General features: G+C 50.3%; 1 protein-coding gene across 2 annotated transcripts; it reads left to right on the top strand.

The window, feature by feature from the left end:
• Positions 1–4014: 4014 nt before the first annotated feature.
• Positions 4015–100028, top strand: INSYN1 (inhibitory synaptic factor 1). Of its 2 annotated transcripts, XM_077829160.1 has the most exons (3): positions 4015–4031; positions 4149–4245; positions 99330–100028. In XM_077829160.1, the coding sequence occupies exons 2-3, from the start codon at positions 4174–4176 to the stop codon at positions 100026–100028; spliced, it is 771 nt and encodes a 256-aa protein (XP_077685286.1). In that variant the 5' UTR covers positions 4015–4031; positions 4149–4173. The 2 variants fall into 2 exon arrangements, with proteins under 2 accessions (XP_077685286.1, XP_077685284.1); XM_077829158.1 differs by lacking the exon at positions 4015–4031 and having other exon boundaries at positions 4084–4245.
• Positions 100029–143381: the final 43353 nt, after the last annotated feature.

Here is a 143381-nt window from a genome sequence, read left to right on the forward strand (position 1 = left end):
TTCCTCATTCACTGATGGTGGCAGGGGTCCTGTGGAGGAAGTGGTATGGGATCGTATCATTAAAAACTATATCATCATGTGTATGTACACAGGTTCTGAATTAAGGTGACACCAGCAGCTTAATTCTGGCATTTCCTAACTTTTGATTGCTGAAATGTGAAACCTTAGTGTTCTTTTAACATAGCATTTTGGGGATGTAATTATATGGCTCACGGCATTCCAGGTGTGTATAGCACGCTACAGAGACAGTGAAGGCCTGGTCCATGCTTTAAGAAGCTGCAGTCGAAGGGAGGTGCAGCAAAAGGTGATGCAAGGAGGACAGTTGACATTGGGCCAGGGTCACTGTGAGAAAGAAGAAGAGTTTGGAGGTGGGATTCAGGTTGTGTGGTGGACAGGCCCAGGGATTAGCCATCAACTACCAATGATGAGCAGCATTATGAACCTCCAGAGAGGCCAGAGACAAGCTAGACGACCCCTCCTTGCCCCTGCAGGGAAGAGCTTCCTTTCACTGAGCTTGTCCATTGGTATGGCTTGCCCTTTCCTAACTTGGCCCTCATTTTACAGAGATCTTCCAGGGGCAGCTGGGGGCATCTGAAAGCAGGACAGTGAAACTGATGGAGAGGTTCCTCTGAGGGTACATCTACACTGCAGCTGCAACAATGCTTCTTAGCTTGAGCAGACAGACACACTCCCTCTGCTCAGGCTAGCTGTAACTGGGGGAAGCACAGGTGGGGCTTGGGCCAGCCTCCAATGCAGCTGGACCAGTGAATACTCAGGTAGTTAGCCTGAGCTACTGCCCATGTTACCCCCCCCCCCGATATGCAGCTAGAGCAGAGTTAGTGTGTGTCTGCCAACCTGAGCTGGCCGCATGCTCCCAGCTGCAGTGGTGGCTCCCTGGTGCACTCATGCGCCTACCTTGTTCTGAATCACACTGCTATCGTTACCCTTCCTGGGAGCTGCTTCTGGGTATCCCAGCTCTTTGCAGCTAGAGGGCTCGGTGCTGGCTGTTTTCACAGGTGAAGGGCTTGGGAGTGAAGGGCTGATTGCCTCCTTGAGCCCAGCAGCTCTGAAGTTCTGCTTTGTGCAGTGTGACACATGGCCTGAGTCTTCTCTTACTCCCAGCAGTGTAAATCAGACTAGCCTAGAACCAACGTGGTGGGAGAGGAGACTCTTACCCTTCCATGACTGTAGCAGGGCAGAGTCCACATGGGCATGGGAGAGAGGACCCATGGCAGGGCGGGACCATCCCTTCCCCTAAAGTAGTGGTTCTCAACCTATTTACCATTGTGGGCCGCATCCAATACTACCTGTATGGCCCTGAGAAGGTCACATGGGCCGCAGCTCTGTGCTGATTGGGCTGCAAGCAGCCCAAGGGCCACAGGTTGGGAACCACTGCCTGAAGGAAGGGCAGGGGCACCTGTGCAGCAGGGATGTAGCTGCTTTATAGTCTATAGCAGGTAGGTGTGTTCAGGGTTAAGTGTCAAATCTACTGGCCCCTCTCTGGAGCCCCCCAGAAGCTCGCCCTCCCCTGCACTTTAGTGGTGGCCACAGGAGGCTGCTGACTGCAGTTATGTGGCTTCTTTGCAGGGGAAGAGCAAGGCCCTGGGTGGCCAAGCAGGGTGGGGATTTACCCTGGGAACGTTCCTTAATTCATGAACCACCATGTAACTGGTGAGCTGGGTCTGGTGGTATACAGGGGAAAACTGAGGCAGAGAGTGGGACGTTCCCCAGGGCCATGCTCCCAGTTTGTAGCAAAGGTGGAGTTAGACTCCAGGCATTCCTGGCCAGCAGGCCTGTGTGCAGACTACCAGCCCAGATACCTTCCCCCTGATCGAGCAGATATACCATGGGGGAGCGCAGACAGGGGCTCTAGTCCCGGCTTTACCATTGGCCGCTGGGAGATGGGGCATGGTTCTGCCCCTCCGTGTGCCTCAGTTTCCTGCCTCTTAAATGCCACCGCCCTCCGTTGCAGGGGGGTCCAGCTGGAGCTGACCAGCCCTGCAGCCAGCCGGGGTCGGGAGGGGTTCTCGCCTGGCAAAGCCGGGCGCTGGTACCCCCTCTGCCGCAGGCGGCCAGGCGCGCTCTGCCCCTTTAAGCGCCGACTGCTTTGCCTGGCTCTGCCCCCTCGCTGACAGCACCAGCCACACGCCCGTGCGCGGAGCCCCGGCTGCAGGCGGCACCAGCCCGGCTCCAGGCAGGACGCGCGGCGCGGCTCGGCGCGCTCCCACTGCGGCTCCCTCCATGGCCGCTCCTGGCACCAGGGGCCGGGCACCAGCCTCCCAGGGCGGGCGAAAAGGAGGGATCTGAGCCGCTCGCCGCCGGGCCCCCCCGCCATGTGGGGAGCTCCGGCGCCTCCCAGCCAGCAGCCCAGCCTGGGGCCGAGCCCAGCGCTCAAGGAGCTGCAGCTGCAGCGGGAGCCGTCCCGGCTGCCGTGCCCATCCCACTAGCTCCGGCGCGGCCGCTGGCAGAGCCCTCCCGGCCAGCCGCAGGACCCCCAGGAGGGCTGTGTGTCGGCCGCAGACCCTGGCACCTGTGGAGCGGCCCGCGGGCTCTGTGCTCACGATGGGCCGCCGGAGCGAAGGCGGACGAGTGGCACTGCACTGTGGCGCTGGAGAGGGGGGGTGCGCGGCCGCCTCCCCCGCACACGGCGTGGCAGCACCCCTCCTCCTGTGAGCCGGTTCCGCTCCTCCACTCTCGGCGATCCAGCCAGAATAACAACAGGGCGCTCCCCCTCCCACGCCAGTCTCCCTTCTCCGCGCTTCCTGCCCGCCGGCAGGCTCTGCTCCAAGGGGCAAGGAGGGGACGGATCAGGATGGCATCTCCCGGGAGCAGCAGCCAAGAAGAGCCGCGGAGCTGGCTCTGGTGACCCCGGGGGCAACCGCAGCCGGAGCCCCTGCGCAGGAGACGGGAGAGCCGGGCTAGTAAGTTGCTGGTTTTCGTGGCCGCCTCGCTTGGCATATGGCTCTCGCGGGGTGGCTGGTAGATAAACTTTGCGATGGCAGAGCCGGCAGCGTTTGACAGGCCGGCGCGGCGCCCCAGCTGTGCTCAGAGCCGGCAGCCGGAAGCTGGGGTGCAGCATTCTCGTTTAACCTACCCCAGCGATGGGGGCTTGTGGCTGGCCACTGCGCCGGGAGGAGTTGGGCTTGAGGGGAGTCTGCGGGAGGGGCTGGTTCCTTTTGCTGACGCCAACAGTCCTCGCGGAGCCGGCTCCAAATCCGGGTCCCCTCCCGGAAAAGAAAGGGTCGTGGGTGGAGGGGGGACCCTTGCGATCCTGGCTCGGAGGCTGGCCTCAGGGCGCCCCGCTGGCCCTTGCAGGGATGGACGGGGCGAAGCTGTCCCGCCCCGCACAGCCAAGGGCCAGCTCGGCCCTTGGGGCCCCAACCCGGCTCGCCCAGTGACGCGTTACTGGTTTCTCCGCAGGAGGCCGGCGGCTCCCCGAGCCCCAGGACACCAGCCCCGGCCCTGGAAGTCGCCGTGGATCTTGCGAAGCGTTTTCCGAGTTCGTCCTGCTGCGAATATCCCAGGATCATCGTTCGCTGCCCTTGAGCCAAGTGGGCGAAGCTCGCCCGGACAGGTGGCCGCCGTGCCCGGAGCCGGCCCCTGGGGGCTCAGTGCGCGGTACAAACGAGGTGGAGAGACTGAGCAGGTGGAAGAGGCGGCGCTGCTCCCAGCCTCTATAAAACATCCGGAGCTATGCCTTGTCCGGAGAGCCGGCAAGACCCGGGCAGACGGGCACTGTCCGCCCTCTCTCGCTAGCCGGGAGCAGGGAAGGAATCACTCAGGGCTCGCCTGCCAGTGGATCTCCATCGGCGGAAGGCGGCTCCTTGCGACCGGGCAGCGCTCCAGTCCCATGGGCGTGCGGCTGGGTCCCCGGAGCTGAGTTTGGTTAGTCCTGCCCCGCGCCTCGCTGCTGTGAGCTGCTGGTACGGAGAGCGGCGAGAGGCAGAGCGCGGCTGCGGCTCTCTGGCGCGTGGGACGTTAAGATGGTGAGCTCTCCCCGGCCGAGAGGGGCTCCGCGGAGGCAAGGCCGGGCTGGGGGAGAGCAGAATGGACAGCGCCGGGCGCCCAGGCAGCTTGTGAAGGATGAGCTCCGGGGGCTCGCAGAACACGCAGCCCAGTGAAGACCCCGCCGGCGGCAGCAGCAGCAGCGAGAGGCAGCGGATCAGGTGCCGCATGAAAATGGTGATCGGGCAGCTGGAGGGGATCCTGCAGGAGCTCAAGGAGGTAGCCAAGGAGCTCCGGGAGGTGAGCACCGCTGCGGCGGGGGCACCATGGGGAGTCCCAAAGCGGGCCAAAGTTCCAGGCTCTGCCATGCCTAAAGAATTCCCTTCATGGAGCAGGCCTGGCTAGGAGAAGCAAACTGTTGCGGGTACAGCCTGTGTGTGTGTGTGAGTGTGTCCTCCATTGTGGGTACTGAGTGTGTGTGTGTATCTGTCTCCCTGGCCCCTGTTGTGGGTCCAGCCTCTGTGTGTCTGTGTGTGTCCGTCTGGTCCTCGATCTGTCCCGGTCCCCTATTGTGGGTACAGCTTCTTTGTGTGTGTAGGGGGCAAATTAGATTTCCCCTATTGCCCTAAACCCCAGACAGTCAAGTCACGAGTGCATATCCTGACTGCTGTCTGATTTGCACTCTTTTTGTGGAGAAGTCCATGACACACCCCCCCCCCCCACCACACACATACACCATGTCAGCGGAAAATCCGGCCCCCATTTTTTTGCCTTCCTCCATCTCCATGTTCAGGATAGCCCTTCACAGGAGAGAGGTGATGCTCCCCAAATCAGCGAATGCAACAGCTCAGTCCCAGCAGCGCCCTTAGCAGGGCCGCCTGTGCCTGTTTTATGTTTATGGTGGATGATTTCCAAGAAGCAAGAAGGGCTCCCAATTGCCCTTGACTCCATTGACTTCAATGCCATGGGCTGCCCAGCTCCACACAGGATCGAGCCCAGTGTAGAGCTTGGGGCATCTGACCCCTGGAGGATTGGGTCCAATAGGCCCCCATGTGGATCAGGTCCTAATATACCAAGCTTTGTCTGTGAATCACAGAAGTAACCTAGACATTCCACCTGTGTGAACAGTGTAATAGAGCTAGTGTTGTTTGGGTTCCCCATTGGATGTTATGACTTGCTGTGCTTTGGACTATTATGTGCTGCAGTCAGGTCGTTTTTTTGTGTTTAATTTCCTTGCCTTCTTTAAAGAAAAGGGGGTGGAGAGAGGAGACATCCCCTGTCCTTAAATGATACCAGATAAGCGATGCTTCCTTAAGGCTGATCTGGTGAATCCGATTGAATATTTAGCTACAGTTCACTGCATGCTGCCCTGGGTGACGAGAGTAGCAGCCTGTCAGTTTGGCATTGTGAAGATTGGATCTTTCAAGCAGAAAGAGAGAAACTTAATGATGGGGGGGAGGGGTTAATTGGGAGCTGGCATAAAATTGTAGACTGCAGCAAATCTCACAGAGAAACCCTGAAATCAAAGGATCCAGGAGGCCTCCACCTAACCCTCAGGCCAACAATTCTCCTGTCCCTCATATGGGTGAATTTTGCCATGGATGCAAGTTATTTCCAACCTCCCTTGGCCGGTTTGTCCAGGTGGCAGGCCTGCGTCTGTCAGGCTGGGCAGGAGGAAGTGCTGTGATGTCACAAACTGGGTGGTGCATCAACAGGGTCTGCTAAAATCTCAAGGCCATATTCTCCATTGATTTCCACAGCCCTTTGCTGGTTTACATCAGCTGAGGATCTGGCCCTTAAAAGGTGAATTAAATGGGTTTTTGTCCCACTCACCCAGCCAGGAAGCAGCAGTAGCTGAAGAAGCTGGCTCAGCTTTTCCAAAGGGCATGGCACCAGCTATGGGCAGAAATTTCAAACATTTCCCTGTGTGAAAATAGAAGCTCCTGCTGGGAATCATTTGGGCATGACTAGCTTTCACTATAACGTGTCCATGAGAAAACATACTAGGCCACATTCAACTCTGGCTGAGCTCCAAGGGTATCTTTCTTTGCTCTTGCCTCCCCTCCTGCGCTCCTCCCAAGTCTGGATTGTGCCTGGGCCTGCATGGTGGACAGCATCACAAGGAATTCCCCTCCTCAACCTTGCACCCCTGTGCAGGGGAAATGGATAGAATGGCTGGGGAGCAGAGCTGAGGCTCCAGGGACCTGATCCAAACCATTGGAATCAACGGGAGTCTTTCCATTGACTCTAGTAAGCTTTGGATCAGACCCCATCTTAGCACTGCTGGCAACACTAGTGACGTGGCAAAGGCAGGGCCATAGATGCAAAAGGGAGTGCACGTGGCACCCAGTCCAAGTGGGGAGGAGCTGACTGAGCCAGCCAGCTTGCCAGATCCCCACTTGGCACTGGAAGTCCTATACCTCTCCATGCCTCTTGGCCAGAGCTCACAGCCACAATCAAGCTCTGGAGCCTTGCCCAAAATAACCCATCTTGGAAAATAATAGCAGAGCTTTAAAAAACCAGCCAAGGATCAAAGACAGGGTGGGGAGATGCAAGCAGCAATTGCATAGGAATCTATGGGGTAAATCCTGCTGCACTTATTCCTTGGCTCACTGGAATTCCATTGGGGCGAAGAATCTGTGGGCATGAAGGCTTTGCAGAGGACAGAGGGGCAGGTTGCTTATTGTGGCTTGTTGTTTTACATCTCTCTCCTGACTCGGCCCAACCTGTGCTGTGGGAGGTGCAGGCAGCAGGAGAAACTCTGTGTGTCTGAGCAATGATCAAACCCCTCTTGAATGACTGGTTTCAGCACCAGGGAGTCTGTGAAATACACACATTCCCCTCTTTGCCCTATGGGACACTTTGGAGCCTAGAAGGCATCATGCACCATCAGGACCATCCTGATGGTATGTGCCTATGGGGTCACATTTGGTTTGTTGGGGGGCTTTAGGCAAACTTGTAGCCCTGTTGCGGAGATGCAGGTGGCCAGAATCATGGGCTGCTTAATGGAAGGAAAAGGCCAACCAGCTAGCCAAGTGTTATGTGACTAACAGCTAATCCTTCTCCTCTTTGGAGAGTGATCAATACCTGCCAGAGGGGAAGATTAGAAATGATAACACTAGACTAGGGAGCAGAGCTAGGGCTTGGCGGGAAGAAGAGAGAGAAAGCAAAAGTATTGGTAGCTGCTGTCCTCTGGCTGGAAACACAATAGTAGCTCTAGAAGAGACGTGTCTTTCAGCTCCCCAGAAAGGAGGCTGGGCCATGTGGTTAAGGCATAGGAAGGTATTCTTGACCTTCAGCAAGTCACTTGGCCTTTCTGTGCCCCAATTTCCTCCCCTGTAAAACAGGGAGAGTGATATCTATCTGCCTCACCAGGCTAAATCCTGTCATGTCCGTAATGTGCTTTGAGAGCCTCAGAAGAAAGGGCAAAGCATTGTTCTTGTAACAAATCCTGAGAATCGGCCTAGCAGAGCGATTCAGACAGAAAACTCTAGTAACAGAGGCTGAGCTGGGAAAGGGCCTAAAACAGGGCACCATTGCGCTGGAGGTGATGTCAAGTGAAGAGTGCCCAATGAGTTTCCATGTGGGCATGTGGCTCATGCCCACTGGAGATGACCAGACACTCTTGCTTAGTTGGAGTCCTTCATCTGGAGGCTGGATTCTTGGAGCCTGTGCATTTTTTGACTCTGCAGCTGAGACTCCCGTGGAATCCTGTCTGAGCTGATAGAGTGGGATGAGGTCAGGTCAGTACAGGGATGAGGCCAGGTCAGTGCTGGAATGAAGACCTCCAGGGAAAAGCCTAGAGGTGAGTTGGATGATTCAGTGCCTGAGTTGCCCTAGTTTTGCCAGGTCATGATTCTGAGGAATGCACATGTAAGCTGAGTGGCAGAAGCCGACCCGTAGTACATGGCTCTCTTCCTTCTAAGTCAGGACTGAACCAATGCGGGTGCAGTGTTTAATGAGTGAGATGTTACATGGAAATCCAGAGCACTTGTGCACTTTCAAGGCCTGTTGGAACTTTTCACAACAGCAAAGGGCCTTATCTCCAACCTCCTGGCCAAATGCCACTATGGCTAATTATACCGAACTGCTGCCATTTCAATCAGATGCATTTTTCTTCTTCGCTTCCTGGCCAAAACTATAACTCATTGTTGCTCCAAGCTGTCACAAGTAACGCAGCTGCCCAGCCTCAGCCCGGAAGAGAGAGAATGTCAGGGGCTGCTGAAGTCTTTGCTGTATGTATCAATCTGTAACATGTTTTGAGATCCTTCAGACTGGAAGGCAGTGAGATCTGTGGGGAAAAGTGCTCGATAAGAGCCAGTTGTCATTATTTATTAGCACGCGAAGTTTCAAAGAAGCTTCCTGTTCCAAGCTGAACTCTCCAAGAGCTGGGATAAGTCTTCCTCATCCACACCTAGCACCCCAGTTTTGCCAGCAGATTGGTCGTTGCCTTCCCCATGTGACTCTCCACCTGGGAAAGTGCTTTATGTTTAAAATAGGGGACATGGTCAGTATCCATTAAGCAAAGCTTAATGGCACTGGCTCCTACCTTGAGATCTACAGCTTGACCTACTTCTGAACGGCTATACTCTGACAGGGGCTATCCTTGGGACTGGAAGCAGTGTTTTGAAAGGGCAGTTTGAAAAAGAACATTTCTTCCTGACCATGGAAACCAAGTGTCGTGCCAAGACATACCTATGATTGCGGAATCTGAAATGAATAAAAGGGAGAATTTTTCTTCCATTTGTTTTTTTTATGTACTTGAACCCACTTGGTGTAGAATCCATTTCACTGATTCCATGGTATAGTCCATCAGTCGGCATCTCCCTTGCAGAAAAGACCCTTCTAAACATCTGCAAGGGAGCTGAAAAACTCTTATAAAAATCTTGTAAAGGATTTAAAAAAATAATCAGAACTTGAAGCTGGTTTTTCATCTACACTGAGATCTCTGTACACCACACCAGCAGTTTAAAGGAGGCTCACAATGAGAGTGGATGTAATTTATGCTCACTTTAAGACCCCTTTCACAGATTCACAGATATTTAAGGCCAAGTGGGACCATTCTGATCATCTAGTCTGACTTCCTGCATAATGTGGCCAGAGCAGTGTAAAGAGAACCAAATGTAAAGGACAATCTCAGCCATGCTGTTTAAAGGGTGAACTCGCAGAATCAAACTTGGAGTGGGGGGGTTCAACTGGAATCACCGATTTTAAAAAAAAAATCAGGTGGACGGTGTCCCGTTGGAGAAAAACACTTGGTCACCCGCTCACGGAGTCTGCTCACCAGTTCACCTCTGCCGTGTCATAGGCAACAGTATTTGAATTGGGCAAAATCTTTCTTGAGACTCTGCATTGAAATTTTTCACCTTTTCCCTGTCTTTGTGACCCTTTTGTGGTGTTAGAGTAGCAGCTGTGTTAGTCTGTATCCACAAAAAGAACAGGAGTACTTGTGGCACCTTAGAGACTGACACCTTTATTTGAGCATAAGCTTTCATGAGCTACGGCTCACTTCATCAGATGCTCATGAAAGCTTATGCTCAAATAAATGTGTTAGTCTGTAAGGTGCCACAAGTGCTCCTTTTCTTTTTGTGGTGTTGTTGCCCCAAAATTGCAGCCAGTTGCTGTATTATTATTTATATTACACTATCACCTACAGGCCTCAAGTAAGACTAGAAATTGTGTTAGGTGGCGTTGGGGAAGATATTGTACAGACACCTAGTGAAAGATAGCCCCCTGTCAAAGAGTTTACAATTTAAACAGAGACAAAAGGTAAGATGGGAAACTGAGGCACGAAGAGAGGAAGTGACTTGAGCAAACTCACACAGCAGGTCAGTGGCAGAGCTAGGAATAAACCTAATGTCTCTTGATTCCCAGTCCAGTGCCCTGACTACTAGACCACAGTGCCTCCTAGTGGTTGGGAGGTTTTGAGGGAACAGCTAATATTCAAGAAATAGTGCAAAATATTTCTGTAAAATGAATTTCACTTTTGTAATGAAACCACAAACGTGAGTTTAGAATAAAGTTTGTGAAATCAGAGCTCCCTAGTATACCATGTGACTTTGTGGCCAATCAAAACAGCTAGAATTTTGACTACACACTAGTCACAGCAAACTGCTCATGTGTGAGGTACAAACTAACTATTATTTGCAGAAAGCATTCTGAGTAAAGAGTAAATCTCAGAAAACTCCACTAAAGCCCCTTTACACCTCTCTGGTAATGGTTCCACAGGCCCGGGCAGGGATGGGTAAAGGAGCAAGGTTGGGGGTGGGAGGGAAGGAATGTGCCCGGGCAGGGATGGGAGCTGATGGGAGCACTCTGTTCTCCAGTTATTCACTGCTTTCCAGCACCTACAGGAGCCATGGTAAGCACAGCATAAGTAAGAGCAGCCCTGTGGCTGCTCTAACTGATGTCAGGCATTGTACTGGACCCCAAACAGCCTCAGTATATGGGGAATGCAAAGGTGGCTTGAAGCAATCTTTGCCCCCACTTCCTCTGCCCCTGTTCCAAGTGCAGGAATGGAGTGGATAAGAATCAGGGATAGAAATAGGTGTCCTGCTGGCAGAGTCAATCAACATTAACTCCCACTGTAGCATGTCATGGTGGACAGCTGGGGCCAGATTCATGCCTGGTGTGACTTAGCTGAGAATGAATTTGGCCCTTTGTTTAGTGCAATGGGCATTTAACTGACTATCCACACTGGTGCAACAGCTGGGCCTGATCCAAAACCTTCTGATGTCAGTAGGAGGCTTTCCAGTGACATTTGGATCAGAGCCACATGGAAGAAAGCTAGGATGTGTGCGGGGAAGGGTGTGTTGGGGGGCTTATACACTATCTATGGAACATCACCTTTCCTTTTCATGGCATAGACACAACCCCAAACATCCTTGTAACTAACTCAAAGTACAACCTTGAAGCCTTCAAATATCCTATCCTGCAGGATGGATGGATGTCTTGTGCAGGAATTCAGTGCTATTCAATGCAATTCATCCCACAGGATGAGAAATATAGAGCAGGAAAAGTCACAGTTTAAAGGGACACCATCCACTTGAAGTGCAGTCTATTTCTTAAAAAAAAAAAAAAAATCAAAAATCTGTTTAACTGCTTCCAAGCCCTAAATCTTCCTGGTAGTTCCCTGCCCGTTCTCCTGCTTTTATAGTCACAGTTTTCTAATGTAACAATATTTGTTTCTCCCTTGTTGCTGCCTGAAAGACCCATGCGGACAAGTGAGGAAACTGACTAATCGATTGCACAGAAGAAGCAGGGAAATTGACTGGACAAAAAGTACAGTCAAATATACAAAGCAAATAAACTGGGGTGGGGGTGGGAGGGAGGAGAGTGTTTTTTCCTCCATCTCTGTTACGGGAATTATAGGTGTTACAGCTGTAGCAAGTGCAATAATTTCAGACAAGGGTAATTTTTAAGGCCCTGATGTCCCTTTAAGATTCCAGGGCTGAAAATTATGTCAGTCTCTTCCCTCAGGGTGAAAGGCAAATGAGATCCTCAGCTGGTGTATTTTTGGGGTAAGTCCATTGACTTCAGTGAAGCTACATCGATTCACATATGCTGGGGATCTGGCCCACAGACTCTAGCTAAGTTGTGAACTGAGCTGTGTGAAACCTCTGCACCATCGTTTCCTTTGCCAGTATTCGCACTCAAGGCCGGATCTTCCCCTATCTGCCCTCTGGCCCCGCAAAAATTATCCAGAGAAAATGTGTTCTCTCTGCCAGCAATTACATCGTCATGTAGCACAAACAGTGCAGTTGCACACACTTTCCTACCTGGCACAGCAGATGCCATGAAAAATCACAGCTGGGCCTTGTAGTAGGAGAGAAATGTCCCCATGTCTCATTGCAAAGAAAGCTGTGAAATCACTGAGGGGAGGTTAGTGAGGAAAAAAAGCAATGGGTAAACTAACCGTTTTGGCGTTCCAGGCTGAGCAGTAGCCTGGCAGATGTTGTGGGTGAGCCGAGATGCCCGTATTATGATTGGGATTTAGGCTAGCATGACATTGGGCGAAAGCCAGAAGTGTCATTAGACTGTTTTTGGGCACTCACTTTCACATAGAAGTGACCATGCTGTGTTTTAATCCTTATTTAATGATTTGGCTAGATTTGTAAATAAAAGAAAATGTGAGTAAACTCCAGATTCCCCAGATGAGCAGTGGTACACTCTGTTCAACCATGTGTGACGGGCTGTCCACCTCACATGAGCCCTGAGTGGGTTAATGGGGGCTGGGGGGCCAATTAACCTTAGACACTGCACCTGGAGGGGAAGCAGAGCCTAAAGGCAGAGGAAGCCCAGCTGGGAGGAGCTGGGTTAGGCATGTAAAGCCAGGAAGGCAGAGCAGGAGGAGGCTGCAAAGAGGAGGCCTGTGGTCACTCCCTGGAGGGAAAGGTGCATTGGTCAGAGGCAAGGAGAGGATCCAGGGGGCGAGTGAGCCCTAAGGTCCTGCCTCGTCTAGGGAGCCTTACAAGAGGCCTACAGGGGTGAAGTGGGAGTGGGGGAAGCTCTGATGGCAAACTCAGAGATAGGGGAGGAGATAGAGGCTGAGTAGAAAGGAGCCCAGGGAATCAGCAACCGGGACTTGAGAGTGAACAGAGCTGGATTGCTAGTCAGAGGGTCCCTGGGCTGGAGTTCACAGTAGTGGGTGGGCCTGGGTTCCCCTGCCAGCCACGGGGACATGGCCCAGGATCTGGAGGTGGAACAGAAAGCTGCCTGAGGTGGCATGTGGACAGCTTGTCCAGTGGGACTCTGTCACCCCAGGATGGGGGACTGTGTAGTGACCTGGCCACAGAGTCGAGTTGTAAAGGAGGCGGGGCGGGGGAGGGGAGGTGGGCACATCACAGGGTGAATAACCAGTGGTGAGCAGTGCCAGATGGGGAGAGAGCTAATTTCCTGACCTAACCACAAGGATGCACACCTGTGGTGAGTGGGGCCCTTTACACCATGTTTACCTTGGTCCATGGCTATGTGTGAAATAACAGTGGATCCATCTGTGGAAACTGACTTTTGGAAAAGGAAAACAAAGGATTGAAAATAGAAGTGATTCTCTGTTCCACCCACCGCCCCACCCCATTAAATAGACATTGTTTCCTCACCCCTAGAAATGGGACCCCGGCATCAGGGGATCCGGGTTCCACTGTCAGCTTTGACTCAGGGTGCCCTTGGCCTGGAATAATTCGTAAGTACTGTGAGGCTCCATTTGTGAATGGTGAGCAAAGCAGGCAGAGATCTGACCCTGCAAGGTGCTGAAGAAGGGTGAAATGTCGTTCATCTTACCAGCGTTAAGATTTTGTTCGGTGGGGAAGGCAAAGTTCTCACACCATATGGTGTTGTTTCTGTCCCGGGGGGCATGTTACAAATGCCAGAAGAATGAGCAGCAACTGGTCAGCAGCATGTAATGTCAGCATGAGACAATAAATGCCCTAGCTAGAGATGAGCCCAACCTACAAAATTCAGGCTAAGAGGAGCTCTGATACAGCGGCTTTGTGAGACCCATTATAGTCGCAGGGACTTCTAACAGGCTAGCAGGTGCTAGGGCTCATATGGAGATGGAAAATCCCCGGAGTTATAGTCAGTGACGACACAAATGTTCCGGCAGGGATATTAGACCTCATGCTTCCAGGTTTAAGCCAACCCTTAGCTACTGGAAAGCGGGGTGAGACCTTCAGTGGAGCAGATTATCCACATCTGTCTAGTGTGGGTTTCTTGTGCCTTCCTCTGAAGCAGTTGATGCTGGCCCCTGTCAAAGACAGGCTGCTGACCTAGATGGACTTCGGGTCTGATCCAGTTTGTCCATTCCTATGTTCAGGTGCTTGTACCTTCTCAGAAGGTTCACTGTAATCGCTGCTGACCCCTGCTGGGAAATGGGTCCATGAATAATACTGAGGTCTTGTAAACCTTACTTCCTGCAGGTAAGGAAAATCTTCAGGGGCCAGGCTGGTGTAATGGGGCTCCCCAGGAAGTGGGTTGGCCCATGGTATATTTACCATGGACCTGTGGTGCCATTACTAGATATCACCTCCCTGGAAGTCCTTGCCAAATCAGCCCTTGGTTGCCCTAAAAGAACCACACAGGATTCACAAATGCACAAGCTGCTAATCTGCCAACACAGGGCTCTCGGCAGGACAGAGGCGCTAAAGTGGAACTGTTTTACAACATGCCCAACTGAATGGCAATGTATAGCATTGATACAACAATGCATAAAACCCTATCCAAATGCATGAGGTGGCAGCACAGCATCCAGGCACGAAGACTCACCAAGCAGCCAGCTGGAGCTAGAAACAGACCAGAGCCCTGCTGTGCCCTGAGGTGGAGAAACTGTGAAATGGCTTGTAGAAAACGTGCTGGCGCAGGAATCTAGGACATGACATCATGCAACTAAGCCACCACTGAGCGAGTCCACCAGAGGGCACTAGCAGAGGGGGTAAAATTCCATGGCTTCAGTTCTGTTTGTCCTGAAACTGAAATTCAAAGTGGAACTTGGGGACAGCAGCCCCACAGGGACAAAACACAAGTTAAAGAATCGCACGAGCCTCTGTGTAACAAAACTGAAGAGAGGGGCCTGAGTCTGCACCTTGTCGTCAATATCCAAACCATCCAGTAAGGAGGGGCTGGAACCTGGGATCAGATGCAAATATACGCAGCTGACTCTTTTTAAAAATGATCAGCTAATCCAAAACCCCAGAACCTGCTTGATCTGGGGGTGTTTGAAATCCAGGTCCAAAGTTTGTTTGTGTGTGTGTGAGAGAGAGAGAGAGAGAGAGAGAGAGAGAGAGAGAGAGAATGCTCCCATACAGAAAACTTTACATTAGCGGTGTGACTGTGACGTTACTGGGCTGTCACCTGACGTGCTAAAATTACCTCTGAGCCCGTTTTCCCTGCCCGCTTGGGACCCCAGAACCCTGTCTTGTTGAGCCAGACATGCTAGCCTGCTGCAACACAGACCCAGGGTCTGGGCCTTGCCCCCAAAGCTGTAGACTTTAACTAAAAACAGCTCAGCATGTTACCTGTCTCCAGCACCCAGACACCCAGCTCCCAATGGGATCCAAACCCCAAATAAATCCGTTTTCCTCTGTATAAAGCTTATACAGGGTAAATTTGTAAATTGTTCACCCTCTATATCACTGATAGAGAGATATGCACAGCTGTTTGCTCCCCCAGGTATTAGTCACTTACTCTGGTTTTATTAATAAACAAAAGTGATTTTATTAAGTATAAAAAATAGGATTTAAGTGGTTTCAAGTAATAACAGAACAAAGTAAGTCACAAAAGCAAAATAAAACAAACTCGCAGGTCTAAGCCTAATACATTAAGAAACTGATTACAGGTGATATCTCACCCTCAAAGATGTTCCAGTAAGCTTCTTTCACAGACTAGACTCCTTCCTAGTCTGGGCCCAATCCTTTCCCCTGGTACAGTCTTTGTTAATTCCAGCAGACATCTCCGGTGGTAAGCAGGGTTTTTTTCATGACTGGCTGCCTCTTTTGTCCTGCTCCACCCCCTTTTATAGCTTTGGCACAAGGCAGGAATCTTTTGTCTGTGCTTGTCCCTACCTCTGCCTCATCAGTGGAAAAGTACAAGGATTAAGATGGATTCCAGTATCCAACGGGGAGGGGTAGCTCAGTGATTTGACCATTGGCCTGTTAAACCCAGGGTTGTGAGTTCAATCCTTGAGGGGGGCCATTTAGAGATCTGGGGAAAAAATTGGGGATTGGTCCTGCTTTGAGCAGGGGCTTGGACTAGATAACCTCCTGAGGTCCCTTCCAACCCTGATATTCTATGATTCTATGGTCATGTCACATTTCACTTTAAGACCCCCTCGTCTCCATTCTTCCTGGGTCAGCCCACACATACACAGGAAGTAAATAAACCATTTACAACCAATTGTCCTAGTCAATGGGAGCCATCAAGATTCTAAACCACCATTAATGGCCCACACTTTGCACAATTACAATAGGACCTCAGAATTATACTTCATATTTCTAGCTTCAGATACAAGAATGATACATGCATACAAATAGGAGGAATATATTCAGTAGGTTATAACCTTTGTTATGATACCTTACAAGAGTCCTTTTGCACAGTTACTCATAGGCATATTTCCATAAAACATATGGAGTGCAACGTCACACCTTCCTCCTGAACTTACTGCCATACTCTTGGACACTGTCCATGGCAGAGGCACTACATGTAAAATCCCTGTATGTCTCTGGTCACATGCCCTCTCAGTACCTTTAAACCCTATGATGTCATTCATAGGTGTTCAAGCGAAGTTCTGGGTTCCTGGTCTCTGGGTGCCTGAAAACATGCCGGGGTGTAGTATTACTAACAGAATGCAGACAGCAATATCTGCTAAAATGTAGGTGTCTTGGCATTTAGCCACCAGTGCCATGAGGTGGAGTGCCTCAGTTTCCCCTTCCATACAGAAGTGTAGGTCTGTTATGCTCTTGCTGCTGTGCCGAGCTCTAAGCCTGTTTACAGGTATTAGCTGAGAAGCATCATGTTTGTGGTACTGTCTTGTTTCCATCCCTAGCCTGTACAAAAGTTTTTTTTCCAAAAATCAGGTATGTTACACATTTTCACAGGGTTTGTCCATAGCATCAGCTCCATTGTCTTGACCCCTAGATGAAGTAGCAAAAGACACAAGATTAACAGCCAATTTATGACAGACAGACTTTGTTCACATAGTTTGACTTGTTCAGTGTCTATTGCATTTCACAAACTCTTAGTGTACCATGGTAGGTGTTGAGATACAGATTCTCCTGTTTCTTTGGAGAAGGTTCTCAATTCAGGTATGTGTTTGGGGTTTTGGCAAGGAAAGGGTACACTGCAACCATGCCTCCCCTCTGCCCCTCCCTCTGGAATCTTTTTGTGTTGGGCCCCACTGTTAGAGGGCTTATTTCTTCACCCTCTCACTTCCCTGGTCCTTCTCGCATGAACAGAGAGCAACAATACCCGAAGTCCGAAGGGGCAAACAATTCAATGTTTATTGGGGTGAACTTCCGGCAAGCTTAAATCCAAGTTCCTTTTTCCTTATTTCCGAATCCCAATTTACTTCCTGTTTGCCCCTAATTTATATAGTAATATTCTCAGCTATACCTTAACCAATCATTTTACTGAAATTTATCTAACCAATCCTAACATATTGTAACATAATTCTTTAACCAATTATATCCCACTACCCTAATTAACTTACGTCTAGCAAAATTAATTATACAGCAGACAGAAACAATTAGAGAACCAGACAGATGAACAATAGAAAAGTGGGTGCCATAAAGATAAAACATACAGAAATGACGGTTTCACAACCACAGCTATTGAGAAGTGATTTTTTGCCAGACAGGAGGCTATCAAACTAAGTTTTCTTTAATCATCTTTATCTGGAGGTGATAGGCACTATCAGGACAGGATTGTATTCCTAACAGCCCAATAGCACCTTATTTCAATGTGAACTAGTTTGGAATGTGAGGAGGTGACCGGTCGCTTCCCAGCTTATGGCTGCCTCTGCTACTTAGCCAAAGGTCTTAGCTTAAGAACAGGGCCTCAGACTGTCACAGTGAGAGAAGGCCCTTACACAGGCAGACAGTGATTTTGATCTTTCTTTATGTCTCTATAACTAGCTAAATGATAAACATATACCTAAATTCTTAAAGTATAGGCCTTTACAGGCAGACCTGCATATCTATATCCTAACATTCCACCCCCTTTTTTTTCTTTTGGGATCCTCCTGCCCAGGTATCCCTGGAAAAGCATAGGACATATGGTGACACACTTCCTGATAAGGCCAGGCATCAAGGTGGAAGATGTCAATGCTCCATCTGTCCCACTGCCCCTTGTGTAGTACCGTGCCCTGCACCTTCTCTCCAGGGGTGAAAGTAAGTCTAGGGACTTACCAGTACGGTGGCTGGGCTGGGCTGGGGCCGGCTCTGGCACCCAGAAGGGGCGGGGCCTCAGGCGGAAGAGCCAGCCCCAGCCCAACCTGTACAAGCAAGTGCCTCCTTCCCCCTCCCCAGGGTAACAGCGGCAGCCAGGGGCTCTGGCAGTGGTTTAAAGGGCCTGGGGAGGTAGCGGCGGCCAAGCCCTGGGCCCTTTAAATCATCCCCAGAGCCTGCCGGAGCCCTGGGGAAGCGGTGGTGGGACTTCAGGGACGATTTAAAGGGCTCAGGGCTCAGCCACTGCTCCCGCCCTGGGCCCTTTAAATCGCCGTCCCAGCCCCGCCGCTACTACTCCAGGGATCCGGCAGCAGGGCTCTGGCAGCAATTTAAAGGGCCGGGGGCTCCAGCTGCTGCTGGGACCCTCAGGCCCTTTAAATTGCACCTGGGGAAGCCGATCCACCCTGGTATGGTGCACCAGTTCTTGCCGGTACGCCGTACTGGGGCGTACCGGCTTACTTTCACCTCTGCTTCCCTCATATGGGCATACCACACCTATTCCAGTTACTGTTCCAGACTTCCCATTACAGTGGGCCCGAGAAGGTTGGGTCTGGGCTGTCTAGTACACAGAGGGGGAGGGCTTACTACATTACTTATAGGTTATAATTAGTGGATGTTCTCTAGCGGGTTGTGACCCCCTTGATTGTTTCCATATGCAACGTAACACAAATACAGTTAACAATACACCAGCTGCTATGATAATCCACAGCAACACTGAGAGTCCTGACCACCGCAACATCCTGGCCACCATCAAAAACACTGCTTTTCCTCCTTTGATAGGGTTAAAATTTTGTCATAACCATCCTGTAGTGGATATTGTAAGTGTGTCCAACTGTTGGTGCTTGCAGCAAGTTGCTCTTGTAATCTTTGTGTACTCTTGTCCATATTGTGTGTCCATTGAATATCCACAGTGAAATCTGGTATTGTCCAAACCAATTCAACTACTTGGTACAGCATTGGGTAGTAGGTGCTGGTTCAATTGTTTACAACGATTAAGTCCACTGATCCATGGGTGCACTATTGTCCAGGTGGCAGTGTATAGAAGTTCATAATTTGGCATATACTGGAAGGATTTTGCCTCCTAATGTTATATTGCAGTATTGCATACATTCCCAACAGAATACACCGTTCCCCATATACGTTACCCCTAAATACCCCCCTTTGCAATAGGCCATTGATTCTGCTCCTCCATAGTCATAGGTGAAGGGCACATCCATATTCCCCCTCTGGATATACAACTGCTTAATGTGATGACAGTCCAATTTACGGGGCTTCCATCGCCCCCACCTATTTCCTAGTGGCTCCCAGTGTGTTCCCCCTTCCCTAGTTACTCCCATAGGGTTCAAGGGGACCACCTTATTTGCATTTCCTTCCCATGGTATCATAGTAACAATAACACAAGAACTGTCCCCACAGGTCAGGTATGTTATTTTCCAGGTAGATGGCTATGTTTTTGCAATTGTGGATAAATATGGGCTAAGGGCCCGATTTAATACTGAAGGCCATTGTTATGACCAAGCATCTCTCATAATATCCATTAACATTATTAACTGAGCATTTTGAATACCTTGACACACTTCTCCCCATGTTAATCTTCTGAAGCCATCCCCCACCCATGTCACCAGGTCCCCTGCCCAATGAGTTAACTGCAAGTTTACCTCTACTGCTGTCCTCCACCCTGTGGTAACTGCCAATAGTTGCTGTGCCATTAATTCATTAATTTGTTGTTGAAATTTCACATTTTGGCTTATTAATTGTTTGGTTAACCACTCGTCCCCCAGATTCCACGTACCCAGCATAGTGTTCCCCACTGCCCACAATCCCCTTTTCTGACAACGATTCCAGGTGTGTCCCCTCTCACCCACCAATTGAATTGTTGTTTCAATTCTTTTATGTTCATACTACAATTAGGATGAATTTGGTCCACCACCATTCCTTGGGGCGTACCACCCATGTAATAGAGTGAAAGGACATGTTAAAAAGTGCTGGCTGAACCTGCTCCCACAATGGCTCCAATACATTTGCTTGTAGGGAAATATTCTTAGCTGCAGGCTGTGACCACTTTAAATTTGTATTCTTCCAACTTGGCATCCAGATCACCTGTAGGGTTACAGCTTGTGAAGCTTCCCAAATGCAAAATTTTTCCTTCTCCTGCCTTGAAGAGACAATGTTAAATTCTATAACCATAGCAGGAACAACATCTTTCAATGAAGTGCTTTGGGCTGTAAGATCCCCTTGGTCACCCCACTCTCTGTTCCCAAAAGGTCAGCTGGGTGGACTCTCCCTGCCAGGAGATCTGACCGCCAGTCTTCCCTTAAAACCTGATCCACAGGTGAGGGGGTCTGGCATTTCAGATGCAGACCCTTCACCCTCCTCCTGGGGAAAAGCCTTCCTACAAAAGGGGGGTAGACCTTCCTGTCCCCCCTCACCTTCCATCTGGACTTCCCTCTCTGGGCTCCCGGCTAAGGCAGACACCCCTCTGTCCCCTAAAAAGGAATGTGACCCTGATCCAATTGTGGGCTCACAGCTACCAGCTGTGACAGACCCTTCACTGGCCAGCAAAATCCACCCCCCTTCACTCAAGTTGGGTTTGCTTCCAGCTACAGAGTCCCTGGGGTCTGTTCCCACCACAGCAGTCACCAGGACCCCAACTTCCATCTCCGGAATGCATGTCCCGGTGCACCCTAGGGCAGAGCCTGTCCCCTGCTGACCTGCAACTTCCTGGCAGTCAGCAGCTGGGAAGGCCTCCCTGTTACAAGGTGGAACATCGCCCTCCCCAAGGGAGATGATCACAGGACAGGAGCTGGCTCTGTCCACCTCCTCCCGCAGGGACCTGCCTTGAGCCCGGGGGCTACAGTAACTGGTCTCAACCATCCCTGCCCCCACAGCCCATTTTCCACTGCTACAGAGGAATTAAAGAGACACTCTGCTATTTCCCCAGCAGCACATGTGACTTCACCCTCCCCTCTGGGGCTTTCAGCACAAGATTCCTTCTTGCTGCTAACAAACCCTGGGACAGATTCTTCCACATCAAAAAAATCATTCCCCAGTAGAAACAGTGCAAAACTGTGTGCCACTGCTGCAACAGTTAGTTCAGCCTGAAAATCACCAGTTTCCATGCGTACCTTAGCTAAAGATTCAAGGACTTTGTAACCTCCCACCAATTCTAATTCCTGCATTTTTCCTGGTAACAAATCCTTCTCATGGATCAGGTCCCTCCCGACCACAGAAATCTCTGCACCAGTATTCCTCCAACCTTGGAGCACTTTGCCATTAAGTTTAACAGCATGCATATGCTCACTGCTTGATTGTGTAAAAGCAACCTTTACAAATCCTGTGTGGTAATAGGCAGTAGCCTGGGATACCCCTGTGCTGTGAGAATCAGCAGTTCCACGTGTTATCTGCTGCCCGTTCCCACTCATCCCAGGACATTTATTCCTCAGATGCTCAGTGGAATTACAATGATAGAACCTTCTGGGCTCCTCTGCTTGTACAGGAGATTTTGGATGAGTAACAGGGGAATGGGGAGGTGAACACCCAGCCTCCTTTTTCCCAGGGGTAAAACGGTGATCCCGCTTTCCACCAACCCTGCACTCCGCTGCCAGTGGTTTATGTTTAATTGCAGCTTGTGATTGCTCATAATAGTCTGCAAACCCAGCTAATTGTCCCATTGCATCTGCCTTTTTGTCCTACAAATACAGTTTTACATCGTCACTGCAGATATTCAGGAACTGCTCCTGAACAACCAAATCACACATTTCTTCAAAGTCTGTAATGCCTTTTTCCCTCATGCACTTGTCTAACAAATCCCTCATTTCATTTACATAAACCACATTACTTAATCCAGTTCCCCTCTTAAGGATCCTGAATTTAACCCTGTAGGTTTCAGGTATAATCTGAAATAATTTCAAAATCAGTTCCTTAAATATACCATAGTTTGAAGCATCGGCAATAGGCATCTTATTGAATATGTCCAGCGCTGTCCCCATCAATTTTGCAACCAAAGTAGTCATCTTTTGATCCTCAGGAATCTCATGGAGAGTGCACAGTCTTTCAAAGGTGAGGAAATATTCGGCAATATCACTGGATTCATCATATGGTGGGCATAACTGTTCCCATTTGTGGATTTTGGGGGAAGTGGAGCCAGCTGCTGAATGATTCTGTCTCTTCCACTCCATTACAGCCAGTTCATGCTTCTGGGTGTCAATTTGTCCTTGTCTCTGGGCTTCAAGTTCTTTGCCTTTTAACTCCATGGTTCTTTCGTGAGCAGCTTTCTCCCTGGCAATTTTCAATTTCCATTTCTCTTAATTCCATCTGCCTTTTGTGTTCAATTTGTGCTTGTCTCTGGGCCTCAATTTCTTTGTCTTTTAAGTCCAGGGTTTGCTGGTGAGCAGCCTTTTCTTTGTCAGCCTCCAGCTGCCTGAGTTCCAGGGCAGCTTTTTGTGTTTCAAATTGGGCCTGTTTCTGGGCCTCAAGTTCTTTGTCTTTTAACTCCATGGCTCTTTCATGAGCAGCTTTCTCTTTGGTAATTTGGGCATCAATTTCCATTTGTCTTAATTCCATCTGCCTTTTGTGTTCATTTTCCTTCTCAGTGATCCTCAACCTGTGCAGTTCTAGCTTCTTCTGAGCTTTACTCTCACTCATTTTGCTTACTTTTCTTTCCCTATTTCCCTTACCCGAAATAAGCAAACATAAAATAACAAACCAGTAACCACTTTGTCTGTTCTCCAGCCACCACACTCAAAACTCACTTAAAATCATTACCATTGTCTCAAAGCAATCAGCTGTGTACATACCCTGTTTGACTACACCACTGTGATGGGTTCGTTCACAGAGATGCCCTTGGGACTGTCACCTGATGTGCTGAAATTACCTCTGAGCCTGTTTTCCCTGCCAGCTTGGGACTCAGAACCCTGCCTTGTTGAGCCAGCTGCAACACATGCTAGCCTGCTGCAACACAGACCCAGAGTCTGGGCTATGCTCCCAAAGCTGCAGACTTTAACTAAAAACAGCTCAGCAGGTTACCTGTCTCCAGCACCCAGACACCCAGCTCCCAGTGGGATCCAAACCCCAAATAAATCCATTTTACTCTATATAAAGCTTATACAGGGTACATTTGTAAATTGTTCATCCTCTATATCACTGATAGAGAGATATGCACAGCTGTTTGCTCCCCCTGGCATTAATTGCTTACTCTGGGTTTATTAATAAACAAAAGTGATTTTATTAAGTATAAAAAGTAGAATTTAAGTGGTTTCAAGAAATAACAGCCAGAACAAAGCCCTGGTCTGAGGGGGGTATCGATCTAAGTTACGCAATTTCAGCTACGTGAATAATGTAGCTGAAGTCAAGTACTTCGATAGACTTAGCCTGGTGTCTTCACCTTGGTGAGTCAACTGCTGTCGCTCCCCCATCGACTCCGCCTGCACCTCTTGTGGTGCTGGAGTACAGGAGTCGACGGGAGAGCGCTCGGGGGTCGATTTATCGCATCTAGATGAGACACAATAAATTGATCCCCGTTGGATCAATCACTGCCCGCCGATCCAGTGGGTAGTGAAGACATACCAAAGGAAGTCACAAAAGCAAAATAAAACAAACTCACAAGTCTAAATCTAATACATTAAGAAACTGATTACAGGTGATCTCTCACCCTCAAAGATGTTCCAATAAACTTCTTTCACAGACTAGACTCCTTCCTAGTCTGGGCCCAATCCTTTCCCCTGGTACAGATTTTGTTAGTTCCAGCAGACATCTCAGGTGGTAAGCAGGATATTTTTCATGACTGGCTGCCTCTTTTGTCTTGCTCCACCCCCTTCTATAGCTTTGGCACAAGGCGGGAATCTTTTATCTGTGCTTGTCCCTACCCCTGCCTTATCAATGGAAAAGTACAAGGATTAAGATGGATTCCAGTATCATGTGACATGGTCACATGTCACTGTAAGACCCCCTAGTCTCCATTCTTTCAGGGTCAGCGCACACGAAGGCGTGCAAGTAAATAAACCATTTACAACCAATTGTCCTAGTAATTGGAGCCATCAAGATTCTAAACCACCATTAATGACCCACACTTTCCATAATTACAATAGACCTCAAAAAGAAAAGGAGTACTTGTGGCACCTTAGAGACTAACCAATTTATTTGAGCATGAGCTTTCGTGAGCTACAGCTCACTTCATCGGATGCATACCGTGGAAACTGCAGCAGACTTTATATACACACAGAGAATATGAAACAATACCTCATATTCTCTGTGTGTATATAAAGTCTGCTGCAGTTTCAACGGTATGCATCCGATGAAGTGAGCTGTAGCTCACGAAAGCTCATGCTCAAATAAATTGGTTAGTCTCTAAGGTGCCACAAGTACTCCTTTTCTTTTTGCGAATACAGACTAACACGGCTGTTACTCTGAAATAGGACCTCAGAGTTATACTTCATATTTCTAGCTTCAGGTACAAAAATGATACATGCATACAAGTAGAAGGAATATATTCAGTAGGTTATAACCTTTGTTATGATACCTTACAAGAGACCTTTTGCATAAAGCATATTCCAGTTACATCATATTCACACTCATAGGCATATTTCCATAAAACATGGAGTGCAATGTCACAAGCAGTAATGTCCCATCAATGCAAATAATAAAAAGCAAGAAAATAAGTGGCTGTCATGAAGCAGCACATCTCCGCTCCACTCATCAGTTCCCTTCCTCATCCTCAGCTTCCTCCCTTCCACCGCTCTCAATCACACCTCCCCCCTCATCCTGAGAAAGTAACCAGAACCCTGGCACTCTCACTATGCTGACTATGTCAGTTTTTTTCCCATGATGAACATAGAGCAGGTGGGCTTCGTAACTTGCAGGCTGTGTAGTTCTGTACCTATTGGTGTTTGAAGTAGAGATGAGATGCTTTGCCTGGGACATTAGAGAGAATTAATGTGACAGGGAGAGCAGCTTTGTTCTATCTTCCTTATGTTTCATGTCCAAAGGGAGTGCTGTGTTTGGTCAGAGTTACGGCAGCACATGCGTTGTGTGTGTTACACAGGCTGCAACACCAGTAGTTAACGCTTTCCAGTTTTCCACTGCTGCTCTCACTATTGGTTAACTCAAGTGGCAAAGATCTGTGTGAGTCTAAAATTTCCAGCCCTGCTGATGATCCATGTAGGTGTCAACGTGGTTCCCTGTGATGGAATTTCAGCGGAGAAGGGGAAGGTTTGTTTGGTGTGTTTCCATGTTTGTTTTTCCAATTTGGTTCTTTTAAAATCCTAGGAAATTACACACAAAAACTGTTACAAGAACACTTTGCAATGTCACAGGTGTCCCTAACTGTGTTCCTCATTTTCTGTGTGTCCAGCTTGATACACTGGGCTCTGATTTTTAGGAGCTCTGAATACTCCCAGAAGTGTCTGTAGTCAATGGGAGCTGGGCTTTGAACATAGAAGGTACTACATCATGCCAAGCACTCTGAAATTCAGACCCTATGTATGTCAAATTAGTGCAAACTTTTGCTGTTAATGTCTCTGTGCCCCAGTTCCCCATGTGTGAAAGGGGAAAACATCACCCCTCACCACACGGGGGCATTGGGAAAATACATTCATTAAGGTTTTGTGACACATTCAGGTACTCCATATGGAAATTAATAATCCTGTCTCAGAGCAAGGTTTGACTAGTGGATAGTAAATAAGGCCTGGACCACACACTGGACAATGAGGAGAAAACAAAATATTGAACAGCAGCTCATTCAGTGAGCGGTGTCCATTCTGTACTGCAAATGAGGCAGGAGTCCTGGGGAAATAAAATTCAGAAACCATGTAAAATTCAGAGGCTCCAGAATGGCAGTGGGGAGCACGGGCTATTTGCTGCATGAAGAAGGGAGATCACCCTGCAGCCCCACACCCCTGGGACATGGACTCAGTGGTAAGGCTGCACCCGACCGTGACATAGCATAAGGCCTGGGCCTGCCCCAGAAACACCCTGGAGCCCTGCACCTCTGTGCCAGGCACACCAGGTGCGGGGCAGGCATGCTCAACCAGACAGGATCCAAGCGTGGCTTGGTGTGGAGGGATCCAGGTGTGGAGTGACAGGATTCTGTGTGGGACAATCAGTGGGGTGGGGGGTCTAAGTGTGGGGGGATCCAGGTGCAGGGACAATGGGACTCAGCAGGGACTTCCCGGTGAAGGTGGTTGTAGCTCAGTGGAGGGGTCTGGGTGTGGGGGAGTGCGGCTTGGTGGGATGGGGGTCTGATTGCAGCTAGTTGGGGGTCAGTGGCATGGGGGCTGGATGTGGGGGCTCAGGGTGGTGCAGGGGGTGGGGCATCAGGGTGGAGGTTTGAGTACAGGGAGCTAAGTGGGGGGTGGTCTGGGTGCAGGGGTGGGGGCCCAGAGTCAGGGGGTCTGGGTGCAGGGGGTCTCCAGATACAGGGGTTGAGATTCAGTGAGGTGGGTTTTGGGTGTGGAGGGCTAGGGGGGCTCTGGATGTACCAGGTAAGGCTTGGCAGGGGTGTCTGGGTATGGTAGGTCCGGATGCATGGGGGTTGGGTGGATGGGGGAGCAGCTCCTCATACAGTGACCCCTCCCCCCCACAACTGAAGAGCGATGGGGGCAGGAAGCAGGGGAGAATGCTGAGCTTCCTGCAGCTGGGGGAGGGTGGTGGGTATGACACAGCCCCAGCCACTCCTTGCAGGGGACGAGGAAGTCCCGTCGTCTCCCGCCTCCAGCCCAGCCAGGACTAGCAGCTGATCCTGGCTCAGGGTAGGAGCCACTGGCTGGGGTGTCCCCAGCCCTGCTGTGATTTACCTCTCCGCTGGCTGCTCCAGGTACCTGAAACAATGTACCTGCACTGCTAGGGAGTGGTACATGACTGCTCTTGCATTTTCCCTTTGCTTCCCTGTCAGAAAGTCATTTTTCTATGGGGAAGCAAAGAAATCTGTGGGGGACATGAATTCTGTGCGCATGCAGTGGTGCAAAATTCCCCCAGGAGTAAAGACTGTATCATATGAACACACTCCAGGAGACTGATCTGAGGTTGCAGAGGCAGTCTTCATGCTGGCATTTCCTAATTTTTGAGTGCTTGACTTTGCAAACAGAACATTCTTTTAACGTAGCTTGGTGTGTGTGTATTTACATATTATCTCAGACTTCGGGGCATAACTTTTGGCATCCACTTCCACATGTAGGCACCTAAATAGACTGATTTTCATGGGTACTGCTAACTTCAATAAAACTGCACCTTGTTGCACCATCATTTACCTCAGAACAATGAAGGGCTGAATTGATCCAAGCTGACTTTAAACTGACCTGACCTCAGGAGCCTCTTCATTCCATTGGTTAATGTCAATGGGAGCTGTGCGTGCAACTGACATGGCAGGGGCGATCCTTAGCTCCCCGACTTCAGTTAGAGCTATGTTGTTTTCTGCCAGCTGAAGATTCCAGCTAGCTGTGGTCTAGACTATTAAGCTGGGCATCCAGCAGGAAAGCTAGAGATGGGTCCAAGCTGCAGAGCTGAGACTCCGATCCAGACCTGAGTCTAATGTTCTAGTTCAGAACTATCCTCAAGAGCCAGCTAGCTGAGAGCTTGACTCAGAGCAAAGTTGGAGGGACAGCACTGAGAATGGAGTCCAGCAGGAAAGTGATGCTGTGATAATCCTCAGAGATTACACAAAACGACAGGCTAATGAAATCACAGAACTGTCTGCGAACAGCAGTGAGAATGATGATCTGGTGGCAGGGGCAAGAGGGAGGTTCTCAGAGCTCTGAAAAGAGCCAGAGCCAGCTTCAGAAGGAGCCACAGGACTGGAACTCAGATCCGTGGGTCCCCAGGCAGCTTTTGCAGCCTGGCTGAATCTGGTGGCTTGCTACTAACTGGTGGGCTGAGTGGCTAATGGAGTCCTCGCCCCACCAGAGGCACCACCCATGGGAGTCCTGACTGTAGGAGTGCCTGGCCCCACCACTTGGTCCAGCAGTGCTATTTAAGCATGAAGAAGGTACAGGGTGTTTTCTGTGTAACTGGTAAATTCCTGGCTGGCTGCTACGGTGCCCCCTGCCTTCTTCCCTGATTCCTGGTTCCTGCTTTCCTGACCTGTTCCTGGTTCCTGCCCCTGGTCTCTGACTGGTTCTGGCTCTTACCCTTGGATTGGATCACTGACTGACTCCTGCTCCAACCACTAGGTCTGTCCACCCAAGCCCCAGTCGTGACTTGTTGCTTCCCATTGAGCAAAGCTGTCAAATTGGTAAACGCGATAGCTGAATGTGCTCTGAGGCCATAAGCCATCCCCGATGTGGCTGGTAGTTGAGAAGCAGGAAGCTGTGGCAGAGATGGTGAAGCAGGGAGGTTAGGAAGGGGACAGAAAGGCTGGATCCCATGCTGTCTTTCCTGGGCTTGCTGCAGCAGCACTGCTGGATCTAAGGCAGCAGATCTTGCTGATCTCTCTGTAGCGCAGCTAGCTGGGCTCTGTTCCAAGTGGCACACATCACTTACCAAACCCAGGGAGGCTGCTAAGAATGCAGCACCAAGCAGCTTCTGCAGTCCTAGGGGCTCACTTCCGTTCAAGGTAAGTCTTAATTACAATGAAATTATATATGCTGGGCCTGAAAGTTCCCATTGAACGCAAGAGGATAAACTGGGTCCTGTCAGTGGTGGGGTGGAGTGAAATGACAGCTAGGCCTTTAGGAATGACTGCTACAGAGCCACACCATCACAGCTGTGTTGAGCTGATGGGCTCTGTCAGTGGGCAAGTAGAATGGACATTGTCTAATGTAATGAACTGGATGGTGGCTGTGCGTGCCGCTCTCATGGATAGAATCAAAACTGCTCAACTGTGTGACATGGGCCCTAGCAGCTTGGGGCTGTTGCTCTCACTCAGGTGCTGTGCTTCTGCAACGCAGGATCTCAGCTCTGTCCCAGCTGGTACGAGAAGGTCTGAAAAGCACTGGTGTGCAGCACGGCAGTGCTGATCAAGTGGCTAAGTGGCCACTGATTTGCTTTGGTACAAATCCGAACCCCTCAAAGGTTTTTTGGGTGTTTTAATGGAGATCATAGAATCATAAAATCATAGAACATTAGGGTTGGAAGGGACCTCAGGAGGTCATCTAGTCCACCCCCCTGCTCAAAACAGGACCAACACCAACTAAATCATCCCAGCCAGGGCTTTGTCAAGCCTGACCTTAAAAACCTCAACTAAATCAGGACCAACAACAACTAAATGTTGTCTTGTGTCATGGAGCTTCCCCCGGATCACTCCCTTGTCCTGCAAGGGGTGAGGGCAGGGAAACATTTGTTTTTTCTCTGTGAAGAGGCACTGTCAAGTAGATTCATGCCCTTGTAAAAACAAGGCACGATCTAAGATTGGTGGTGATTAAAGGTGGGCCTAAGAAACTCAGATCTACTCTTGGCTCCTCTCTCTCCCCTTCAGTTTCAGGGAGTGCTGAGTCGGACTTGTATCCCTGGAGGACTTGCACCCCCTAAGTGGAATGGGCCTGTTTTTTTGTTATGACCCAATATGGCAGAAACCAAGGAAGATCATCAGATGGCAACCTCAGGGGCCTGGCATCCAGGATTTCAGACGCGGAGAACTCTGATCGACCTCTAACCCGATGTGTGCACCTCAGCTGACCCCTAGTCTGGAGCTGAGCAGCATCCTGTTGGCCTGTCATGTTTCTTTTTTTTAATTAAAATGTCCACGAAAATAACTTTTGTTTGGACTTGACCCTCCCCTGCAGGAGCCTGAGGTGTGGTATTTTCTGCACATTTATTTCATGGCCTAATTTGCATATTTGCAAATACTTTGAATATAAATAGGTTTTACCTAATTGCCAGCACACCTGCCTCTAGCAGTGACGGGGGTACAACTCACAGATGCACAAAGTGTGGCAGCTTTATCGGGAGGTGGGGGGGGCATTAGGGCAGGCGTGGGGGAGGGTGTGTTGCAGTGTTGGGTTACATGGATGGCTCAGTGGGTGCTGGATGGTGTCTGATGGGTGCTGGGTGGGTAAGTGCTTCAGACTGGGGGCTGCTCAGTGCTAGTTGGGTGCTACTGGAGGGGTGAATGAGTCACATGGTGGCTGGGGGCCCTGGGGTGGGTGGGTAGCAGGGGTCTCACTAGTGGCTGTAGGAGTCTGATGCCGGTGCCGCCTCCACCCATTCCTCTCCGTTGCTCCTTCCCTGCTTAGATTCACCACCCGATTCCAGCAGAAGGAATGCTGCGAGGGCGGGCTGCGGGGCTGCATCCAAAGCAGGTGCCAAAGCAGGCCCAGAGGAGCCACCACAGCTACAGTCTGCAGTCCGGCTAGCCGCATGGCATCCGAGGCGTGAGTGTTACATGAGATGCCTGGCACTTGGCAGCCCTGTGTTTGCAACCCAAACATTGCCTGCAGGAAAGCCAAACTGGCTGCAAAAACCTGTGAAATTGACTATTTCATTTTCCAAGAGGAGTGCAATGCAGAAAGTGAACTAAGTGCACTGCAAGAAATCTGATCTTAAAAATTATTTCTGTTGCCATAATATAGTGTGTTATGTTTTCTTGTTTGGTTGGGTTTTTTTGTTTGCTGGCATCAGCTGTTGCAAAGCAGCATAGATCCATAGAAGTTAATGAAGCTAGGCCAATTTATGTCAGCTGAAAATCTGTCCTGGGATTTTTAACCTGAGAGTGACCCATTAAGTTGTCTCCCTGGTACTCAGAGTACCTTCACTCAGTGTTTGGATGATATGAAGAGGCATTTTGTGCTCTATGATATTTCCTGTAGTGCTCACAAGCGGATCCATGAAACTCCTTACCCTATGACAGTGGAGTGCTGTAGAACTCTACAGAGACAGACAACCGTTCTGCAATGGGGAGGGGGGGTGGCTTTTGGCTTTGATTTAGTGAAAAATGTGCTGGCTGGATTATGGTTTTGTAAATCCGGAAATGAGTCTGGTTCTGGATCATGTTCACTTGTCCCCTCCACACACACACACACACACAAGGCCTGGGCAGGCTGGGATAGAATCATAGAATCATACAATATCAGGGTTGGAAGGGACCCCTGAAGGTCATCTAGTCCAACCCCCTGCTCGAAGCAGGACCAATTCCCAGTTAAATCATCCCAGCCAGGGCTTTGTCAAGCCTGACCTTAAAAACCTCTAAGGAAGGAGATTCTACCACCTCCCTAGGTAACGCATTCCAGTGTTTCACCACCCTCTTAGTGAAAAAGTTTTTCCTAATATCCAATCTAAACCTCCCCCACTGCAACTTGATAAATGGTTCCAGTTTGGGCCTGTCTCTATCTTATTAAATTAGAAATGAGCCTGAGTCACATACTTCAGTCCTAGATGTCAACATCTTTATTTGTGCTATATAGCACCACCAGGCCTGAGGGTGGTAGATGCTGTACAAACACATGGTGAGAAACAGGTCCTGTGCTGAGGAGTTTTCAGTCTTTTAAGCAAACTAGACAGAGATAACTTACTTAACCATCAGTGGCTAGACTAGGGTTAGAAGTCACGTTTGCTTAGCAGCTTGGCCTGGTAGCTATCCGCTGGACCATGATGCCTTCCTAATGGCCTTTCTGCATTCAGTTCTGTTGGTTAGTTCAGCCTGCTACAGAGACACGGGGCAGCTGTGAAGTCTAGACCCTGATCTGTGTTTCACCAGAGTTCAGGGGTGTTCAGATGCAGGATTCTAGTTCAGGCCCATCTCTATAAAATCCCTCCCAGTTTTATCCATTCATTTTTAACAGTATTATCCAAAAGGGAGGTGCCACCTTCTTATACCCCGCCACTCATGTATTAATCTTGGTAAATTTCCCGTGCAGTTTTAGGTGTCCATTTTATTCCTGATTATATTTTAACACTCTTTTTTTCTCTCCCTCTCTCTCCTCTCCTTTCTTTCCCTCTCTCCTTTTGTGTATATAATTATTCCCCAGAACTCCAAGACAGGGCTGTATTATGTGTAGGGAAAATGATTATTAAATCTTTGACTGAGATCACACATTTGAAATAAGATAAAACGGGAAGGCAGGTAATGAATGGGCTTCCGTGCTGGCATTTCCAAATTGACTAACCCTTATCAACGTGGTGCCTCTCTGGGCCCTGTCGGGGCGGCAGTGCCATGTGTCAGCACCATGGGAATGGTCGCGACAGGCCCCAAAAGCTGCTTGTGAGCTTGCAATTACCTTCTCCACAACCTGTAGCAAAACTCCAAAGGAAACGCAGGCACGGGCATTTAGTCCATCAATCCCCACACCCTTTTGACTTCATTTGGAGCTGTTCCAAATAGGGGGGCTGTTCAGTGATGTGGGATTGTAAGCCTGGGCGTAGCGCAGGTTGGTCTCTGTCCACTGCACCCTCTGGTTTTCAAATCCTGGATTCTCCACCGAGCTTTGCAGATGCCCCTCAATCCCAGACCCATACCCCCTGGCTACCCTGCTGCTCCATCACTGGAGATCCCACCCAACTCTGCTGATACACATCAGTCCTGACCTGCAGCAGTCTCTGCTGTTCCAGCCCTGGCATCTCCTGCACAGAGAGCTGCCCCAGTAGGAAGTAGTATGATGGTTCCCTCTACCCCAAGCTCCTTTAGTTTATGTTTTGAATAGGATTTGAATGGGGCTCCGTGTCTTCTGCCGTGTTCATAACCCAGTGAAGGGGAGGTCAGGGGCTGGCTATGGTCTCTCATGGTGTGAGAGAGCTTCCTTCTCAGCAGCTGTGCTGCTGACACAAACTGAGAGGAAGGAGAGATCCCTGCACACTTGGCTGGCCCTGGGAGCACAACTCACCTCACCCAGTCCCTCTGCCCTCCCCAGTTGCTTGGCTCCTCCAGGCTCTGTGTAGCTACTCTGAGCTCCTTTTCACACCCCCTGCCTGCTGCTCCAATTTCCACCTAGCCCCCTGACTTTGCTCTGTTAGGGAAGGAGTATTTCTTCACTGTCTGTGCTCAGCACCCAACATGTGGGGCCTTTGGTGTCAGCATGGTAGTGCTCCATTCTTGGCTCTGTCACTGCCGCAGAGTGTGACCTTGGGTCACCCCTTAAACGCTCTGTGCCTCAGTTTACCCATCAGCTCTGACGCAGTAATGCTTGTCTCACAGGGGGCTTTATGGGGCTTAGCTAATTAACTTATTGCAAAGTTGACATCTGGATCAGCTCTCCCCACTCTTTGCAGATGATGGGAGCTGTTGTTATGCATATAATGCCGGGGCTGCCTTGTTTTGTAGTTTTTCCATTGGCTCTACTTTTATTGCTGAACTGGATCTGGTTAATAGATCTTCTTAGTGCTCTTCATTGCAGAGCCTTCCCTTGCCATGACTGAGTGTCTGTTTGCACCTCTTAGATGCCATCAGCATGATCTCTGGGGTAGACTGATCCTAGGATATATTGTCACCCTTGTCCTGTACTCTGGGGGCAAGTGGGGGCTCGGAGCACCTGGAGGCCCCTCAAACCTGCGTTGATGTGCAGTGTAGACAGAGAGGGGAAGAATGGCACGAAAGCTACTGACAAGTTCATGGAAAGACATGTGGGCCCAGATCCTCACAGGTATATAGGTGCCTAACTCTCTTAGAAACCAGTGGGAGTTAGGCAGTTAAGTACCTTTGAGGATATGGTCCCTGACAACCAAACCTCTTAATCTCTGTGGGACAGATTCTGATCCTTACTCATGCTGAGGGGCACCTTACTATGTAATCAGTATGATTTCCCCAGGCACTGCTCCGGGTGCTCACAATTTGGCTGTGTTTTACCCATCTGTGAACTGGCTTTAATACTTTCCTTACCTCTCTGGGGTGCTGGGAGAACTATTTACCGTTCCTAAGCTTTCCAAGATCCTTGGCTGATGGGCGCTCCAGAAATGTTACCATTATTATAATAAATCCCATAATAATATTGCAATCAATAGCTGATGAGTAGAAATTGCTTTGAAAAGTAAATGGTGAAAAGATGGCTTATTGTTCTAATCACATGTTATAGAGAGCTGTGTAAATGATGTTTAACTGCATAACAGCTGCTGATATCGCAAATGATCCGGCGCACTCTAATACACTGGAATAGACAAGATAGCACAATCATGCTGCAAGACAGTGTAACAGAAACCCATCTACTCACCATTCACTGAGAAACAAGCTCCAATTAATCATTTACTCATCATTACTTGTTTCCACGCTTCACCTCCTGTGGAAGGATTTCAGGAAATGCAGACAGGGAGGGCCCTTGATCCGAAAAGCTGGATCTTGTTTACTCCCTGTTGATTGGTGGAGGTAAGCATCTATGAATGAATTTTCCAGGTTACATTGTTAGGTCTGATTATAATGCTGGTTTGAACAGTATGGCTAAGGAAGCTGTGCACAGAGCTGGGGGAGGTGTGGTTCCCACTGAGGTTAATGGTAAGGCTCCCCAGGACATCAGCGGGAGCAGAGTTAAGCCAGTCAAAGCCCTGCACAGGTGCTGGGACCACTCCTGAGCTCACTGGCAAAATGGGGGCAGGCCCATTCATCTGCTGATTTCCACAGTGCTGCAGGTGTGCAAAGAAAGCAAACTGCACTAATTAGCCTGCCAGTGAGGGGTAGGCCAGTCCAGATGGGAACTGGTTTGGGGGCTAGTATTCAGAAGGGCTGGAGCTCCCAGTGCAAGTGCGCAGACTTACAAAAGTCAGAGCCTTGGAGCTTATCCATCTGATGGCCATTGGGTTCCCCCTGACTTCGGTGCAGGCTGCAGGTGCTCTGGACCCCTGCTGTGACTGTGATTTTGAACTATCAGACCCCCCGCCAGCTTCGTACCATACTGACAGGTGACCTCACAGTCAGCAGAGCTGGGAAGATAGCTGTTTTAAATGCCCCTCCATCCCTGCGCCTTGCTCTGGAGCAGTGCAGCAGTGAGAGCCGGGGAGCAGATGGGGCGGCTTCCTTTAAAGCAGATGAAGCTCCATTTTGGATGTTTGCAGATCCATCTGTTGGTGCTTTAGGAGGTTGCCAGATGTGCTGGCACCAGCTTTCAAGCTCGCACCCACATTTGCTTCACTTGACAACCAGCACTTACAAGGAGGCTTCAAGCACGTCCACAAAAGGGTTTCTCAGACAGATCACAACACATTGTGGTCCCTTCTACATCAGCAGGGCCTCTTGAGAAGGATCTGGCCTTGAACTAGCTCTAGGGCCCGGCTCTTCTTGTCGGTGACAGCGCTGAGCGCTGTTAAGCATCTGGCTGTAGGTTTTCAATGCTAGAGATGGGCCAGCACCAGACTCCCACATCCACAGCTCCTGAACTCAGGGGAAGTTTGAGCTTAAACCCCTCTGAGCCCACCTCAGATGGGGAGCTGGGCAACCCCCAGATGGGGAATTGGGGGCCTTAACTCAGACACCCATGTTTGCAAACTGGGGCCCTGGTGTTGCCTGACAGGAAAAATGTGTGACTGTGTGTTTGTGTGCACAGGGTCTGATGTGGGAGGAACTTCCTTCTGCCCCAGCAAGTTGGTATTTCTGACATGGTAATAATGACACTTGGCAATTCTCTTGAGCTTTGCGTCCATAAATCTCCAAGCTCTTCCCAGAGACAAGCGAGGATCACTAGCTTCCTTTGACAGGTGGGGAAACTAGCTCTACAAGTTCAAAAGTGACGTCTGATGTTAGGTGCTTCAGCTCACAGTGCTTGATCGGACACCCCAGAGCCCTGCATGTCAGAGATGCTAGGTAACCAGAACTGCTGTAGATGTCAGTGGGAGCTGCCGATCTCTGGCACTCAGTGTACAGCTGGCCAGGAATTGCCCAATACATATGTTTTTTGTCAGAAAATGCCGATTTGTCAAAACCAGTGTCAGTTTTGATTAATTTTTTGACTCGGAAAAAAGAGTTTTGAAATTCTCTAAATGTTTTAGAGAAAAATTCTAATTTTCTGGTTTGAAACAATGTTTTGTTCAGAAATGTAAGCTAATTAGAGTAAGATTTAAGATAAGAAATTAACCATTTTAAAAAATGCTCAAAATCAAAATGAAATAGACTATTGGACTTGATCATTTTGACTGACCCAGATCAAAAATCTTTTCTGATTTTCCAGATTTTTGACTTTTTCTCCTGATCTGGGTCAGGAACATTTTTCACTATCTCAAAAATTGTCATGAGCTGAGAAACCCGCTTCCCACCCAGCTCCACCTTGGCACCTTAGATTGAGCCCGAAAACTGAAGCCCTAAAATCAGAGGCCACTTTTGCAAAGTTTGGCTGTGTGTGGCTTGCCCAGGGTCAGAGAGGCTGCGTCCACACAGCAAAAAAAGCCATTGCAGTAGCAAGTCTCAGAGCCTGGGTTAATGGGCTCAGGCTCATGGGGCTTGTGCTGGGGGATTCCAAATAACAGTTGTGACAGGGTTGGCCCAGAAGGCTACAGGAGAGTGATAGAAAACAGATATATTAGCCCCAGGTTAAGCAGGTCCCTTTTCCCTGGGTAAGATAACAGGGGCAGTTCCAAAACAATCAGGAACTTGCTGGAACCAATTAAAGCAGACAGGCTAATTAGGACACCTGGAACCAATTAAGAAGCTGTTAGAATCAATTAAGACAGGCAGGCTAATCAGGGCACCTGGTTTAAAAAGGACCTCACTTCAGTCAGTGAGGGGTGCGCAAGGAGCTGAGAGTGAGTGTGTGCTGCTGGAAGACTGAGGAGTACAAATGCTATCTGGCGTCAGGAGGATGGTCCTGTGGTGAGGATACAGAAGGTGTTGGGAGGAGGCCATGGGGAAGTAGACCAGGGAGTTGTAGCTGTCACACAGGTGTTACATGAAACACTATAGACAGCTGTGATCCACAGGGCCCTGGGCTGGAATCCGGAGTAGAGGGCAGGCCGGGGTTCCCGCATCTCCCCAACTCCCTACTGGATACAGGAGGAGTTGACCTGCACTGTTGGTCCCACCAGAGGGGAAGGTCCCTGGCCTGTCCCCCGACCCACTAGGTGGACCAGCAGAGACTGCGGGGATTGTTCTACTTCCTTTTCCCCATGCTGGCCAGTGATGAGGTTAGCTGAGTGAACGGCAAATTTGAGCCACTAGCAAAAGTGGCCGAACTGAGGGCTGCCATGAATCTCTGAGGTGAGCAAATCTGCCAATAAGCACAGGACCCGCCAAGGCAGAGGAGGAACTTTGTCAGTGTAGACACTCGGGCTCCAAGACCCTCTCCCCTCCCCAGGTTTCAGAGCCCAGGCTCTAGCCCAAAGTGGGAATGTCTCTTTTGAGCCCTGTGAGCCCAAGTCAGTTGACCCAGGCTCTGAGATTTGGTAACATGGGTTTTGTTGGGCTTTTTTTGGGTGTGTAGATGTACCACAGAGGCAGAGCCTTGACTGGAACCGAGGTCTCCAGATTGCCAGCCCCAGGTGCTATCCAGTGCTGACAGTACACGATGGTGGGGTAGAGGGGGGCATTCCACTTCTTCTGGATGGAGCGTTCATTGAGCAAATTTCTTCTGCATTCCCTTTGCACGTCCTCTCCTGGCTGCTCTCCCAGTCCCTGATCCCTGCACACCCAGATCTCAGGAACTCATCCCTGTGTGATGTCCATATTTCTGTGCCCTGCCCACCTGTCTCCGACGGCTTTGTTCCGCTCTGCGTTGACAGCCACTGATTGCCGTGGCTGCAGTGCTCTCTTGCTCCAGGGGAATTTGGCAGTCCCCTACACACCCCACCAGGAATCTTGAATCTACTAGGGGGTCAGTGATAGATTGGTAATCAAGCCGCTCACTGGGCTGCTTCCATCTTTGGTAACCCTTCAATTACTCGGTCAGCCCAGGATTTCATGGAGCCGATGCCTCAGCGAACGGGGGCCTGGAAGGGGGCTTGTTGGGGCAGCACTCTCCTCCCGCATTGTTTTATCACAAACATGCAGGCCCAGTTAGTATTCGGGCAGTGTGCAGTGGGCACTGACTCAGGATGGCAGCCATGGCAGCCCAGCTCTTCTTCCCGCTCATTAAACCCAGCTCTTCTTCCCGCTCATTAAACTGGTGCACCAGAGGGAACTGGTGCACCTAGTTTCTGGGGTCAGGCTGCTATTGGTGCCTATCTACTGTGACAATCAGTCACCCCTAGATACCTTAGGGAAGGAGGAAGTGTCTGCCTGGCTAGATCCTTACAGGGACCCTAATAAACATGAATGGATTTCTCCTCACAGTTCTGCTGGGAGGTAGGGGAGCATGATCCCCGTTTTACAGCTGGAGAACAAAGGCCCAGAGTGGGTTAAGAAACTTGCATGAGGTCCCACAAGGAGTCTATGGCTGAGCTGTTAACTGAACGCAAGTCTTCTGAGTCCTAGGCCCGCCTGCTCCCCACTAGGCCATCCCTCCTCCCGAAGCATCAGCCATTTGCTTTAGATAGTGTGTTGACAGTGGATCGGAACTGAAGCACTGGAACCAGCCATCGCCTGGACGTTAGGTCACCTTCAAATTCCAGATCTGAGTTGTCCACACTCCCTCTATCTGTATGAGCCAAACCAGAATCCCAGCATCACTGCTCCACATCTCCAAAGTGTACCCAAACCTCTTGGGTCTGCATAATTTAGTTGCAAAAATCAGGCACACAGTCTTTCTCATGAGCTTGCCTGGGCCATAGACCTCTGATTCACTCAAACACCCAGCAAACCCAAGCTTCTTAGTGCCCCTAGGGCTCTGGTTGACTCTTCTCTCTTCTCTGGGTCCCCCAGCCTGGCTGCACAGCAAATTGGCACCTGCCCAGCCATTGACACTCAGGAGCCAGGATTGTATTGGCAGGGGTAGGGTTGGGGTGCGTGGACTGGTTGCACCAACCACAAGTGACCTCACCATAGAAGGAATCACAGCCACAGGGGAACCCTCCTGTTTCTACCTTCTCACAAGCAGAATGTGGAGGGGTTTTGCTTTCTGCTGCTTCTTGGCTTGTCAGTTTTCCAGGGTGGTGTCAGAAGCTCTGCTGGGTGCTCTGTTTGATTGATGAAGGGGCTGGGGGTTGTTTTCTAAGGCCTGCGCTCTGTCACATTTTCTTAGGTTTAACACCATGTGAACACTGTACCCTTACTGCCAATTTCCTTCTATTAAAGCCCCTGAGTGTAAAATGCTAGTTAATCAGAATGGTACCGTTTTGAACCCATGGCAAGGAATACACAAGGCAAAGACAACAGAAAATGGCAATGTCTCCAGTACTAGACCCAGTGAGCCAGAGTCTTATTTCATTCATTGCACAGCTGTGAATCTGGAGTAACTCTACCGAAATCGGTGAAGTGCCTCTGATTTACACCACTGTAACTCAGAGCAGATCTGGCTCAGTTACTTTATAGCTTAGAAATATCTTGAGTAGATTCACAGCTATAACCCAAGCATCTATGTCTAAAGTGTACAGTAGGCTCAGTACACAGTGCAACTAAGATTGTAATATAAACTCAGCTCCACGAGTTTCATTCACAAGCCTTCAATAGCTCTATCTGCAATGTTTTGTAACCAGAAATATTGAGCAAGATATCTCACTGAATTGGACAGAGTCCAATCCCCCTACAGCAGTCTCTGGTGTCATCGCTTATATTTATAGATTCATAGAACCATAGAAGTGTAGGACTGGAAGGGACCTCGAGAGGTCATCTAGTCCAGTTCTCTGCACTCATGGCAGGACTAAATATTATCTAGGCCACCCCGACAGGTGTTTGTCCAACCTGCTCTTAAATATTTTCAGTGATGGAGCTTCCACAACCTCCCCAGGCAATTTATTTCAGGGCTTAACCACTCTGACAGTTAGGAAGTTTTTCCTAATGTCCAACCTAAACCTCCCTTGCTGCAATTTAAGCCCATTGCTTCTTGTCCTATCCTCAGAGGTTAAGGAGAACAATTTTTCTCCCTCCTCCCTGTAACAACCTTTTATGTACTTGAAAACTGTTATTAACTCTGTCTTCTCTTTTCCAGACTAAACGAACCCAATTTTTTCAATCTTCCCTCATAGGTCATGTTTTCTAGACCTTTAATAATTTTTTGTTGCTCTTCTCTGAATCTCCAATTTGCCCACATCTTGGAGAAAGTCCAGAGAAGAGCCTTGTGCTCCCAGAGTCCAAAGCACTTTGCTAACTGTCTAGATCCAGGAATCACTTCACTTACCACACAGGTGGAACTGGGTAGCTACTTAACACCATGCAGCAGTTTAGCACAGGAAGTGAGGAATTCTGTATCCAAGGGCAATGAAGTAAGTGGAAAGCAGCTGCTCACCTTGGAATTCTGCCTTGGAGACACTAGAGCAGATTACCTGCTCCTGCATGAGGTCTGTAGATCATGTGTGGTCAGTACTGCTGGAAGATGACAAGTGTGAGTAGCACAGTGCCCCCTAGTGCCATGTCACGGTGCCTCCAAGGGATGTGTCCTACATCACCAACATTGCTTCCTGCAATACCCAAAGGGTTCTCAGCCAAGCCCAGCCCTGGGTTGCAAGATCTGATCCTATCCTGCCCGTTTCCATTTCTCTCCAGAGCTCCCTGGCTCCACATTTCAGGGACCCTGGCTTTGATCCTCTGCACCTAAATAAACAATCCTCCTTCCCAAATGGTTTGCTTTCAGGAAACATAGATCTGCATTGCTGGAGCAGGGTAAACTTGCTTCAGTGACTTTATTGTGAGGAAGTAGTCAGTTCATGATGCAGTGACTGTGAGTATCTTCCATTTGCTTCTCAGTCTGGTCCTTCTCCCATCCCACCTCTGCTGTTTTCAGAAATAGATGCATCCTCAATTACAGACCAGACCTCTTCCCTTACTATTAGCTAATGAATCCACACAGCCTATTCAACTGGGGAACTTTGAAGTACCTTTGTCCTTGTCCTTTGTCTATTGATGACTCTCCCTGAGGCAAAGAACTGAATGGGTTAGGCTCGGTAATAACCATAATGGACAAATGTTGAAACTGAGGGCACTGATCCTCAAATTGGCCACCTAACTCCAGAGATAGGCAGCTGAATAAAACGCATCTTGATTTTCAGAAGTGCTGATTACCCCAAACAACAGGAGGAGAGAATGAAGCAGATGCTTAACGTCTGCAGTACAGGTGTGTCAAGGCTGATTCCCCACTCTGGCACTTCGAGTGCAGAAGGGGGGCACGTGCAAGGATTCTAAAAATTAATACTGGCCACTCCAGGCTTGTATTAAACTCACAAGGTTACAGCTTTTCTCTGACCTTGGATGGGTAGATGCTGCCACCATCCAAGTGCAAAAACCCCTTTGAGAACCCAGGAAGGTGCACTTGGGAACTCCTTCCTGTGGGGTACCCTCAAGCCCTTTCATACCCCTCCCCCTTCAGGGAAGAGCTGAGAAATAAAACAAAGGAAATCAGCTGTTGCCACCAGCTAATTAGACAACATGTGCACCAACCTCTTAAGACACAAAACTCCAATCCTGTTCTTAAAAAAGGTAAACTTTATTAAAAAAAAAAAAAAAAGAAAAAAAATCTCAAAACGTAGGCTATTGCTAGATTTAAAAAGAGCAAATACAAAAATTAAGAAACTTTAGCTTTCTTGAGGTCCAGCTTAAAGGTTACAAGCAAAACAAAAGCACCTGGGTTAGCACAGAGGAGTCCACAAGCCATAAAGAAATAAAAGAGATAAACCTAATTGCGTTTTCCTAGACATTTCCTGATCTACTTTCATATCTGGGATTCCAAATGAGTAGTTTCTAGGTATGATCTGATGATTTTTCATAACTGGCCCAAGCCTTGTCTCTGCTCTCTGGGAAAACAACACCTACTCCCCTGAGTGCGCTGCCGCTCTGCTTCTCCCCACTCCCTCCCAGGCTTGCTGCGCAAAACAGCTGTTACGCGGCAAGCCTGGGATGGGGGAGAAGTGGAGCAGCGGCAGTGTGCTCAGGGGAGGAGGCGGAACGGAGGTGAGCTGGGGCGGGGGGGTGGGCAGCCAATTTTTCCCCGGGGGTGCTCTAGCCCCGGAGCACCCACAGAGTCGGCGCCTGTGGGCACATTTCCATGGGTGGCACATTTCCAGGGGCAGCATTCTGGCCAAAAAGGGGGGGCAGCCAAAAAATTTTTTGCGTGTAGTGGCAAAAAACCTAGAGCCAGCCCTGCCACTCCCTTCCTTTTATCTATGGACTTTTTAACCCTTTACAGGTAAAGAAAGTAGAGAACAGCTACTAAGAGGGATTTTTTAGCTAGCTGGCTGGCTGGATGTCCATAAAAGGGAGCTACCACCCCCCTTCATTTATCACAAGGTGGCTTCTTACTGGGAAGTTAGCTGCCCACCTTCAGGCAGACAGATTTTGAAAATGTTAGGCAAGAAATCCCTGGGCTAAGTGACCACTGTGAAGAAAGATGTGACGGTAGCAATTCATTGGGATGAGTACTGCACAGCCTAGTAGGGGCAAACCAGCATGCGTTGTCGGGAGAAATTATGCCTTTCCAGCTTTTTGAAAGTGGGCCAGTGACCAGGTTGGGCTTGTGACTAAAGCACAAGCAGATTTGAGAGGCAGACAAATAAAACCTTGATTAAAAACCTAAAAATAAGCAAACTGTGGGTTACAGGACTGGCCAAAGGGCAGGTGGCCAGTGAGTGGCTGGAGTATTTTGCTGGTGACACTGTTATTTATTTATATTGTGGTAGTGACTGAAGGACTGAGGGATCCGGGCCGCATTACATACACATTTAGCAAAGAGTTGGTCCCTGCTCTAAAAAGCTGACAATCTAAAGTATAAGGTGGGAGACAAATGGATACAGCATCCAGAGGGAGCCCAAGAGAACAGAGAGGCAGCTGTGAGTGGTGTATTCACAATCGCTGCTGCACCCCAGCTATCAACCATCATCCTCAATTGCCTCGCTTCTGTTAGTGGGAAAAACAAGTAGAACTGTGAGAAGTAGAGCGGGGCGAAGAATGGATTTTTCGGTTCACTGGCAATTTCAAAAGATCGGGGGGGGGAAATAATTTTGGATGAACTGAAAATTAATTTTTTAAAAATTCTCAGTGACTCAGAAAGTTGAAAACTCTTGTTTCAGGTTGCATAAAATGTTTTGCCTTTGAAAACGGCAGAAAAAGGAGAAAATGGAGGGAAAGGGGAAAAATCAAAACCTGATGAGTGAAAACACCAAAAGTTTGGTGTTGGGGTGGGGGGGCAGGATGGGAAGAGATAAAATTTTGAACTTTTGGCAAGAATTTACAAAAAAGAAGATTGATTGATTAATTAATTAATTTAAAAATGCACAACATTCTGTCCACTGGCTCAGGAAATACAGTCATTACAAAAAGAAAAGGAGTACTTGTGGCACCTTAGAGACTAACCAATTTATTTGAGCATAAGCTTTCGTGAGCTACAGCTTACTTCATCGGATGCATACTGTGGAAAGTGTAGAAGATCTTTTTATATACACACAAAGCATGAAAAAATACCTCCTCCCACCCCACTCTCCTGCTGGTAATAGCTTATCTAAAGTGATCACTCTCCTTACAATGTGTATGATAATCAAGTTGGGCCATTTCCAGCACAAATCCAGGTTTTCTCACCCCCCCCCCCACCACACACACAAACCCACAGGAGAGTGGGGTGGGAGGAGGTATTTTTTCATGCTTTGTGTGTATATAAAAAGATCTTGTACTCTTTCCACAGTATGCATCCGATGAAGTGAGCTGTAGCTCACGAAAGCTTATGCTCAAATAAATTGGTTAGTCTCTAAGGTGCCACAAGTACTCCTTTTCTTTTTGCGAATACAGACTAACACGGCTGTTACTCTGAAACCAGTCATTACAAAGAACAACGGCTTCTCCTTAGCTGCAGAACAGCTACCTGCATCATCCTCCTGGATGGAGAGCTTGTTAACATTGAAAAGGTCCATGGAAAGGTAACAGAAATGGCTAGCAGAATGGTCCCATTTGCTATAAGACTGCACAGGAACATCCAACTTAACATAGTAGAGCAGCTCAATGGTCCACTGAGTCTGGCTCATTGTCTCCGAGAGTGGCCATTGGCTACAGCTTCAGAGGCAGACACCCTTTCCACCAATCAAGCATTTGTCTAGTTCAGCAGTACCATACTCTGGAGGAATTCTCTTCTAACTTCTCCTAGTGATTGAGTTATGCTCTTAAGTATGAGAAGTGACAGCCCCTATCTTTGCTAGTATAAGAGCAGAGCATATTCTAATAAGCATCAGTGTAGGGAGCCGGGGTGGCCTTCCTCCAAACCAGAGGGTAAAGAGCCACTCTCTCAGCCTGAGTGGGTGGGGCCAGGCCAAGCTTATTCCACCCCCCTGAAGGGGAGGGGTGGAACAGGAAGTACAAAAGGCGGGGCCCTTTGCCCAGTGGAAAAAGGACCAGGGAGGGAGACAGACACAAGCTGCTCGCTGTTCCATGTAGACGCTGCTGCTGAACCAGGGGACGCACTGGGCCAGGGGAAGCCTGACCCAGAGGAAGGACTCGGGCTACCAGCACTGCCAGCTGGAGTACCCCAAGGAACTGGAGGAGCTGGGAAGTGCCCCGAGCCCGAGTGAGCCCGACGCTCAGGGTGAGCTGGAGTTACCAGGGCTACTGGTAGCTGAATACCCCAATGAGTTGGAGGAACCAGAGGGACCCACTCGAGAGACTGGGTAGGAAGTAGCCCGGGGCGGAGCTGGACAGTGAGGTGAGTTAGCGTTTGATCAGTGTGTTGCAAACGGATCCCTGCTGACCCAGTGGCGGGACCCTCTCCTCCCGCACCTATCAGGGCCCTTGGCTGGAACGCAGTGGAGTAGGGTGGGCCTGTGTTCCCCTACCCCTGCCACCCCACCTCAGGGTGGCAGAACCCCACTAAAGTACTAAGGACTCTTGCCGGCGCTCCCCTGCCTGAGGGGCGTGCCATGGACTCTGGCCAGTACTCCGGCATCACGCCAACTGCGATAGCACACCTCCCTCCACTAATTCCCCGTCGACGGAGAGGTGTGACCAAGGCCTTTTGGCAAGGCACTAGCTCCCCATCGCCCCCCAGCAGCTCGGTAGACCAACTGAGACCTTGCTACAATCAGATCCTTTAAAACAAAGCTCAGTCGACTATTTGCATCAACATTATCTTGTGGCAGGGAGTTCCAGAGGTGAATCCAGTGGTACCTACTCTGAAAAGAGGAGCAAAACTCCAGTAAAAGGGCTTCACTCTTTTGCAAAAATGCTGAAACACAATGGGGTATTGGGAGTTAATTCTTAGCCCCACTCTGTGGCACTCAAATGGCTGCCCACTGCTGGCTACTGCGTTATACTGGGAAGCAGAGCCTGCTGCTCCCCGCCATGTGTTGTTTTGGCTGTATGAATCTAGGCCGTGCAATGACCATGCCCCTGTTTGTGGTGGTAACACGCACGTGATCCACTGTGGAGACCCACTGCCCAGGATGTCAAGGGTGAGCAGCATGCCTCTGAATGGACTTTTCATCATCCACATTCTTGCCCGGTGCAGATGCATGGATCATCTCGGGGGAGGGGCCTTGCCCAAGTCTCAGAGCCATTCAGGAGAGGACAGCTGCTTACACAGAACCATTCCCTTTAGGCCGTATTAAGGGATAAGACCTGCCTCTACTGAGGACAATGCTAAAGCTGTCATCAACCTCAGGGGGAGCAGAACAGGACTTTGCCCTTTACTTTCCCGGTGTTGTGTTAGGGGATGTGTAACATAATCAGGGGATTTGGTACACAGAGGACCCCAGCTGGCCACCTGGGCTATTTTATACACTTCTAGCGATCCTAGCCTTCAGCTCGCAAATGGAAGGAAGGATGATCTGGACTGGGAACCACGAGATGTGTGTTTAACTCCCCGTTCTGCCCTACCCTTTCTGTGTAAGTTGGATGAATGACTAAATTTCTGTGTCTCAGTGCCCCGTGGAAACAATAACAGGGGTATTGAGAAGATAAATGACTCAGTGGCTATGGTATGGTCAGTGGGGTTGCCCCTCCTTGTGCTTGCTGCCCTTTTCTGGACCTTTGTTATTTCCACTGTGTGATCTCGAAGGGGAAGAGACCTGGACTGAATGCCCTGTTGCAGCTGAGGAGGTAGCACTGATTTATAAATTGCCCTAGTAATAGATAGGATTCTTTAGTCCATAAAGGAGATGAGTTAAGTTGGGGAAAGGCTGGTGGGTGGGATGGAATTTATGACAAAACGGCTCTCGCAATACCAATAATTGAAGGCTCCTAGGATTAAAACCTTCCTTCACCTTTGAGAAATGAAATCAGGCTGGGTCACAGCTTCCTGGCTACCAAAGTCCAGGATAACAATGAAAAGAATTCTTTTGCATGCAAAGTGTGATTAGACTGTGGAACTCACTGCCACAGGAAGTCATGAGGCCAAGAATGTAACAAGATTCAAAGCAGACTGGAGCTTTCCATGGCTATTCTATGATGATTCTATGATCAACACCATCCAGAATTACCATCCTTAATGATAACAAAAATTCTGGCAGAGATATTAAACCTCATGCTGCAGGATTTAAGCCAATCTCTCACTATTAGAGATCAGAGGAGTTCTAATATGGGGGCAGATTATCCCACATCTACTACTGTGGGGCTCTTACACATTCCTCTGAAGCAGCTACTATCAGAGACAGAACACTGGGCTAGATCAACCCAGGTCTGATCTGGGCTGGCTGTTCCTTCTGCTCCTGGAGCTCTTGGACCACCTGGCCTCCTTAGTGCTCATAGCTGGAGTGAAATCCTGGCCATAGGTCAGCTACTTCCTGCCATGCCTGTGACTGCTCCTGCTCCCTTGGCTGGCTGGTCCCCTAAGCCAAGGGAAGAGTGCCCTGTTGAGCAGAGCCAGGCACCCTCTGGGGACCTCACTGCCATTTGCACACCAGCGAGAGCAGCATCTGTATCCATGGCCAGACAAGAGGGGAACCTGCTAAAGGGTGGGCTGGGGGCAGGCTTGGCTGAGCTGATCACTGAGCTTCTCAGCCAGGGGAAAGGCAAGGCTGGTTGTAAAGGGAAGGGATGTAAGAGAAGGGAAGATTGCTGCAGTGATCAAGGGAAGGGGAAGCACCTTCAAGTCTCCATTCCAATCACGTCCTCTCTCATGCTCTCACACACACCACACGAGAACAGGGCTCCCAGAGCAGGAGAGACGAGTCATTTCTGAACCTGTGACAGGGACACAAGGGCCTGGAAGGGTCCTTCCCCCTGTCCCCTGGAGAGTAAATCAAACCAAGGAGGGTCAGAGCCTTCCTCCTTTGCTATGCACAGACAGCTGCAGCAGCACAGGAGCCAGCAAACAGAGCTTTAAACAGGGGCGTTTGAGTGGGAGTTTGCAAGGGGAGTTTGGGGGGAAGACTAAGAGAGCCAGGCAGAGGAGCAGACAGGCTAGTGAAGGGAGTGTGTGGTGGTCTGGCAGTGTTTTGGTGCTCGTTGGGGGTTTGTTTTGCTGTGGGTGGTGATGGTTTGGTTTGGTTTGGTTTGTGTTTCCCAGACTAACAGGGGAAGGCTATGACAGATACAGAGGCAGCAATGGTAGTGACCCAAGCAGTGGAAGACACAATGAAGATGACCACTGGGATCCAATTTGGATATGGATAGAGCCCTCTTTGATGTTTTTAATGAAGTAAATACTAATGGGAATTGTGTGATCATGGGAGATTTTAACTTCCCAGATATAGACTGGAGGACAAGTGCTAGTAATAATAATAGGGCTTAGATTTTCCTAAATGCGATAGCTGATGGATTCCTTCATCAAGTAGTTGCTGAACCGACTAGAGGGGATGCCATTTTAGATTAGGTTTTGGTGAGTAGTGAGGACCTCATAGAAGAAATGGTTGTAGGGGACAACCTTGGTTCGAGAGATCATGAGCTAATTCAGTTCAAACTAAATGGAAGGATAAACAAAAATAGATCTGTGACTACAGTTTTTGATTTCAAAAGAGCTAACTTTCAAAAATTAAGGAAATTAGTTAGGGAAGTGTATTGGACTGAAGGACTTGTGGATCTAAAGACAGAGGAGGCTTGGAATTACTTCAAGTCAAGGTTGCAGAAACTATCAGAAGCCTGCATCCCAAGACAGGCGAAAAAATTCATAGGCAGGAGTTGTAGACCAAGCTGGATGAGCAAGCATCTCAGAGAGGTGATTAAGAAAAAGCAGAAAGCCTACAAGGAGTGGAAGATGGGAGGGATCAGCAAGGAAAGCTACCTTATTGAGGTTAGAACATGTAGGGATAAAGTAAGAAAGGCCAAAAGCCATGTAGAATTGGACCTTGCAAAGGGAATTAAAACCAATAGTAAAAGGTTCTATAGCCATAAATAAGAAGAAAACAAAGAAAGAAGAAGGGGGATCACTAAACACTGAGGATGAAGTGGAGGTTAAGGATAATCTAGGCATGGCCCAATATCTAAATAAATACTTTGCCTCAGTCTTTAATGAGGCTAGTGAGGAGCTTAGGGATAATGGTAGGATGACAAATGGGAATGAGGATATGGAGGTAGATGTTACCAAATCCGAAATAGAAGCCAAACTCGAACAGCTTAATGGGACTAAATTGGGGGCCACAGATAATCTGCATCCAAGAATATTAAAGGAATTGGCACATGAAATTGCAAGCCCATTAGCAAGAATTTTTAATGAATCTGTAAACTCACGGGTTGTACCATATGACTGGAGAATTGCTAACATAGTTCCTATTTTTAAGAAAGGAAAAAAAAAGTGATCCGGGTAACTACAGGTCTGTTAGTTTGACACCTGTAGTATGCAAGGTCTTGGAAAAAAATTTGAAGGAGAAAGTAGTTAAGGACATTGAGGTCAATGGTAATTGGGACAAAATATAAAATGGTTTTACAAAAGGTAGATCGTGCCAAACCAACCTGATCTCCTTCTTTGAGAAGGTAACAGATTTTTTAGACAAAGGAAACGCAATGGATCTAATTTACCTCAATTTCAGTAAGGCATTTGATACAGTTCCATATGGGGAATTATTAGCTAAATTGGAAAAGATGAGGATCAATATGAAAATTGAAAGGTGGATACGGAACTGGTTAAAGGGGAGAGTACAATGGGTCAAACTGAAAGGTGAACTGTCAGGCTGGAAGGAGGTTACTAGTGGAGTTCCTCAGGGATCGGTTTTGGGACCAAATTTATTTAATCTTTTTTATTACTGACCTTGGCACAAAAAGTGAGGATGTGCTAATAAAGTTTGCAGATGACACAAAGCTGGTCCCTCACCAAAGGGTCTTAAGTAAATTAAGTTGTCATGGGGTAAGAGGGAAGATCCTTTCATGGATTGAGAACTGGTTAATAGACAGGGAACAAAGTGTAGGAATAAATGGTAAATTTTCAGAATGGAGAGGGGTAACTAGTGGTGTTCCCCAAGGGTCAGTCCTAGGACCAATCCTATTCAACCTATTCATAAATGATCTGGAGAAAGGGGTAAACAGTGAGGTGACAAAGTTCGCAGTTGATACTAAACTGCTCAAGATAGTTAGGACCAAACCAGACTGTGAAGAACTTCAAAAAGATCTCACTAAACTAAGTAACTGGGCAACAAAATGGCAAATGAAATTTAATGTGGATAAATGTAAAGTAATGCACATTGGAAAAAATAACCCCAACTATACATACAATATGATGGGGGCTAATTTAGCTACAACTAATCAGGAAAGAGATCTTGGAGTCATCGTGGATCGTTCTCTGAAGACGTCCACGCAGTGTGCAGCGGCAGTCAAAAAAGCGAACAGGATGTTAGGAATCATTAAGAAAGGGATAGAGAATAAGACGGAGAATATCTTATTGCCCTTATATAAATCCATGATATGCGCGCATCTTGAATACTGTGTACAGATGTGGTCTCCTCATCTCAAAAAAGATATACTGGCATTAGAAAAGGTTCAGAGAAGGGCAACTAAAATGATTAGGGGTTTGGAACAGGTCCATATGAGGAGAGATTAAAGAGGCTAGGACTTTTCAGCTTGGAAAAAAGAAGACTAAGGGGGGATATGAAAGAGGTATATAAAATCATGACTGGTGTGGAGAAAGTGAATAAGGAAAAGTTATTTTCTTGTTCCCATAATATAAGAACTAGGGGCCACCAAATGAAATTAATGGGCAGCTGATTTAAAACAAATAAAAGGAAGTTCTTCTTCACACAGCACACAGTCAATCTGTGGAACTCCTTGCCTGAGGAGGTTGTGAAGGCTAAGACTATAACAGGGTTTAAAAGAGAACTAGATAAATTCATGGAGGTTAAGTCCATTAATGGCTATTAGCCAGGATGGGTAAGAAATGGTGTGCCTAGCCTCTGTTTGTCAGAGGGTGGAGATGGATGGCAGGAGAGAGATCACTAGATCATTACCTGTTAGGTTCCCTCCCTCTGGGGCACCTGGCACTGGCCACTGTCAGCAGACAGGATCCTGGGCTGGATGGACCTTTGGTCTGACCCAGTATGGCCATTCTTATATTCTTATGTTGCGGGAAGCATGTACTGCGGAATGGTGATGCTCAGCCTTGCACTGCCCCGGCACCATAGTGTGTTGTTCCTGCCTCAGGAGCAGTCATCAATGCCCAGCTCCTCCTCACCCCATTTCCCAAAGCCAGGGCTGGACCTGTGGCTGAAGGTCTGTTGACTGCTGTATAAGTAATGGAGGGGAGGGATAAGCATCAGGGGCACTTGACCCTAACTGCATCTCCCATGGCTTGGGTGTGGGCTTTGGGTCTAGCTGGGTCAGGATGCAGGGACTTTGGCAAAGTGAAGTGGGGGACAGATCTGCAGGTCAGGATGGTTGTGCATTGGGACAGCTATGGGGATCCAAAAGTAGAGCAGCAGAATGTGCTGTGGGTCAGGACTGGACTGCATGGGCACAGCTGTGGGGAGCCCAGGGCTGCAATAGCAGTGGGTACACGAGGTCAAGATCTAGGTGCATTGACAGAGCTGAGGTATGTTGGCAGATCTTCATATGGAAGTGCACAGCTCCGACCTATAAGCCTCTGCCTGGCTCTGGTCTGTGCTAGCGCTCTCAGGTCCCTCCCTCTCATGATCCCTGAATTCCCTCCAAACAGAAACCCACCATCGTAGTGCACCAAACTGGCTGACCCCAGTCCTACGTGGAAGCTGAGATTCCCTGGTGGCTCCCAATCAGTATCTCTGCCATAGCACTTTCAGGGCCTTGTAAATGGAATCCTTGAATGGAACGGAATTGGGAAGATTAACCAGAGAACAGCTAAGGGAGTCCAGGAGAGCTTGGTGCTGCCCCCCTGGTAGGGCTTTCCTCCTCCAGCCCCAGCAGGACAGCATGGGGGACCGTTCCCTGGTGCTGCTGGGAACCGTTCCCTGGTGCTGCTGCTGATGAAGTGCCATTAACTGAGGCACCATGGTGGGGGCAGGGCGTTGTCAGAGATGCCTGCAGTCTGGCATCCTCTCTCAAAAAATGTCTCTCAAAAAATAATTGGTATTTTTCCATGTGTGCAATACCAGAGTCCTTAGAAGTAGAATACCAAGAACCCTAATCTAACATGAATTTTCTTCCCGTGCTCTTTCCTCCAGGGTGTTGATTTTACAAAGATTCTTCTTTGTAGTGATGCCAGTTGTCTAGTCAATAGGTGTGTGTAACGTATTCCTGTGTATTTAAAATAGGGTAACTGATCAGTGTTGTAGTGTTTTCTTGTGCTTAGAACACAGGAGTGAAAACCAGATGGTTTGTAGCAGGAAGATCCACTGCTACCATGAGGATCCAGGTGGCACAGTGCCAGCTGCAAAGCCCCAGATAGGTGCTGTAGAACTATTACTTAACATAGACTCCATGGTGGGTAGGAAAGGCACTGGTCACCAGACCAGACAGGGAGTCAGAAGGGCAGACGCTGAATAGTGGATGAACAATGCTAGGGATTCCTCAAGGTGAAAAACCAAGCACCATCAGGCTGCATCCTTGAAGGCATCCGTGCTCACTCAGCTCCAGACATGTTCTGAGACTTGACAGGTAGCGAATGGCTCTCCAGCACATAACCCAGTTAGCTCTTATATAACCACTGATCTGTAGGCACTTTACCAAGTATCATCATCTGCATGTTACAGATAGGGAAACTGAGGCAATGAGCAGGGGCGTGACTTACCCACGATCACACAGAGAGCTGGGAATAGAACATAATAAGTCTGGGCTACCAGTCCCCTGTTCCTGCCACTAGGCCACACTCCCCCCCACTAACCTTGGCTAACCTTCCAGAGCCATGTCTGTTCCACCCAGCAGCTTCCCTTTAATGGTCCATGAAATACAGCTGTGAAATGGCCTTGCTTACTAGAGCACAAGTCCACCTGCGCTTTGAAATGCCTTCCAGATGTGGCAGGAAGCTCTTGGGTTTTCGCATGATCAGTTTAGCACGCTGCTTGATCTGAATGGTAAATCGGTGATTAATTTCACACTGAAAGCAGGAGTTTGGAGGTAAGGGTGGGAAGTGGGTATGAGCACATTAGCCCTTTCCCTACCTTAGCAGTTTGAGATGTGCTGTAATTTCGTGATTAATTTCACGATGGAATACTTTTCTCTTTGGCAAGGGATCAACAGAAAGCTGCCTGGTTTAGTGCACTTATTACGCTGGGACTTCCTTTGTGAGACTCTATATTATTCTTTAACAATTACAGTGCCTGGCTTTTTCACAAATCACTTGGAATCTCTCTCTCGCTCTGATTCTGATTCTGTCACTGACAAAGCTCTTCAGGTTTGGGGGGTTTTGGTTGTTTTGCCTAAATAATTGCACATCTCCTTATTATGTCATGAGTGCTATTCCTCCCCCGCCCCCTCTCAACTGGACATTCGCATTGCTGTTGCTGCTGCATGTGGAGAGAGACATATAGGAACAGCGCACTAGACAATAATATTGTACTGGGCTCACCAGGGTGTGTTCCCCTCTCTTATTTACATCCGTACTCACACCTGCGTGCTGAGCCACATAGGGGTTTCATGCCAAGCAGGCTTTTGTGAGCACGTACAAGCAGCATGAAGCCTTCAGAAATCTCACAGAGAGAATTCAGTGTGCTGGTGAAACTGAATGAGCTGTTGTGATATTCGGCAATTTTACATGAAGATCTCAGAAATGTAAGTGAACTAAGCCTCCCAGCCAGCCAGCCAGGGAGCATCGTCCCCATTTTGCAGGTACGGACACTGAGGCGAGAGACACTGATGCAGGGCTGCAGAATGAATCCGTGTCAGAGCTCGAAATGAAGCTGTATTCTGGGGGTATGATTATAACACCAAGTGTCAACATTGCAAAAATGCTTGTTCCAGGACACAAATGTTGGTTGTGTTTAGCCCTAAATTTGCTATTTGTTGTCTTTAAGCTACAACCCAGGATTAAACATGACTAGCCATAAATATTTTGTCTTTTCTTGAATTTGTGGTTGTTTTAGTCAATGAGCATGTGTGAAAGCACAGCGAGAACTCCAGGTGTAGATAGGTGTGCCCTCAGCCCTGCCCTTTTGCCCCATTGTCACACAGTGAATTTGCAAACTGTGCGGGTAGAGATTGGTGAGACGTCTGTGGTTCACTGGAGAATTCTAGAGATGTGAAAGCCAAAGAGGAAAGATGTTCTTGTGGTTAAGGGTTAAGAGCTAGCCCTTCAGTTATCAGCTCTGCTACAAGATCCCTGTCTGATGTGAGTCACCTAATCCCTCTGCATCTCAGCTCCCCATCTGTAAAATAAGGGTGCTTGTCTATTTAGATTGTATGCTCACCAGGCCGGGGCTGTTTCATAATATGCGTCTGTACAGCACCCAGCACAACAAGGCCCTGAACTCACCTGGGGCTGCTAGGTGCTATTGGGATCACAGATTCAGTAGTAATAATTTTCTAGTCTCCCCCTGTCCATCAGGTGGTACATTCTGTCAAGGAACCCCAGGATGGGTCTGTGTGCAGCAGCTCTGTCCCTTCCAGCTGCACAGGAGAGTGCCCAACTTCTTCCCACCCTGTGCCCTGGGCTGTCCAGCTGCAGCCATGTCCCATGCATGGTCGGGATGTCCTGTGCCCGTCCCAGAGGCAGTGGTGCCGGTCATACCTTCCTCCCAATTCTGGGTGCAGCAACTCCTGGCATTCCCCCAGGCACACTCTGTGGCATTCAATGAAATGAAACGGTGGCAGATTCAAAGCTGATGAAAAGAAACACGTGTTCACACAGTGCATAATTACACTGGGGAGCTCACTGAGTTTAGCAGGAGTCAGAGTGGGATTGGCTATTTACATGGATAATGAGTTGAGGCTAAGAGAAATTATGGAAGGGAGATAAAACCTGGTGCTTCAGGGCTCAAACCAATTTACTAGAAATCAGGATGAGACCAAAGGGGGGTGATTATCCCACTGCAGGGTTCTACCCCCTTTCTCTGCAGCAGCTGGTGCTGGCCTCTGTCGGAGACAGGACCCTGCGTTACATGGACCATGGCTCTGATCCCTACACTATGCCTGCACTGACAGTGTGTGCAGTCCTTATGGGGAAACAGTGCCAAATCTTTGCATCCATCTGTGAGTTCACACATACCTCGTTGCCATACTTGCTGAGCGCCGGGGACCGGGAGCAGTGTTTGCTGTTGTCTTGCATGGACAGGAGGTTCTTGCACTGCTATCCAGTGTCTGCCTGGCTAATGGAGAGCCAGGAATTCTTCTTGGACTATAACACATGGCCAGGTCTCCATCAGCTCCTGGTGGTGTGTTAGGGACACCAGCCGGAGCGGGGTAGGGGGACTGTGATGGTGGGTTCTCCCTTCACGCCAGGAATCCTGTGGCTAAGCTCTGACCATGGCATGGCAGCACCGCCTATGCTTGGCTGACTGGTAATATTACGCTGCGCAATCAGCTTTAAAGCTGTTTTTTAATTAAAGGAATAAAGTACCAGTGTGGGCTCGGATTCTATCTAAAAGAACTGCAGGCACAGCACAACTCCTGGCTCCTGGTTCATTGGTATCTTTTACAGTAACGGGAACCCTTGGTTTGTTGCCTTAAGTCTCCAGGCTGAGATCACTGCATGGCTTCTCCGACACCTGTCAGAGAGGAGGACAAGCCAGTAGCAGACCTGACATCTGTTCCAGGTGGGCTCCAGAGTCCAGTTCAGATTCTGAGCCTCCTAGGAACTTCACCCGCAGCGTGGTCCAGGTGGGGACAGAAATCTAACTCCGGTTCTGGTTGGGGAGCTGGCTCCGTGCCATTCTCCCTGCTGCGGAATGTGACACTTTCATTCGCAGAACCCTGGTACCTCCTCAGAGCAGCTGCCCCAGGAGGGGAGGCTGCTGCACGCGGGGATGGACTGTCTCCCACTTCCCTACCCCCTCCTCCACTTGGGCCTATAGCCGTGCAGGTCAGGGAGTGAAACAGAGCCAAAAAAAGGCCATAGAGCCCTCCTCAGCTCCAGGGAACCCTGCTCAGACCTGCTGAAGGCCCCTTTATAGTGTCCCCCACCCCTGCCATGGCAGCCCAAACAGCTCCTGCTCAGGACCCCGGGGAGAATCTCCACACGTGGGAGAATTAACTAGTGGGGCTTCAAGCAGCATCAGTGCACCTTGTGCATCCTGTGCAAATTTCACTCCTTGCAAAGTGGGGGGAGGGAAGGAGGGAGGGAGCTGGCATCCAACTCCTCCCCTTTGCTCCCTGGCTATGGCCCCTGGCCCAGGGGTGGCTCATGGGAGAGGAGCATCCATGCTGTGTAATCCCCATGCAACATTCCTTCCTGCAGCTTTGCTCCTCTCCAGGGGCACTAAGAGACCTAAGGGCACTGTGTTCCTGGCCGATCTCTCCTCCCCCATTCCTCTCTCTCACTCACCCCGTCTCATTCATATTCTCGCTCTCTCTGTGTCTGTGATCATCTGGGCTAAGACACTCTGACAATCTGCTTCAGTAAAGTAAAAAAGCCAAATCCTACTTTATATTTAAATCCAGCTCCTCGCTGCTGCTGGGTCACAGCTCTAGCTGCATTTAGCCTCATCCCCCTTTTAAATAGAAAAAGCCAGGAGCGCGTACCTAAAAATATCTCCAGCCCAGTTGCCTTAGCTCAGCACTAATCCTTGGGTGCTGCTGCCATGTGCCAGGCATGTGGTGGTCCGGAAGGGCTGACACCATGCCCAATGCTGCCAGGCACAGAAGGGCTTGCCTTGGGATGTCAAGGCAAAAGTCCCCGGGATTTCCCAATGGAAGGTAATATCAGGCACTCACACCCATTACAGATCCAATGGCACTTTCTGTGAGAGAAACAGTACTGAGCCCAGTGTCCTGGCCAGATCCCAGCAGGAAGGATTGCACTCTGTCTCCTTCAATTCCCCTGAATTCAATTCAGAGGAGTCTCTGAAGGGGATATCTGAAAATAAAAACCCACACCGCCAAGTCTCAGAGCCAGGCTCAGTGGATTTGGGCTACGAGACTTGGGCTGCGGGGCTGAAAATAGCAGTGGAGATGTTCCTGGGGCTGGAACCCGGGCTCCAAGACCCTCCCTCCTCTCCAGGTTTCAGAGGCCAGGCTCAAGCCTGAGCCCCATTGCAGCCTTTAGCCCTGCAATGCCAGCTCCAGGGAACCATCTGGGCTCTGAGACTCGGCGCCGCCAGTTCTTCTTTGCTGTATAGCCTTGCCCTGGGATGCTCTTTCCTTCACTGTTGGCTGAGCTTGGTGCAGGGAATGCATGATTTAGCGACCAAGACAGAGGCCTGGGACTCAGGAGATCTGCACTGACGTACTATGGGATCTGGAGCAAGTCACTTTACATCTATGCACCTCTGCCTCCCATCCTGTTTGTCTTTTGTATGGGAGATTATAGGCTCTTTAGGGCAGAGATTGTCTCTTGTGACATGCTTTGTACAGCACCCAGCACAATTTAGCCCTGATCCCAGTTATGGCATCTAAGTGCTACTGTAGTGCAATTACTGAATAATGTTGCTCTGTGATGTTAAACAGCCGCTGGGTTCAGCCCTAGAGCCAGCTGCACCTCAGTGGTGGGGGAAGTGATGTCCAAATTATACTAGTGAGGACTGAAAAAACTAAGGGAGAATCCCTAGCCCCATTGAAGTCAAGTGGGAGTTTTGCCATTGCCAGGATATCACCCAAGATCTTTGGAAGGGAGACAAATCCTCCTGCTTCTGGACATAAATCAACCTTTAATTAATGAGAGCTAGGAAGTAATTTCCCCTGGGAGCAGGTTATCTCGTAACTGCAGGGATTGTTGCACCTGCCTCTCAAGTCTCTAGTGCTGTCCATTTCTGGAAATGAGATACTAAGCCAGATGGACCCACGGACAATCCCTGTACCAAACAAACCCAGTCTGGCAATCCCTGTACCCCCATATGTGTTGGTGATTCCTCTACTAACTCAGCTGATAAAGTACTTGGAGATCTTTAGATCACGGGAGGGCAAATTATAGCCCACAGGCCAGATCTGGCCCCTCAGGGCTTTCATTCTGGCCCGCGGGATTCCCAGCCCTGTGGTGTAGTGGGGGCTAAGGCAGGCTCCCTGCCTGTCCTGGCCCTGCACTGCTCCCAGAAGCAGCTGGCACCATGTCCCTGTGGCCCCTGGGGGGGTGGGCAGAGGGCTCCATGAGCAGCCCTCACCTGCAGGCACCATCCCCCGCAGCTCCCATTGGCTGCAGTTCCCTGTTCTCGGCCAATGGGAGCTGCGGGGGGCGGTGGAGCCACCTGCCTCACCCCATCCCCAGGAAACACTGCCAGACATGCTGACCACTTCCAGGAGCGGCGCGGGGCCAGGGCAGGCAGGGAGCCTGCCTTAGCTCTGCTGCGCGCTGCTGCCATCCCGGAGCAGCTTGAGGTATGCGGTGCTGGGCCGGAGCCCACACCCCAACCCCTTGCCCGGAGCCCCTCCTGCACCCCGCATCCCTCCTGCACCTCAAACCCTTGCCCTAAGCCCCTTTCTTCACACCAGACCCCCGCCCATACCCCGCACTCCCTCCTACACCCCACCCCCCTGCCCCAACCCTACATTCATGGCCCTGCATACAATTTTCCCACCCAGATGTGTCCCTCAGGCCAAAAAGTTTGCCCACCCCTGCTTTAGATGAATTGTACTACATGTACACAAAGTCCTTATTATCAGCATTAGAGCTGGTCGGAAAGATATTTTAGGAAAAATTTCAAAATCAGTTTCATTCTGCAGGTTTTGAATTGGAACCATTCTTGGTTTATTTCAAATCTGTTATGAATTTATAATAGAAATATTTCAGGTTTTGAGGTGGTGGTTCCTCCTTTCTTTTGTCCCTGAAAAATTGGGGGGGATAGAGAATAAAAGTGGGGAGAAAAAGGAAAAATCGCAAACTTTTTTTTCCTCTTTTGGGTTGCACGCAACAAAAATAAACAATTTGGGGGGTGAAAATTTTTATTTAAAAACTGCTTTTTTGATGGAAAAAAATTGGAAAATGGTATTGTTGGTGTTGTTGTTTGCTGTACTTTTGGATCAAAGGTGCTATACACAGGCTTGGAAGGATTATATTTTTTTATTGGTAAATGTTGATTTCACTATATACACACAAACTGATTAAAGATATTTCCATTGAATAATAATCAAAATTTACAGGTAGGCAATGTAAGAAAAATGCTATTGAGAACTTATTAGAGTTTGACTTAAGGATATATATTATGTATATTTTGAAATGTGATGTTGATAATTTGTGTTTTAACGGTTATAAAGCTTTACCTTTTTGAATCTCAGTGTCTACTGCTATTAAATAATTATTGTATAAATCCCCTACAGTCTAGCATCCCCTTTTAATTTCCCACAACTGTGAAAATTTAAATAGCTAAAATAAAAAAAATTCTTAAAAATAAACATTGATATTATTCATCGAAATTATACAAAATAAACATCATATTCTGCCAAGCCTATGACAGGTTTCAGAGTAACAGCCGTGTTAGTCTGTCTTCGCAAAAAGAAAAGGAGTACTTGTGGCACCTTAGAGACTAACCAATTTATTTGAGCATGAGCTTTTGTGAGCTACAGCTCACTTCATCGGATGCATACTGTGGATACTGCAGAAGACATTATATACACAGAGACCATGAAACAATACCTCCTCTCACCCCACTGATGATCACTTTAGATAAGCTATTACCAGCAGGAGAGTGGGGTGGGAGGAGGTATTGTTTCATGGTCTCTGTGTATATAATGTCTTCTGCAGTATCCACAGTATGCATCTGATAAAGTGAGCTGTAGCTCACGAAAGCTCATGCTCAAATAAATTGGTTAGTCTCTAAGGTGCCACAAGTACTCCTTTTCTTTTTGCCAAGCCTATGTAAACATATCATCCCTTCTCAGTGTCATTGGAATGAGCTATTGTCTTGTATTCTTTTTTTTATTAAAAAAGTGCTTTCTGAGTTATTGGGCTGGGGATAAAAGTATCATTTAAGTACAAACTGATGATGGTGTAAGAGAGCCCAGAATCCAACCCCTATGAAACTCAATCGTATGAAACTTACCATGTAATATTCCAGCTATCCCTTTCATGAGCTGTGACCTTTCCTAAGTATTAACATTGTTATTATAGGAGCCAGGCAACTTGTAAATGTGTGTATGTGGGTGTGTCTGCATTTCATTGCCTTTACTGGCTGGAATCAGAACCACCCAACTATGTGTCATAGACAGTATACTGCTTACAGCTCATGGGGATTCTCTGTCAGTTCAGGTTGTAGGGCTGATCCTTTGGGGGGCAGGAAGATGTGAGTTTGGTGCCCATCCAAAGCAGGTAGTGGGCTTAGTTGTTCTGAGGCATGTAAAAATCCATGGATGTTTGAGATGTCTCCAGAGGGGTTTGGAATGGAACCTCTCCAGTCGTGCCTTTCCACTCTCTGCTCCATGGCTGCTGCTGAGCCCACTTCCCGCCCCATCTCAAGGCACTTTGCAAACTGTCATGAAATCGCTCATCATCATTTGTCCAAACACATAGCTGGTTCATAGGGCAGTTAAGGGACTTGACCATGGATACACTACAAGTCAGTGACAGAGGTAGGAGCAGAACCCAGGACTCTAAGACTCCTGCTGTAACCACCAGATCACAATTTCCTCCACTAAATTCATTAGATTTTTTGTTAAAGAGGCTGTGCAGGAAAGAGAGTTTGAGCCCAGCAAAAGACCCATCCTGTAATGCAAAGATTATGTATGTGATTGGTGCCTTGAGTTGAGCAACACCACCTAGTGGCTCTGGGTGGTGCAAATCAAGTGTCCGTCTCTGGGTGCCCCTGCCTTGTGTGTTTATCTCTTATAAGCCCCTTCCCCACTGCAGTGCGGAGAGAATGTCTATTTCTCTTGGCTTTGCACATCGTCAAGAGGTTGTTTCAGCCCAAACTGATTGTTAACTCTGCACCTGCCTCTGACCTTTCCCAAGTGCAAGGCACCACATAGCTCCAAGGTTTTGAACCACAGTCAAATACTTGGCTGCTTTGTTTTAATGTGCTTAACCCCCTGGCCTTTATTCCTTTTGACTTCCTCTAATCCTTTGTAATCATCTCAGCTTTCCTGATTCTCCTTGTCTCTCCTGCCCCAGCATGGCAAAGTTACTTTACTTTTTTATTTTTTAACAATCATCAGTGTGCTGGAAGGCATCTGTGCTGGTAACCTGCCTCCCACGGGACATGCCGAAACTCACGCCCTCCAAACATGGCTTGATCCTGGCCCCTCCACGCTGTAAGTCAACTGGAGTTGCACGCCTGAGCTTGAAGGTTAAAGGGGGATCATAGAATCATAGAAGATTAGGGTTGGAAGAGACCTCAGGAGGTCATCTAGTCCAACCCCCTGCTCAAAGCAGGACCAATCCCCAACTAAATCATCCCAGCCAGGGCTTTGTCAAGCCTGACCTTAAAAACCTCTAAGGATGGAGATTCCACCACCACCTCCCAAGGTAACGCATTCCAGTGCTTCACCACCCTCCTTGTGAAATAGTTTTTCACATGGCGCAGGGTGGGTAGCCCCTTTAAATGAAGCAGGTCCAGGTGCTCCCAGGCTGAGCCTAATGAGGGACGGGCTGACACCTGAGTCAGGGGATTAGGAGGGCCACAGAAAAGAAATGCGGGGAGCTAGCACAGGGTAGCCCAGGAAGGAGCTGAGTCTAGAGCCTGGAAAGAATCTGTGGAAAGCTGAGCCCCAGAAAGAGAATGGCAGGAAAAGCTTGACTGTCCTTCAGGAAATAAGGTAGGCTTAGGGGAGCGGAGATCTGGGCTCTGAGTGAGCCATGCTATGGTTAGGGGACTGTTGTGGGAGGGGAAATGAGGACTGCACCCAGGAAAAGGCAACTGAGTGCCTGAGGAACCTGCTGCAGGCTGGGGGGTGGTAACAGAGCTCCATGGGTGGAGAGTTCTCTGCAGTGTGAATAAACCAGCACCAGGGCTGCTTCATGCAAAAACGGTGTCTGTGCAGCAACTGAAGAGCAGGTGTAGTAGTGGCTGGGGCAGTAGGTTCATACTCAGCCAGTAGAGGGAGTACCTGGACAGCCCTGACTGATAGCCAGTGTAACAGTCCACCTGCAGTGTTGCCTAGTGGATAGAGCACTGGCTTTGGTCTCAGGAATAGGGGAGCTCTGCGGCTGGGTGATCTTGGGCAAGTTGCTTCACTGCTTGGTGCCTCAGTTTCCCCAGCTGTAAAATGGTGCTGGCCCCCTTTATAAAGTGCTTGGAGATCTCCTGGTGAAAAGAGCAGGGTCTGGTTACACGCCAATGGCCAGCTCCTCCTGCGGGGATGGAGTGGCGGCAGGACTCAGGCAGCTGTGGGTATTTTCACCTCCATCTTGTGCCCCCCCCCCTTGCTCAGAGCAGGCATCAAGGGCAGCAATGTCAGGGGAAAGTCAGCCTAGTATGGCAAGGCCTAGTGGTGATGGGGGAGGCAGAGCACAGGACAACGCCAGGCTGAACATGAGGAGAAGCTTGCTGTGCTGAGATCCCTCCCCCAAAGAGCTCACTATCAAATCAGACAAAGGGCAGCAGGGGAAATAGAGGAGCAAGTGATCTGCCCGAGGTCACACCAGGAAGCTGGGAAGAGACCCCCATAGTCTGCGCCCTCTCCCCAGGCCACCCTGCCTCTGCCATCTCTTGCTTATGGGGCATCAGAGATCAGATGGCCCAAAGGCTCTGTGGCATGTGTGCACTGTTGCAGCAGAGCCCCTGCTTGCCCATCAGGCTGCCTGGCCTGGCAGTCAGTGTAGTGGGCTGGCAGTCAGGAGACCCACATGCTGTTTGTGACACTGAGCCGCAGTGCCCACTGTCCTCCCCCTGGTTAGTCACTTACAGCTGCGCAACATGGGTGAAAAGAGCAGCCAGGGCTGGGACTGGAGAATGCTGATAGGCCAGTATCTTGCACCCACTTTTCGCAGTGTGGCCAGCTGCTCTGGGGAGGGTGGTGGGAATGGAGAGGGATGTGAGGAGCTGTGTGAAGACTGGGGGCGTGTGTCATGCTGAGCCAGCCCCTATTGCATCCAGAGGAAGCTGCAGGGTAGATGCACCAGGCTGTGTGTCCAGAATCCCCTGGCTCCAAGGAGCCTGCCTCAGAGCAGGATCTGAGGTTGCTGGTTCAGCCTGAGCTGCCTCCACCCCAGGCCCTCCAGCATCTCCCCCTTCCCCCTACACACACCCACACCCACCCGAGAGCACTTGGGAAGCTGGCAGGCTCCAGGGCGCAGTGCTGCCCCAGGGAGCAACAGACCTGTCTGAAGGTTGGTATCATCTGATCAGGGTCAGTCAAGATTTGAGGTCCCCCCAGCCCTCTCTCCTCGGGCCATCTGCCTCCCTTTGCTACTCCTCCCCTAGGTGCTTCCCCCACAGCCAGCATGCCACGCTATGCTTGTTGTCGCCTCAACCCAGCCAGCTGGAGCAGCTGTCCCGGATGGGTGGAGAGGTGTCAGGGTCAGGTACATGGCACTGGCCCTTCTGTGGCAGGAGATGAGGCACCCGGGAAGGGTGGGTGGAGCCGGCACTCTCTCCTCACATTACACACAGGCTGGATGTGCTCAGCAAGGTCAGAAAAACTGCAACCTGGGGTTTCTTTTTCTGCTTCTCAGCCTTAGCGTGGAGCTGAGGAGCTGGTTGTGTAACAATGGCCTGGGGACAGACTGCAGCAGCTCAGAGAGCAGAAGAGGGAACCTCCTTTCTTTTGGGACCGGGTTGGTATTAATCCCTATTCCACCCTGTTCGCTCAGGAAAGGGGCAGCTGGTGGCTTCTGGTCAGAACAAACCAAGCAGCGAGGGGTTAGTCATTATCACCAGTCTCATCTTCCATATCAACCACAAACTCCAAACCCCGGCATTCAGTTTTAAGCCTCTGTATGACTCCACTGAGGGGATGTGCACATGGGAGCAGAGGGATGTCCTTTCACCATTGGGGCCATTAGATCAACCCTCGCTTAAGGCACAATGAGAAATAAACTGGGGGAGTCTATTCCCGATTAGCCTTTATTTACATTGCAAAATCATCCAAGAGTTATACTCCCAAGAGACACAAAACCAGAATAGAGGTGCCACAAGTCCTCCTTTTCTTTTTGTGAATACAGACTAACACGGCTGCTACTCTGAAACCTGTCATTATCCTTAAAGCCAGAATAGAAGGAGGTGTTGGGGGAGCCCAGGACTGAGGAGCACTGACAGAGATATGGGAGGGTCCAGGATTAGAGCAGGAGGGGGCACTGCAGGTCAGAACTGAGGGGCATTGGCAGAGCTGTGGGTAGCCCAGGGCAGGAATAGCTAGATCCAGAGTGACACATCAGCGTCTTGAGCAAGAAGGCTTTTTAGAAGGGATCATGTGGGAGCCTGTATTTGAGGTGAATAATCCCCCTACATAATTTGGGACCCGCCAGTTCTGCTACTCCAAGGGTTTACGAGCAGGTGTACGTAAAGGACTAGGTTAGCCCTGTGATGCCAGGAGCTGGGCCTGCCTGTTGTGAAACGCGCATCCAGCTATGGGTGCATCTGCAACCATGTGGGTTAAAAACAAACATTTCCCAGTGCCTTTGCAGCGCTGCTCCTTGCAGTGGAAGGGCGCAGTCACCTGACGTCCCGCAGGAGCCGATGTTCTGAGCTGTCATCTCCTGCACATCACCGACCTACATCAAAGGACTGCCTGTAGATGAGTGAAATGTGCTGATTGCACACAAAATGAACAGGTGGGGGTGGAGAACGCAGAACGCTGCCAGTAGCATATGATATTTACCAGTCTTGGACCTGCTGTTAGGATGGCAGTATCCAAGAGAGTGTGGGGAGCGGGATCAAATGCAAAGGTGAAAAGCAAGAGCATTTGCAAAGGGGAATGATGGGAGAGGATGGACGGTCAGTCCGGAACTTGCGCTTTGGATGGGATGTTCTGGTTTGTGAAAAGCCCATGCTGATAACACAGGAGATTAGCTGTTTTGCTTGGCTGAGCTTCATGGGAATGTTCTGTTTGCTTTCCATGTGTGTGAGTCCACAGCTCACACATCCACATGGCCCCCACTCCTGGGTTTGGCTCTGAGGTGGGGTCCAAATAAACCCAAAAGACTGAAAGCAATATTCAATGGGAATCAATGACTTTTGGCTTTGCGGGGGGGGGGTGTAGAAATTGCAAAATTTGTAACATTTGGATTAGAGATGTGTCTGAACTGGAACCCCAGATCTGATCTGCCCAGCCCTGTAATGGGCAGAACCAGAGCTGCAGATCCAAACCCTCCTGTCCTTGAAGGTTTGAAATCCAGATCAGAACTTTGGGCTTTCTGGTGTCCATTTGAGGGTCTCCAAACATGTTAATTTATTAATTGAGACTTACAATGCCTGTGTGAGGCAGCCAAGGATTAGTAACTCTGTTTTACAGATGGGGAAACTGAGGCACAGTAACTTGCTCACGTCTACAGAGGGAACGAGCAATGGACCACTTGAAACCACTAGACTGCTGGCTCTCCTGGCTAGGACTAGAACCCAGGAGTCCTGACTTCTGATCCCATCCTATCCTGTAGACAGCATTCTTGAGGAGACAAAGCAGATGTCCCTTTCACTAAAGAGCCAGCGCATTCTGAGATGTACAATTAGTGGCTGTGTTCCTGCTTCCTGTACATGCATCCATTGCTCCCCTGGCATTAATTGATGCTGAGGTTAGCAGCGCTTTCTCTAGTAGAAGCAGGACAGCCCCTGTCACTTACAGACAGAGACAGCTGTAATGTGTGCTCTGCAGCCCTGCTGACTGCTGTGGCTTTAAGAAAGGCAGGATGTGAGGTTTCAAGGAGCCTGAAATGTTGTAAGCGTCTCTCTCTGATGCTTGCCGTCTGTAACCTCTAGCCTTGGATTTCACTTGGGCAAGCCAGGGATTGGAGCCCATTGTTGGCTGAAATGTATAAAAGTGGGCCAAGAGGATGTATGGTCTGTGGATAGGAGCAGGGAATTGAGCGCCAGAACTCCGAAGTCGTGGACATGGGGATATTGGCCCCAGGGAGAGCTCTCCAGGGGGTAAGACTGGGTAAGGCTAAGTGTGGGTTTGGGTGTGCTAAGGGCACTGTCATCATGGCAGCCGGAGGGGCCTTCTTCAGAAGGCAATAGAGCTTGAAGCTGAATGCTGCATGGAGTGGCGGGGGAAGCCAAGGGACAGTAGCAAGGGGAAGCATGGAGCTGGAGAGGGGGGAGCCAACCAGATCCCCAGGGGAACAATCTGGAGTGGGCAATCTGGTGCTAGGACTGGAATTGCAGGAAGTGCCAGCCATCAAGGCTGCAGTTTATCAGGAGAGCTGCATGGAATGTCAGGCCTGTACGGGTGCTATCAGGCAGGCCTCGGGAACATTGACAGAGGTGGTTGGTGGACCCAAGACTGTTCTTCAGGACAAGCCTACAATGTCTTGTCAGCGCTGGAGGGGAGGGGGAAGGACTGGAAGAGCAGGGAGGGGGCTGCAGGGCTGGAATGAGAGGCATTGTCAGAGAGTTGGGTATCTTTCCAAGATCCAGCCTGTACTGCAATGGTGGCTACTCTCAGAATCCAGTTAAAGTGGGCTGCAAAATCCAGTTCTTCACCTCCTTCTTCCAAATCCATTTGCACCCTGCTGGAGTCTCCCATCTGTTCATCATCAGTGGTTAATTAAAGCCAGTGAAACCGGTGAAACTGATCTGCAGATGGCTCTATGTAATTTCTGTGTGTGCTGTATACTGACGTATGTCAGATAACACGACACGTTTTCTTGAGTGGCTGGACATGAGTTCTTTCCAGGCTATTGGGAGGTAAAGATCAAGCCATTTGTATCTGGTAAGTGAGTTTCTCCTTAGGTCTGCAGTAAAAGTCTTGGACTTGACAATGACCCCTGTATTGGAAGCCTTTGGGAATTCTTAACATCTCCATTATTGAAACACATGACAAACTTGAGAGAGAGTGTGTGCATGTGTCCATCCATCCATCCCACATTATCCAACTGAGTCTTCGTCCCCTGTAGTGTCTGGACCAGGTAACAAGTTTATGAATCTGTTACCACATCAAAAGACTTGATCCTTTGGCTGAAGCAGTAGAGGCTTGTTCTAGATCCAGTGGCCTCGAGTTCAGTCCCTGCAGCTGGCCCACCCCCAGGCAGCATCATGTGTAGGCAGCTCTATCTAATGAGCATATGCAGAGAGATAACAAGGTAATAAATTACATTAATGTAACTTTAAGGTTGCACATTTGCCCATGCAAAAGCCAGTCTAGATAGTAGTCTAAAAGGCAATGTGTGGGGACTGTGTTGCTGGGGGAATCTTTCAATTTCGGGCCTTTGTGTTCATGTACGCAGCCCAAGGTGTGTCAGTGCCATAGGTGCCAACTCTGTGGGTGCTCCAGGGCAGAGCACCCATGGAAAAAATTTAGTGGGTGCTTAGAATCCATCGGGCGCTAGCTCCCCTCCTCCCCTGCCCCCAGCGCCTCCCACTTGCTATGATCAGCTGTTCTGCAGCTTGCAGAAGGTGTGGGGGGAAGGGGAGGAGAAGGGATGGAGCACGCTCAGGGGATGGAACTGGATAGGAAGAGGTGGGGCATGGGTGGAGCGGGGGCAGGAAGAGACAAGGTGGGGGTGGGAGCTTGGGAGAAGGGGTGGAGCGGGGTGGGGGTGGAGCAGGGGCAGGAAGAGGCGGGCTGGGGGTTTGGGGGAACAGGGCGGGGGGTTGAGCACCCCCAGGGCGCAGAGGAAACCGGTGCCTGTTGGCAGTGTAGGTTTTTACAATGAAATATAAGGTCTGACCAGTGCTTAATTTGCAATGAAAGAGGTGCCAGGGCTCAAGCAATTTTTTTTTAACTTTCATAACTGATGCACCAAGCCCAGAGAGGCTGGGGCTCTGAACCACCAGGTCCAGAGGGGCTGGGGCACAAATTAAGCACTGGTGTACGCTGTAACTGTTATGATGCTATATAGATCCAGGCCCAGGTTATCCCTGTGCTGTAGAGCCACGCTGCCAGCAGTGGGGTGCCTAGTGGCTGTGGGTGGTGTCTCCTGGCCATAACTGGAGTGAGGGGTGTCATACATTCTTGTTGAGGGAGACCTTAAAGGAAAGCTACCTGCTTACACGTACACTGCCGCTGGAAGCAAGCCACCCAAGTTTAGGCCTGGGAGTTGAGGGGCTTGCACTTGGGTGGCTAGCCTCTGTCATTATCCCCACAGCTATTTTTAGCATGCTAGTTCGAGCAGAGTTAGTGCATGTCTGTCCCAGCTGCAGTGCAGTCAACTCTACGGGGTATCTCAGCCTGCATCTACCCTGCAAAGTAGGTGGGTGAGAGCCTGTGTTAAAGTGAAACCCAGGGTCTAACCTATACAGCCAGCCAGGTAAGCAAGTCTGGGTTAAACCTCAGGTAAAAGGGTTGTTTGTGTGTGTGGTCGATAGATGGGGTTAGGGCTAAAAGCCAGGCAAGAGCCAGGGTTAACTCTGCAGGTGTGAGAACAGTTTCTCTGTGAGAGCTGCTATGTGGCTAGGAGCAACATGCACAAGTAGTGATATCAGTAGAATAATCAAGGATAGATCCTGCCTCTTATGTTGGACAATAGAACTAACTAGATTATTGAATCTCTGTCTAGACAGAGAAGTAAACTGCAATGAAACAACATTCAATTGCTCAGTTAATTAGGGCCAATTGTACAATAAGGATTTTCTGTGAAAATTTTTGAAAGAAACAAAAAATGTCCACTTTATTCAAAATTTTCCTTTGATTTTTTTTTCCTTTTTTTGTTTTTTGTCTAAATGAAATGAAACAAGTTTTGAAAATGTTTCTGTTTTTTCTCTTTCTCTCCTCCCACCCCACTAGAAAAGGAGGAAAAAGGGGAGCGGGGAACACAGAAAAAACACTTTTATGGAAAAATGTTGAGCAAAATAAAAATTTGCCCAGGAAAATGCGTTAATTTCAGAGAGAGCTGATTTTTTTTTTTTTGGTGCGGGGGGGGGGGGGAAGGGAAACTGTTTCAACAAAAATAGTCCAACCAGTTCCTCCTGTTCTATATCAAGGGGTGGGGCTAGTCATGCGTGACAGATTGACAAGAAAGAAGACACACCCCTCCAGTGGGAACCTTTTGAGTCTGTAGATCGCTCACCTCCAGTCCATCATGTGCAGTGTTTATACCACATTGTTTTCAATGTGTTTATCTGTCAAGGGGGAAATTGGGGTTTTTCTCAGTTCACCTGCTATTGGATTCTGAGTATTGCACCTACCAGTCTGTGGGTCTGCCACATTCTGGGGTGCAATCCAGACCAGTGGAGGGATGTGTCACCACCTACCCTGCAGGCTCAGGTGCCTCACAATGCTTTACTGTTGTAGCTCACAACCTGTGCCACTCACAAACAGCCAGACAGCATGCAGGTCACAACCTGAGTGTCTGTATAGTTACAGCTCTGGTTCAGCAACTCTGCCCCAGCAGCCTGTCTGCAACAGACGAGCCACTCTCTGGCTTCCATCAACCTTGGTTACTGCTCACAAGGTGACCCCAACACGCCCCCAGTCCTGGATTATCCCAGAAACATGTGTTCTGCACTGTCATGCCCTCTCCTGAACAGTCCAGAGATTAAAGGTCTGTTGCCCCTGTCAACAGTCAATATTCAACAGACTTCTACGCTAACTGGAATTACCAAACAGTTCCATTTAAACGCAGCACTGGATTGGTTTAGATTAAATATAAAAGAAGTGTATTAAGAAGAGAAGATAGGATTATAAGTGAATTCAAGTATGGGAGATAGTCAGAAATGGTTACAACCAAATGAAAGAGAAAACATGCATCTAAAACTTAATCTAGCAAGTTTTGGTTCAAGGCTTTAGATCAGGATGGCCTTTCTCACCCCTCTCTTCCAGCCAGATGGTGGCTGACCCTTCCCAGGGTCAGGATCTCTCCCCAAAGCCCAAACATGCTGGCATCTTTGTCTTCTTAAGTGAAAGAGAGAGAGAACTTGGGGTTCTCCCCCTTTCTTTTATAGTCCAGTGTACCTTTCGTGTGGATTCTTCTGAAAGTTATCCCTCGGAGTAAAGGGTAACCAAGCAGTGAGGAAGGCGACATGCAGTCTGGTGGTGAAGGAGGCTCCATGCTCTTTCTTCCTACCTGTGTTTGCTGAAATGCAAATTCACTTTGTCTCCTGCCATCTCCTCCCCACTGTCTGAGGACCCTGTTTATTATGTACATGTAAATTGAGGTAACACACATTCCTGTGATTAAGACAGACCCATTTAACAACTTTTGTCTAGGCAGAGCTGTCTGGTTTTAATGTGCTCATAACATCACAGAGGGGGATGTCATAGCTCTGCATGTAATGTTGCTACACAGGTTTCACCATGATACTGTTGAGCAGCAAGTTGTTAGTTACCAAATGAAACTTCACAAGGCACATTTTGTGCAAAGATTATTACAATGGTGTGTAGGGTGTACAGGGCTGCTTTCATTCCTTGGATCTAACCAGAGCTTGGCCCCAGGGGAGGGGGCTATGGCAGGGGGTTCCCAGGAGATGTGTGTGGGGTGGTCAGGGTGACTTCCCTGGGGTGCAGAAGGCAGGAGAAGGTATGGCCATGAGGCTGGTATGGTAGCTGGTAATAGTGCAGTTACATTTATCCTTGATAGGATACATGGTGAATAATGTCCCATAGGTGCCGGGGTTAGAGAAAGGGACGGAGCACCAGGACACCTGGGTCCTGGTCCTGCTTCTTCCACTGATTCACAGTGTCACCTGGGTGAGTCATGGCATGCCTGGGGGCCTCAATCCCCTCCTCTCTAAAAGCAGTGATGCTAATATCTTGGGGGGTTGGGAAGGCTATTTACAGAGTATTTGTCAAGTTCCTGGGACCCAGGTCTTCCATCAGTTCAATTAGGCGTGTAAACACTGGCTGTTTGGAAAACAATGTCAGATCCTCTGACAGAAGGTGCTGCCGAAACCCAGGGTCTTGTTACCACCTCTCGCTATCTGGGGTGGAAAGAGATCTGGCTGGGAACACAACTCAGCATCACTCCGTACCTACCTTGTGAGCCTACTCCGCCCTACCCTGAATCCATGGTAGAGCCCCTGCAGCATGTTATGAATGGTGGGTGACTATCTCAGCAAACCCCTAGCTAGCTGGGGTGGCGTTGTGCTGTGTCGTTCCAAACCTCATGGTAGCAACAGGGATAGAACATGGCTCTTCCTTGCTCCAAGAGCCCCCACTTTGCGTGTTGGAGAATCCCCCTCAGCTGTTAGCACTACAAATCCTGTGACACACGTCAGAGCAGTTCTGATTGTACCCAGTAGAGGGCAGTGTGGCGCACATTAGTCATCCTTCCCCAGGGCACATGGGTTGAACTGCAGAAGGCTGAGTAATCCAGGAGATTCAGGAACAAAATCCAGCTCTTACCCAAGGGCAGACCAGAGGGTTGCAGTGAGCTCCTTCTAGTGCCTCTTAGAAGAATGGCTCCTGCCTGAGAGCTCCCTCTGGTCCCAGCCCCAGTGCCCCTTCTTCTCAGCCCACTCCCTTCTTACATGCCAGCATATTCCCAGGCACCCCGGAGCCCTCCCTCCTCCTGTGCGTGGGGATCTGAGCCTCCGCAATGCATAGCTCCCCTTCCGTTGTACGGGGCACTCTGTGCAGGGAAGGCTTCCCACGGGTCCTCTGCCAATCTCCGCCAGCGAGAGCTGGGAAAGAGGGGAGAAAATCCAACTTCCCTGCCAAAAATATGCACTTAAAAATGCTGCTGATCTTAAATTTTGCTCCTTGCTTTGCCTCCCACCCACGAGGCAGAGAAATGCCACCCACACGCACAGAGCTGTGCAGAAATAACAGGGAGGAGCCGCTGTCAGTGAACCAAACCCAGAGCTAAAACAAAAACTCTGGAAGTCTGGAAATCGTACCGGTGGGATGAAGGATACTAAAACAGCCAAGCCCAAGGTCCAGACTCTCTACATACAGAGTAGTGGGCAGGCCTTGCCCTGAAGAGCTCACAATCTAGACAGACAAGGTAGACAGGAGACAAAGGTGACTTGCTCATGGGCACACAACAGGGCAGTAGCAGGGCTGGGAACAGAACCCAGGCCTGCTAAGTGCCAGGCCCTAGACCCTCCCTACCTTTCCTGAAGCAGGCTAGCAGGTGGGTGTGGAGCGGGAGCTGACCTCCCACCTCGGACACCACTCGCCTTCCCTCTGATATGCACAGGGGCTGCAGACTGGGTGGCACAAGGCAAGGTGCGGGTGGAATTTGGTGGTTTCACTCCAATACTCAGGGTAAGTCAGTTGCAGGTGAGTAGACCCTGGGAGCAAAGGCCTCTCTGCACACATGGAGCTTGTCCTGGACAGCACAGCCTCCCTCATGGGGCTCAGCCTGACCCTGGAGAAGTGAGTTCAGGCCCAGGCAGCCCTTGGTTTCTCTGGCAATGAGGGAGCCACCTGTGGGGTGGTTTGTGTAAAGCAGGCTGCTCTGAGACCAGCCACTCCGTGCACATTTGATCACAAAACTGCTGGTCAGGCCTGGCTGGCCAGGGCCGGAGTCAGGCTGGTGATCAAGGACCTGATTCAGTGACCAGCCAAGCGAGTGTGTGTGTGGGGGGGGGGGGTTGCAATGGCTGGTGATAAGGGAAAGGCACCAGGCCCCATTAACAATGCCCTGAGCCCTCCATCCAAACATTTCCTGATGGAACCAAGCACCTGTTTCCAGCCACGTTACCCCACTGGTAGAGTCTCCAGAATGAGTGGCTTTGGTTCATCCACAGCAGATCTTCCTCACCCCCACAGACTTCTAGGAACATGTGGTCCCTGACAGGGGATGGCATTTGGGGGGACACCTAGACCCTACTAGGAAATATCTACGTTGAAATAGAGTCCTCAATCCTCATCCTTGAGCTAGTAGCACTGATGTGAGCGCTGGAGTCCTGCTCAGCAAACTCCTTGGGCTTCTGCCTTTCTATGTTCTTGTGCTGCATCTCTCTCTCTTATGACATTCCTCATTTCTTCGGATAGCTGAACCAGGCAGCTTCATTTCAGTCAGCATAGCCACGAACAGACCTTGCCCTCTTCTCATCAACCAACGTTGGACTGTAGATGTCCAAAATGGAAAAGACCGTTTCATCCATCCCCTTCCCTTGGCCACCGCAGGACATTCCATGGCTTATCCACTGTCGTTTTAAATGCCCCAAGCCATGGAGCTGGAAGGCTCAGTCCCATTCCCAGCTCTTACAGCCATCCCAGCATTACGGTAGCACACAAAGGCCCCAGTGGAGATCAGCAGCCTCCTCTAGTCTATGCAGATTCTTCTCTGACCCCCCTCACCACAGTGTCTGAGCGCTTTCCATGAGTGCATTTGTCATGTCTGCTTCTCTTCTCCCCCAGGGAGAAGCCTGGGTCTGGCACTGTACAAATATGGAATAAGAGACAGTCCCTGTCCCAAAGAGCTGCCAGGCTACGAGACAAGAGAAGCAAAGGGTCGGGGGGAGAAAGGAAAGATTGGTCTCCCCTCATTGTACTGATGGGGAACTGAGACCCAGGGAGGTCAAATGATTTAGTCAAGCTCACGAGGGATGCAGGTGCTGAGCTGGGAAGTGAGCCCCGATCTCAGGCCTCATTGGCCCTGTTTCCTTCCACTACTCAGGTGCCCACACCCTGGGCTCACTACACACTGATGCTGCCCATGTGTCCTGCTTCCCGGAGAAGCATTTACCGCCCTTGTGTGGGAGCACAACACCTCGGTCAGGGACCCTCCCCTCCCTGGAATTCAGAGATTCCAAGGCTGGGTGGGACCATTGTGATCCTCCTGAATAGCACAGGCCCTAGCTTTTATCCCCATCTGAGCAGCTCATGCACTTCAATGCATTTATCCTCTCCACACCACTGTGGGGCAGGGCACTGCTGTTATCCCCATGGTACAGATGGGGAGCTGAGGCACAGGGACACCTAAGGGCTTACCCAAGGTGCCTCAGGAAGTCTGTAGCAGACAGGGACCTGATCCAAAGCCTCCTAAATTCTAAGCTAGAAGTTTAATCATCGAACCATCCCTCCTCCCTTTTCACCTCAATGGTGGTGCACAGCGTTTCTGAGATGGGTTCCGATCTCGCTGCCAACCCACTTCCTTTAAAATGATTCTGCAGTTGCACCACTTCAACTGGGCTCAGAGTCCAGCCCTGGGAACTTGCCATCCAGGTAAGAAATGAGGGACTGGGTGAGATGTAGTGAGATGTGACACAAGACTGGGGGGTGGAGAGGGCCCGGAAGGCTGTGAGGTTGTCTGAATGCATAACATATAAACAAGTAGGCTTCCCGTTGTTATCATAGGTTGAGACTTTCAAGGCTGCCCAAGGGTCTGAACACCCAACTTTCCTTACTATGTGGGAACTGGGTGTCCAAATCCCCTAGATACATGTGAAAATCACATCCTTAATTTAGAAATTGTTATTTCATTTCTCTTTTCATCTAGTTAGTTTTGCAGCTGACCCCAGGGCCCAGGCACTTTTATAGGGAAGCACAACTCCAGATCTAAGGAAGTCTTATGACTCTGAGAAACTGCTCAGGCAAAGCAACGGTCACCTCTCCTCCCCCTCGAGCCATGGTGCCTGCCAGTCGCTTTCGGCTGAAAGCTTTCTAAGCAGTTGCTCCCGCAAGGGGAGGAGAGAGGAGCCAACCCCGTAAAAAAAAATGCACCTCAGTCCTGCTCCCCAGCCCCTCGCAGTTCCAGGCTTGGGCTCCACAAGCTCTGCCAATGCGCCTCTGTCCTGGAGAGTTGCAGTATCGCTACTGTCCCATTTTGTAAACAGCCACTGAGTGCAGTGGGAACAAAACCCTGGGCATGCCCCTTGTCCAGCCTCTGGGGTGGATTTGTGCTCAAAGACTGCAGTTAGGAAGAGCCCCTGCACTTCGCCCTGTCTGAAAGCCAACCTGGGAACTCTTCAAACAGCACGGGTGGTATCTCACTGCCATTAATAGTTCTCTGAGTGAGCAAGTAGCGGGGCCCGTGTCTCAGGGTGTCTAGGAGCATTTTCTCCAATGTACTGCCAGCTCTCCTCTCTCCTCATCCTGCAGTTGCAGGAAAGCAAGCCCCTCCCCACTTCCCACTCCCTGGGCTGAACACTCATTGGCAGATCTGTCAGGCTTTCATGCCAGCTTTCCAAGTGAAAGGCCCTGATGCCAGAACCTGATTGCAGCTTTAAATACAGCAGGGAAATGAGCAGCAGACTGGATTGTAGCCCAGCGGGTGAGGGGGAGGGGGAGTGGAGTGAGGAAGAGGAGCAGGCGGAAGAGGAAGCTTTCTTAGGAACTGATCTCCTTTGCAGAGGTGAAGCAGACTCCCCTACTGTAATTTCCACCATTCCCCTGAGCTGAAGCTATAACCCAGCAGAGCATCTCTCCTTCACCTCCCCCTACCCCCACCTTTTGGTGTTGATCTATTAATGGGCCTAGCCCTGGGTGACCTGGCCATATGATGAAGCTGGAATTCCTGATTGGGGGTCTGATGAGGTTATGCTGCCCAGGGAGGAATCACCCTTATCTATTAACAAGACAGGGAGTGGGCGGGAGCACATACATCCCTGATGTGTCATAATATAAGCCTGCATCACTTATTCAGCGTAACCAGTGCACTTTTGTCCTGAGACACAGCCGGATGCAACTGACTGGCTGCCACCCCTTGCACCTGTGCTCCAGAAGAGCTAGCCATGCTCTTCCCAGAGTGGTCAGCAGGTGCTGCTAAAGAGTGCTCGGTGCCTGAAGGCTGAGGTTGCATGGCCAGCACCTCTTATCCCCATAGGCCATGTGACTGCTGCCCAGAATAGTGGTAACCTTGACAGCCCTGGCTGGGCCCTCCCCAAGGTCCGTGCTGGTGGGATCAATGGCTGGGCTGCCGCGCTGCATGCCAAGGGCGTCCTATCATAGAATCATAGAATATCAGGGTTGGAAGGGACTTCAAGAGGTCATCTAGTCCAACCCCCTGCTCAAAGCAGGACCAATCCCCAACTAAATCATACCAGCCAGGGATTTGTCAAGCCTGATCTTAAAAACCTCTAAGGAAGGAGATTCCACCACCTCCCTAGGTAACCCATTCCAGTGCTTCACCACCCTCCTAGTGAAAAAGCTTTTCCTAATGTAACCCTTCTGCCCGTCAGAGTTGGCAGCAACAAGGTTCAATATCTTGAACAACAGGTTCAATATCTAGGGGATCCATTCCAATAACATAATGAAAACCGGCTCGAGCCCCCACCCAGTGACCTGGGACAAATATATACCACCCCCGCTGGGCAATACTTCCCAGAGGCAATACTTCCCCTCTTGCAAGCACCTAGTCTGAGTGTAGCAAAAAGCCTTTTAATAACAGAGAGAAACAATGTGGCATTATGTTGGGGAAACACCACCAACAGGATTCATAACACAACCCCTGAGCAAAAAAACCCACCCCAAGCAAATTGGGGCATGCCCTTTCCCTTTGGTTCTTGAGTCCAGCAACCCCAAATCACCCAAAGTCCCAAAAGTCCAATGACCCAGAAGTCTCTGTCCCTGGTCAGGGCAGCCCCAGAGTTCAAAAGTTTATCTGCAGAGCTTTACCTCCCAACCTGGGTGGAGATTGGGGCGGGGGTAAAAGGAACCTTACATGATCTGAACCTGATCAACCCACAGCTCCATAAGCCTTCGCTCTGCTCCGCTCCACCAGCCACCCCACGAACTGCTTCGCTCAGCTCTGCAGCCCACAAGCAGCTCCCGCCATCCCACGAACTGCTCCACCAGCCTGTCCACAAGGCACTCCAGCCATCCCACAAACTTCTCCACAATATATCTTCAGGCTCCCCCACTACTTAACACAACACTCAGTGATTTCAGCTCTTAGTCAGGTTTCAGAGTAACAGCCGTGTTAGTCTGTATTCGCAGAAAGAAAAGGAGTACTTGTGGCACCTTAGAGACTAACGAATTTATTTGAGCATGAGCTTTCGTGAGCTACAGCTCACTTCATCAGATGCATACCGTGGAAACTGCAGCAGACTCTATATATACACAGAGAATATGAAACAATACCTCCTCCCACCCCACTGTCCTGCTGGTAATAGCTTATCTAAAAGCCATTTCCAGCACAAATCCAGGTTTTCTCACCCTCCACCCCCCCACACAAATTCACTCTCCTGCTGGTGATAGCCCATCCAAAGTGACAACTCTTTACACAATGTGCATGATAATGAAGTTAGGCCATTTCCTGCACAAATCCAGGTTCTCTCACTCCCTCACCCCCCTCCAAAAACCCACCCCCATACACACACAAACTCACTCTCCTGCTGGTAATAGCTCATCCAAACTGGCCACTCTCCAAGTTTAAATCCAAGTTAAACCAGAACATCAGGGGGGGGGGGGTAGGAAAAAACAAGAGGAAATAGGCTACCTTGCATAATGACTTAGCCACTCCCAGTCTCTATTTAAGCCTAAATTAATAGTATCCAATTTGCAAATGAATTCCAATTCAGCAGTTTCTCGCTGGAGTCTGGATTTGAAGTTTTTTTGTTTTAAGATAGCGACCTTCATGTCTGTGATTGCGTGACCAGAGAGATTGAAGTGTTCTCCGACTGGTTTATGAATGTTATAATTCTTGACATCTGATTTGTGTCCATTTATTCTTTTACGTAGAGACTGTCCAGTTTGACCAATGTACATGGCAGAGGGGCATTGCTGGCACATGATGGCATAAATCACATTGGTGGATGTGCAGGTGAACGAGCCTCTGATAGTGTGGCTGATGTTATTAGGCCCTGTGATGGTGTCCCCTGAATAGATATGTGGGCACAATTGGCAACGGGCTTTGTTGCAAGGATAAGTTCCTGGGTTAGTGGTTCTGTTGTGTGGTATGTGGTTGTTGGTGAGTATTTGCTTCAGGTTGCGGGGCTGTCTGTAGGCAAGGACTGGCCTGTCTCCCAAGATTTGTGAGAGTGTTGGGTCATCCTTTAGGATAGGTTGTAGATCCTTAATAATGCGTTGGAGGGGTTTTAGTTGGGGGCTGAAGGTGACGGCTAGTGGCGTTCTGTTATTTTCTTTGTTAGGCCTGTCCTGTAGTAGGTAACTTCTGGGAACTCTTCTGGCTCTATCAATCTGTTTCTTTACTTCCGCAGGTGGGTATTGTAGTTGTAAGAAAGCTTGACAGAGATCTTGTAGGTGTTTGTCTCTGTCTGAGGGGTTGGAGCAAATGCGGTTGTATCGCAGAGCTTGGCTGTAGACGATGGATCGTGTGGTGTGGTCAGGGTGAAAGCTGGAGGCATGCAGGTAGGAATAGCGGTCAGTAGGTTTCCGGTATAGGGTGGTGTTTATGTGACCATTGTTTATTAGCACTGTAGTGTCCAGGAAGTGTATCTCTTGTGTGGACTGGACCAGGCTGAGGTTGGTGGTGGGATGGAAATTGTTGAAATCATGGTGGAATTCCTCAAGGGCTTCTTTTCCATGGGTCCAGATGATGAAGATGTCATCAATATAGCGCAAGTAGAGTAGGGGCTTTAGGGGACGAGAGCTGAGGAAGCGTTGTTCTAAATCAGCCATAAAAATGTTGGCATACTGTGGGGCCATGCGGGTACCCATAGCATATTGATGACATCTTCATCATCTGGACCCATGGAAAAGAAGCCCTTGAGGAATTCCACCATGATTTCAACAATTTCCATCCCACCACCAACCTCAGCCTGGTCCAGTCCACACAAGAGATACACTTCCTGGACACTACAGTGCTAATAAACAATGGTCACATAAACACCACCCTATACCGGAAACCTACTGACCGCTATTCCTACCTGCATGCCTCCAGCTTTCACCCTGACCACACCACACGATCCATCGTCTACAGCCAAGCTCTGCGATACAACCGCATTTGCTCCAACCCCTCAGACAGAGACAAACACCTACAAGATCTCTGTCAAGCTTTCTTACAACTACAATACCCACCTGCGGAAGTAAAGAAACAGATTGATAGAGCCAGAAGAGTTCCCAGAAGTTACCTACTACAGGACAGGCCTAACAAAGAAAATAACAGAACGCCACTAGCCGTCACCTTCAGCCCCCAACTAAAACCCCTCCAACGCATTATTAAGGATCTACAACCTATCCTAAAGGATGACCCAACACTCTCACAAATCTTGGGAGACAGGCCAGTCCTTGCCTACAGACAGCCCCGCAACCTGAAGCAAATACTCACCAACAACCACATACCACACAACAGAACCACTAACCCAGGAACTTATCCTTGCAACAAAGCCCGTTGCCAATTGTGCCCACATATCTATTCAGGGGACACCATCACAGGGCCTAATAACATCAGCCACACTATCAGAGGCTCGTTCACCTGCACATCCACCAATGTGATTTATGCCATCATGTGCCAGCAATGCCCCTCTGCCATGTACATTGGTCAAACTGGACAGTCTCTACGTAAAAGAATAAATGGACACAAATCAGATGTCAAGAATTATAACATTCATAAACCAGTCGGAGAACACTTCAATCTCTCTGGTCACGCAATCACAGACATGAAGGTCGCTATCTTAAAACAAAAAAACTTCAAATCCAGACTCCAGCGAGAAACTGCTGAATTGGAATTCATTTGCAAATTGGATACTATTAATTTAGGCTTAAATAGAGACTGGGAGTGGCTAAGTCATTATGCAAGGTAGCCTATTTCCTCTTGTTTTTTCCTACCCCCCCCCCCGATGTTCTGGTTTAACTTGGATTTAAACTTGGAGAGTGGCCAGTTTGGATGAGCTATTACCAGCAGGAGAGTGAGTTTGTGTGTGTATGGGGGTGGGTTTTTGGAGGGGGGTGAGGGAGTGAGAGAACCTGGATTTGTGCAGGAAATGGCCTAACTTCATTATCATGCACATTGTGTAAAGAGTTGTCACTTTGGATGGGCTATCACCAGCAGGAGAGTGAATTTGTGTGGGGGGGTGGAGGGTGAGAAAACCTGGATTTGTGCTGGAAATGGCTTTTAGATAAGCTATTACCAGCAGGACAGTGGGGTGGGAGGAGGTATTGTTTCATATTCTCTGTGTATATATAGAGTCTGCTGCAGTTTCCACGGTATGCATCTGATGAAGTGAGCTGTAGCTCACGAAAGCTCATGCTCAAATAAATTCGTTAGTCTCTAAGGTGCCACAAGTACTCCTTTTCTTTCAGCTCTTAGTCAGTTCAGCTCTTTGGTGAATTCAGCTTGTAGTAGAGGAACCTCAGTGCTGGTGCACCATTAGCCCAAAGTGAGCTCAGCAGCATGTAACTAGACACCTAATGAAATCAAAATTAGCTCTGATATTCCACAGTGGAGAGAGGAGGAAGTACAATTAGCATGTAAGGCCCTCACCAAGGGGCCCATGCCACCAAGTATTAATACTTATCCCCAACCTCTCTCAATTCACAGAGTTTTGGAACCCATGACCCTTGCCTAGTGAGTGCTACTTAGTTGATGGTGAGTCCCTCCATCATAACAAAAGGCCAAGTACAGTTCCAAGCACAGTTCCCATAATCAGGGTAATAACAATTTATTCTTCCTGCCCCAATAACAGAGACACTAGGGATCCCACTGCAGCCAAAGTGACCATTTGGGCAGCTATGGCCTCATTCTAGGCGAGGTGGGTGTGCCTATGCAAATGAGATTGGCCCCTGAAGTTCTTTTCCACAACTTGCCACACCTCACCAACAGATGTCAGGGTGGAGCTCATCCTGACACTGCTTACATCCTCCCCCCAGCCGAGAATTTGTCGTCCCGACAAATCACACTGCCTTTATACCAACTCATTGGTTTCCTCCAAAGGGCCTCAGGAAGCCCACTTTAGCTTCCACAAGCCTGTATGCTAAATGTATTGACTCCTCACTAGTCACCCCAGGTGCATCATAAGTTAACCGTTTTACTGGTCTTATCACCCTGTCTCATCTATTGAGAATCTCTGTTGCCGAGGTAGGGGGAACATCCTCTTGAGTGATGGATGGAGAGGCTTCCCTGGAGGGTCCCTTGGCTACTGGCGTAGGCCCCTGCACTCCTAGTTCTAACGCTGGAGGGTCCAAGGTGCCCAGGACATCCTCTACCTGTGTGTCTCCACTGTCCAATAACCTGTGTGTGTCATCACAGGGGGGTCTCATCAGCAGCACAGTGGTGTCAGAAATGGGCCTAAATAATTCCGCCATGGGGTTTAGGGCGGAAGAGGGAAAACTCTCGTCTGGTTCAGCTGATCAAGACTGAAATCTTGTCTCTATCCCAGGGTACACCAGGGTTGTGTCTTCCTCCTCAGACTCACTCTCAGATGTGCAGAATAGGGGTAAGTTTGCTGCACGGGGCCCGCTGTTTGTGTTGGACGGCAGCTTTGGTCTAGCACTTCTGTTCTGCCCGGCTGCCCTGTCATGGCCCATCTCATAAGGGGTGCTTACCAATTCCCCCACAGGGAGCAAAAGGTTTCTATGCACCGTCTTTATTTGCCCTGGACCATCTTCAGGTTTGATCTTGTAGACCGGCTGATCTCCCAGCTTTTCCATCACCAGGTAAGGTATTGCCTTCCATCTGTCAGCTATTTTGTGTTTGCCAGCAATACCCAAATTTCGCAGCAGGACTCTTTCCCCCTGCTGGAGCTCCTGCGTACGCACTCTAGCATCATATCGATGTTTGTTGCGGTCTGCGTTCTTTCGAGCCACAGCGGTAGCTAAGTGATAAGCATCCCGCAGCTTTTCTCTTAGTCGGGATACATTTTGCTGATGAGTTTCATAGCTATCTCCATCCTCTGATACACCAAAGCACAAGTCTATGGGTAATCTTGGTTCTCGCCCAAACATCAAGAGATATGGGGTGACTCCCGTAGCATCGTTCTCTGTGGCATTGTAGGCATGCACCAGAAATGCGACATACTGGCTCCAGATTGCCTTCTGCTCTGGTCACAAAGTTCCCAACATATCTAATAGGGTTTGGTTGAACCTCTCTGGCTGAGGATCACCTTGGGGGTGATAAGGCGTTGTCCTAGACTTTTTAATTCCTGCTCTCTTCAGCACCTCCTTCAGAAGGTGACTCTCAAAATCCCGCCCCTGATCAGAATGTATCCGAGCCAGGAATCCATAGACTGAGAAATATTTGTCCCACAATACTCGAGCGACGGTTGTGGCCCTCTGATCACCTGTGGGATATGCCTGTGCATACCGTGTAAAATGATCAGTCACTACTAGAATGTTCCCAACATTCCTCTTGTCTGCCTCTACAGACAAGAAATCAATGCATACCAATTCCAAAGGTTTGTTGCTGGTGATGTTCTTGAGATATGCAGCCCTCGTGGGCAGAGTTTTCCTTTGAACACATCGAGCGCAAGTCTCACATTTCCTGCGAACATCTTCAGCCATTCGGGGCCAATAGAACCTACTACGAATAAGTTCCAGGGTCCTCTCCATCCCTAAATGCCCAAAGTCATCATGCAGGGCCCTCATGGCCAGGGTTCTGTACTTTTTTGGCAGTACTAGTTGTGCTCATTGTTTTTGTAAAGGGTCGGTGGTCATTCGGTGTAGCACTCGCTGAATCAGTTTTAGTTTGGTCCATTCTCTCAATAGTAGTTTACCCTCCGGGTTAGGTGGGACAACCGCAGCTGGGCTTCGCCCCTCCCTTTTGGCAAGTAGTGTATCACGAATGTCAATATCTTGCCGCTGGGCTTCTTGCCAGTCAGCCACATTGAGCATGGGCAAAGGAGATTGGTCCAATGCAATATAGTTCACTGAAGCAGAAGGCATGCATTCAGGGTGCAGGCCCAAAGCTTCTGCAACACATCCCTGAAGGCTCTCACGGGCCTCTGGCTCTCGGTGACTCACACTGCAAATAGCTCTCACTCCATCTGTGGGTATCACAGCAACTTCTGGAGCCTGCGGACGCCTGGACAATGCATCTGCATCTACATTGCTTCTCCCTGATCGGTACTGAATGCTGAACTCATAGCTAGCCAAGGCGGCCACCCATCTCTGCCCTGTAGCATCCAGCTTAGCACTTGTTAACACATAAGTCAATGGATTGTTGTCTGTCCACACCTGGAACTGAGCACCATACAAGTAGTCTCAAAATTTCTCAGTGATGGCCCATTTCAAGGCCAAGAATTCCAGCTTGTGGGTGGGATAGCGAGTTTCACTATCAGACAATCCTCGGCTGGCAAAGGCTACAGGTTTACGTTTGCCTTCCCCCTCTATTTGACATTGGTGAGGCCTCATCTGGAGTACTGTGTCCAGTTTTGGGCCCCACACTACAAGAAGGATGTGGATAAATTAGAGAGAGTCCAGCAAAGGGCAACAAAAATGATTAGGGGTCTGGAACACATGACTTATGAGGAGAGGCTGAGGGAACTGGGATTGTTTAGTCTGCAGAAGAGAAGAATGAGGGGGGACTTGATAGCTGCTTTCAACTACCTGAGAGGTGGTTCCAGAGAGGATGGTTCTAGACTATTCTCAGTGGTAGAAGAGGACAGGACAAGGAGTAATGGTCTCAAGTTGCAGTGGGGGAGGTTTTGGATATTCAGAAAAACTTTTTCACTAGGAGGGTGGTGAAACACTGGAGTGCGTTACCTAGGGAGGTGGTAGAATCTCCTTCCTTAGAAGTTTTTAAGGTCAGGCTTGACAAAGCCCTGGCTGGGATGATTTAATTGGGGATTGGTCCTGCTTTGAGCAGGGGTTTGGACTAGATGACCTCCTGAGGTCCCTTCCAACCCTGATATTCTATGATTCTATGATTCCACTTCCTGGTACAAGACTGCTCCCAGACCCTCCAAACTGGCATCAGTATGCAGGATAAATGGTTTGCTTGGGTCAGCAAAAACTAGGACTGGAGCATGAGTTAAGCAAGTAATGATTTCTCAAAAAGCCCTTTCACATCTCTCATCCCACCGTGGCCCAAATGGTTCAAAGGGGCCATAGTGTCTCTGCACAGGAGGCTTTGGGGACCTCCCCTTATTCTTGGACTTAGATTTGTTCTTGCTGGACTGATGTCCCCTGGTAAGATCGTTCAGAAGCTTTACAATCGTAGCATAGTTTTTCACAAATCTGCGGTAGTAGCCACTAAATCCAAGAAAGGTCTTGAGTTCTCTGTAGTTACTTGGACGTGGCCATGTAGTGAGTGCTTCTATTTTATCAGGATCAGTACTAACACCCTCTTGGGACACGATGTGACCCACATACTTCACTGAGGTTCTGCAGAACTGGCATTTGTCAATTGAAAGCTTCAGACCATAATCCTCCAACCTATCAAGCACTTTAAGAAGTCTTTCTTCATGCTCCTCTAAGGTTCTTCCAAACACAATCAGGTCATCCAAATAAACTAACACTTGCAGTAAATTCATGTCTCCCACAACTTTCTCCATGAGACATTGAAAGGTGGCAGGTGCTCCAGAAATCCCTTGGGGCATGCGTTCGAACTGATAAAACCCTAATGGGCAGATTCTCCTTATCTTCTTCTCCCAGAGGGATCTGGTAGTATCCACTTCGAAGATCCAACACAGAGAACCACTGGCTTCCCAGCAAACAGTCTAAGGCATCTTGCACTCGAGGCATAGTGTACTGGTCGACCACAGTATGGCTGTTTAGGGTGCGGTGGTCAATACACATCCAGATTTTCCCATTCTTTTTACGGACTACCACAATGGGTGAGGCGTATGGGCTGCGGGACTCTGTAATGATGCCATTCGCAGCCAGCTCCTGAAGATGATGTCGCACATCTTCCATCTCAGAGAGAGCAATCTTCCTAGATCTCTCCCTGAAAGGTCGAGAGTCATGTAGTCTGATATTGTGCTCTACTCCTTTTGCACATCCCACATCCCACTCATGCAGTGAGAACACCTTGGATCTTTCACAAAGTTTCTTCCTCAGGCGATCTTTCCAGTCCTCGGACACTGGTGAATCTCCAAAGTCAAACTTTGCTGGGTCTATTATCGGAACTTGAGTTTCACACTGAGGTTTTACAATCAATTCAGGCTCAAAGAGGTCTGCTATCTTTTGTCTTTGCTTCACAACAACATCACGACTCATTTCATTAGCAATCAGTATAGTCACCCTTTCCTGGCCTTCAGCAGGTAGGGTTATGACTCCACTGGGGACCAGCACTCCTTCAGGGAGCTCTCCTCCCATTGGCTGCTCTATCATTGCTAATGTCCGTTTACTGCCTTTCAGCCAGGTACTCATGACAAGCACTTCTTGCTCCGTCCTTGCAAACACTACTAAGGGGGTCGTGCCCGCGAACTTCAGTGCCCCAAGCGGTAGCTCAGATGTGTCCTTTTTAGCGCTCTCAATTTTCCTATAGGCTTCAGCACAAAGCGTATGGATCATCAGGGTGTTCAGGTATTGGTCCCCAGCCCGCCTTCTGCAGTAATCCGCGAGTACCTTGAAGAGACTGGAGTTGGTCCCTATCAGCACAGACACATCAGAGGTCCCTTTAGGGTCAGGTCATATTAAGGCAGCTGTGTCTACTTCTTCTCTTACCCCAGCAACCTCCTCTGGGAATTCCAGGTGCACTATGACATACCCTTGGTAGGGGTATTCATCCATGCTGAGGCCACACAGGCCAAGGCCAGTCAGTGGCTGTATAGGCAGGTGCCTAAGCATCTGATGGTAGAATGACTGAAATATAATAGTCACTTGAGATCCAGTGTCAAGCACTGCTTTACACTCCACCCCTTCAATCCTCACCATGACCTCTGCTCGAGGCCCTGTCAGTCCTGTGGGGATCCCAGCTGGACAGTCTTTTCTGGGGGAATCTTCAAATCCTGCAGACCTGGGGGGGTCCCCGTTCCCAGACCCTCTGGCAGCTACCGGATCTCTCCCAACTGATCCTCAGCTTTCCATACACTAAGGAGGGGTTTTCTTCATTACGACACTTGGCAGCACTGTGTCCATCCTGACCACATCAGTAGCAGAAGAAATGACCTTTCCCCCTTCGCCTGGGTGGGATGGTGGCTCTAAGTGCGGGCTTCTCAATCGCCACAGTTTGAGGCTTCTTATTCCTGGAAGTCTTAACTTGGTCAACGGTACTTTGCAGCTCAGCTATCCGTTCCATCAGGACCTGCATTTGTTGGGCAAGTTCCTCTCTGGTGCTCACCATCACCGTTTGCAGTGGTGTTGTGCTGTCTGGATCCGATGTTTGGGCTTCCCAAAACTCACTGGCAGCCTGCCTTTCTTCCTCCTCTCTGACCTCTCTTATCAGCTGGGAGTAACTTGGGGGATGTTCCTGTCGTTCTCTTAGCTGGAGATGAAGTAGAATCGGGTTCTGATACTGAGTTCCTCTTACAATTTGAGCCAGTCTGGTCTGATCCATCTGCTCAGCAGTCACTGCTCCCCTCATGACAGCTCTCTGAAGCAGTCTCTCCAGTCTCTGTATGTAGGCTGAAGCCTTCTCGCCCTTTTGCTGTCGGGAATTAAGGAACTTACAGTAGCTGTCTTCAGGGCCCTCTACGCTCCCAAAGTTGTGTTCAAGGGCCTCTAGGCAGTCCTTCACACTGACCCCGGGGTCAATGAGCTTCAGGGTGCGAATCACATCTAATGCTGGGCCTCCAAGGCTCTCTATGAGGCATCTTCACTTTTCTGCATCTGGTACTGCCCACTCTTGTAGCATTTCAGTGGTATGCTCTAACCAGGGTTCAAACTCCTCCTCCCCAGCAAATAATCTTAACTTACGACAAGAGTTTGACGCAGCATGGGACAGCACAACCTTTTCCAATGTTTGCCCCAGAGCTTTTGTCCAATCATCAGCCGAGGCTGCAGCCTCTGAGCTAGAAGCTGCTGAGCCAGGGCCCAACAAACCTGACATATTAGCCATTATACAAACAGTAATTTCCTCAAAATATAAGCACAAACAAACAAAATATAAATTGTTTCCCAATGTAGTGGATCACTCAACAGGTGCTTGCGAGGGGTACTGACCCAGGCATCCCGGACGAGCCCCCAAACTTCTCCACAATATATCTTCAGGCTCCCCCACTACTTAACACAATGCTCAGTGATTTCAGCTCTTAATCAGCTCAGCTCTTTGGTGAATTCAGCTTGTAGTAGAGGAACCTCAGTGCTGGTGCACCATTAGCCCAAAGTGAGCTCAGCAGTATATAACTAGACACCTAATGAAATCAAAATTAGCTCTGATATTCTACAGTGGAGAAAGTGCAATTAACATGTAAGGCCCTCACCAAGGGGCCCACACCACCAAGTATTAATACTTGTCCCCACCCTCTCTCAATTCACAGAGTTTTGGAACCCATGACCCTTGCCTAGCAAGTGCTACTTAGTTGATGGTGAGTCCCTCCATCATAACAAAAGGCCAAGTACAGTTCCAAGCACAGTTCCCATAATCAGGGTAATAACAATTTATTCTTCCTGCCCCAATAACAGAGACACTAGGGATCCCACTGCAGCCAAAGTGACCATTTGGGCAGCTATGGCCTCATTCTAGGCGGGGTGGGTGTGCCTATGCAAATGAGATTGGCCCCTGAAGTTCTTTTCCACAACTTGCCACACCTCACCACCAAATGTCAGGGTGGAGCTCATCCTGACACTGCTTACACTAATATCGAACCTAAACCACCCCCACTGCAACTTGAGACCATTACTCCTTGTTCTGTCATCTGCTACCACTGACAACAGCCTAGATCCATCCTCTTTGGAACCCCCTTTCAGGTAGTTGAACGCAGCTACCAAATCCCCCCTCGTTCTTCTCTTCTGCAAACTAAATAATCCCAGTTCCCTCAGCCTCTCCTCATAAGTCATGTGCTCCAGCCCCCTAATCATTTTTGTTGTCCTCCACTGGACTCTTTCCAATTTTTCCACATTTGTCTTGTAGTGTGGGGCCCAAAACTGGACACAGTACTCCAGATGAGGCCTCACCAATGTCGAATAGAGGGGAATGATCACGTCCCTTGATCTGCTGGCAGTGCTCCTACTTATACAGCCCAAAATGCTGTTAGCCTTTTTGACAACAAGGGCACACTGTTGACTCATATCCAGCTTCTCGTCCACTGTAACCCCTAGGTCCTTTTCTGCAGAACTGCTGCCTAGCTACTCCCTAGTCTGTAAGAGTGCATGGGATTCTTCCGTCCTCAGTGCAGGACTCTGCACTTGTCCTTGTTGAACCTCATCAGATTTCTTTTGGCCCAATCCTCTAATTTGTCTAGGTCCTTCTGTATCCTATCCCTACCCTCCAGTGTATCTACCTCTCCTCCCAGTTGAGTGTCATCTGCAAACTTGCTGAGGGTGCAAGTCCACGCCAATGCCTCTCCGTCCTCCCTGCAACCTCCTGCTGTTCTTCGAGGCCCTGGATCCTTTGCGGCTCTGCCAATGCCCCTCCATCCTCCCTGCAACCTCCTGCTGCTCTCCCAGATCCGGGACCCCTCATGGCTCTGCCAATGCCTCTCCGTCCTCCCTGCAACCTCCTGCTGCTCTCGTAGGCCCAGGACTCCTCATGGCTCTGCCAAGACCCCTCTGTCCTCCCTGCAACCTCCTGCTGCTCTCCCAGACCTGGGAACCCTCATGGCTCTGTCAATGCCCCTCCATCCTCCCTGCAACCTCCTGCTGCTGTTCTAGGCCAGGGACCCCTCCCAGCTCTGCCAAGGCCCCTCTGTCCTCCCTGCAACCTCCTGCTGCTCTCCCAGGCCCAGGACCCCTTGGGTCTCTACCAATGTCCCTCTGTCATCCTGCAACCTCCTGCTACTCTCCTAGATCCGGGACCCCTCACGGTTCTGCCAGTGCCCCTCCATCCTGACTTGTAGCCTTGCCTTCTGCTCTTCCACCTCCGAGCATCTCTCGAGCCCAGACTGTCAATCAGACCAGACTGTAGGTTTGTTTTTTAGACTCCCCAGGGTCTAATGTGAGACTGACCAAACTCATGGCACTCGTGATCTGTCCCATATTTTATCCCACATCTCCAGAGGTGAATCCAGTGCTTCTCCCTACATTCAGGTGGGATTTGGGGCCCCCCACCCTCTGTGTTTAAGGGATAACTAAGTGCCTTTTCCCCAGCTGCATAGTATCCAGCTTGCTAGGGCACTACACGAGGTTCCCTGGGAAGGTAGCTGGCTCCCAGACACATTCCCATGCTCCATGGGGCCTTATCATTGTGGACCATGCCCACTTGGCTTCAGCAGCCGTGAGCAAAGGCAGAATGCTCTACCTTAGACTAGCTGGAGCCAGGAGCATGCTACAGACCCTGCTCTGCTGTAGCCAGCGCCAGGAAAGCCCCTGAGTCTTCCCCTGCCTAGTGTGTGGGAGCCACTAGCCTAAAGAGAAGCTCCTTTGCTCCCTCCCTCCATGGGCCGGTGGAGTGGAGAAGAGAGCTGGGCTGAGGGAAGATTGGGAAAGGGCAGGAGGAAAGTGAGCAAGTGGGGTCCAAGTCTCCATAGGCCATAGATGGAAGGAATTGGGAGCCAAGACTCCCTCTCCTCGGTTTCCTGCGTTCTGCCCCGTTGGGCCTTGGCATCACAGCATGTCATGATCCTGCCTAAAGTTGCTCCTGACAGTGATGGGCATTCAGGAGTGTGCACCATAAGTGCAGAATTGGGCCCGCTGCAAGAGGCATCTTGAAGCGGCAGGAGTGATCTAGAAGCCACGTGCTAGAATGCCAGCAGGGCTCTGGGTCTCGGTCATGGCTCAGGCATAAGCCCTTTCTGCTTGCTAATGAATTCCCTAAGCAGTAGCCATGGCAGGATATTCACAGCATATGGGTAGGTTCTTTGTCAGCAGGACTTGCCCTTTGCATCGCAGCACCGCCTTCTAGTGCTTGAGCTACAGGACTTGCTAGTCACAGTTCAGAGCAACAGCACATGGATTTCCCTGCTTGTGGTTCAGCAAGGGCCCTGCAGCCGTCACCTCTCGTGGGTGGAGACTGTGTCTCTCTCCTTCCTGAGCAGGGCTCTTCCAGGCTACACAGCTCCTGCCTATACTACGATATTCCAGCAAGCCAGTCAGCCTCAACAGCCTATGTCTGCCCGTTGCTTTCTTCTCAGAGGCTCTGAACAGCGTAATCACCCACAGTGGCAAGTTACCACCCTGCCCTTTCTAAGCAAGCCCATTTATTCTGAAGGTGAATGTGTTACAGAGAAAGCACGTTAAAAACAATACAGGAACCTACCATGCCTGCTGCTAAGCTGGCCAAAGATCACCCATCAACTCCAACAAGGGCTTGGGGCAGTGAACTGTCCTTCCAACCTGATCAAGGAGTGGTTCTATGGTTACAAGTGCACAGTAGCTGCTAGCTCAGAATAAGCACCCCCCTGACTCTGTGAGTCCCTCCTTTGGACAGCTCAGGCCTTTGTGCTTTAGGGTCCAGAAACAGGTAATCAGCAGACTGCAGGTTTCTTCTCAGAGAATAGCTTCAAAAGTTTGGGTTCAGAGGTGGGAATCTGCCTTTCCCTCCTCCCAAGCATGTCCTAGGAAACCCACTTAACTTTGCCTGTCCCAAAAGTTCCTTCTTGTCTGGCATACTGATTCAAATGATTGTTGGACATCCCTAACCCTTCCCAGGGTTTCCATTGCTCACATCTCCCCCTTTGAGAAGTTACATGCAGTCCTCCAATAAGACATACATTTTGCATTTATAATACAACAGACTCTAAAGCTATTTAAACTTAATTCCGTAAGAGCTCCCAAGCATAGTGCAGGAATTGCCATATCTATCTCACCACTTCCTTCGCTGGCAGCAGTATTAGACCAATACTGTCTAATAGAGCAGCCATTAGAGCGGGACATGATGCACACTCGGCTAATGTGTTACACTGGGAAAGAAAGAAAGATTGATTGATCAGTTTCAGGGTTTTCTCTTTATTCCTCAGCCTACAGTGATTTTAAAATATAATTCCACCAGCTTTGTTCTGGCCATAATGTGAACTAGGACATTATGATCTTTTAGTTTTAGTTTTTAAAAGGCTTGTTTTATTAATGCCTAAAACGCAGCTACTGCACTGTGCGTTCTCGCTGCTCTTTGAATATGGTTGTCCCTATTAAGTACACCATAAAAGCCTCACGCTCAGAGGGCTTGTGGTGCTCTCGGGTCATGTGTGCAGAGAGCACCACATGTGTATACCTCTGCATTAGCACCAGCTTTGTGTCATCTGCAAATTTGATCAGTATGCTCTCTATGCCTACATCCAGGTCACTTGAGACCTCCCTCCAATCTAACATCATTCCATTAACAGTTACTCTTTATTTGATATTGTTTAACCAACTATGTATCCACTTAATGGTAGTTCTGTCGAGCCTGCATTCTCCAGCTTACTTATCAGAATATCATGTGGAACTGTGACAAAAGCCAAGCTGAAGTCCAGGTATATTAAGTCCACGGCATTCCCCCATCCACCAAACCAGTTACCCTGCCAAAGAAGGAAATCAAGCTGGTTTGGCATGATTTGTTCTTGGTAAATCCATGCTGGCTGGTAGTGATCACCCCTTCATCCTCCAGGTATTCGCAAATGGGATGTTTTATACATTGCTCTAGTAGCTTCCCAGGTACTGAGGTCAGGCTGACTGGTCTATAGTTCCCCAGCTCCTCCTTTCCCCTCTTTTTAAAGACAGGAACTATGTTAGCCCTTCTCCCGTCTTTCAGGACCTCTCCTGAGGCCTTCATTCCCTTTATGACCCCTCACAGCTGTCCCATTATCATTGGCAGGATGAAATTATGATAGCAGCTAGTGGCCAGTTATGATCAAGGCCCCATTGCACTCGGTGCTGTACATGCTTATACAGAGAGACAGTCCCTGCCCAAAGACCTTCCAGGCTAAACAGACAAGAGGTGGGAGACGGGGAGTATCTTTATCCCATCTCACAACTGGGGAACTGTGATACAGCAAGACACAGGGGCTTGGCCAAGGTCACACAGAGGAACTGTGGCAGAGCTGGGAATTTCACTAACACCACATGAGCATCTGTCCTCACTCTAATCCCATTGCTTTACCTTTAGAAAAGTGCAAGAGGACTTAAATTTCACTATAACTGCTCTCACCTCTTCCTCCTTGCTAGTATTTATAGGACCGGCAGGCAATCCAAGACCCACTGTGCTAGGCTCTGCACACACAGTATGGCCTTGGCCACATGGGAAAGGTTTTCCTGTACAACCTCAGGTGCGAATCAAAAGCGATCTCATTACACCAAGATACTCTAGATACTCTCTCCTCTGGGACAAGAGGGCCTTTTGGGAGTGTCACTTGGGAAGGGGTTTTAGCTAAACTGAGAAAGCAATGTATACCAGACCCCACGACAGGGTAGTACTGTCTGACTATACCTGTATAACCGCACCAAGATCTCTGCTTTCTGGCCACAAGGCCACAGAGACAGTGCCTTGTCTGACGGGTTATAACCAGAATAGCCAAGAAAGACAAAGAGTTGGAGGGGACATGATTTGCCCCAGGGCACCAGCAGGGCAGAGGCAGGAATAGACCCCAGGCTGGAGGCCCACTCCAGGTCACCGGAGCATCCTACCTCTGCAGACACATGCCTGAAACAAACAAGACCATGAGATCTTCTCCACGAGCTGCTACAAACAAACACACTCCGAGCCCATGAGCCGAGGGAGGCAGCTGAAGCCAGAGCTTTCCATTCCCTGACATCTCCTGGCTCCCTTCCCTGCCTCCGCGTCAGCTGCAGCTTCTCAGGTTTCTCTCGGGGGGGCCCCCACTCCCAGATTTTGTTTCTGAATGGTCAGGATGGGAGACGTGCCAGCTGACTTTGCACAACCGCCCCCGACCCATTCTGAGCACATGGATGGCTCCTCCGCAGCCCTGTATGCTTCCCAAGAGCTCTCCTTGTGTTTGAACAAAGAGCCATCTTCTCACTGAGCCGGGGGACAAAAGCCGCCCACAGTCAGGCCTCATTAGAGCTCCCTTGATGGAAACAATGGAGGCAGCTGCATCCCAGAGTGGGTTCCCCCACAGGCAGTGTGTGAGGTGGGGGGAGGCTGCGAGGCAGGCAGTGGGGCCTGGGGAAGCTCATGGGACGAATTGATCCATTCTTTCTTCTACCCCACTCCTCTCCGCCAGATGGAGCGCCTGCCAGTCGTGCCTTGACCTTCCCTGTTCCCTCCCTCTGCTTTCTCCACTGGGTCGCTCCTCCCCTCCTACCCACGCCATGCCTGGGATGAACTGGCACCAAGGAAGTGGGCTGAGCTGGCTCAACTATCCCATAGGAGACAGCAGGCCCAGGATCCAAATAAAATCAAGGTCATGGTGCATCTGCTCCCTCCCTCAGGAGGGAAAGGGGATGGCAGATTTTGGACAAGAGTCTCCCATAGCTACAGAGCCTGAGACACCTCCTTGCCCAGGAGCCAGCCCCACTGGCCCCACTCTGTACTGCACTGCAGCTCTGTATTGCACAATAATAGGACCCATTGTGCTAGGTGCTGTACAAGTGCATAGTGAGAGACAGACCCTGCCCCAAAGAGCTGCCAGGCTAAGGCATACAAAGCATGGGAGGGGAAACTGAGGCACAAAGTAGGGAAGTGACTTGCCCATGGTCATGCAGAAGCTCAGTGGCACAGCTGGGAGTAGCCTTGAGGTCTCCTGACTGATCTTCTCGCTCCAGACCATACTTCCTTCCCCCAGCTTTGGTTGACCTGTCCCGGTTGCACCGTTTCACCAGCACTGCATCAGTTCTGCTTGCCTGCATAGCCAATCCATACTGCCTGTGGCACCCATTCCTCTTAGGCCCTGCACAGGCTGGCTTTGTCCCGCCCACCCAGGGTTGGTCAGGCTGACTGTCCAGCCCAGCCGCAGCAAATGGTCTCCTGACTGCTGTTTCCTTCTGCCACCCTTGCTGCACAGGTGGATCCCCTGACAGACTTGCTCTCTGCCCTGCATTCCCCAGCAGGTCTCCCCATGGGCCTATGCAGCTCAAAGGATTCTGCCTTCCTGGTTTTCAGCTGTGCATGACCCCTGATCCCCCAGCTTCCCTGTTGTGCCCACTGAGTGCCCTCTACCAGCCCCTGAGACCTGTCACCTTTCTCAGCCGACACTGGTCCTCATACAGGCACGAATCCCATTTTAGTCCATGCGGAGTTTGTTTTGCATAGAGACTAGGAAAAGTCCTGTGAGACGCTGCTCTGCTTATCCTTACTGTAGAAGGGTGAGCTGGGGGAAAAGCACAGCACTAGGAATGGGAAGAATTAGGTTGTACCCCTGGCTCTGCTGGCAACATCACTGCCCCACTCTGTGCCTCAGTTTCCCTGTCCATAAAATGGGGCTGGTGACCGTTGTCTGTCGCTGGGATGTGATCAGTTAATGTCTGCAAAGCACTGTGAGAAAGGCACAGCATCCCGATGACATGCCAATGAATCAATTCTCCTTCCCCAAGCCCCAGGGCTGCCCTGCCAGCCGACTGTGCACTAACAGGGCCCTTGCCAGCTAAAGAAAAAGAAGCCAGTGACTGGTCCTGGGGGACACAGGAATCCAATGTGCAGGACCTAGGAGCTGCATGCACAAGTATCAGGCAGAGCTAGAAGTCCCTGCGGCTGTGCATGTTTTTGGAACATGGGCCAAGGGAAGCACTGGGAGTGGATTCCTGCCACGACTTGGAACAGGCTCTGGATCCAGCAGGCAGTAAAGGAGGAGCCTGAGCTGGGTCTGTGCAGCCGTCCCATCCAAGGCTGTGATGACGTTAGGGTCTGGTAACAAAACCGAGTCAGATGCAAGTCTCAGGCCCCTGCAATGCCCCGGGTGCTTATTAGCACACTGGTGGCAGGTGCAAATTACATGCAATGGAGCTGCAAAGCCAGAGCACAGAGAGGGAGGACCCAGGGGGTGTACAGAGCTAGTGACTGCCATGCATACCCTGCAGAGACCCTGGTTGCAAAGAAGATGGTTGGGTGAAGATTTGCACCCCCAGGGTAGGAGGCGCTGGTGCGATGCTGCTGTATTTGCAAGGCTGTTTAGGCCCTCTGCCATGGGGCTCGCTCTCCTCCTCTAAAACCGCTCTGCTCCATGGGTCTCTGGTGCACCTGGCAGGCAGATCCTTTTCTGCAAGACAGTGCAGCAGCTGGGGCTGCTGGGAAGCCCCTTTGGAAGAGCTGCTTGGCCCCCTCCTTTCCCAGCACACTCCCCAGGAGGAGGGGAGGCTGGCGTCAGAGGGGCTATACCTTAGGGAGATGCTTAAAGTCTGCTCCTGCTCAGGCCTAATTGTGAAGCCTGACCCAAACCCTTCTAGACCACAGCCAGGGAGAACCTGACCCGAGGCTCAGAGTGCCAAGGGGTTTTCATACCCGCCCTGACCTGAACCCGACACCTCTAGTTGGCTTGGGGTTGGGTGCTGCTTCCTGGGCCTAGGGGGCATTGTGCTGCTGCGGGTACTGGGTTTCCGAGGAGGCAGAAGCCCTGACTGCTTCTCTGATGTCCTGGCCAAACTCCACTTGGGCAATAAAGTGCTAAGTCCTCATTCATCTCCAGCCATCTCTCGTGTCCTCCATTAGTGCAGTGTGTGGCTCTGGCTGGACAGGGAGTGTGGCACCAGTAACAAGCTTTAGCACAGATGGGTCGTGCTGCTATCAGATGGGACTTCTGCTGGGTTAGCCTCTCCAGGACAAAATCCCTGGCATAGAAAGGATCAAGATGGTGTCATAATGGCTTTTGCATTACACCCCAGAGCAGTCTGCAGTCTGGGGAGGCTGGAGTAAAACGGGCCCCCTACATGTTAATGTATTGGGTAGAATCATAGAATCATAGAATATCAGGGTTGGAAGGGACCTCAGGAGGTTGTCTAGTCCAACCCCCTGCTCAAAGCATGACCAATCCCCAATTAAATCATCCCAGCCAGGGCTTTGTCAAGCCTGACCTTAAAAACTTCTAAGGAAGGAGATTCTACCACCTCCCTAGGTAATGCATTCCAGTGTTTCACCACCCTCTTAGTGAAGAAGTTTTTTCTAATATCCAACCTAAACCTCCCCCACTGCAACTTGAGACCATTACTCCTTGTCCTGTCCTCTTCTACCACTGAGAATAGTCTGGAACCATCCTCTAAGGAACCACCTCTCAGGTAGTTGAAAGCAGCTATCAAATCCCCTCTCATTCTTCTCTTCTGCAGACTAAACAATCCCAGTTCCCTCAGCCTCTCCTCATAAGTCATGTGTTCCAGACCCCTAATCATTTTTGTTGCCCTTCGCTGGACTCTCTCCAATTTATCCACATCCTTCTTGTAGTGTGGGGCCCAAAACTGGACACAGTACTCCAGATGAGGCCTCACCAATGTCGAATAGAGGGGAACGATCACATCCCTTGATCTGCTCGCTATGCCCCTACTTATACATCCCAAAATGCCATTGGCCTTCTTGGCAACAAGGGCACACTGCTGACTCATATCCAGCTTCTCGTCCACTGTCACCCCTAGGTCCTTTTCCGCAGAACTGCTGCCTAGCCATTCGGTCCCTAGTCTGTAGCTGTGCATTGGGTTCTTCCGTCCTAAGTGCAGGACCCTGCACTTATCCTTATTGAACCTCATCAGATTTCTTTTGGCCCAATCCTCCAATTTGTCTAGGTCCCTCTGTATCCTATCCCTGCCCTCCAGCATATCAACCACTCCTCCCAGTTTAGTATCATCCACAAACTTGCTGAGGGTGCAATCCACACCATCCTCCAGATCATTTATGAAGATATTGAACAAAACAGGCCCCAGGACCGACCCCTGGGGCACTCCACTTGACACCGGCTGCCAACTAGACATGGAGCCATTGATCACTACCTGTTGAGCCCGACAATCTAGCCAACTTTCTACCCATCTTATAGTGAATTCATCCAGCCCATACTCCTTTAACTTGCTGGCAAGAATACTGTGGGAGACCGTGTCACAAGCTTTGCTAAAGTCAAGAAACAATACATCCACTGCTTTCCCTTCATCCACAGAACCAGTAATCTCATCATAGAAGGCGATTAGAGCCTCAGCTGGGGTGAATCGGAGTAGCTCTTGGTCTGGCCCATTGAAGTCAATGGAACTATGGTGATATACAGCAGCTGAGGATCTGGCCCCATGGGTATAAATCTGCAAAGTGTTTGGGTACATGCAGAGCCCCCCTAGACTGGATGCTGCCATTTGGGGAGGAGGAACTTCAATGCTGCTGGCGGGAAGTTGCTCTGGGTTCCCCCAGGCCAAGATGCCGAGCAAAACTCCATGGCAGTGCATCCTGCTCTCCCCATGGCCGTCAGGCTGGGGATGAATTTCACAGTACAAAGTGCTGGTTCCTGGGAGACCTGAGCTGTGGTATGGTGAGCAGCAGGGCGAGCCAGGCAGTGAGCTGCAGGGAGAGTGGGTGACTGTAGGTTACACCCATACAGAAATCTAACCGGAGTGCAGCCAGGGTGGTGCATGCCAGGCAGGCATCAGCCAGGCCTGGGAATCCTCCTCAAGGACAGAGAGAAGGAGAAGGCTGGGCTCTGCTGCTGGTGTAAACCAGGCGTCTGGAGAGTTACACACTTGTGTAAATGAGAGGCGAATTGGGCGCAGAGTATTTAAATACAGTGGCTTCCAGGCACCAACTTTGCTAGCGCACCCCCTCCAGTGACTCTGTTTGTGCGTGCACAGGTGAGCTGGTTCCTGGTGTTCATTGGCCTCCCCATGCCAGCTCCTCTCTGATCCGCCCATTTCTGACCCAGCCTTGTCTCGGCCCAATCTGCAGCGTGAGCTGTCTGAACGCCTCGGGCTTTGTTCTTCCTCCACAGTGGGCAGAGAGGGAGAGTGAAAGAGGTGTGGGCTGGCAGAGCCAGAAGGAGAGAGCAGGCGGAAAGAGGAAGAGACACTGGGAGCAAGGGGGCAGAGAGCAGCCGATAGAGGAATGCAGGCGGAAGAGAAAACCATTGTAGGAGAGCATGAGACAGAGGAGGAGAAACAGGGGAATTGAGTGTATCTCGGAGCAAGGAAAACAGCCAGATCTGATACAGTCATGGGAGACAGCCAGGGGCCTTGTGCCAGTGGGAAGCAGAACAGGGAGTAGTTTGACCCATGCAATCTCCTATCCCCGCCCGTACCACACTGGGTAGCGCCTTGTGGTGAAGAGGCATGCTTAGAATGAGACGTGTGGTTGTCAGCAGGTATTATTGGCACGCCAAAGGAAACACCAAGCAGGATTCCCACACCCTGCTGCAGCACCCCAGAGTGTCTTATTACTTGTACTGGAGGCAGCACTGTACACATCCACTAGTATAAACCCCACCCCAGCCTAGGCAGTGGGAATTTGCTACTGGGACACTACTGGGAGCTCTGGACCCCCGGCATACATGAAGCTCTACAACAAAAAGGTCTTCCAATGAGCCACCCTCCTGCTCTGCAGCTCTCCTCCAGCTCCTGCTAATCAGGGACTTAGGGGCATCTGCCACTGTCTCTCTCTCCTGACTCCCATCACCACTCAGAGGTGGGAGCAGCCCATCAGAAGTTGCCCTTTCATGTGTCCTTCCAGTCCCAGAGCCTTTGCCTAAGCAAAGTTCCTCCTGCATGCTCAACTGGATGTGAGCAACCTTCCCAGAAGGCAGATGCTGGGGGAGCCACAAACACATCTGGGGAGCGTAGCAGAAGCAGGAGCCAGCTGATTAGTTGGAGCTTCGTCAATGACACAGGCCTCCTGGGCTAGTGGAAATAGCCTTGCTCCTAGCATGTCAATACTTTCAGGCCCAGCCTGACAGCTAAAAATACTAGCTGGAAGCTTTCACGAGTTTCAGTGACATTTCTATTGGAGTCTGGCAGTTGAGGGTGTGTGCAGGTTAGTTTCTCATCCATTTTGCCCACCTTTGCTAAAAACTATACTGAGTCCCACCAAAACTCATTTCACTTTTGGCCTCTAATCCAGCACAAACCTAGCTCTGCGATGGGGAGGAAATGCTAGTGCATCACACATCTGCACCGTGCTGCTCTGTCCCCCTCTAGGGACCAGGAGAAAGAGCAGTTTGAGTCTGCCGCTGGCTTTGAGAGCACAGAGTCTTTTAGCTCAGGAAGTGGAGTGTCTCGCTTTCAGATCCAATGGTCCCAGGTGTGATGGGTTCAGTCACAGAGACCCCCTTGGGACTGTCACCTGACATGCTAAGATTACCTCTGAGCCCGTTTTTCCTGCCAGCTTGAGACTCCAGAATTCTGTCCTGTTGAGCCAGACACGCTACTCCGCTGCAACACACCCAGGTCTGGTCAACACCCCCAAAGCTGCAGAATTTAACCAAAAACCGCTCAGCAAGTACTCCTGTCTCCAACGACCAGACACCCAGCTCCCAATCGGATCCAAACCCCAAATAAATTCATTTTACTCTATAAAGCTTATACAGGGTAAATTCATAAATTGTAACACTGATAGAGAGAAATGCACAGCTGTTTGCTCCCCCAGGTGTTAATCACTTACTCTGGGTTAATTAATAAACAAAAGTGATTTTATTAAATATAAAAAGTAGGATTTAAGTGGTTTCAAGTAATAACAGACAGAACAAAGTAAGTTACAAAGAAAAATAAAACAAAACACGCAAGTCTAAGCCTAATACATTAAGAAACTGAATACAGGTAAATCTCACTCTCAGAGATGTTCCAATAAGCTTCTTTCACACACTAGACTCCTTCTTAGTCTGGGCCCAATCCTTTCTCCTGGTACAGTTCTTGTTAGTTCCAGCTCAGGTGGTAACTAGGGGATTTATCATGACTGCAGCCCCCTTTGTTCTGTTCCAGCCCCTTTTATATCTTTGGCACAAGGCGGGAATCCTTTGTCTCTCTCTGGGTTCCCATCCTTCCTTCTAAATGGAAAAGCACCAGGTTTAAGATGGATTCCAGTACCATGTGACATGGTCACATGGGCTGTGAGATCCCCAAGCTTCCATTCTTTCTAGCCTGACTCAAATGAACACAGGAAGGCTTACAAGTAAACAGAGCCATTTACAACCAATTGTCCTGGTTAAAGGGATCCATCAAGATTCTAAACTACCATTAATGGCCCACACTTTGCATAGTTACAATAGGACTTTAGAGTAATACTTCATATTTCTAGCTTCAGATACAAGAATGATACATACATACAAATAAGATGATCACACTCAGTAGATTATAAGCTTTGTAATGATACTTTACAAAGAGACCTTTTGCATAAAGCATATTCCAGTTACATTGTATTTACACTTATAAATATATTTCCGTAAAACATATGGAGTGCAACGTCACACCAGGTTCAAGCCCTGGGAGGGCTGGCCTGCCCAGTGGGACTGCGTTACATTAAGGCTGGCCCGCTTGCCTGCTGTGGAGTGGTCCTGCCAGCCCCCTGATTGCTCTCTCGCTCTGTCTTCATGCAGGTAGTGAGCCAGATTGATAAGCTGACGTCGGATTTTGAGTTTGAGCTAGAGCCAGACGACTGGACCACGGCCACAGTGAGCAGCACATCCAGCAGCGAGAAAGGGGGTGGCACGTTCGACCTCGGCCAGCTGGATTTCATGACCTCGGACATCCTCTCTGACAGCTGGGAGTTCTGCTCCTTCCTGGAGGTCTCCACCCCATCTGACTCTGGGGACGGCTCGGAGCAGCAGCCAGGCCGCCAGCCAGACTACCGGCTGATGAACGGTGGGGTGCTGACCCCTAACGGACCCCGGGTGGAGACGCCCGACTCTTCCAGTGAGGAGGCCTTCAGCTCCGGCCCCAACCTCAAAGCCCAGCACCAGAGGACGCCGGGCATGAGGGAGCGGGTCCGCTTCAGTGACAAGGTGCTCTACCATGCCTTGTGCTGCGACGATGACGACGGGAACAGCCAGGAAGGCACTGGCGGGCCGCCACCGCCCAAGGACCTTCTGGAGGAGCCCAGTGAGGCGGGACACAAGCTGCCGGCTGGGCCCTCTGCCAATCCGCTGCCACTGCTGCAGCGGCACTCTTCTCACCTGAGTGCCACTCAGCAACGGAAACTGATGAAGAACAGCAGCACACAGACCGTGTCGGACAAAAGCACTCAGACCGTGCTGCCCTACGTATCGGCCAAGCAGAAAATCAAAGGCAAAAACTGAGCAGGGGTGGGGGTGGGGAGGAATCGGAGCTATGGAGACTGATCGGAGCAGGGGGAGGGGCAGAAATATATATATATATATATATATTTAAATAAATCAAAATACTAATCATAAAAACAAAACAAAAAGGTGTAAAACTAATAACAATAATGTCCATCTACCTAACTGTCATTTTTGAGGCTCAGGGAATTTGAAATTATTTACTGAACAAAAGAGATCAAATAACCGTGTGGAACAAGGGAAATAATATCTATACATATAGACCCCCACCTCTGAAGCAGAGGATGGGAGAGAGATATGTTCAGGGGCATCCCCAAATGCCAGCCGAGCACCTCAGTTCACTAACTAGGTCTGTGGGTGGACGGCATATGGGTCTCCTCCACATAGAGATAGTGGGGAAACGGGGCTGGGGGGGGTGGGGGGGGGCAAGTGAACTAAGACTGAAAGAGTCTCCGGGAAAGGAAGACAGGCGAACCCCTTGTGCTGCTGGATTTGTATCCTACGCCTCCCCCCAACGTTCCAGAGATGGGGATGAGCCCCGGAATTTGGATTGACCTCTGGGTTTTGACCACGCTCCCACCCCTCTTCTGAAAGAAATCAGCCAAACAAAAACCTGTTTATTCATTAAAGAACAATTAATTTTTGTATGCTCTATTTTTATGAACAAATTGGTTTCAGATTGGCTGGACCTCTGAGCAAGTCAGTTCTCTAGGTCAATCAATGTTTTTTTGTGTTTGGCCATGGGTCAGCAAATGACTCCTGTTCCATCAGTCAAGTGCCATTTATGGTGGTTAGATTTTCCTAGTCATTTGGTCAAATGGGACTAGAGTCAGAATGGGGTGTGGCTATGGCAAGAAAATAGCATTGGAGGACTGATTGCCAGACATGTCTGGAAGGGTTTTGATTCTTCATGCCTGATTCTCATCTCACACCAATTGTACACCAGTATAAAATATGTCAGTTAACTTCCCTGGCGCTATTCCTGATCTACACCCAGGGGAATGAGAAGAGCATCAGGTCTTGCATTTCAGTTCCAGACAAAACCCTGCTTTAAGGCCAGGAGCCCAGCTCTGATCAGGAAGTTGCTGAAGCCCAGGCTTCACTTTAAGCACATGCTTAAGTCCTATTGAGTCCAACTGAGTCTTAAGCAGGTGTTTAAAGTTAAGCACATGCTGAAGTGCTTTCTTGAACTCGGGCCTAGAAGGGCCAGATTCTGATCCAATTACACCAGTGTAAATCTGGAGTCGTTCTGGAGACTTTCATGGCATCACTGCAGCTTGACACAGGGAGTAACTGACATCAGGATTTAGCCCATGGGGTTTTAATTTTCACATAGAGGTGCCTATGCTGCCCCTGGGGCACATGCATGCTGGTGATTGGGCAGAGTTTGCAGCTGCACACAGTCACCTGTTTGCAGCCACACCTGTCTGGGCTTTCTGTGCAGAGCTGACAAGCACAATTTAGCCCCTTGGTTTGTGAAAATCAAGAATCTGACCCCTTGTGGCATGAGAGTGCTTTCTCAAGCTGGTTCTGAACTATCACAACACAGGGAATGAGCTGGCTGATCCATTCCCAACAAAGAAATCAACCAGAAAAGAAAACTGACTGTTCTTAACCTTTAGCCAGCCACTCTTTTAATCCTGTCCGAAGCCTGGGCTCCTGACCAAGCATAGCCCCAAAACAGGTACCTTGTTAAACACTAGCCTTGTTGATGATGAACTGGCAAAGCTATCTCATTAGCTACCCAGCACAATAAAGCTTGGCATATGCACTTTAACAACAACAAGAAAAGCCGATGCGCTTTGGTTTGTTGTACTGCATGTGGCCTGGGGTGAACAAACCTTGTTGCCAGTATGTCTACCTCTGTGCCAGGGGGATGGTGCTAAGTTTCAGGGACTGGAAAGAAGCGCAACAAGCTGTGATGAAGGGGCTGGAGGCATTGATTTAAGAGAGAATCTTGCACGCACTGAAATCAGTGGCTAAACTTCTATTGATGTCGGTGGCACAGGCCCAGTTCAAAGCTGTCAGGCACAATTTTCCATCGCTCTGTGCCTCTGTATTCCAGTGCCGGGCAGCTGTGAAACACACCCAGAGCAGAATGGAAGCGTTGTACACACACTCAGCTGTAGAGCACGGGTTCTGAGCCCCGCCATTCCCATATGGCCAACTGGGAGGGACTCTGGCTAGATGGGGTGTGTGGGTCCTGGTATGGAAAAGGGGATCCTGCTGTAGAGAAGTTTGCTGCCTACAGGTCTAGTGTAAATGACCATGCATGGGGCAGGGTAGTGGAGGATTGTATTAATTTATATGGAACAAATGGGCCAAAGGTGTTTACATAATCCAGGCACTGGGCAGCACGAAACTGTTCAGCAAGATTTGGGGCACAGCGACCACAGCCTGCTTAGAGGGTGTCAAAGATGTAAGAACTGTCCTTTGGAGACAAGAAAAGTTGGTTGAGTAGGGCTTGAGCTAAATCCAATCCCGTTTCATATCGTGTGGTGTTTGGCTGTCAGCTGGAGCCAGTAGAGGTGGTGCTGTCATCTGGGTCCCGCTAGCTGGCCCAGGCCAGTCAACATAGCTCGTAGTTTTAGGATGAAGAGGGTCCCGGGTCCCAGGAGATGTGGGGTGGGAGCCATGGTGGTGAACTTTGCTCCAGCAGCCTCCTTCTGTTCTTTTGTCTGTTCCCCCCAGTCTCTTTCTTTAAGGACCCAAAAGAGAGTGATGGGTGGAACAGCCCAAGCCCTCATTAGTTTGTCTCCCAATTAGGCCTAACAGCCAGCACACCAATTTTGGTTTGTTAATTTCAGGTTCCATCTCGCCTGTTATTCCCGAAATCCTCTGCATTATCTCAACATGGCCTTTTTTGCTGGCTCCCTTTTGTACCATTTCCTATCAGCAGTGTGTGACATTGTACAAGCTGTTACATGCGGCTTCCCATTAAACTCACAACGAGGGGCAGTTTGTAGGCTCAGTTCTCACCCCAGACCATAGTCATTCCTAAGGTTGCCAGGTATCCTGTTTTCGACCAGAATGCCCCATAGAAATGGGACCCTGGTGGCTCCAGTCAGCACTGCCAACTGGGCCATTAAAAGCCGGTCAGTGGTGCAGCAGGGGCCTGGAGCTAAGGCATGCTTCCTGCCTGCCCTGGCTCTGCACGGCTCCCAGAAGTGGCCGGCAGGTCCCTGCAGCCCCTAGACGCATGGGCGGCCAGGGAGGCTCCGTGCGCTGCCCCCGCCCCGAGGGCCGGCTCTGCAGCTCCCATTGGCAGTGCATGGAGCATCCCTGGCCACCCATGTGTCTAGTGGCTGCAGGGACCTGGCGGCAGCTTCCTGGGAGCCATGGTAAGCACTGCCAGGACCCCACACTCCAAACCCGCTTCTGTACCCCAATGCCCTGCCCCAGCACAGAGTCCCCTCCCACACCCAAACTCCCTCCCAGAGCCCGCAGCAATACCCCAACTCCCTGCTCCAGCCCAGCATCCCAAACCCCTCATCCCCCGCCCCACCTCAGAGCCCACACCCCCAGCCATAGCCCCCACCCCCTTCCCGCACCCCAACTCCCTGCCCCAGCCTGGAGCCCTCTCCCGCACCCTGAAGCCCTCATTTCTGGCCCCACCCGGAGCCTGTACCCCCAGCCCAGAGCCTGTACCCCCTCACACCCCACCCTCTGCTCCAGCCCTGTGAAAGTGAGTGAGGGACAGTGAGCGAAAGATGGAGGGGTGATGGGCAAGTGGGGGCAGAGCCTTGAGAAGGGACGAGGTAGGGACTGGGCTTCAGTGAAGGGGCAGGGCAGGGGTGTTCAGTTTTGTGTGATTAGGAAGTTGGCAACCCTAGTCACACGCCTGAAATCAAGGGCCCTGACTGTGATATAGAATCATAGAATCATAGAATATCAGGGTTGGAAGGGACCTCAGGAGGTCATCTAGTCCAACCCCCTGCTCAAAAGCAGGACCCATCCCCAATTAAATCATCCCAGCCAGGGCTTTGTCAAGCCTGACCTTAAAAACTTCTAAGGAAGGAGATTCCACCACCTCCCTAGGCAACGCATTCCAGTGTTTCACCACCCTCCTAGTGAAAAAAATTTTCCTAATATCCAACCTAAACCTCCCCCACTGCAACTTGAGACCATTACTCCTTGTCCTGTCCTCTTCCACCACTGAGAATAGTCTAGAACCATCCTCTCTGGAACTACCCCTCAGGTAGTTGAAAGCAGCTATCAAATCCCCCCTCATTCTTCTCTTCCGCAGACTAAACAATCCCAGTTCCCTCAGCCTCTCCTCATACCTCATGTGTTCCAGACCCCTAATCATTTTTGTTGCCCTTCGCTGGACTATCTCAAATTTATCCACATCCTTCTTGTAGTGTGGGGCCCAAAACTGGACACAGTACTCCAGATGAGGCCTCACCAATGTCGAATAGAGGGGGACGATCACGTCCCTCGATCTGCTCGCTATGCCCCTACTTATACATCCCAAAATGCCATTGGCCTTCTTGGCAACAAGGGTACACTGCTGACTCATATCCAGCTTCTCGTCCACTGTCACCCCTAGGTCCTTTTCCGCAGAACTGCTGCCTAGCCATTCGGTCCCTAGTCTGTAGCTGTGCATTGGGTTCTTCCGTCCTAAGTGCAGGACCCTGCACTTATCCTTATTGAACCTCATCAGATTTCTTTTGGCCCAATCCTCCAATTTGTCTAGGTCCCTCTGTACCCTATCCCTGCCCTCCAGCGTATCTACCACTCCTCCCTTGTTCAGTATCATCTGCAAATTTGCTGAGAGTGCAATCCACACCATCCTCCAGATCATTTATGAAGATATTGAACAAAACAGGCCCCAGGACCGACCCCTGGGGCACTCCACTTGACACTGGCTGCCAACTAGACATGGAGCCATTGATCACTACCCGTTGAGCCCGACAATCTAGCCAACTTTCTACCCACCTTATAGTGCATTCATCCAGCCCATACTTCTTTAACTTGCTGACAAGAATACTGTGGGAGACCGTGTCAAAAGCTTTGCTAAAGTCAAGAAACAATACATCCACTGCTTTCCCTTCATCCACAGAACTAGTAATCTCATCATAGAAGGCGATTAGATTAGTCAGGCATGACCTTCCCTTGGTGAATCCATGCTGACTGTTCCTGATCACTTTCCTCTCATGTAAGTGCTTCAGGATTGATTCTTTGAGGACCTGCTCCATGATTTTTCCGGGGACTGAGGTGAGGCTTACTGGCCTGTAGTTCCCAGGATCCTCCTTCTTCCCTTTTTTAAAGATTGGCACTACATTAGCCTTTTTCCAGTCATCCGGGACTTCCCCCGTTTGCCACGAGTTTTCAAAGATAACTGGAGCCCAGCCTCTTTCCCCTTTGTGGGCCTATCTGTCCACATGGTCAGGTCACCCAGAAAGAGTTCAGGAGGAGGCAGGGCCAGGACTCAGCCCCACCACCTTTCCACTGGTCCCAAGAACAATCCACCCCAGTGCAGACTGCCCCAACCCCTCCCAGGGAGTCCCAGGCAAAAAAATCAATGCACAACCCCTCCTGGCTCTCCAGTAGGCACAGTGCAGTGGTGTACCTGGCACAGGGCAGTGGGGGCACTGCATCGGCTGGCCTGATGGCATTACACTGGAGTCACCCCCAAATTAACTGAGCTCAGCAACCAGCCCTCAAAGGGTTAATTTCCTCTCTCTCTCTCTCTCTCTCTCTCTCTCTCTCGGTTCGCTTGAGAGAGCACTGAGCAAGGTTGGGAAGAGAGCAGCGTGTTGACTGTCTATAAGCCTGGATTGAAAGGACTTGGGGAGTGTGATCCAAGAACATGTAGCTAAGGGAAATTGACAGCTACCAGGGGAAATGGCCTGACAGGGCAATCACTGAGGCTGTGCAGTTGTCTCCCAAGGGATGGCGTGGACGCCACATTGTTTGTTCTGTTTAAACCTGCACCAGACCAAATGCTAGTGGCTATGGAGCAGTGTGACTATCATGCATTAGCTCGATGTGCTGTGGGAGTGGAGGGGATAGACTTCTGGATGGCCTTTCCTAGCTCTAAGTTCTCTGGCACATCAGGGGTGTCAGCACAAAACAATCAGGAAATAAAGGCAGCAGGGGTGACTGAGTGAAATTTACCCAGCCTAGAGGGCCAGGAAAAGGTCTTGGCACCACTTCAGTCACAACCATTCCTCGGAGCCTGCTCACCATGCCTCTGGCTGGGGGGAAGAGTGGTTATTGACACTGAAACTCACACAAGCAAAGTTGGATCCCGTGAGAGGAAGACAAGTGATGGTTGGAGGTGAGGGGAAATCAAGCCAATTCCAAATGTGAGGACAGAGACCGGGTCTTCTCTGCCCTTTCTTCCTGGAAGACTCACTGGATGACTGGAGAGCTGGTAGGCTGATAACATCATCTGTGCCAAGGGAGTGAAGAACGTGTAACTGACAGGGGAAGGGCTGGTTAGAATGGTTTGGTTTTGTTAACCACAGTTGGACTCCAAGTCCAACAAACTGGAGGGAGGAATATTCTCTTTGTTAAAATGTAACTACACCTGAATGTTCTGTTAAAGGCTGGACAAGGCCATTTCTCTGGCAAAGAGCAAAAACCAGTGGTGGGGGGGGACCTCCCTGGCCTGAATTTTCCCCATGTGGCTATTGATTTATGGGGAGTTTGGGAGATCAGAGCCTGCGTCCCACAGGTGCTGAACACTGGTAATGCCGATGGCCATCAGACAGAATTTGCCGTGCTCAGCAACCCTGGGGGGAAGAGCCAAGCGCCCAAGACCAGAGGCACCCTAATTAGTAGCCTCTGTTGGAAAACGCAGCTCATATGTCTTCAGACAAAGCCGCAAAGGCCAGATCCTCAGCTGGTGCAAGCTGCTGTTGCTTCATTGACTTCAGTAGTCTGGATCCTCAGCTGGTGTAAAGCCAGTGGAGCTCCGGGGGTACCGGCTGGGAGGCAGTGTGATCTAGTGGGTAGAGCACTAGACTGGGATTCAAGCGATCTGGGAACGATACGCACCTCTGTCACCAGCCTGCTGGGTGACTTTGGGCATGTCTCTTCACCACCCTGTGCCTCAGTTTCCCAATCTGTGAATGGGGGATAAAGGTCCCCTCCTCCTTTGTAAAGTGCTTTGAGCTCCAACAGTGCAAAGAGCTAGGTATTGTTATGGCTTTTTTAAGATATAGGGCAGTGAATAAAGGGGACACAACCATTGTTTCCCTAGGCAGGTCCCCTTTTAGGCTAGGGATGGGAAAGCAGCTTCTTTGACAGCCCTGGAAATGTCTCCAGCTCCCAGCTGGGAGCGACTCCAGCCCTCTGGGAGCCTCAAAGCATGGGGAGCAGGCCATTGTATGCCAACTGCCTTCCCACTCCCCTGGCTGTTCCCAGGCCCTGGAGAATCTCAGGGATCAAGATTTCCTCCTCTTCCTTGATCGCTGCCAACCTGCTGCTGCTTGCACCTCTAGCAGGGTGGAGAGAGAACACCAAAGGCCATGGGTCTGGCTTAACTCTCTGGGTGCAATTCCCTTAACTCTGGCTCCTCTCTGATCCTTGGGGCGGGTCTCCATTGTTCACTCCCTTCCCCACAAAGGGAACTAACATACTAGGGACCAGAGCCAGGCACCCAGGGGGCGGCGCTGAGAGGGAAATATTGCCCTGGGTTTCCAAAGGTGTTTTAGCTGCCATCAGTGGGAGTCAAGTGGGTTGTGCTACCCCCACGGCACCACGCAGATATGCCCCAGCTGAACACCTGCCCTCAAGGCCATTGAAATGTCCCCCAGTGTTCAGTGTGTGTTACTGGTGCACAGTGAGCGGTCACATGGGGAGGGGCAAACCCCAGAACCCTAAAGCAGCTGACTCCAACAAACCAATCCTCTCAGGGGCTGCTGGCTGTGGGAGGGGCCTGGGCTCAATATAACCTGGCTTCTTCTAGAGAGGGGAGGATTGTAGAAGTGCAGGCAGCAGGAGAGGCTATCACCTTGGGAAAGGGCACAGGCTGGGCGCTGCCTCCCTAGAATGCATTGGATTTGCCTGTGAGGTGAGAGAGTTTATGGGGGAATGGGACCAAAGGCTCTGTGCATGGATGGTGATAAACTAAACCCTGATTCACCCCTCTGGTAAGTACTATTACAGCCTCTCTGGTGTCCTTTCTCCCTGCACCTTTTCAGTAGGCAGGTCATCCTGGCCCTCCAGGCAATGGTGTAGTGTTACTGGAGCTGGGAGAGGTGGGGTGTAGCTGGAGGGTCATCTTCAATGATCATCTGCTGAACTACCTGGAGCTGAAAACACTGGTGGAGAGAGACTAGCCTCCAGAGATACATGTTGTGTAGCATCCCATGGAAGGGCTGGCATGGATCTGCCAGTGGAGCTATAGCAAGGCCTACAGGGATAGCAGGAGAAGCTCTTGTAGATCTCAGCTGTTCTGTGTGGCTCTGTGGCCCTTGGAGTATGGGCAGCCTGGAGGTCCCTGTGCCCATGTGATCTCTTGGTTGGCATGGAATATTAGGGTTGGAAGAGATCTCAGGAGGTCATCTAGTCCAACCACCTGCTCAAAGCAGGATGAACACCAACTAAATCATCCCAGCCAAGGCTTTGTCAAACCTTAAAAACCTCTCAGGATGGAGATTCCACCTTTTCCTCAGGTAACCCATTCCAGTGCTTCACCACCCACCTAGTGAAATAGTGTTTCCTAATATCCAACCTAGATCTCCCCCACTGCAACTTGAGACCATTGCTCCTTGTTCAGTCATCTGTCACCACTGAAAACAGCCTAGCTCCATCCTGCTTGGAACCCCCCTTCAGATAGTTGAAAGCTGCTATCAAATCCTTCCTCACTCTTCTCTTCTGCAGACTAAATAACCACAGTTCCCTCAGCCTCTCCTCATAAGTCCTGTGCCGCAGCCCTCTGATAATTTTCGTTGCCCTCCATTGGACTCTCTCCAATTTGTCCACATCCTTTCTTTAGTGGGGGGCCCAAAACTGGAAGCAATACTCCAGATGTGGCCTCACCAATGCCGAATAGAGGGGAATAATCACTTCCCTCAATCTGCTGGCAATGCTCCTACTAATGCAGCCCAGTATGCCGTTAGCCTTCTTGGCAACAAGAGCACACTGCTGACTCATATCAGCTTCTCATCCACTATAATCCCCAGGTCCTTTTCTGCAGAACTGCTACTTAGACAGTCAGTCCCCAGCCTGTAGCGGTGCATGGGATTCTTCCTTCCTAAGTGCAGGACTCTGCACTTGTCCTTGTTGAACCTTATCGGATTTCTTTTGGCCCGATCCTCCAATTTGTCTAGGTCACTCTGGACCCTATCCCTACCCTACAGAGTATCTACCTCTCCCCCCAGCTTAGTGTCATCTGCGAACTTGCTGAGGGTGCAATCCATCCCATCATCCAGATAAAGATGTTGAACAAAATGGGCCCCAGGACTGACTGCTGGAGCACTCTGCTTGATACCAGCTGCCAAACAGACATGGAGCCATTGAGCACTACCCATTGAGCCCGACAATTTAGCCAGCTTTCTATCCACTGTATAGTCCATTCATCCAATCCATACTTTTTAAACTTGCTGGCAAGAATACTGTGGGAGACTGTATCAAAAACTTTGCTAAAGTCCAGATATATCACGTCCACTGCTTTCGCCATATCCACAGAACTAGTTATCTCATCATAGAAGGCAATCAGGTTGGTCAGGCATGACTTGCCCTTGGTGAATCCAGGTTGACTGTTCCTGATCACCTTCCTCTCCTCCAAGTGCTTCAAAATGGTTTCCTTGAGGACCTGCTCCATGATTTTTCCGGGGACTGAGGTGAGGTTCTCCTTCTTCCCTTTTTTAAAGATGGGCACTATATTTGCCTTTTTAGAATCGTCCAGGATCTCCCCTGATCGTCATGAGTTTTCACAGATAATGGCCAATGGCTCTGCAATCACATCAGCCAAATTCCCTCACACCCTCGGATGCATTAGATCTGGACCCATGGACTTGTGCATGTCCAGCTTTTCTAAATAGTCCTTAACCTGTTCTTTCACCACTGAGGACATCCTGTGGTGCTTAGGCTAAGTTGTGCTGCCTGGAGCTGAATGTCTGTCCAGAGATCCCCTGCTGCCCATCTGCTCCCTGTGCCCTGGCCATGGGACCTGGGGAGCTCTTTCCTCCAAAGGCTAAGAGCTGTAGTTGAAAGCTGAGGTGTGCTGAGCACCAGCTGCTCACACTGACATCAATAGAAGCTGGAGGCCCTCTGCGTCTCTCAGGGCACGGGGCCATCCCCTCCAGTGAACACTCCCACAGGATGGGGGCTGTGGTGGGAGAAGAATCATAGAATATCAGGGTTGGAAGGGACCCCTGAAGGTCATCTAGTCCAACCCCCTGCTCGAAGCAGGACCAATTCCCAGTTAAATCATCCCAGCCAGGGCTTTGTCAAGCCTGACCTTAAAAACCTCTAAGGAAGGAGATTCCACCACCTCCCTAGGTAACGCATTCCAGTGTTTCACCACCCTCTTAGTGAAAAAGTTTTTCCTAATATCCAATCTAAACCTCCCCCACTGCAACTTGAGACCATTACTCCTTGTTCTGTCATCTGCTACCATTGAGAACAGTCTAGAGCCATCCTCTTTGGAACCCCCTTTCAGGTAGTTGAAAGCAGCTATCAAATCCCCCCTCATTCTTCTCTTCTGCAGGCTAAACAATCCCAGCTCCCTCAGCCTCTCCTCATAAGTCATGTGTTCTAGACCCCTAATCATTTTTGTTGCCCTTCGCTGGACTCTCTCCAATTTATCCACATCCTTCTTGTAGTGTGGGGCCCAAAACTGGACACAGTACTCCAGATGAGGCCTCACCAATGTCGAATAGAGGGGAACGATCACGTCCCTTGATCTGCTCTCTATGCCCCTACTTATACATCCCAAAATGCCATTGGCCTTCTTGGCAACAAGGGCACACTGCTGACTCATATCCAGCTTCTCGTCCACTGTCACCCCTAGGTCCTTTTCCGCAGAACTGTTGCCTAGCCATTCGGTCCCTAGTCTGTAGCTGTGCATTGGGTTCTTCCGTCCTAAGTGCAGGACCCTGCACTTATCCTTATTGAACCTCATCAGATTTCTTTTGGCCCAATCCTCCAATTTGTCTAGGTCCTTCTGTATCCTATCCCTCCCCTCCAGCGTATCTACCACTCCTCCCAGTTTAGTATCATCTGCAAATTTGCTGAGAGTGCAATCCACACCATCCTCCAGATCATTTATGAAGATATTGAACAAAACCGGCCCCAGGACCGACCCTTGGGGCACTCCACTTGATACCGGCTGCCAACTAGATATGGAGCCATTGATCACTACCCGTTGAGCCTGACAATCTAGCCAGCCCTCTACCCACCTTATAGTGCATTCATCCAGCCCATACTTCCTTAACTTGCTGACAAGAATACTGTGGGAGACCGTGTCAAAAGCTTTGCTAAAGTCAAGAAACAATACATCCACTGCTTTCCCTTCATCCACAGAACCAGTAATCTCATCATAGAAGGTGATTAGATTAGTCAGGCATGACCTTCCCTTGGTGAATCCATGCTGGCTGTTCCTGATCACTTTCCTCTCATGCAAGTGCTTCAGGATTGATTCTTTGAGGACCTGCTCCATGATTTTTCCAGGGACTGAGGTGAGGCTGACTGGCCTGTAGTTTCCAGGATCCTCCTTCTTCCCTTTTTTAAAGATTGGCACTACATTAGCCTTTTTCCAGTCATCCGGGACTTCCCCGGTTCGCCACGAGTTTTCAAAGATAATGGCCAATGGCTCTGCAATCACAGCCGCCAATTCCTTCAGCACTCTCGGATGCAACTCGTCCGGCCCCATGGACTTGTGCACGTCCAGCTTTTCTAAATAGTCCCTAACCACCTCTATCTCCACAGAGGGCTGGCCATCTCTTCCCCATTTTGTGATGCCCAGCGCAGCAGTCTGGGAGCTGACCTTGTTAGTGAAAACAGAGGCAAAGAAAGCATTGAGTACATTAGCTTTTTCCACATCCTCCGTCACTAGGTTGCCTCCCTCATTCAGTAAGGGGCCCACACTTTCCTTGGCTTTCTTCTTGTTGCCAACATACCTGAAGAAACCGTTCTTGTTACTCTTAACATCTCTTGCTAGCTGCAGCTCCAGGTGCGATTTGGCCCTCCTGATATCATTCCTACCTGCCCGAGCAATATTTTTATACTCTTCCCTGGTCATATGTCCAACCTTCCACTTCTTGTAAGCTTCTTTTTTATGTTTAAGATCCGCTAGGATTTCACCATTAAGCCAAGCTGGTCGCCTGCCATATTTACTATTCTTTTGACTCATTGGGATGGTTTGTCCCTGTAACCTCAACAGGGATTCCTTGAAATACAGCCAGCTCTCCTGGACTCCTTTCCCCTTCAAGTTAGTCCCCCAAAAGAACGCCAGGACATCAGAAAAGACAGGCCACTCTAACCCCATGGATCCCAGGAGTTCCGTGGGAGGTTTGGGCCATCTGTGTGGAGGCTCTAGAACTACTCTGGCAACCCTGCTTTCCTCCCTTGCTACCAAACAGCAAGTCCTCTTTGGGTTGTGACCCTGCTCTCACCCTCCACCTGAAGCAGCAGAGATCCATGGGGTGACCTTCCCTTATTGTTCAGTTGGGCCCCAGCTGGACTTCAGGGTGGCCCTCTGCTCCTATCTGAGAAGAGAAAGGAAGCAATAAGTGTCCACATTTCCATCTGGTTGCTGCTGTAATGTTTAAGGTACCCGGTGTGATGGGTTCCCCCCAGGATGCCATCTTGGAACTAGGATCCCACTGAGCCCCCCTGACCCACCAGCCTGGATTCCCTCTCATACTGTACTGCTGTGACCAGCCTGCCAAGCCCTCTTTCAGGCTCCAGCCTGCACTTTCACCAGCACACATACAAATAGGGACACACCCAGTTGCAATTACACACAGCCGCTGTGATCAGCTCTGCACAGGGAGGCACAGTGAAGGCACCTCCCAATTCCTAAGGCACGCACCTCCTCTCTGGAGTGTAAACCCAAAATTATACCATCTTGCGCTTCACAAAGAACTGTAGCTTATGAGCTCATGAAATTTGCCCCATCCCTCAATGTGCAGAAGGATATGCAACAGCTTTCTGCCCTGAGTTATGATTTACACATACACTGGTTTTAGACAAAGCAAAAACAAATTTATTAACTACAAAAGGATAGATTATAAGGAATAGCAAACAGATCAAAGCACATTACCTAGCAAATAAACAAAAATGGAAACTAAGCTTAATATACTACATAAATTGGATATGTATAGCAAATTCTCACCCTAAATGATGATGGAAACAGGCTTCAGGCTCTTAAGGGGCAAGCTGTGCTGGTTTACAGCTTAAAATCGCCAGGTGTTTCATTCACAGGCTAAAAATCCCTTTAGCCTGGGTCCAACACTTCCTCTGGTTCAGCCTTTGTTCCTCAGGTGTTCCCAGGAGTCTCTTTGGGTGGGGAGTCAGTAAAGAACTTCAGTGATGTAATTCCACTGCCTTATATAGCTTTTGCATATGGCGGGAACACTTTGTTTCAAAGCTTGGTTCCCATGCCAGTCAATGGAAAAACATTGGTATCCCAAGATGGAGTCAGCACCAGCTGACCTGGTCACATGTCCCTGTATTGTCATAGCAGTCATAGAATCCTAGAATATCAGGGTTGGAAGGGACCTCAAGAGGTCATCTAGTCCAACCGCCTGCTCAAAGTAGGACCAATCCCCAGTTTTTGCCCCAGATCCCTAAATGGCCCCCTCAAGGATTGAACTCACAACCCTGGGTTTAGCAGGCCAATGCTCAAACCACTAAGCTATCCCTCCCCCAATGTCTGTTTTGAGCGTCCTCAGGAACACCCCACCCCCGATGGGAGATAAGCTTCTTATAAGGCCTATTGTTTTCTCCTAATGGCCGTTTAAGCTGAATGGGGCCTTCCCAGCCAGCCATCTAGACAAGGTGATAACCTCTCCTGCTGCCCCTTTGTGGAGCTATTTCCCCCTTAGCACTTCTACAATCCTCCCCTCTCTAGAAGAAGCCAGGTCTGGCTTACATTGAGCCCAGGCCCCTCCCATGGCCAGCAGCCGCTGAGAGGATTGGTTTGTTGGAGTCAGCTGCTTTAGGGTTCTGGCGTTTGCCCCTACCCATGTGACCACTCACTCTACACCAGTAACGCAGACTGAACACTGGGGGACGTTTCAATGGCCTTGAGGGCAGGTGTTCAGCTGGGGCACATCTGTGTGGTGCTGTGGGGTTAGCACAACCCACTTGACTCCCACTGATGGCAGCTAAAACACCTTTGGAAACCCAGGGCAACATGTCCCTCTCAGTGCCGCTCTCTGGGTGTCTGGCTCTGGTCCCTAGCATGTTAGTTCCCTTTGTGGGGAAGGGAGTGAGCAATGGAGACCCGCCCCAAGGATCAGAGAGGAGCCAGAGTTAAGGGAATGGCATTCTGAGACTAGACTGAGTGCATTCTACCTAGTGGGTGTTCCCCATATGTAAACACATTTGTAATAGATACATAGACAAGGAGTCTGGTGGCACCTCAACTACTAACAGATTTATTTGGGCATAAGCTTTCATGGGTAAAAAAACCACTTCTTCAGATGCATGGAATGAAAATTACAGATGCAGGCATTGTTATACTGACACATGAAGAGAAGGGAGTTATCTCACAAGTGGAGAACCAGTGTTGATGGGGCCAATTCAATCAGGGTGGATGTAGTCCATTCAGAACTACCCAGAAGTTCACCTACTACAGGACAGTATCCAGAAGTCACCTACTACAGGAAAGGCCCAACAAGGAAAATAATAGAACACCACTGGCCATCACATACAGCCCCCAGCTAAAACCTCTCCAGCACATCATCAACGATCTACAACCTATCCTGGAAAACGATCCCTCACTCTCACAGACCTTGGATGCAGGCCAGTCCTTGCTTACGACAGCCCCCCAACCTGAAGCAACTACACACCACACCACAGAAACACTAACCCACGAACCAATCCCTGTAACAAACCCCGTTGCCTACTCTGTCCCCATATCTACTCTAGCGACACCATTAGAGGACTCAACCACATCAGCCACACCATCAGGGACTCATGCACCTGCACATCTACTACTGTGATATGTGCCAGCAATGCCCCTTTGTCATGTACATTGGCCAAACCGGAAAATCTCTACGTAAAAGAATAAATGGACACAAATCGGACATCAGGAATGGTTACATATAAAAGCCAGTAGGAGAACACTTCAGTCTTCCTGGACATTCTATAACAGATTTAAAAGTAGCTATACTTGAACAAAAAAAACTTCAGAAACAGACTTCAAAGAGAAACTGCAGAACTAAAATTCATTTACAAATTTAACACCATTAATTTGGGCTTGAATAGGAACTGGGAGTGGCTGTCTCACTACAAAAGCAACTTTCCTTCTCCTGGAATTGACACCTCCTCATCAATTATTGGGAATGGAGTACATCCACCCTGATTGAATTGGCCCTGTCAACACTGGTTCTCCACCTGTGAGGTAACTCCCTTCTTTTCATGTGTCAGTATATAACGCCTGCATCTGTAATTTTCACTCCATGCATCTGAAGAAGTGGGTTTTTCACCCATGAAAGCTTATGCCCAAATAAATCTGTTAGTAGTTAAGGTGCCACCAGACTCCTTGTTGTTTTTTGTGGATACAGACTAACACGGCTACCCCCTGATACTTGACACAGATACATAGACAATATTCCTAACTTTAGATACAGCGATGATACATGCATACAGGTAGGATGATTATATTCAGTAAATCATAACCTTTCCAATTACACCTCACATGACCTATCTTGCATAAAATACATCATAATTATTATGGTCTATCTGATAAAGGCATATCTCTATGAAGAATATGGGGTACAGTGCCTTACCCATGACCCCAGTGAGGTGGGTGTTGGACAGGGAAGTGGGAGCAGAATTAGTTTTAACAAAGGCACCTTAACTTCACCCTTCCTAACACGTTTTGATAACGCTTTCCAAGGTAGCATGAGAGTCTCTGTCACAGAGGCAGCCCAGCCCAGGACTCTTTGGAGAACTTGGGCCTGCTAGAAATGCTAGTGGCGAAGTTCCAGCAGCACAGGTTTGTAAGTGAGCCATTGTCTCACGCACAGCACTCTTAGCAAAGGTTTCTGTTTTTATCTGCCAATTATTCTTCTGATTGCTCCAGACACATGCACGGTAAAGGTACCACAGAGAGGTCAATGGGAAGGCATTGCGGGCTTGATTCACCACTACGCTGCCTCTGACGTAGTCATTTAGACAGCAGCTGCCAAGTGCCACCACTGTGATTTGGTAGCACATACCAGTGCCAGGTGCATGTAATAAATCCCTGTATGAAGGGGTTACTTGTGATCAGCAGCCCTGGGGCTCACTTCTTGTTTACATCTTGCATTCCTGCAAGCTCAGGCTTCAGGGTTTCAGCCCACAGGGGTCAGCAGGGGATTCACCCCCTCCCCATGTATTCTAATGTTTTTTTGTTAGACAAGGGGGAAGTTTTTATCTTCTTCCTCTGAAACAACAGGGTTGGCCACAGTGGGACACTGGACAAGAGGAGCGCGGTTCTGAGCTGACACTGAGCAGTCTCTCTCAGGTGCTTGCTGGCAGGTTCTTGCTCACATGGTGTCAGGGTTCCTTCCCCACTCTGAACTCTAGGGTACAGATGTGGGGACCCTCATGAAAGACCCCCTAAGCTTATTCTTACCAGCTTAGGTTAAAAACTTCCCCAAGGTACAAACTTTGCCTTGTCCTTGAACAGTATGCTGCCACCACCAAGCGTTTTAAACAAAGAACAGGGAAAGAGACCACTTGGAGACCTCTTTCCCCAAAATATCCCCCCAAGCCCTACACACACCCTTTCCTGGGGAGGCTTGAGAATAATATCCTAACCAATTGGTTACAAAATCATCAAAGACCCAAACCCCTGGATCTTGGAACAATGGAAAAATCAGTCAGGTTCTTAAAAGAAGGATTTTATTTAAAAAAAAAAGTGAAAATCATCTCTGTAAAATCAGGATGGAAAATACTTTACAGGGTATTCAGATTCAAAACACAGAGGATCCCCCTCTGGGCAAAACCTTAAAGTTACAGAAAACAGAAATAAACCTCCCTCTTCACACATGGAAAATTCACATAAAACAAAAGATAAACTAATCCGCCTTGCCTGGCTTACCTATACTGGTTGCAATATTGGAGACTTGGATTAGGATGGGTTGGAGAAGATGGATTTCTGTCTGGCCTCTCTCAGTCCCAAGAGAGAACAACCCTGTAAACGAAGAACACAAACAAAAACCTTCCCCCCCCATCCCCCACCAAGATTTGAAAGTATCTTGTCCCCTTATTGGTCCTTTGGGTCAGGTGCCAGCCAGGTTAGCTGAGCTTCTTAACCCTCTACAGGTAACAGGATGTTGCCTCTGGCCAGGAGGGATTTTATAGCACTGTGTACAGAAAGGTGGTTACCCTTCCCTTTGTATTTATGACACATGGTCAGGGTCTAACTGATCGCCTTATGTGGGCTCGGGAAGGTATTTCCCCCAGCTCCTATTGACAGTGACCTTGGGCCGGGAGTGGTTTTGCCTCCCTCTGTAGCATGTGCATGAGGATCACTTGCCGAGCTTATCTGGGTGTATCTCACTTCATCACTTTCCTGCCAGAGCAGGGACCTCCGGCCCTGGTGCTTCTTGTCCCTCCTGTTCTCTGCCTGTGGCTCTTACAAAGCCAGTCTCCTGTGGGCTACCAAACTTTGGTCTCAGCTCAGTTGTTGGGTTAGTGTCTGGGTGCTGGTGGCCTGTGATTTCCAGGAGGCCAGACTTGATGGTCTGGCCCCCTCTGGCCTGGAGTGCTGTGACTGAGCTGGGTCCAGAGCAATAGGGGATCCTGCCGTCCACTTCCGAGAAAGATGGTGCAAGAACTAGGTATCAGGCCCCAAATGGGTCAGAACTGCACGTTTGGATCTGAATCTGAAGTCCGTCCCAGGTTGGGAGGAGTCGATCCCAGTGTGTGGTTCAGGGCCCAGCTCTGTTTTAGTCAGAGAGGGTTAAAAAGAGGAAATGTTCACAAATGTCACACTCTGACCCCCCCGAGCAGGTAAAAATGGGCATGGGGCTTTTTGCAGAAATGTTCCGAAACGTTCCCTGGCTTTTGTCAAATGTCAAAATCTGAAATTTTGGTGCACACTAAAGTGGAGGCTGCCGAGGGGCTTCTTGGGGCAGCTTGGGGAGGGCATTTAAGAAACAGTCTTTTCCTTCTAGCCTGTCTTGTCAAACTCTTGTAAGCACTCATCTGCTACCAGCCCTCCCCCTCTCCCCCCACAACACTGGATGTCAAAGCCTGGCAATAGCCAGCAAAGGGGGGCTGGATTCCACAGGAAATTTTGTCCAGTTTCACATACAAAAGACACCTCTCCGGTGCACCCTGGCCTTAAACTCAAGCTGGCACTTCCTGGCTCTGACGTCATCGCCTGCACTGGAGATCCCAGGCAAGCTCCCAGGCATGGCAGGCTGGCACCCCACTGGCTCTCTTGGAGCAGGGCTGACAGAGCCTGGATGCATGTGCCAGGGAAGCTGGCTATGGCTAGGGTTGCCACCTGTCCAGGATCTCCTAGGATGGTCCCGTTTTCTGAGATGGCTGCCCTGGGAAATAAGGGTGCTCCCTGCACATGACCAGATCACCAGTTTGATGGATCATCCTGGATGGCTTGGGGCTTTCTCTACCTCTGAGGTGACAGCCTAGCTATGGCTGTGATGACCCACCTGGGGCAGCCCAGGTTGGAATGCAGGTGCCACAGGCAGTGGTGGGCTTGACTCCCTTGAATCTGGCACTCTTTGTGTCAGGGAAGTCCTTCACCCAAAGGAGACAGCAATCCCTCCTCCTTCCCCTGGGAGCTCTGCCAGGTAAAGGGAAGCAGGAAGCTACCCTGGCCTGGGAGTAGAGACTGATCGGGAGATGGGCTGGAGCAGCAGCACCCCACCCCCATACTCCGGGATGCCCACTCCCTGGGTTTCACTAGCTCAGCACCCCTGCCCCACATTGGAGCAGGTAGCGCACGGGATTGTGGTGGGACTCCAGGCTGGATCCCTACCAACAGGGCCAAGAGTTGCCCTGCAGCTGGCAGCCCCTCACTTGTCTAAGTGTGATCACACTGTGACTTGGAGATGATTGGGGGAGCTATGGGGGGCAGAGGGAATGGAGATGGGTGGGGCCATTAGGGGGCGGTGGGAGGTGGGGCCATTGGGGGCAGAGGGAACAGAGATTGGTGGGGGTGGGTCCATGGGGGTCAGAGGGAATGGAGATGATGGGCTGCATCCACGACACCTCATGGCACTTGAAGCCACCTTTGCACCCCCACTGGTGCTCCCAATCCTAGGCCTGGCTGTAGAGCAGCCTCTGAGGGGGGCCTTGGCAGTGCTGGGGTGGACACAGGTTCTAGCACTGGAACAGCAGAGCTACCCCAAATCAGGAGCAAGGGGCACTGGCAGCTGGCAGAGGTGGACCATCCTGCTTTATGCCTGGTGCAGGCCAGAGCGATCAGCCCCTTGCTGTTCCAAGCACTGCCTTGGGGCAGAAAACGTTTCCTTTTGGGAGTTGGTTGCCCTTCAGGAGCTTCCTCGCTCTGCGTATCTGAATGTTCTTGGGTGCCTTCATCATCCTCTCCTCCCATAGGATCTCCACCCAGGCGGTGCTGGGACCCAGCCCCTGCACCAGCAGCAGCTGTGTAGCAGTGCTCAGCACAGGAAGGGAGGAATGATTCTTGTCGGGGGCAGTCGCACTCTGGCCAGGATGCTGGGGTTAAAGCCTGCTCCCCTCAGCCATGCATGGGCATCTCAAGTGCCAGCTCAACACCGGACTTAAAGGCAGGCCTGACCCTCAGACGTCTCCCTGCCAGCCAGAGCCACACTGCGGGCTCTGCTGTGTCACTGGAGAGCCACCTTGGGACCCCACCCAAATGCTGGGGAGTACCAGTCAGTGAGCGCCCATGTGATCACCAGCAGTTGCAAGGGGCAGGTCTGGATTCCACTTCCTCGGTGCTGCTGGCAGAGAATTTCAGGGGGGTATTGCACCGCTTGGACAGAGGCCCCTCCAGTTGCACACACCCCGAGCCAAACATCCCTGTCATGCTGAGGCAGTGCAGTGCGGTGGTGAGAGCACACACCAGGCAAAGAGTGACAGTGGTCAAGCAGTGGGTGTGCTAAGACCAGAATTGCCTCCTTGTTTCCTTGCGCTCCAGTCTGTCTGTCTGCATCCACTTGGTGTCTCTTGCCTTGTACTCAGATTGTGAGCTGCCTGGGGCAGGAGCTGGCCTTTCCTTGGGTGAGTGTATGCACTCTGGTCCCTGACTGGGCTCTCAGGCCCTAGCCCAATATGCTAGCTCCTCGGGCCACTGACATAACCTTGGACAAGGCATGGGGCTTCCCAGGGTTTCCTTTTGCCCACTTGTAAGGTGGGGAAAACTCTTCCCTGCCCCTAGGAGCGTGGATTTGTTACAGTGCTTGTAGAGACAACAGGATCTGACCACTCACCTCAGCGCTTAGCCTCCTTCGCTGGCAGTTGCCATAGGCTTGGAGCCTCGGGGGCCAGCCACCACAGGGCGCAAAGGTGGAGGGTTTTATCTTGTGGGTTGTGTGTGTCCAGTGCCCCCAAAGTGCTACTTGCCAAGGACTTAGGGAGTCATGAGGGTGGGTGCAATTTGAACAGCAATGTGGTTTGTTTCAGAAGAGGAAGGTTAGGGAGGCAGTGTTGCCTAATGAATAGAATGCTGGATGGGACTTAGGAGACCTGGGTTCTATTCCTAGCTTGACCTGCTCAGTGACCTTGAGCAAGTCATGGCACTGCTCTGTGCCTTAGTTTCCCCATGTGTAAAATAGAGATAATGACCTTAATGTTTCTTGTAAAGATCTTGGGAAGCCACCCTGCTCTTCTCCTCACTAGTAGTACAGCATGGAGTTCTGATGCTCAGCAAGGGCTCTGAACTCCCTGGGAAAGTGAAGAGGGAGCGGGCCAGAATTTTTTGAATTAATGTTTGTTGGAAAATGGCCTTTCTCAGAAATCAAAATGGTGTGTAACAGAACTCTGGTTTTGTTTGAAAACTTTCTAGTTGGGTTGGCAGGGCAGGGCAGACGGTCGTTTTGGAAATCAGAAAATGAAAAGCATTGCTTTCTGGTTTGGGGGATTCTTTATGTAAGCAGAGTCAGGATGAGCTCCACCCTGACATCTGGTAGTGAGGTGTGGCAAGTTGTGGAAAAGAACTTCAGGGGCTGATCTCATTTGCATAGGCACACCCACCTCGCCTAGAATGAGGCCATAGCTGCCCAAATGGTCACTTGGGCTGTTGTGGGATCCCCAGTGTCTCTGTTATTGGGGCAGGAAGAATAAATTGTTATTACCCTGATTATGGGAATTGTGCTTGGAACTGTACTTGGCCTTTTGTTATGATGGAGGGACTCACCATCAACTAAGTAGCACTCACTAGGCAAGGGACATGGGTTCCAAAACTCTGTGAATTGAGAGAGGTTTGGGACAGGTATTAGTGATTGGTGGTGTGGGTGCCTTTGTGAGGTCCTGAAACACTAATTGCACCTCTCTCCGCTGTAGAATGTCAGAGCTAATTTTGGGTCTGTTAAGAGTCTTGCTACAGATACTGTGCTGAATTCACTTTGGCCTTATGGTGCACCAGCACCAAGGCTCCCAGTACTATGAGCTGAAATCACTGAGCACTGTGTCAAGTAGTGGGGAGTCGGAAGATCTAGAGTGCAGTGGTGCTGTTTGTGGATAGGCTGGTGGAGCGTTTGTGAGACAGCGAGGTGAGCTGTGCAGAGCGGAGCCATTTATGAGATGGTGGAGTGTTTGTGAGACGGTGAGCTGTGCAGAGCGGAGCCCTGTGGGGCAGTCAGCTTCAGGTCACGTAAGGTGCCCCTTACCTCTTCCTCCCCCCCCCCGCCCCACATGCACAATTTTAGCCAGACTGGGGAGTAACACTCTGCAGAAGAACTTTTGAACTCTGGGGCTGGACTTTTTGGACTTTGGGTGATTTGTGGATTGCTGGACTCAAGAGACGTTTGGGTTCTGGGACTCAAGAACCCAAGGGAAAGGATGTGGCCCAATTTGCTGGGGTGGGTCTTTGCTCATGGTTTGGTTAATGAACACTAGTTGTGGTGTTTCCCCAATTTAATGCTGATGTCATTTACCTCATGTTATTAAAGATTCTTTGCTACACCGAGACTCTGTGCTTGCGAGAGGGGAAGTATTGCCTCTTTGAGGCGCCCAGGGTCCCCAGGTGTAAGATTTTCCCAGGTCACTGGGTGTGGGCTCGAGCCAGTTTTGCATTTGCTTTGATGAGAGGGAACCCCTGTGTACTGAACCCGGTCCTTGCTGCTATCAACTTGGCCTGGCAGAAGGGTTATATTTAATTTACTCTTTTTTTTCTTCTTCCCTCTTTCAGTGGCAAGCTCGGGGGAAGGGAGAAGTGGGTAAGAGACGGAAGAAGGAAAAAGGAGAAACAAATAGAGAAATGAGACTTCAAAAGCACACATTCAAACAAAAACAGTTTTGACAAACATTGTCCAAAGCTTTAAAAATTCCACACACATGCCCCCACCCCACCCCAGGCATTCCCCAACCAGTTCTTCCTAACTGCGCCAGTTCCTCTGGTAACTAACATTGGAACCACTGGCCTAAGGACATGGTGCATTCAGCATCAGCTATAGGAGGCAGTATGGCTTAATGTGTAGAGCAGGGGGCTAGGGTGCAAGAGATCAGGAATCTATTTCTGCCTCTGTCACTGGCCTGCTGAGTGGCTTTGGACAAGGTACGTCCCTGCTCCATGCCTCAGTTTCCCCAAACGGAAGTAATGACACTGCCCTCCCATTTTAAAGCGCTTTGAGATCTACTGCTGAGAAGAGCTAGGCAGTGGAGGCATTGTTGTCAATCTCTACAGCCAGACTGAATGTCTTTGTAAACGATATGCACCATAACAAGATACAGGCTGGATGCAAGAATCACAGGGTGGAGTTCTCTGGCCTGTGTTCTCCCAGGTCCCTTCAAGCCCTAAAATCTAAGGCTCCTTCCCTGTGCAGTGTCACGCTCTGTCTTACCAGTCTCCAGCTGAGGGACCCTGGGAATCCAGAGAAGGGGATGTCTGGGCTTGGGGTTTAAAACCCCTTTATTCTGAGGCTACAGGAAGCCCTGAATGACTACATACCCTGTCAGCATCCTGCTAGCAAACCCCGCTACTTGGCCCTGGTGCTCAGGTGCTTCGGAAACCTTGGTGCTTCCTCTATTCTGACAAGGCACTTAGGAGGAGTAGTCCAGGCAGCAGAGATGCTATTAGGTGATTCATTCTTTAATCCCTTGTACACGAAGGTAGCAATGCTGGGAGTGTTAATCAAAGGTTTGTGTAAGAGCCCTGATCCCACTTTAGATTAACATCTTCCCCCATTACCGGGCACAATTCCCTCGAGGGGGTGAGTGACTGTATTCTGCACAGCCCCAAGGAGAGAATGCCCTAGATAATGGGGTCTGCCTCTTCGTGGTAATCTGGTTAGCAACATGTGACGATAGATCAGGCCATTCTGGGGATGAGGGAGTGCAATGGGGAGCAGTGAGGAGTGGGATGGACTGTGGGGACTTGGGATAGAACAGTGTGCGGGCGGAGATATTGTGAGACTTGGGGGAATAAGAAGGATATAGACGGGATGAGGAGCCGGGGGGTTGGTGGAGTGGGGGGAACAGGGGAGCCAGGATACAGGGCCTCTGCAGAACTCAACCCCTGCTGGCTCAGCAGTGAGCAGAGGCCACTGTCACCCTCTGGCCAGTTTCCTTCCACCTTTGTGAAGGGCAGCCAGCCTCAGTCCTGTTCCCCTCTGGGCCAGGCCCCACAAAACAACCACCCCAGTGAGCAAGAACCCCCCTGTCGGTCCCCCATGGGCAGCCTCATCAGAGGTGCCCAGGGCTGAATGGGCCATGAAGCCTGGACTCTTCTCTCCTCACTGGAGCTGGCCTTGCAGGGCACAATGGAAGCACAAGGAAAGGGAGGGGCAGGGACGCCTATCCTGTCATGGCCCAGGTTGCACCAGCCCAAAGAACAAATGCATTGTTCTTAGACAACCCCTCTCAAGCACTTTCAGAACATTATCTGAGAGAACAATTACAACAGCCCTCTGCGGTCAGGGTGGGCTCCATATACATAGCTTGCTTCCACTGCCACTGAAATGCAGCCACCTCTGGGCTGGAGTGTGACTACCCACTTGGAGATCTATGGGTGGAATGTGCTGCTCTGATTACTGAGCCCAGTTTAGATCATTGCTTTCTGCTTTCCCCTTCTCTTCTCTTCCTGTCCTGAACTGTTGTGTAGTGATATCTCAAAGCTCTTTACGAACGGAGGCCAGGATCATTAACCAAACCTGACAGCTGGGGAAACTGAGGCATATAATGGTGAAGCGACTTAGCCACTGGCCTGCTGAGTGACCTTAGGCAAGACAGGAATGCAGTCCAGGTCTCTGAAGTCCTAGTCCTTCAATGACCACAGGGAGGCAGGATCTTAAATAGAAAACCCCCAGATGCATGGCAGCAAACCACAGCCTAGCCCAATGGAACTCTTCCTTCTGAATTAGCCTCCTGAACCCCCACAGTTCCCTCATCATCACTTAAGACAGTGGGGAATCAGGCCCCTGCTCCTTGGCTGGCCACTTACACCTGTGTGAAATGGGATGAAAAGCTGCCCTCCCAACCTGTTCTACCAGACCGTGGAGAATCTGGCTACTGGGGTTTTTGGAGATGTCCCTCCCCCGCACAGCTAGCTCAGGTGCTCTGCTGAGATCCCGGTAACGATGAGTCACATAGGCAAGCTCTTACGGCTTCCTGATGGCACCAGAACCCACCCTGTGTGGAATGACTCCCTTGGAAGTTACTCCAGTTCATCTGTTATTCTCTGTGTAAACACCTGGGTGTCTTTGAGCCTGTTATAATCTGGTCCATTTAAATGAATGACTAATAGATGGAGCTGGTCTCTTTAATACTTCATTATGAAAGGTGCCAAGAATGATATTAGCAATAAATTTTTAACAGCCAAAGCTGTAACAGGCTGTTCTAAGGCAGATGATTATTGTGTCATATGGAGAGCAGGACGCCCACATCTGCACCTCCTAACATCCTTACACAGAGTGCTGTACAACTCCATAAATACTGAGTGCTGGCTTCCAGTCAGCTCCCTTGGGTGAATGGACCCCAGTGCAAATCCACTCCTTCAGTGGCACTAATTGGTCCCACACTTTTGGAGGACATTTTCCATCAGCAAAGGCCGTCACATCAAAATCAGAACATTTCATGGGAACATGCTGATTTTGACAGGAAAGTGTCAAACTGAGTCACTGAGACTTTGTTGATGCACTTTGACGTTATCAAAATGTCTTGTTTTGATAAGGTAAAAATGTTTCATTTTGACTTTCTCTTTTCATTTTGTTTTGACATTAATTTTCATGATAATTTTAATGTATGTTATGCATAATATTTAATATTTTATAATGTCTTAGAATGTCTTGACATTATTGAAATGCCAACTCCTGAGAACCAAAACTTTGCACAGGAAAGGATCAGTTTTGATGAATTTTTGAACTCAAAATATAAAATTCTGCAGAAAAGTCTTGAAATTAAGATGTTCCATTTTGATGTTTTTAGAAATGAAAAATCCTGGTTTTCAGATTCAAAAGACTTTTGGGTTCTACATTTTGTGTGCGTGAGAGAGAAAAACAAACCCAAAATCAAAACATTTAAAAACTATTGAAATGAAACATTTTGATTGACCTAAACTTTTTTATAGATATTCAGTTTGCAGAAAAATTGAGACTGACTTTTTGGAATGATTCAGCACAGGAAAGGTCTTCAAAATCTGAAACTGTCTGAGGAGGGGTAAACAATTTGCCAGATTGTTGAAATGAAATGTTCTGATGTTTGCAGATTGAAAATTTTTGGAGTTTTCATCCCAGAACAAACTGACTTTGTGTTCAGCTTCAGAATGAAAACAAATGTTGGAATTGCCCATGTGTAATGAGGCCTTCACTGGTCCTCACAACAAATTAGCCAGAGACCTCTGCTGAGTGCAATCACCAGTGCTTTTTATTTTCAGTGTCAGCTCCCACCACCTTCTATTTACAGTCTGCTTCAAACCAGCAACCTGGGGGAAAGCTAGCTTCTCCAGCCAGCAGGGTTGCACAGCCTTTGGCTCCGCCCTTGCCACCCCCCACCTACTTCCTTCCTGCCAGCTTTGTATAGCTCCCAGCTAATAAGGCCTGCAGGTGCTTCTCTTCCAGCAATTAGGCCTGGCATACTCAGCCAGCCCCAATTAATACTTCTTAATTGGAGCTGGGCTAAATAGGGGCCTGGCTCAGGACCTCCTAGCCAGCACCTTGTTACACCATGGAAAAGAAATTTGCCAGCAGGGAGGCCGGATATGGAACAGGCTGTTAAGAATGGACAATTCTCTTGCCATTCAAGATGCTTCCCAGCAGGTCAGGTGTATGGTATGGTGATGGGGCAGCTTTGGAGGAACTTGTGTAACACTGACAGAGCCCTGTTGTCAAAGGGCGGGATTGAACCTGAGATCTCTGGAGCTAAATGAATGAGCCTCTACTGCATGCGCTAAAAGCCACATGGCCATTAGCTAAGGCTGTAGCAGGTGCATTAATCTCTATGTGGTCTCGGTGTCACTAGAGGGAACAGAACACCACACCCAGAAGGTGTGTGGGTTATGCTTGCACTGCACTATACCAGGCCTGTGCAGAAGCACAAGCCACTGGTCTCCAGGTCTGCCCCCTTCTGCCCTGTCCAGTCTGGGAGCATCCAATCAAAATGCTGAGCCCGGGTCTGCAAGATCAGGCCCCGAAGTGCTAGCTGGTATCCTCTTGATTACTGCATGTGAGGATCAGAGGAGACAGCAGGGCTGGGGATTGAGTGATGGCGACACCCAGAGCAAACCCAATCCCTGTCGAGAGTACAAGCACTGGGGCTCAGAGGGGAAAGGGGCGGAGGGGAAAACCTCCTAGAGAGAGTGGCCCATGGGAGCTGGGCTCAGTAATATCCATGGCTCTGCTGCCACTGCCTGGCTGACCTACCCCAGCCCGACTCACCAAGTGAGGCTACTTTTACTTGTGTCTGGTCCCGATTGCCATGGCATGGGACCATGTGAGCCCCAGTGGTTCTCAACCAGGGGTCTGGGGCCCCCTGGGGGGCTGCAAACAGGTTTCAGGGGGGCCACCAAGCAGGGCCAGCATTAGACTTGCTGGGGCCCAGGGTAGAAGGCTGAAGCCCACTGCATGGGCCTGAAGCCCAGGGCCCTGAGTCCTGCCACCCGGGGCTGAAGCCAAAGCCTGAGCAATGTAGCTTCACAAGGGCCCATGTGGCGTGGGGCCCCAGGCAATTGCCCAGCTTCCTACCCCCTAACGCCAGCCCTGGCTTTTGTATGCAGAAAACCAGTTGCTGTGGCACAGGGTGGGCCATGGAGTTTTTATAGCGTGGTGGGGTGTGTGTGGGGGTCTTAGGGAAAAAAGACTGAGAACCCCTGCCGGAGGTGGCTGGGAATCCCTGGCATCTGAGTTGAGTGAGGCTGGGCCCAAAGGCACAGAGCCACTGGGACTCTGCTGTTGATATGGGCTGAAGCCAAGCAGCAGGGATGAAGCCAGAGCAGCCGCGAGGGCGGGGAGGGCTGTTTGTGGCTGGCTTTCACTGGAATCCTCCAAGGAGTTTTTCTCAGAGAGACAGGAGCTAGGTACAGAAGGCTTGTCAGGGAACCAAATGCAAGGAGATCTCTGTGCTATGCCTCTTCCAAAGGGGAGTTTGGGTTGGTTTCTTCTTCCTGAGTGCCTGGATTTTGACAGCCTGTTTGATGGATCAATGAAGACATTGTGAAGGACAAGGAACCATCCCGTCAAACATGGCTCCCGCTCTACCTCAGGGTAGGCAGGAGCTACAGCAGGGCTCGAGGGGAAACCAGCCTGTGATGAGGAGGAAGATCCATCCCATTTTGTTGTATTGTTGTTTGCATTCTACTGAGAGGGAAAGTGAAGCATGGAGGGGCGCTGCCTGGTCACCCAGAGAGTCAGTGGCAGAGCTGGTAATAGAGCCCTCGGTCACATGGGTGGCTCTCCCTGCTGCACAAAAGCTCTGTATATCCCTGCCACTGCATAGCACAAAGGTGCACTTCCACTGCAGCTTTGCCCATGGCCCCATGCAGGGGGATACTCTTCCCTCCATATACCTCTGCCCCACTTCAAAGCTCTGGCAATGGAAGCAGGCAGCCTGACTCGGGCATGTATGACCCCTATTAGCTGGTCAGTGGGTTACAAGAAGATCCTGATCCTGGTCTGTATGTTCTGGTTCCCCAAAGAATGTCAGGTGAGTCTGAAATGAAAGCCAGGGGCACGCTGGGCAATGAAGTCACTGGGAAATGTATGGGCAGATGCCATGCCAGGAATAACGGAGGCCTGCTAAAAACAGGTTTTAAAGTCTGTATCAAGGCAGCATTGACAAGCAGGCTTCCTGTCAGACAACAGCTGTCTGTTCACCCCTCTGTCAGCATGTACATTGAGCATCGTAGCTAACAAAACAGCTACACCTCCACATTGGAAGCCAACAGGGGCATATGAAATCAATGGGGAGGAAGCATGACCCAGAACACCAATGACTGGGAAGGGTGGGGTGGGGGGAGTGTCTGTCCATGAAGACAGACAATAACTTAGGGGATAGAAGGAGAAGGAAAAACAACACCCCTTTAGCCTGCACTGTGGCAATGGGGAGGGTGTTTACATGCGTGACCCCAGGCTCTCAGTCAGCCTGGGTTGAAATACTACAGAGGACACTTGGGGTGAGGCGTATTCAGAGTGGAGGTTAGCCTGCTAAGTTCAGTCTCCAAAAAGCATCTCATAACTTTGTTTTACATGTGACCCTTTTGCTTCTATTTTCCTTACTAGCTCTTGAATCTTTGATGATAAATGTGTTGTTGGTTTCACTATAATGCTATCTCAGTGCTAGGATATTGAACTAGTTGCTGGCCCTCAGCTGAATAATCCAAACTGAGATGTAGACTGGTCCCTTGGGGTCAGCCACCCTGGTATGTCTGGACCCTAGAGGGGAAGACTCCAAAAGGACTCAGGGAGCGGGGAGCAAAGTAAGGGCTGTGGGAACGCAGAGGAGATGGGGTGGGTGGCTAACAGACTGGATATGGCAGGGGCAGGGACCCAGTTAAGCACAGGAGGAAAAGAGGTAACCAGGTGTCTCACAGTGCTGGGCCTCCCGACGACCCTCACAGCTGGCACACGCCTCACAGTGCAGCCAGCTGCGAGGGTTGCTTTCTCACCCACCCCCTGTGGCATGAGCTGCAACTCCCCTCCACTGAGTGCTGCCTGGGGCTAGCTAGCACCTTGTCCCTCTAGCTCTGTCCCCTGAGCACAGGAGAATGCTTGTGACCCAGACTCATGGCTACTGGCTGCTATCAGTCATCAGCAGAAATCAAACCAAGTGTCAGCCCCTGGCACGTGAGCTAATGGAGCCCCCGCTGGGACTGCAGCATAGCACAGTTGCTGTGGTCAGGGGGCACACAAGACAGCGTATTACACTCAGACGCCACATTCACTCCTCAGCTGGTGTCTTTGCAGAGGGGAGAAGCCAAGATAACCAGCAAGGGTGGAGTTTGCCACGGAGACCAGGGCCCATCCCCCTCACTTACAGCTGGAGTCACAGGATCTCAAGGGGCTAGGCTCAGGGTTCATGTCCCTTCTCAAAACAGCACTCCTCAAGAACTGGACTTCAGCCCAGAATCCCCAGAACCATCCCCTGAAGTAACCTGGGCTTCCCAACCCCTGTACTGGCCCAGTCTCTTCGGCACCCCCTCCCCAAAGGGTAACAAAATGGCAGACGATTTGTGCTCCCTTGAGTTGTAACTGGTCTGAGGTGCATGTAGGCTAACTGGAGTTAAAAGCACAAATGCACTCAAGTGTGGGGACAGAACATGAAGTAGGGTACATACTTGAGTCTTATAACACAAGTCCCCTTCGCAGTGCAGACAAGCCCTGACACTAACCCAAGAATGTTTCTCTTTTTATACATCTCTTTTGCCACCACGTGTAGAGTGTGTCATAGAATCATAGAATATTAGGGTTGGAAGAGCTGTCAGGAGGTCATCAAGCCCAACCCCCTTTTCAAAACAGGACCAACACCAACTAAATCATCCCAGCCAGGGCTTTGTCAAGCCGGGCCTTAAAAACCTCTAAGGATGGAGATTCTACCACCTCCCTCGGTAACCCATTCCAGTGCTTCACCACCCTCCCAGTGAAATAGTGTTTCCTAATATCCAACCTAGACCTCCCCACACTGCAACTTGAGACCATTACTTCTTGTTCTGTCATCTGCCACCACTGAGAACAGCCTAGTTCCATCCTCTTTGGAACCTACCTTCAGGTAGTTGAAGGCTGCTATCAAATCCCCTCTCACTCTTTCGTTGCCCTCCGCTGGACTCTCTCCAGTTTGTCCGTATCCTTTCTGTAGTGGGGGGCCCAAAACTGGACGCAATACTACAGATGTGTTCTCACCAGTGCCGAACAGAGGGGAATAATCATTTTCCTCGATCTGCTGGCAATGCTCCTACTAATGTAGCCCAATATGCCGTTAGCCTTCTTGGCAGCAAGGGTACACTGCTGATTCATATCCAGATTCTCATCCACTGTAATCCCCAGGTCCTCTAATCCCATGGTCAGTAAAGACCTGCTGCCCTGAAGTGAAGGGCTGGAGAGGGGAGTTCTGCACAGCTTGGCGTTGAGCCAGGTCTTCTTCATATTCTCCCTGAACAACGTGGTAATGGCGAGAACTGCACATGAAGAAAGCTGCCAGGTGCCACTAAAGGGGGTGGATTTGCACAGAGGGGTGAGGGCAGAGGAAAGGATCCAAAAGGAGCTGGGGGTATCAGAAACTGGAAAAATAAACTGGTGTACAGGGGGAAGGGGGAACAAACCCACAACACAAACAGACCCGTTCTCTGCTCGCATGGCAGTGACGGCGGCAGAAAGGCAGGAGCCCTACACTCCATCAAAGGGAGAAACAATGCTGAAAGGCCCCCATCCTGTTGAGTGCCTAGCGGTGCTGAGTGCCTTCACTCTGGGTGGAGTCAGTGGGAGCTGGAGGGCACCCAGAGCTTACCAGAAAGCTCCGTACAAAAGGCAAAGAACTTAATAGTAACAGAGGCCAAAGTCCTGGCAAATGAAATATTTAGCACTGTTCAAATGTGCCAAGGCAATTTGCATGGCTTTATGGGCTCACCCTGGGGCGATTCACTGGGGCCCACTCCACAGAGGGTAGGAGCTGTGGCAGCCTGGGGAGGGGTCTTTAGCTCATGCTGGAGTAGTTCAAGTGTTTAGTTTTGCAGCTCCCCAGTTCAGTCCCTGGGGGCTAGGACGAGATCATGGCCATCACGTCACACCAACGCCTGAATTTCTTCTAGGTCTTCCAATGGAGTGGCACTGAAGAGGGAGTAGAACTGATAGATCAGCAGCTTCTACAAGGGCTGAATCCGCCGTTACATGCTACCCTATCCCCCCCCCCCCAGCAGTTACCCTATTGAGCTCCTGTCCCAGCCAGCATGGGGCGACAATGGGGGACATATGACAAATTAGTTCTAGATGGGGTCTTACACTGGAAGGATCTGCTAGCTGGTGAGAGGGAGGGATCAGAGGCTGCATGGCTCCCCCAAGATCCCTCCTGAAGGAACTGAGCTGTGCGACTCAGCATCTGTGTGCAAATCATCCTTCCTTGCTTCACCCTGGCTCACACACCTGGAGCAGCAGGTCAGGCCTGCACAGGAGCCTGTCTTGGGCCAGAGAGGAGATTTAGAACAGCTCCATCAGCTTGCAGCCCTGCAAGGATGATGGGTGTGGCGAGCACTCAAAATCCCCCTTTCATCATCATCAGCAACTGCTGGGACCTCTGTTCTTTCACGCTTGCCCACACCAACCATACACATACACATGGGGGGGGGGATGTTGATTTGTTTTACAATGCACTAGTTTGGGGTGGGGCACGTGCATTGTTGTGTGTGTGTTTTGCTCCCCTCGCCATAATGCCATGAGAGAATGAATATTGCATTAGCCCAGTAGCAGAAAAGGGACTAGTACAACAGAGTGGGACCTTTTTCAGACCCTGTGATAAAGTTTGAGATTTCAAAAATATTCTGTCCCAAATTGGGTTGAAATCTTGAAAATTTTCTTAAACCAAAAATCTGTAAAAATTTTGGGTTGGGTCAAGTGCCAGGTTTTGTTTTGATAACTACAGAATGTCTTGTTTGGAGTTTGACTATTTTTAAATTTCTTCTATTTACATAGTTTACGCTACATTAACTGAAATTTCGAAAGGAAAAGTCACTTTACCCTATGGGTGGTATGTTTAACCATTCAAAAAATGGGACATTTTTGACAGACTGCACCTTCTTGTCAAATGTTCAAAATGTGTCATTTTTCACCAGCCCCGACCCCAGTTTCAGTTTGAGCAAATAGCCATTTTCCAAAGAAAAAATGTTTTTTGACAAATTCCTGCTCAGCTCTAGGGCCTGCCATTCTCACCTTGTCGCCATGGAGAGAGCCTTGCTCCCTGGAGCCAGCTGCTTCTGCTCTCTTCCCACTGGGTCTGGCTGAGGAATGCCAAACCCACACCACACAGCTGCACTCTTTCCCTCACTGACAGTGGGAGCAGCCAAAGAACCAGTTGGCGAAAAAGTGTGACATGCTGGCCTGTATCAGCTGACCGTTTCTTTGTGTCCCTGCCCCTGTCTCTGGTGTATCCACATGCTAGTCTTATACAGAACCTGTAGGACAGGGATTGTCTCTTTGTTATGTGTACAGTACTTGGAGGCCAAGGCCCAACTGTGCTACCACAATACAAAGAATTAATAGTAACCCCCTCCCGGCCCCAGCCTGCACACCCTCCTTCCACCCCTTGGCAAGAGGGAATCCAGGCAGAGATTCCTGGCAGCTCCAGTAAAAGGGCAGAGAACTCTTCCGCAAGAGCCAGTTCCCACAGATATAGCATCCAGAAGAAGAGAAGAGCCTTGGGAGGCAGACAGTAGAAGAAGCAGGCAGCCACTGGCCCCTCTGAGCCTGAGTGTAGGTGTCCGCCTACCAGTCCATCTCAGAGCAAGCACATGAGTTCATTCTCAGTTTCCCTCCCTGCGCACAAGCCCCTGTGAAGCAAGGAAGAGCCAATGAATTAAAAGTCTTGGGGCAGCACTTGGCTGGAGCAGAAAGGATGGGGCATGCAAAGGTGCACCCCGCACTCCCGTATGGAGAGAACAGCTCTGGGGTGCAATGCACTGGTTTGCCTGGCACTGTACCTTTGGATTATTTCCTGTGCCCCTGCTCCTTCTTCCAATAGAAGAGACACAGCTGAGGTTGGCCAGGTGCAGCCGCCAAAGTTTCTGGGTTGGGAGAAGTGGGCCAAGACAGCACCATGCATTGGGGTTAGCCAATCAGAAATAGAAACAGAAATAGATGGTTCCCAAAGAGTTTGGGCTGATTAAATTAGCCTCTCCCTTGACTCCAGAGCCCTCAGCAGCTGGTGGTGAGCTACAGCCTGCACTCAGGTTCACCAGTGTAAATCCAAAATAATTCACTGGAGTCACTCCAGATGTATACCAGGGTTCAGTGCCTAACTCCCCTTGGCTCTTTTGAAAATCCCAGCTGGAGGCAATGGGCTAGTTCAATCCAGTGTTGGCCGGAAAGCCCCATATTGTTTGATTGGGTCTCTGGTGCCATGCAGTGAACTAGCAGCCATGCATGTCTCCTGCGATGACCGCCAAAATAGCCCTTTGATTCTGGCTTCTGCAGTGGTGCATGTCCTGCAGGGAGTAGGGGCAGCATCTGCTTGTTGGGTGGGGGGGGGCTCCCCAATGTTGAGGGCCTCCTCCAAGAAGTATGGACTGGATGAATGGACTATAAGGTAGATAGAAAGCTGGCTAGATTGTCAGGCTTAATGGGTAGTGATCAATGGCTCTATATCTAGTTGGCAGCTGGTATCAAGCGGAGTGCCCCAAGGGTCGGTTCTGGGGCCAGTCTTGTTCAATATCTTCATTAATGATCTGGAGGATGGTGTGGACTGCACCCTCAGCAAGTTTGCAGATGACACTAAACTGGGAGGAGAGGTAGATACGCTGGAGGATAGGGATAGGATACAGAGGGACCTAGACAAATTAGAGGATTGGGCCAAAATAAATCTGATGAGGTTCAACAAGGATGAGGCAGAGTCCTGCACTTAGGACGGAAGAATCCCATGCACCGCTACAGACTAGGGACTGAATGGCTAGGCAGCAGTTCTGCAGAAAAGGACCTGAGGATACAGTGGACGAGAAGCTGGATATGAGTCAACAGTGTGCCCTTGTTGCCAAGAAGGCCAATGGCATTTTGGGCTGTATAAGTAGGGGCATTGGCAGCAGATCGAGGGATGTGATCGTTCCCCTCTATTCAGCATTGGTGAGGCCTCATCTGGAGTACTGTGTCCAGTTTTGGGCCCCCACTACAAGAAGTATGTGGAAAAATTGTCCAGTGGAGGGCAACAAAATGATTAGTGGACTGGAATACATGACTTCTGACGAGAGGCTGAGGGAACTAGGATTGTTTAGTCTGCGGAAGAGAAGAATGAGCGGGGATTTGATAGCTGCTTTCAACTACCTGAAAGGGGGTTCCAAAGAGGATCTAGACTGTTCTCAGTGGTAGCAGATGACAGAATGAGGAGTAATGGTCTCAAGTTGCAGTGCGGGAGGTTTAGGTTGGATATTAGGAAAAACTTTTTCACTAGGAGGGTGGTGAAGCACTGGATTGGGTTACCTAGTGTGACAGGGTCAGGCCGGATGGCTACAGGAGAGTCATTTTTTTTTTTTAAAGCAGAAAAGAGTTTTATTTGTATAACACTTACAAAGAATCACCAAGAAGGATAAAGCAAAACTATGCAACAAAACAAAAGCAAACGCAAGGTATAACACAGCAGCCTTCAGGAGGAAGAAGTGTTCAGGCTAGCCTTGGCCCAGAGCGGGGGGGCTTCCTCGACACTCGTGGTCTTCCACCCTCCTGAGTAACCTGGTGGCCTAGAGCGGGGGGGCTTCCTCGACACTCATGGTCTTTCACCCTCCTGAGTAACCTGGTGGCCTAGAGCGGGGGGGCTTCCTCGACACTCATGGTCTTCCACCCCCTCGAGTTACCTAGTGCCACGCCCAGTGTCACCGATTTTTCCTCTCCTGAGAGTGCCTGACAAGATGGGCACAGCTGCGGGGTGGGCGGTTTGGGGGTGGTGGGATGTACACCCACGTGTGATAGGACCCCTCCTAGGTGACAGTGATGATGGTATCCACAGCAGCAACAGCTGGGGCTGGGGTCTCTCGCTCTTCCCCTCAATCAAAGGGTTAGACGGAGGGAACCGGACGGGTCACCGAGTAGAGAACCTCGGACAGCACCCACCGCTCCTCGAAGGCGTCAAGGGAGTTGGTGGACGCGGCCCAGAGGAACTCCACCCGGATACGTGAATGTACTGAGTATCGTAAAACGGCCTTACAGTCACAGGACGCTTCATTGGCCAGCCTCCCCTTTCTGGTTTTATAGATGGCTGTTTTAGCTAGGGCTAGGAGGAGGTTAACCAGGAGATCCCATGACTTTGTGGGGCCACGGATGGGGAGTGTATAAATAAAAAGGTGAGGGGAAAAGTGTAGCCAAAAGCGTAATAAAATATTCGTGAGGAGCCGGAAAAGGGGCTGCAGCCTGGCACACTCTAAATATACGTGTGCCAGGGTTTCCCTTACGTTGCAAAAAAGGCAAGTATCCGGGATGGGGGTGAACTGCGTCAAAAACACGCCCGTGCTCACAGCTCCGAGAAGGAGCCGCCAACTAATGTCCCCAACGGGTCTCGGGACCAAGGTGGAATACAGGCTGGCCCACTGGGGCTGCTCACCCTCCAAAGGTGGCAGGAGGTCCTGCCACTTTGTATCGGGGTGGGTCACCAGGGTGTGGGTGTGAAGGGTATGAAACATGAGTGTGTATAGATGTTTCCGTGGCACAATTTGGAAGCTGACCAGCTGCAGTTCATGCAGCCGGCTCACAGTGAAAGGGTGAGGGGTTTGTTGGGATCTACCTCTATGGGGTAGAGGCCCAATTGAAAGGTCCAGCGGGCCTGGGGTGGAAGGTGGGCAGGGTGCGCCCTCGCGCAGGGCTCGGTTGAGATAAGCCTGAGCAGTGGGCGTCAAGGCGGCCTTCACCTCCTGAAGTACGCGCCAGGGAGTACGAGGTCTGGAGAGCCCCATGTGCCGAGCGAGTATCAGGGGATCCAGCCAGTCTCCGCGGTCGTAGTCCAGGAGGTCTCCAACTCTCGTGACTTCCGCCAGGACCAAACTCTGGCGTACCGAGCGGGACTCTGCCATCTGCAGACGAAGCTGGGGGTTGTGTAGCAGGGGCTCTGCAAGGAGATCTGCTCCCATGGTGACTGCCATGGACCTGGTTGTTGAAAACAGTTTCCAGGTCCGGAGGAGGCCTGGTAGAAGACCTTTCTCACGGAAAACCTCTTGGACAGAGATAAAAGAGCTGCCGGTTGTATCGGAGCCCTTGGAAGCGGCGCAGGAAAGCGTGCGCCAATATGCTCCACTTCGAACTACCTGCACTATAAAGGAGCCTCTGCAGGGCCTGGAGGCGGAGGACACGGACCTGAGTGTACAGACACTTCAGGCCCTGCTCTCCTTCCTTCAGGGGTAGATGAAGAACCCCAACAGGGGCCCAGTGCATTCCTGACAAAAAGAACTCTAGAATCGATGTCCGGAGGTTGGTCAGGAAAACCGGGGCCGGGACCAGGGTGTTGAGCCGGCAGCAGAGCGTGGACAGGAATAGTTGGTTAAGCACCAGTGCTCTCCCTCAGAGGGAGAGACATCGGAGTAGCCTTGTCTATTTCCAGAGCTGCCCTATCACCCCACCTTCTAAATTTTGACAGTTCTCTGGCAGAGAAGGGTGCATGGCAGAAAGGTAAACGCCTAGGTAGAGCAGTGGACCCGCGCTCCACCAGATGGTCTGAAGCGCGCGTGGGAGGGAGCTCACCTGCCGCCAGTCCCCCACCGCCAAGCCAGAGCTCTTGACCCAGTTGACTCGGGCGGAGGAGGCTGCCAAATAGATGGCCTGGCAAGCCTCCACCCATGCCAAGTCGCCTGGGTCCTGGACCACAAGGAGTACATCATCGGCGTACACCGACAGGACCAGCTGCAGCTCCGGCTCCCACAGCACCAACCCTGTCAACCTCCTGCGGAAGAGACAGAGGAAGGGCTCAATCGCCAGAGCGTACAGCTGGCCTGAGAGGGGGCACCCTTGCCGCACTCCTCACCCGAAGCTGACCGGTTCGGTCAGGGTCCAGTTGAGCCTAACCAGACACTCCGCGGAAGCGTACAGCACCTGGAGAAAACTCACAAACTGAGGTCCAAATCCAAATGCCTGCAGAGTGCCCAGGAGGTATCCATGGTCCACTCTATCAAACGCCTTCTCCTGATCAAGAGACAGGAGGGCGGACGACAGACTGTCTCTACGCCCGAGTTCCAAAAGGTCTCAGACTAGAAATAGGTTATCAAAAATGCTGCGGCCTGGGACAGTGTAGGTCTGGTCTGGGTGGATCACGTCCGCCATCACGGACCCTAGCCGCAGTGAGATTGCTTTCACTACGATTTTGTAGTCCGTGCTAAGGAGCGAGACGGGACGCCAGTTTCGTAAACAGCGGATGTCCCCCCTCTTCGGCAACAAGGCGAGCACTGCTCGCCTGCACGAAAGAGGGAGGACCCCGCCCTGCAAAGACTCGGCCCAGACAGTGGCTAGGTCTGGGCCAAGGATGTCTCAGAACGCACGGTAGAACTCCACGGTCAGCCCGTCCATGCCCGGAGATTTATTGGTGAGCATGCGACGGAGGGCTTCCGAGAACTAGGCCAGGGTGAAAGGCAGCTCTAGTCGGTCTCGGTCACCCACGCTGACCGTGGGGAGTTACTCCCAGAGCACCCTGCAAGCGCCAGGATCGGTCGGATCCGGGGAGAAAAGGCTTGTGTAGAAGTCACGGGCCCTCCCACACATCTCCTCCGGATCCGTGAGGGGGGTGCCGTCTTCTGCTAGAAGGCAGGTGACGTGTTTCTTGGCCCCCCCTTGTTTTCTCCAGGGCGTAAAAGAAACGGGAGCTGCGATCCATCTCCTGAAGGAGGCGGATATGGGATCGAACAAAGGCATCTCGGGCGCGATGGTCCTTGAGGGCCTGGAGCTCCTCCCGCTTCTCCCGGCACGCTCTGCAGAGGAATGGGTCCTCGGGGCTGGCGGCCAGATGTCTCTCCATCTCTAAGACCTCCCATTCCAACTGCTCTATCGTTGCATTTCTCCGTCGGCTGGTGCCCCGGGTGTAGTCACGGCAGAAGAGCTTGGCGCGCACCTTCCCTAGATCCCACCATCGCCGCGCCGAGGGAAAGGCACGCCGCTGCTCTCACCAGGCCAACCAAAACTCCTGGAAGGACATCACGAAGCCCTCATCTTCCAACAGGCTGTTGTTAAAATGCCAATAGGCCGGCCCCGGCCTCTCTGCATGGAGGGAGGCTGTTATGGTGGCTAGAAGATGGTCGGAAAATGGGGCTGGCCGAATGTTGGAGGAGTAGGCTCGTGAAAGATGGAAATGGGATAAATAAATACGGTCCAACCAAGAGTAGTGTGACCGATGGGCCTCCGCCCGGACAAAGGTGAACGTGGAAGTGTCATCTGGGTGGTGGTCATGCCAGACGTCCACTGGGAAGTGATGTTCGACTATTTCTCGGAGAATGTTCGCAGCGGCGGGGCTCAGCTCGGCCCCTGAGCGGTTCTGCTCCTCAAGGGTGGTGTTAAAGTCCCCTCCCAGGACTAGGCACTCGTGAGAATCTAGGGTGCCAAGGAAGTCGGACACCCGCTGATAGAATTGTGGCCGTTTCGGGCTAGTAGTCGGGGCATAGATATTAACAAAGTTGACCACGAGCCCCTCCATACGGACTCGGAGATGCAGCAGGTGGCCCGGCACGGCCTCAGTGACCCCTTGCACCTCGGGCCATAGGTTGGGGGAGAACAGTGTCACCACTCCAGCTTGCCGAATCGTGAAGTGGTTAAAGTAGACCCCGTCCCCCCACTCCAGCCGCCAGCTGTCCTCGGCAGTCGGATCCGTATGGGTCTCCTGCAGGAAAACCACAGAGTACCCCCCTTCCCGAAGGTAAGAGAGCACCTGGGACCTGCGGAGAGCCATCCTATAGCCCCTGGTGTTCAAAGTTGCAATAATGAGAGGCGTCATGCGGAGGGTTGGGGGGGTGGGGGTTCCTTGTTGGCGGGGGTGTTTGCGGCCCCCGGTGGGTCACGCAACAATCCATGACCCATCCCGTAAGTGACGGAAGCTGTGGGCCCGCCCGTAGGCTGCAGCACCGTGCCTTTCTTTCCCTCTACCGTCCTTTATAAGGGCCCTTGTGGCCTGGAGGATTTGATCAAAGTCCCCCCATAGCTGGAGAGCTAGCTGTACCCTGTTGCGGGAGCCACGGATGTCTTCTAGAAACTCCCGCAATGCTTTTTGCAGCTCATGAGGGGTGGGGTTGCGATTTCCTGGTGATTCCCTGGTGGGGCTCTTGGTGCAGCCTCATGGTGCGCTGAGGCAGGCAGGCAGGGTGCAGACCACCGACGGGGCGTCTGACAGGCTAAAGTTATTAGGTCTATCTCAAGCCTTGGGGTAGAAGGGGACGGCGGAAGGAAAATTGCAGCTCCTAATGGGTTGCGGCAGGAAAATGCAAAGGCTGCTCCTTGGGGGAGATCCGCAAAAAAAGGAAAAGAAATAACCCCAGGGGCAGCAATAGCATTGCAGGAGGAGGTGGACTGGGCAGGGACAGGGGTGGGGGCAGGGGCAGAGGCGAGGCTCTGGGCTTCAGGAGGCAAGCAGCTAAGAGGTGGCACCTCCTGAACAGATTCGAGGGTTAAGCGGGTGGGGAGGGGGCTCCCAGTGATGCTAGGCGCAGGCTCTGTGGTGGATTTGGCAGCCACGGTATCAGGTGGTGGACTACCTTCTGTAAGGTGCCCGCCCGGGAAGACGGTTAGGGGAAGGGAGCATTGGGAAAGGGGGACTGGGGTGAGGTCGCTTCGGGGTTCGCGGGGGGTTCCGGTGATATTCGGGCAGAAGGGGCTTCCTCAGGGATTTCGGAGGGGAGGGTGTCCCGTGGAGGGGAGATCCTACCTTCCAGTGCTATTTTGTCTTCCCCTCCCGACACTGGCGGATGGATCTCACTCGTGAGCATAGCGGAAGGCTCAGTATCAGTGCCTCCCTTCCTGGTCTTCCGGGGGGCCTCCGCATCGGATGGGTGCAGCTGAGCTCGAGCCTTCCGCTTGCCTCGCTTCCCCTGGACTAGGGTCCAGCCCTCCATAGCATCATCTGGGGGCTGGTTAGCAGGGGTCGTGTCGGGGGGAGGAGGCGATGGTTCAGAGGTTTTGGGGGATAACGGTGAGGCAGCATGGAGGGGGGTACTCCTTGGGGTGGGCCCTCTCCTATGCCCGGTAATATCTTTGCTGCACCCTCCTCCATAGGCTCTGTCGGATTGTTAACAGCAAGGGTGAGACTCCCTCGATCATCTGGGCATTGTAGGGGAGGTGTCTCTTGGGCCCGGACGGGAGCAGCGGTGAATCAAGCAGGAGGAGAGGTGGTTTCAGGTGCCGGGCAGCCAGGGCCGTCGGCAACGATGGAGCCGATGTCCTGCTGGGTCTCGGGCGTCTCGGGTGCCCCTCCCCGCTGGGCCAAGGGGCAGTCTCTTCAGGACATGCCCCGCTGATTGGCAGAGGTAGCACCGGGCCTCTCTCGTGGAGTAAAAGACCCGATAGCAGGCTCCCTGGTAGGGGACTAGGAAGGACCCCTCGAGCGCCTCTCCGTCACGCGCCGGCGGCGGCGGTAGAAGCTGCACTTGCTGGCGGAACGAGAGGACGTGATAGAGGGTGGGGTTCTTGCAGCCCAATAGGAGAGGGCTGATGACAGAAACAAGTTTCCCCAGGGTGGAGAGAGTGGGCAACAGGGCAGCATTGGGTAGAAAGGGAGGGACGGAGGTGAGGACTAGGCGAACGCCCAGGTCCTCTAGCGGCTCCAGGGGGACAAAGACCCCCCTCACTGCCAGGCCCTTCTCCACCTCCTCCTGGGCAGCAGCCTCCGATGCTAAGAAAAAGATGACCTTCCCGTACATTTTGGAGGCCGCCACGATAGCCGTGGGTCCTACCACCCTCACCAACGCCTGCACGTATGTCTCCACGTGGGGCGAGGCGGGCACCATGAGGCAACGGATGCCATGCTTCCTGGTCATGGTGGGAAAGGGGCCCCGGCCGCTATTGATGGTAGTGGAGGTGGTGGGTGGGCAAGATGACGAGGCGGCAAGCAGGGGTGGGGGTGCCACCGCCCGGGCATACGTCCCGGGGGCCGGGGAAGGGACGCTCGCAGAGCTGGTGGAGGGAACAGCGGGGAGGGACGCCATGGTCGATGACGAGGCCACAGCTATGGGGGCAGCCCCTGCCATGGAGGGCCTGGTGGTTTTAGCGGGGCCCTTTCCTTTCTTCACACCCTGGCCTTTCCGGCCAACTGGGGGGGTTTCCTAGAATCTGGGGGTGGGGGGGTGGACATTGTAGCAGCAGTAATCGCCTGGGTGCCTCCTGCTGCCGATGCCCCGGCGGGGGCGATGGCAGATGTTTTGACAGCAGGGGTGGGGGGGAGGGCTTGGGGGTTGGGTAGGGGGGTAAGTGGGGGAGGGGCAGCTGAGGTTGTTAGAGGGGCCTCACCCCTCTCATTCCCCGCCATTGTGAGCAGGGAGAGACGGGGAGATACCAGAAGGGGGGGGAGGGGGAAGCAGATTAACCACTCCTCCGTGCTGGGCTGCAGGCGGGGGGGTGCCAAATGGGTCGGACTGGACGGGGGAGGAAAACAGGAATTGGGATCGGTAATAGGGGCAAACTGTGGGGTAAACAGTCCGGGCGGGGGAGACATGGACCCACGCACGTTTGTCCAAAGAGTCTCGTTTGGTCAGCTGTTGTGTCTGGTCCGAGTGGCAAAATTCAAAGCAAACAGCTGAATCCAAAGGCAGGTGGCAAGTTGCCAGCAGGGACGGACGGTGGGGGGGCCGTGACGGTTGTAATAGTGTTGGGGGGGTACCGATGGATCGGGGGGCAGCTCCGTGCCACATCCCCTATGCCGCCACAAACGCAATTAAAACACAGTCAAACTCCCCACACACGAGAGTACAATTCAAAAGTTACTCAGTCTTATGGCCCCCTCCACGATGGTTCGTAGCTTCCCTGGGTGATTTTTTTCTGTCGGCTATCTTCTCTTCCGGCCTTCTAATGAGTCTTTCAGCAGGCCAAGAATGTTGCAGAGATAAGAAGAATCTTCCTAGCTCGGTACGGGTTTAGAAACAACAGCAAAACGGCTGGGTCTGGGGGCTTCCATTCCCCTCCTCCGGGTAGCGGGTCGGCAGTCCTCCCCCCCTCCTCCGGGGGTTTCAGCTGGAGCAAAAGCGGCGTCCGAGAGCAGGCGTGGGCGGGGGGGTTGGCAGCAAGCTGGCAACCGACCAGCACTCGAACGGCAGCAAAAAAACAGCAAAAAACAAAACAAAACAAAAAAAGCGTCTGGCCCGGTCGGGGGGGAACTAAAGCAGGATCAAAGAGTAAGAAAAATCCAGGCCAGGGGGCTTTAGGAGAGAATAGAAAGCAGATAGATTAGCCCCAGGTTAAGTAGGTCCCTTTTCCCTGGGTAAGGGAGCAGGGAAGGTTTTTTTTTGTTTTGTTTTGTTTTTGAAACAGAAAGAAAGTTTATTGGTAACGCTTACAAAATTACCAAAGAAAACAAAACAACTATGCAACAAAACAACGCAATCAAAGGTATAACACAGCAGCTTTCAGGAGGGAGAAGTGTTCAGGCTAGCCTGGGCCCAGAGCGGGGGGGCTTCCTCGACACTCGTGGTCTTCCACCCTCCTGAGTTACCTGGTGGCCTAGAGCGGGGGGGCTTCCTCGACACTCGTGGTCTTCCACCCCCTCGAGTTACCCAGTGCCGCGCCCAGTGTCACCGATCCTCCCTCTCCTGAGAGTGCCCGGTAAGATGGGCACGGCTGCGGGGTGGGCGGTTTAGGGGTGGGGGGGTAGACACCCATGTATTATAGGACCCCTCCTAGATGACAGACATGATGGTATCCACAGCGGCAACGGCTGGGGCTGGCGTCTCTCGCTCTTCCCCTCAATCAAAGGGTCAGACGGAGGGAACCAGACGGG

This window comes from Eretmochelys imbricata, chromosome 10 (assembly GCF_965152235.1).
Source record: "Eretmochelys imbricata isolate rEreImb1 chromosome 10, rEreImb1.hap1, whole genome shotgun sequence".
NCBI classification, from domain to species: Eukaryota; Metazoa; Chordata; order Testudines; family Cheloniidae; genus Eretmochelys; species Eretmochelys imbricata.

Coding starts and splice junctions, on each gene's coding strand:
- INSYN1 (XM_077829158.1), top strand. CDS start 4,084: ATGAGCTCCGGGGGCTCGCAGAACACGCAGCCCAGTGAAGACCCCGCC. Junction 4,246..99,329: donor TAGCCAAGGAGCTCCGGGAG/GTGAGCACCGCT, acceptor GTCTTCATGCAG/GTAGTGAGCCAGATTGATAA.